The sequence below is a fragment of the Triturus cristatus genome, chromosome 2_2 (assembly GCF_964204655.1).
Source record: "Triturus cristatus chromosome 2_2, aTriCri1.1, whole genome shotgun sequence".
NCBI classification, from domain to species: Eukaryota; Metazoa; Chordata; class Amphibia; order Caudata; family Salamandridae; genus Triturus; species Triturus cristatus.
In genome coordinates this window covers 734,457,050-734,601,228 of record NC_140582.1, presented here as the reverse complement: position 1 = coordinate 734,601,228, position 144,179 = coordinate 734,457,050, and positions in this window count along the sequence as shown.

The following is a 144,179-nucleotide window of genomic DNA, read 5'->3' as shown; positions in this document are numbered from 1 at the left end:
ATTTTTCAAGATTGTCAGAGGGAAGGCATCCCAAGGAGACTCTTTCCCTTTTGCAAATGGATTACAACCAGACTTCAGTTGCAAAACAGTAATACATACCATAAGGTTTCAGTACTTGGAAGGGAAGCCTTAAACAAGTTACTGAATCACAATTTGCATTTTGTATATGTGAAAAATCATTTTTCCAGTCACTAATGGCCTATTTCTGCGAACCAGGCCATTTGAGACTGGAAACATGCTTTGTACATCTGGCCTCAAGTGTCTTGATTAGTGTACTTAGCTAGACACCAAACATCATCTTCATTTGTGCTGTTAATACCTTCAGACAGGTTCGTCCCCATACTTCTTTTTTTAGAACTTGTGCCTTGTAGATAGCTGTTGTCCAAATACATATTTGGTAGACAGTCCTGTTCTGTTCTGGTGTGTAACCCGAAGTAGTGAAGCTGCTGCAAATTGGAATAAGCTCCCAATTCCCCCAAAAATGCTGACTCTTGAAAGAGAGTTTTATTTAAAATTACAAAAATAAAAGAGTTAAGCTCACATGTGCAATGTTGACACACTCTTTATATTGAATAGACATGACATTTAAAATGTGCTGACCTTACCTTGACATGTCTTTCATGAAATCTTCACAAAACACTGCAGAATGTTTCTGGTTAATAACAATAATGTTTTTGAAAATGTTTGCAAAAAATTATTTTTTAGATGAAATGAAAACTTATTTCACAAAGTGACAATGTATGAATAGAAATGTTGACCCTTTTACCACATTTTTCTCATTTAATAATGGAAAAATGGATGAATAAATTTTTTTTGTAGTTGATGCAATCACAATAAAGGCACATTAAGGTGCCGATTCCGATCCTATAAAACCCGGGTACAAATGGTCGTACGGAGCGTTTTCTCCGTACGACTCGTACCCGGGAATTCCACCGTACAAACCAGCAAGTACGATTCGTACAGAAATACCATTTCCGTACAAATCGTAAAAAACACCGTACAGCTACAAAATACATACAATTCCGATCCTGGACAGCGCGTGCGCGACGTCCGTACTGAGTCAGGCAGCGTTTTACGGACCAGCAAGTACGATTCGTACCCACAGCACTCCGCACGGCTATATTTTTACGGGAGCCAAAAAGTGCTGGAAAAGCTAAGTATGCCGCGATGCACGAGGAAAAGGGGGCCCGCTACGCGATGTACACGCCATCATCCTCATCGTACGTGTCATCATGTACGGTGCGTACCCCAACATTGCATATGTACGGACCATACCCCCCACCCCCCGTATGTACATGCCGTACCCCCACCCTAGCCCCATATGTACGCGCCGTACCCCCAACCCCGTATGTATGTGCCGTACCCCAGCCCCATATGTACGCGCTGTACTCCCAGCCCCATATATACGCGCCGTACCTCCACCCCAGCCCTGTATGTACGTGCCATACCTTTAGTCAGTAGAAAGCAGCCTCCTTGTCAAGAATGCACAACAGTCAACACACCTTTCACACTAACGGGATTGAAATGAACAGCATAGATATAATCAAAACAATTGAGAGAAAAAATATGACATAAACATTTATTCACAAATTCATTAAAAATTCGGTACACAGTTAAAACAACAGATTCTGTGGATGGGTACTCAGTATTGTTATAAAGCTAATTATGAGGCAATTATAATATCGTACCTGGGTAGAAAATATCCACAATAACAATTTATCAACACCATAAAACATACGATTAGGGACAGTCTAAAAAGGACAATAAGTCCTATTCACAGAGAGAAATCACCAAATCAATGATATATCAAAACTTCTGAATATGCTGTGTTTTATTTTAATAGGTGTCTATATATCCAGTTTGAAGGTTAACCTTTTGTCACTGTCAAAAGCTAATGAAAAGAATTTTTGGCAGCACACGTATGGATACAGCTCTCTAAAAATTAATGTGAGTTGTTTAATCATGACTACTATCTTAAAATTATGGTTTCTATGTTGATCTCTAGTGATAGGGTGATTGATTCCCCGTGAGACTTAGTGAAATATAGACGTGCATTACAACTGAAATGGTAGCAATAAAAATTTGAATGTAGAAAGTGAAAACAGCTATGATGCCAAGATGATAATGTTTATCTGGCTGTTAGCACCACTATAGGTGCATTTACTAACAGGGCAGATCCGTCCGTAGTAATATTAAGTGAATTATCACTAACACAATAATAAGACTACTTATTCTCTGAATGCTATAAATGAATGGTACGTTTGTATTACTTGCCTGGAACGGGTGGATGTCTTTCTTTGAACAGTAGGATTGATCAGAAATTGAGAGAATAAATTAAATGTGTAAATAATTAAAACTATGTCATATATGTTTTTTTCAGATTGCTCGTTTTTTACATGATTGTTATTGGGACTCTATTTTAAATTTCCTGATGAAGGTGTTGGCAAGGAATCAGTGCCCACCGAAACGCGTCGATGCTCTCAAAGAGGAAACCACATAAAATCTTGGATTACAGTTTTTTGTGACACACATAATTTAAAGCAATACTAACTGGGGTCACAATTGATATATCATTGATTTGGTGATTTCTCTCTGTGAATAGGACTTATTGTCCTTTTTAGACTGTCCCTAATCGTATGTTTTATGGTGTTGATAAATTGTTATTGTGGATATTTTCTACCCAGGTACGATATTATAATTGCCTCATAATTAGCTTTATAACAATACTGAGTACCCATCCACAGAATCTGTTGTTTTAACTGTGTACCGAATTTTTAATGAATTTGTGAATAAATGTTTATGTCATATTTTTTCTCTCAATTGTTTTGATTATATCTATGCTGTTCATTTCAATCCCGTTAGTGTGAAAGGTGTGTTGACTGTTGTGCATTCTTGACAAGGAGGCTGCTTTCTACTGACTAAAGTCATATCTGGTACCCCTCTCCTTTGTCTTTGGGGTCCCTCTCAATTTTTCTAATGTACGTGCCATACCCCCAGCCTCATATGTATGCGCCGTACCCCCAGCCCCGTATGTATGCGCCGTACCCCCAGCCCCGTATGTACGTGCCGTACCCCCAGCCACATATGTACGCGCCGTACCCCCACCCCAGCCCCGTATGTATGCGCCATACCCCCGGCCCCGTATGTACGTGCCGTACCCCCACCCCAGCCCCGTATGTACGCGCCGTACCCCAGCCCCGTATGTATGTGCCGTACCCCCAGCCCCGTATGTACGCGCTGTACTCCCAGCCCCGTATGTACGCGTCGTAACCCCACCCCAGCCCCGTATGTACGCGCCGTACCCCCAGCCCCGTATGTATGCGCCGTACCCCCACCCCAGCCCCGTATGTACGCGCCGTACCCCCAGCCCCGTATGTACGTGCCGTACCCCCAGCACCGTGTGTACGCGCCGTACCCCCAGCCCCGTATGTACGCGCCGTACCCCCACCCCAGCCCCGTAAGTACGCGCTGGGGGTACGGCGCATACATACGGGGCTGGGGGTATGGCGCGTACATACGGGGCTGGGGGTATGGTGCGTACATACGGGGCTGGGGTGGGGGGGCCATACGACTCGTACCCCGGGCACAAGTGTACCCGGGGTAGGGGTCGTACACAGTTTGCTCCGTACAGGACGTTTTCCATACGCTTGTGCATTCGGAATGCCGGTACGGATCGGACTTGTGCGCTCGGACTTCAGTTTTACAACTCGTACGTAAAACTGTCCGGGGACGTCTCGTAGACTTTTCCCGAGGCGATTCGTATGTATTTTTCCCGTACGAATCGTACTTCACCGTTTGTACGGTACTTGTACGATTCGTACGTAAAAAAATACGGATACGAGTCGTACGGGAAACAAAAATACAGGATCGGAATCGGCCCCTAAGTGTTTACAACCCACAAATGCAAACGTCCTCTATTAAAAATCTCTTTATTCATAAGCAGTCATGCTTAACTTAAGAGGCAATGTGTAAAGTATTTGAGCACACTTTAATTACATTGACACAGTAAAAACGGCACAAAAGTTTCCACACCAGTCTAGAACAATAGGGAATATTTATCTGAGTGAAATTAGACCAAAACAAAAAAAAAGTAGAACCTGACATATGAATTTGTAAATATTAAAAGTAAAAACAGTGCTTGGAAGTCACTAGCAGTCAAAAGGTTACTTGAGATCATGAGGGACCAGTATAAATCCATAGTTGAGGCCAATTGTAACGGAGGGCAGGCCGGCTACAGAAACTATGTAAGGCCCACTGAAAAAGTACCTTGTACGGAGCAAGTGTTAGCTTCGAAGGCTTCACTACATCGATCCCAATCCATGCAGTCGGGTCGATGTGTCAGAGCCAAGCCTTGCAGTCTATGTCAAAGGATTGGCACTGCGTAATCGTTGAACTTTTCAGACAGGACCTGCATCATCGTCAAATCGACACTGCGTCAGCATCAGAGGGCCCTGCATCAGTTCTGATCAGCACAAAAGTGTCACTGCATCAAGCTGCAGAACCCACTTCTGAGGCCTAAGACTGGATGGGTTACCTCAGACAAGAGTAGGACTCACAGATTGTACAGTCCAAAATACACCAGTATCATCAACAGAGTTGCAAGAAGCCTTTTGTGTCCCCGAGACTTCAGAAAACAGGAGGCAAGCCAGCAAATGCTCAGGGAATCTTGGGTTCAAGGATGTAGAAAGCTGGTCCAGTCTCCCTCACTCCCAGGCAGGAAGCAGCAGGCTGCTGCCCAGAACAGCAGAGCAGGTTGCAAAGTGGCAGTCCCTCCTACAGAACAGCAATCAGCAGGCAGCAGGCCAACATGGCAATGCAGTTATAAAAGTGGCAGTCCCTTCTGCAGTACAGAAGCTCTTCTTCCATGCAGAATCTCCTTTGTTCTAGTTGAGTTCTGAATTGGTTGTGTCAGGTTTCCGCTACTTATACCCAAGCGTTCCTTTGAAGTGAGGGTGAGATCAAAGAGGTATTTGAAGATCACAAGGTCCCTGCCTTTCCTGCCCAGACACCAGGCTTCATACAGGGAGTATGCAGCTCTTTGTGTGGGGACAGGCACAGCCCTATTCAGGTGCAAGTGTCAGCTCCTCCCTCCCAATCCACCTCAGGAAGGCTCATCAGCCTGGTGATGGGCTTTGTGACTGTCTAGACGGAATACACAAATCCCACCTGTTACCCAACCCAAACGTGTATTCATAGAAAAACAGAGGCACAGAATGGTTACATTAAGAAAATGCCACAACAAATTTAAGAGTATTTCAATACTAGGACATGTAAAACTTAATAAACTTTTTTTATGCACTGCACCCTGCCCATGGGGCTACCTAGGGCCCACCTTAGGGGTGACTTACGTGTAATCAAAGGAAGGTTTTGGGCCTGGCATGTAGGTTAATTGAAATGGCGTTTTAAAACGGCATGCACGGGCTCTGCAATGGCAGGCCGGAGATATGTTTACAGGGCTACCAAGTGGGTGGAACAAACAGTGCTGCAGGCCCACTTGTAGCATTTAATTTACAGGCCCTGGGCACACATAGTGCACTGTACTGGTGATTTATAAGTAAATTAAATATTCCAGTTGTGGTTAAGCCAATGTTACCATGTCTTGAGTGCAGAGTATATGCACTTTAGCTTTGGAGCAGTGGTAAAGTGCTCAGAATCCTAAAACCAGCAAAAATGAAGCCAGCAAGACAGGAGGTAAGAAGCCAAAACGTCAGAGGAAACCATGCCAAGGATGCCAGGTCTAACATGAGACAATCTTAAAATGAATCTCTATGGGAAGAAAACACACTGTTCAGGTTGGAGGTGGGTAGTACGCACACTGATCAACTAATTTAAATAATAGATATGTTTATTTTAGGAAGTTATAAGAGCACTGCTCTCTTCCTAGTAGCAACTGTGCAAAACATCACAACTCTGTTACAAAAACCATCAGACATGGGGTCATTTAATGTTTTAAGGTGAGGGCAGGTCTGCTGATGTCAACTGATTCTTGATATGTTTCTGTGGTGTTGGGTCCTTTGTTATTGATATGCTTGAAGGGAATGCTTCTGCTGTTTCAGAATAGTTTTCTTTAAATTGGAAGGTGAACAGTTGAGGCCCTGAGTGCAGAGAGGAAGAGGAGTTTACAATAGGGTTGCAATAAAGAGTTAAAGTTACTTCTGTGTTTTGTATACGTACATCAATACTGCAGGATCTGACTCAAACCTTTGTCTATTATATCGATTAAAATAATAGCTCTGTTGTATTGGAGGAAATAGTTTGATTAGATCATTATTAAGTAAGCCAAACAACGTATTTCAAAACTTTATTATATTAACTCTGACTTTGGAATTCTTTGTTCTTAACAATGCATTGACCTAGAATGTTGACAATAGAGGCAAACTCATTTAATTGTACGCAGTGATGTATCTCAAAAGGATGGGGTCCCCCCATAGAATGTGGTGACGGCCCCTAAAGCTCCCTTATCTCTCAGAAATCCATAAGATTTAGGCAGGATTGGGGGCCTTGTGAGTGGTACACCCTTTGCGATGAACAGCGCTGCAGAGGTCTGTGTGATGGCCATTGTTGTATAGTAGTAGTAATTCTTTGGATTTTCAACTTGAAATCACCATATTAAAAGCATCAAGTTTTACAAACTGTTGTTAGTCAGAAGGATAGGTTTGGACTGGTTGAACAGAGGTGTCATTGCAGACACAGGTTTGTTTCAAATTTGTGAATCTTCGAGGCTTGGACTGTTGAAATTGAGCAAATTATGTTAAAACTGTTATTCTTATCTCGTTGTCTATGATGTAGCATGCAAATGAGCATATTCTACATAAAAATGTCTGGGTGGATTTTCTGAGAATTATAGTTGAGCTAATAATCTATTGTTCAATTCTTGTGTCCTTTCCAGCTCTTGAAATTACTTATTTTACTGAGTATTGTGAGCGTGTGAGAGTTTAATAGAGTGTTTATATATAATTTTCACAGTTGCTAGAGTAGAATAATAAAATATTGTTAATATGGATATTGATGTGTTTATCGATAAAAATGAACTGATGTCCTAAATAATAGAATTGCCAGTTTGCACTCCACATCTCCCTCGACACGCAAGTATCTAGTCAGTCAGGCCTAGTGATCTAGGCCCAGGATTACTGATTGATGGGTCACAGGTGGGAGGGTGCATAGCTGGCAGGCAAACACTCTGGCTGCAAATTCCTAAGCAAGTCCACAGATAGGTGTAGCGACGTTACAATGGTCAGTGAAGATTGCTCCAATAAAGCATACATGGCCGGCGGAGGTATGCACGCTTCTAAAAACACCATAAAGTCAAATGCTACATGAGTTAGGAACACATAGTCAATCAGGACACAGCACACGGAGTGATCACACGTTCCCCATGCCGGACATCTGGACACATTCACCACTGGCCACATTGTGTACACGTACGGTCGAGACCCACCTGTGATAACCATTTTGACGATTAATTTATGACTCAAAGGCAGCAGCCACTATTCCTCACCATATATGGCACGCCGGAAACTATGCTTGATGTATTTTTGTATATAAGAAGAGCACAAACCCAATGTAAATTGAGACAGCCCTCAGACCTAGTGCCTGTAACTGTTCTCCTGGCCCAACTGTTTGCAAACGTCTCTTGTCTTCTGTTTTTAAGGAATTGTACTTCGAACATCAATACATTAAAATCTGAAATGAACCCACTTCTGACATAAACATTGGCTCTTGTAAATGTACAGAATTGTCTACATTTAACTGATATAAAAATGGTCTTTATTTCTGTACTTTGTGCAAATTTTTTCACACCAAAAAGCAATTCCTGGTTTTACGATCAACACAGAATGCATACATCTACCAGCCAATGTATGCAAACATTAGGGTACATCTGTGTGCGCTGTATGTCACTATGGTTCATTTCAATTTGCATGCGATATATTCAGAGAAAGTCTACTTTCAGTATAGCTTGTGTTGGAGATAGCCCTTTTTGCAGCGTTATCCCTAAACTTTTTGCTTCTTCCTCCTATTTTTTCCTGACCTGCTGTTGTTGGTTTTAGGACTCTGGACACTTTAGCACTGCTGATCAGTGCTAAAGTGCATATGCTCTCCATGTAGAATATGTTATGGATTGGTGTTTCCATGATTGGCCTATTTGAATTATGTGTCAGTTCCTAGTAAAGTGCACTGCGCGTGCCAGGGCCCAAAAATCAAATGCTGTTGGTGGGCTGCAGCACTGGATTGTGCCACCCATGCAAACAGCCCGTAAAGTGTAACTCTGGCCTGCCATTGCAGAGCCTGTGTGCAGCCTGGGGCTGCCATGTCGACTTGGCAAGTGCACTCGCTTGCCAATCTCCAAACCTTCCCTTTTGTACATGTTAATCACCCCTAAGGCCCAAGGTACCCCTGCGGGCAGGGTGCATTGTATGTGAAAGGTAGGACATGGCCTGGTGTGTGTGGCATGTCCTGATAGTGAATTACAGCCTACTTCATTTTTCACTATTGCAAGGCTATTTGTTCCCCATAGGCCAGAATGGGCAGTTTAATTATAACATCCTATAATCCTAACTGACCCAGGAAACATGCTAGAAATTCAATTTTAGTATGCCTGAACTCAGAATGATAAAATACATCTTTTAGTGAAGATGGTTTTAACATTCTGTGTTTGAAAATACCACTTTTAGAAAGTAGATATTTTCTTACCTAACCATCCAACCTGCCGCTGCTAGCTTTTGTATTGTCTGTCTGGTTTGTGAGTGACAGGGGCTGGGGGAGACTGCAGGAGACAGGGTGAGTCAGCACAGAGCTGAATAGACCTACCTGCATGTAGATGAGTGGGAGGAGTAGCACCTGGGTCTGAATAGGGCTGTGCATGCCCTCCATGATGCTGGCACCACCTCCTGTGGTGCGTCTGATGACCCTGGCCCACACTGACAAAGGGAGAAGGTGCACACTGGCAGAATGCACCGATAACTGGCTTGAACTTGGTACAGGACCCTCTGCCTTCAGAGGACAAAGGATTTGCTAGTATACATATTGGGACCTTGACCCCAAGTTTTCAGAACTCTTTTGGATCAAGAAGACTGCCAAGAAGAAGAGCTGGAGAAGCTGTGAGGAGGAACTACCACTTTGCTGTGTGCTTAGCCGTGTTGGTCTGCAGTGGCTGCTTCTGTCTTGGGCAGTGAAAGTACTGGACTGAACTTTTTGCAATCTACTTTTGTGAGTTTATCCAAGGGCTTGAGGTAGAGCTTGCCCCCTGTTCAAGAAGTCGCAGGAACAGCAAAAACTTCAAGATCGATGCCGTCTACGACGTCGCTGCTGACTTTGTGTCCTGAAGGCACCGCAGAGGGCACCGCCGCACCGTGACCCTGTTCTCACCAATGACGCCTGCTGATGCCGCCACCAAGCCGCTGCTCATACCGCGACCTGTGGGCACCGCACTCCGCACTGACTTGCTTGATGACGCCTTGGTATCCCCGACGACGCTGCTCCATGCCAGAATCGACACCGCTGCTTGCACCGTGGTTTGAGGGCACCGCTCGTAAAGTCACACGACGCACCACCCTCATCCTGCACTGCATCCTTGGCCTACTGACGCCGGTGCCATCGACTCCAGTTTGTCAGCCGACAACAGCTCTTCAGCATCAACGACACCGCTGCTTGCACTGTGACCTGCCAACACCATGATGATCACGCCTTCATCTCACACCGTGACCCTGTTCTCACTGACAACGCCATCTGATGCTGCCACAGAGCCACTGCTCGCACCGCGACCTGAGGGCACCGCACTTCGCACCTCAGCACCCGATGCCTGCCAACGCCAGCGCTCCTGACTTCAACAAAGAGGCGTTCGATCTGCAACGCATGTGACTTCGAGGGCCCCAACGAGTCCTGCACCGACCTCCGGAAACGACGCCGGCGGATGCCGTGTGTTCGAAAGCTCAACGAGATGTAATCGACGCCCTGCATTTCTAAAAGGTACTGTTTGCTGGTCTTCCCGACACCGCATCTGGCCTGCGACGCTGCGGTCAGCCAGAACTGTTTGGATTTGTTTATACACGACGTCGTTATAGCCCCGGACGGAGCTATCGACATCAAGAAACTGTTTTACAAAGTTATTTTGCTAACTGAAGATTTTTAAGTACTGTATTGTGGATTTTTAATCATTTTTGGTCTTGTATTAAGTATATAAAAATATTGGACATTTTTCTAAACTGGTGTGGTGTCCGTTTGTAGTGCTTACACTGTATCACTGTTGGTTATGTGCAACAGCTTTACTCACTGCCTCTAAGATAAGCCTGACTGCTCGTGCCAAGCTACCAAGGGGGGTGAGCAGGGGTTATTTTAGGAGTGTAACTCCCTTATCCTGACTAGGAAGAAGGGTCCCCATTTGGACAAAGGTGCAAGCGCTTGCCAACTAGAGACCCCCATTTCTAACAGCTATTTCTATTACTTACCGGTATTCACATTACTCCTAGTCCTACTCTCGCTTATCTACATTACGCAATGAGGCCCCCGTTCCTCATAGACACACCCCCTACCAAAATAAAAATGCACCGCCTCCTCCCCAACACCTGTACGTACCAAGCCACCGTAGACACGGTTGGCCGGGTGAGGGGGTCGAGCTGTAATGGAGATAAGCGAGAGTAGCACTAGGAATAATGTGATTACCGGTAAGTAATAGAAACATTACCACCACGTTCCTCTCGCCCATTTCCATTACGCAATGAGACATAGCAAGCCAAAGAAAAACCAGGCCAACTGTCCAAGCAGCAGCCCAGAACATTGTAACAAGAAGCACAAATGAAGGGCATACAAAAAGGAAAGACCGGTCAGGTCCAACACAGTGGTCCGAAACCCGGAGACAAACCCAGTCCCAAACAGGGGAAAGAAAAAGACCCACAAGACAATGAGCTGAGGACCTGGCAGCCAGCAAGCCGACTGAACCGTCAACCCGAAAAACAAAAGAAGGCAACCAGCAGAGCCAAAAGCTCCAACCCCCACAATGAAAGAAACAACGGGGAACACCAGAGAGACTGGAAAACCGGAGGGAAAGCTCCAAGAGGAACACATCCTCCGAGGGAAAGCCCAAAAAAGACCCAGAAGACCAGAAGCAGACCGGCCCAGAGACCCCAGCAAGGGGACCACAAAGCCCCAAAGGCCAGCCTGGAGGGCCAGAGGTTGAGAAAAGGAAAGGGAACCATGTGCGCACAAGCATGCCAATCCCCAACCAACAGCCAATGCAGAGCACAAAAATACCAGGCGGAACCCCCAAAGGGAGCACACACAGAGTTGGCAAAAGAAGCCGAGAGACCAAGGCACCATCAGCCACCATCTCCCCCCTGCAAGAAGCCAACCTGGGAAACACCCGAGAGGACACTAGAAGAAAATGAAACCACAGGATCACAGCCACCAACGGAACCGGAGACCCTAGACCCAACACCAACTCCAACAACAGAGGAACCAAAGGAACAGGATTGGCCGGAGGTATCAGAACAATCGGATCCCCAACCCAAAGAATCAGAACCCTGGAACAAGGCCAACAGAGGGAAGCCACCAAGAGGCCCGCAGGCCAAGGAAGAAACTACAGGACAACCACACCCAAACCGACACCCTTCCAAAAAACAAGGGGAACAGCGGAAAGGAGGATCCCAAGCAGCCACTAGGGCAAGCCAAACCCAGACCACCACCGTAAACAGTCCATTGTCCAAATGGCAGGAACCGAGAAGACCCAGACCGGAGAGAGAACCCCAAAAACCACAGAAGCGGACAAACGGAAATGCGCAGGAATGCAACCTGCAAAAGAATGCAGGCACGAACACCCCAGAGGCATAATGCAAACACCCCTCCCCCCAACCCAGTGGAACCAGGGCAGCCCGCCGAGGTACGAAAGCAGGGAGGCATCCCAAAACCGGAAGGGGGAAGAGCCGGGAGCCCCAAATGAACAAACACACCCACGAAAGGTAAAGGCAAGCCCCCAGCGAGAGGAACCACCGCAGCCAACCAGCCACAGGACAGGCACCCACTGGACAACCCAAGCCAGGAGCACAGCTCAAGGCACTTGCAGCAAGGCAGATAAGTAGCCACCAACCCCACCTGGGCAGAAACCGCCCGACAGAAGGAAAGGAACGGGGAACTGCACACTGGAAAAAACCCAGGGGACCCAGGCCAGCCAGCGAGAAAAGGCACCGGGAGAGAACCAACAGGACCAGGCGGGCAACCAAGACAGCCAACCTGGGAAATCAAACAACCGGACATCAGACAGCCGGGCACCCCCAAGGACAAAGCAAGAAAGGACCATGGGACTGGCACCACCGCCGACCTGCAACCCAAGAAAACAGCAGGCCAGGAATGCAGAGGAGGACACCATAGGCGCCCAACAAAACCCCAAGGACAGAAAGAACCCATGGCAACAAGAGGGGCCAAGAAGGAACCAAGCAGAAGGAACGTGGCCACAGAGCCACCCCAACCACCCAGGAACAGGAGAACACAACCTACACATGGAACCAAAGAGGGCGAAGTCCAAACGGAACCACAGAAAGCACAAAACCCAACCCACCAGGTACTGAAGCAGACAGGGCAAGAGGGAGAGCACCCAAACCAGCGTAGAGCACCCAGGACCAAGGAAGCCCCCCCCCCCCCCCACAGAAAAAAACAGACTGCGGCCTACAGAAGCACGAGGACAGCGAAGGAGAAAGTCACAGATATCTCCAGCAAGAACCGCAGATGCAACCCCCAGGAAGCAAGGGAAACCGGCATACATGCACCACTGGTACAGCAAGGCATACCAGGCACAAAACCAGAGGCCAATGAAGGACCGACAGGCCACCGCTCACCAGAACAGAAGGCAAAATAGCTTCAGGACAGAACCAGAAGCAGCCCACAGGCGGAACCAGACCAAACAACCAGGCAGAAAGAAGCAACAACAGCACCCAACCACCCAGCACGCAGGGGCAGCCGAGGACAGAGACCACTGCCAGATCCAAGGGGGAGAAACCACACCTCAGAGAAGCCTGCAGAGTGAGGAGCAACAGGCCAAACAGCCATCTACACCCCAAAAAAGGGACTCCAGCAGGAGCGCACCCACCCCCAAAGGCACGGAAAGCCACAGCCCACAGGAAGCTGAGAACAGCCAAAGTGCAGAAACATAGAAGAAGGGCAGGCATGAGACACCACCCGGCAGTCACCACGGATGCCCATCAGCCTGGGGGAAACCCCCAGAAAAAAACAGCACCAGACCTACAAGCACCTCAATGCAGACACAGAGGCAGAACAAAGGAAAACCCACAAGAAATGGGAAAAGGACAACCCACCGGTCAGGAAACAACCAAACAACAAAAGACATAGCACAGCTATATCCAAAACAAAAAAGGACGTCCAACCCAGAGGGACAGAGGGGCCAACGGAAAGGAGCCCCCATCTGCTCCCAACAGACCCCCACCCCTGAGGCCGAGAGGGCCAGCACCTGAAACAGAAGGGCCAGAAAGGTAGCAGCACCCGCACCCGCACCGAGGTGCCTAACCAGCCACAGCGACAGCGAGAGTACTGCTCCGAAGCGCAGTGACAAGCCCAGGGACAGCCCAAAGGCAAAGGAGGCCCCAAAACCCAGGAACCACCGCAGAGCTGAACCTGCACTGGGAACAGAGCATTGCCAGACACAGGGAGACAGGGAAACCAGGACAAATGGAAGCCACCGCAGTCATGGCTAGAGGACAAACCCCCACAAGGAAGGAAAGCGCTGAAGTCCAGAAGAAAAAAATCAGGCGGACAGGTAAAGCCACATACTATAGGTGACCCGGCAAGACCCAAGGCCAAAAGCAGCAAGGCATCCCACTCCGGAGAGGGCAGAGATGAGTCCACAGCACCAGGCCCACCTGGTGGCCTCCCAATGCCGGAATTAACCAAGCCCAACCCACTTAACCTCCGAGAACAGACAAGAGCAGGTGATTCGGGGCAGACCAGCAGGAGGCCCAGGCACCCACCGACAGAGGCAAATGACACCAAAGACCAGATGCCGAGCTAGCCAGCACTAACCCTAGTGGCAGGACACGGACACCCGGCACAAAGCGAAGCCCCAGCAAGGGACAGGAGCATCACACAGGGAAACCCAGCATAGGGCCACAAGTGGGCCCGTACAGCACAGACCCACAGGAACGAGAGCCAACACCAGGCGGGTCATGTGTCTTTGGAAAACTAGCACCTTTTTGTGATATTGTAGTTGCATGATAATTTCACATTATAATAGTGGGGGCTCGGATGTCAAACCTCCTTTCCGGGTTGTTGGTCCTTGCCAGCAGTCATCACCTACTGCCAAAGACCTGCTTTTTAAAATGTATATCACCTGTCCACCTCCTTCCCCTTCTGGTACCCCCCTCACTAGTGCCCTCTCTCCCTTTCGTTTTCACCCTTCCAGCCTCTCTTCCCCCGTTCTCTCTCGGTCCGCCATTTCTCTCCATGCCCCCATTTCTCTCTCCCTGTGCCCCCTTTCTCTCTCTCCCTGTACCCCCCTTACTCTCCATCCCATTTTCCCGTGACCCATAGCTGTAGCTGCAGGTTAGTTGGCACAACTCCTGTGAGAGAAGTGTCTCTAGATTAGGTGGCACGTGCCCCTGCTGGGACCATGGTCAGGCGTTTGTCTGTTACACAGAAAACCACGTCTCCGTTACACTGCAGTTTGAGAGTATTTTTGGTTATTGTGTTTATTTACTGTACCAAATGAATCATGGTGGAACCAGGAATCTTATGCCAGAGCATCCCAGGAATCCAAAAAGTAAAACTGAAAAAACACATTTTAGAGAAAAATCATGTGATGTTGCAGAAATCGCTTCATCTCTTAGTGGTGTTTAATGTAGGTTCATTTACAAACCCCAGCCATCATATAAGGTCTCTGGAATGCCTTAGACCTGGCAGAGTCTCTTGATGCCCATGAGAAACAGTAAAGCGCATGTTCACCGCTGAAGAGAGTGACCATTTCACCATTCATCCCTTTGTGCCTGCAAACAGAGCTGAATACTTCATCTTTCACCACTTTGCATCTGCAAACAGAGCTGACCACTTCACCAGCTGAACAACATTTGCACAAGCGTCGCTGACACCCCGTACTACCGATTTTTTTTATTGCATATGATGCCCCAATCACTTCAAGTACATTTGTTGTGATCGGTAGTCCCTGTCCCCTGCTATACATTCCATCGTAAATTTTTAGATCCTGTTTTTGGTATTTTTATTCATCCATTCACACTCCTTTACGTTAAAATAGCCATAGTTTTACTGTACAGTTGCTAGAATAGCTTATAATATGGTATAGTGTGTAATTTTTAAATAATCACTCCACTGCAAACAAAAACATTGATACAAAACACTGCCATTTACAATGCCAGTAGCTCCAACTGCAACAAATTCGAGACCTATTGCATTGCAAATGCTTGTTCTAGGATGTTGTTAAGTTTTTTTTAGGCAGCATATTGCTCTTGTCTAGTGCATAATTAGAAGTGAGTCACATCCAGGTGTTTATAGCGGTCAGTGCAGTGCAAGTTTCTCTAAGTGGGGCAGTATGGTGTTCAGTGGGGAGAGGATGTGGCGTTATGGTCAGAGCTGCTGAAGTGGAACTGGTGAACCAGGTTCAGCCTTAATGACCAGGCTCCCAGACCACTCTCCTGAGGGAGCACATTCCTGTGCTACACCTTAGAAGGCGCCGCAGGATCTTAAAAGCCCTGGTGTCTTAGCACCAGCAGGTGGACCCTAGCGGTGGCAAGTGTGGATTAACCTTGAAGGCCTGTCCACCACTATCCATGAAGTTCACCTCCAGTCTTGGGGACAGACCTATGAAGCAGCACACCATAGAGTGGCAGTGACTCTGTCACTGAGGTCACAGGACCCTTGAGTTGGGTGGTTCTAGGGCGGTGCGACCGCACCGGGCGCTAACTTCAGGTGGGGGCGTCGTGTTTGTAAGTATAATATGGTTTTAGGAGCACCTGCTGCCTCCTTCCTGGCCTCCAACATTTTTGGGCAACAATAAAAATGTCTTGATAACTCCAGTGATTAATGTTCTTAGTAGAGTGAGATGGTGTTTTGTCTAGTGGAAGGTTTGACTAATGAAAAGGAATGGCAGAGGTGTAATGTGCATGCTGCTATGAACATGTGCCATGCAGATCACAAAGTGCACATAATGTGAATAGGTCAGTGGGTTACTGCTTTTGTCAGAGAGACCCTATTGTTACTTGCAGTTAATAAGTTAAAATCCTAACATAGAACAGTGAGCTATTCACTGTCATGTAAGAGCTGCATGCAAACTCCAAGGTATAAATTAGGGCGTTATGTTTTTTTCCTCAGTCTTCGATTATCCTAATGTTGCAAAAAAGGGTTCATTTGGGTAGAAATCAATTCTTATTATTAAAGAGAACCCCCAACCATGGTATTATGTTTTTAATTTAGAGTTTGTGTTTCTGCAGACCAATCACCATTAAACTATGCTGCCTACTAGTATGGTTGTCATGTGACTCCTACACCTTGTAGTCCTTTGTCTTATGTAACATTTCCTACACAGTGATTTACACACATATGAATGATTGTCTCTGTGTAATATATGTGATGTAAAGTGCTCTGTCACCCTACACTGGTATTAGTAGTGCTGTAAATTTTCTGATTATTTATTATTTTGAAATGTTTACACATGCTAACAGTCTCTGCAAAGATTTTTCCTTATTAGTACCAGTGGAACATACAACCACAACAGTGAGAAAGGTGACCAGTCAACCTTTGCAAAGGGCCCTCCACTTCACAGCAGCACAAGTCACATTTTTTTGTAACTTTTGATGTGTTTGAGCTATAAACAATTTATTAGTTAAAATCGTCAGATTATGCAGTAGATAAAGTATAACCATAGTTATGTGGAAAACATTTGCAAACTAGGGTATTTTGCCATTCATGTTTGAACTGCTCTTGTGGAAAAAGGGAGGCGAAGTGCTGATGAGAGAAACTCCATGGTTGGGAGACAAATGGCTTGCAATTCCACTTTTAAGGATATTTGGGACATTCTGTGATTGGAAACGTATCCCACTTTGTGAATGTATTTTAATGTCAATAACACATATGTAACTTTAAATAAACATGTGTATCTATTGGTTAAATTAAATAATGTAATAAGCTGTAACCGGTTAGTGAAATGGGAAATGAATACAAAAAATTAGGATATTTTGCTCTTTCTGCCACACCTCTCACTCCGCCCACTGACCCAATCCATTGGTTATTCCCGCCCTCTGATTCTCCTCTCACAGTTCCCCTACTTTTTTTCCCCCACTTCGACCACTGCCTGGCACTAACATGCATTAGAGACAACTGTGGGCTTTTACCACTGGGTCTCTTAGAGAATGACACCTCAGGTCCATACACGGGGGCTAAACACAGCACGTGTCTGGGTTCTCCGCACAACGTGTTTGCTATTTGACGCCAGACTTCTGCAGCTTGTGTTGAGGAAATTAAACATCCCCTTGTGCTTGTATAAAACATAGCTGCCAAGTGTCATTGGCACCATGTGGTGTCCATTCGTAGCTCTTATCCAACAACACTTTGCATGCTGGAATGTTTAACCCCTTACTTAGATGGTCACAGCACAACTCCTAGAATGCAAGGCGCTGTTGGCTTAAAATCCAGGCCTGGTTGGCGGTGTCACACGTGACGATAGAGCCATTTGGAGGCAATGGTGAATCTGTAATTTAGCAGGCGTTTCTATACTCTTAGTAAATTGTAAATACCGCCAGTGTTGACACACTAAGGTCTGAGGCCTCTGTTTGTTATGAAGTAATGCCCAGTCTGGTGGTTCAGGTCAGTCTTTGTGAGGGAAGCTGCTGGACTTGTTTTTACCATGCACTTTGAAAGTATTTTCACCTTGATGCAAGAAAAAAGTTGGATTGTTTTACAAAACATGCTTGATTGTTGTATATTGCTGGACTGGTGATTGCTTTATTTTGCACTTTGAAAGTATTTGCACTTTTTCTTTTGCTTTACCAACTACAGTTTGTATAGATTGTCTTTAGGTACTTGCTGATATGGTTTGTTTTTATTCTACATGCAGTGTTATTTATGGTGTTGCTTGCACTTGTCTTTAATACGTGTACCTTATATCTTGTATGTAGCATTGTTTACACTACAGAAATGATAAATTAAAACAGACAAACATCTGCATCAATGTTCTGAAGCATCCAAACAGTTTTCTACCTCAGCCTTGTTTGCCTGCCTGTTTTGCAGTGCTTACTAATAAAGACATTATGATTGAAATTGCTTCCTCAGTTCACGTTATTATCATGCACAACCCTTGACAGTCGCTAGTGTGTGGCATGCAGATAATTCACCAGTCTATTTCTCCTTGACTTTCGCAGGATACTGAGTTATAGCTTGTGTACTTCTCATGTATATTGTCAGTCGAGTTTTTATGGAATTGCAGGTTTGGATTGGTCTTTCAAAGTTTCAAAGTATTGTCAATTCTATTTCAGACCCTTCATAGTTGTTCTTTGTTATTCAGCCAGAGAAGTTCCTGAGACAATAGGATCGCTCCTTGGCATTGTTCTGATTGCTGCCTCAGTTAAATAATCTGCTTTTGACAGTATTGTTACAAATGGCATAGCTTGTATATTAAGAGTGTTTCCCACTTTCTCATTAGAACTTTGAGAAAGACAAAATAGAGGCATTTCATTTAGAAGTTGGAGGTTTCAAATCAAAATATGCTAGATTTCTGGGTGGTAGGGCAAAGTGGTACATGGTGGGCCGCGCCGCCAGGTGAAGGGGGCCCCCTCCATGTGCTTTGCAGGGGGGCCCCCTCAAGTTTCGTTACGCCACTGGTAGGCAAGTAGAGCAGACCTCCGGCCCGGCAAGACATGGAACGAGGGAGGAGTGCCGAAGAACTGCTCCTACGCAGCCACACTCCCACTCTTACCTGAAAGGACAGCCAGAGGAGAAAGCAGAAGCTGGCCCCATCGACCGCCGCACCGCGCGGCAAGAAACAGATCCATCACGAACGCCAGAGCAAGGTGCAGTGAGCGGCCCAAACCAGAACACACGCCCAAAAAAAGAGGCGCAGCCAGAACCAACATGTCACCTAGTGCAGTGAAAAGGCAGCATCCGGCACCGTCCAAATGAAGAAAAAAAAAAAGAAAGCAACACAGGAGCGAGCGCGCCGCACTCACACCACAGTGTCTACAGACACAAAAGAACAGGTGTTGTGGAGGGGTGGTGTCTTTTTATTTTGGTAGGGGGGGTGTCTACGAGGCACAGGGGCCTCATTGCGTAATGGAGATAAGCGAGAGGGGAGTGGAGGTAATGAAGTAGTATTTAAAAAGCAAATGTCCTAGAGTAGAAGCAAGATGCCAACCCAAGTGATGGGATTTATTATACAATAGCCAACTTCACAAAACTGTAAATTGTCGGATCAAAGTGGCCAAGCGCAGGTGGTTACAAATGCTGGAGGTTAGTTTGCATTACGTAGGTGAGCTGCAAGATGTAACATCCCCGTCGATGTGGTTTTATGTCACTTGACTAAAAAATAATTAACCATTTTTTTCAACGGAAAGCTTTGAAACTCTGACGGGGAGACGCTTCCTGCAACAGGTTGTTGGCGGAGGGCTACCTAACTGTTGTGTCCGGTACCGGACGGAGAGGGACAGCGGGACGCAGGTGGGCAGCGTACACTCCGGGATCCGGAGAGATAGAAATAACACACACCTACGCTTACTAATGCGCTTCGGTGCACTGACCCGGATCATCCGGTCCAGCCCCCATTTATTTGCTCAGGCCCTTCCGGGTCACAGACGGGACCACCCTCGCGTAGGCGTGGGGGTGTTCCCTTGAACATAACATTCCTCCTTTATCATGGCACAACAAACAAAACACAACACCGGTTGGAAGAATGCTCCAGTTCAAAAATGAGAGAGAGAGATAGAGAGAGAGAGAGAGAGAGAGAGAGAGAGAGAGAGAGAGAGAGAGAGAGAGAGAGAGAGAGAGAGAGAGAGAGAGAGAGAGAGAGAGAGAGAGAGAGAGAGAGAGAATAGAGGGAGAGAGAGAGAAAGATAGAGAAACAAAAAGGAATGGGAAACCATCGCATTACTGTTCTCTAGTCCATTACAAAACCTCTCAGTCGAGACGACACCGTTGGATTGGCTCTGAGATGATATCTGTGTCCACCTCGACCTTCACTCGCCTCTCTACGGCTTTCTGCTCCAGCCGCCCCCGGCGAATGTTCCACAACTGCCCCAGGCAGTGGGGGGCTGGCCCTGGTGACTCACTCTCCTCGTCAACATCGTCGCCCGTCGGATCGCCACCCTCAGGCTCTGGCACCACCTCACGGGGTGGTGCCGGGCACCGGTATTTTTTGAATTGGGAAATGTTCCTGGTGACTGTCTCATGGCCCCTCTGGGCAGTGACCATCGTGTCCTTAACTGTCTGGATCACCCAGGGCTCCGGTTCGAACGGAAGGGAGAACTTCCCTCGTGGATGTCGATTCCTCACCAGCACCCGTTCACCAGCCACCAACACACTGCTCCTGGCATGGCGCCTCTGGGACATTCGGTCGTTCTTGGCCCGCCTCTGTCGGAGGCGTTCGGATACTTGACGATACGCAGGCAAGGACGGTGTCACTTGGGGAAAAACATCATTCAGCACCCGTTGATTGCACAGAGAACCAGGGCTGGCCATGGTGGTTGAGTGAGGCGTAAGTCTGTATTCCTTCACGAAGTTGTACAGGGCGCACTCCATGTTCTGCTCTCGAGACATAGCTATCCGGAGCACTTTGTTCAGGGTGCGCATGAAGCGCTCGGCCTCACCATTAGCCTGTGGCCACCGTGGTGTGATCTTTACATGACGGACGCCTCTTGATCGGAGGTATTCAGAGAACTCATGGCTGGCGAATGGCGGACCGTTGTCCGTACGTAGCTCCTTGATTAGCCCATGGCTGGCCATAATTTTCTCGAACCGAGGTATGGTGTTGCTCGCCGTGATGGAGTCCAGTACCTCAACCTCAGGGTATTTTGAGAAATCGTCAATGACGACAAGCATGTGTCGGCCATCGGGTAGGCTCCCAAAGTCGGCACTCGCCCGGTGCCACGGGTGAGGAGGGATATCTTCCGTCACGATTGGGGCCGGCGGATCTGCTGGGCCTACCGCTTGGCAGAGCGCGCAAGACCGGACAGTCCTCTCCACCACACTGTCCAGATCAGGGAACCACACCTTGCTCCTTAGACGGGATTTTGTCTTGACTACCCCTTGGTGCGCAATGTGAGCTAAGTCCACCACTCGCTGTTGTAAGGACCTGGGGATGACCAGACGCGTGCCTCTCATCAGACACCCCTCGGGGGACACGGCCAATTCAGACCGGACGTTGTGAAGAGCCCTTAACGCCAGTTGTGCATCATCCGTGCGGTGTGTTAGGTTCTCCAACAGGGAGTGCCACCTTCCTGATCCAATCGCGGATATCACCAACTCCCAGCAGTCATCCTGTTTGGTCGCCTCCAGGATGTCCTCGAGCCTGATGGGCAGGGGTCGGGAGCGTTCCACCACCAGCCTGACATACTCCTCCGTCTCCTGCGCTTCAGATTCTTCTTCTCGGGTAACTGGCCGGGCATGTCTGGAGAGGAAGTCCGCGGGGTTTTGTGTCCCCGGGCGGTAGACCACTTTGAATTGATATTCCTGCAGCTGCAGGATCCACTTTTCGATTCTCGGGGGTGGTTTAGACGACACGCCCATGAAGAGAGGAATCAGCGGTTTGTGATCAGTATGGACCGTGAACGGCTGCCCATATAGGTAGAGGTGGAAGTGGCGGCACCCCCAATGTATCGCAATCGCCTCCTTTTCGATGTGGGAGTACCTTTGCTCAGTTTCTGTCAGAGCCCGGCTCGCGTAGGCAACCGGGGCCCATTCCCCGTCCAGTTGCTTCTGGGACAATACAGCACCCAAACCGATGGGACTGGCATCCACCGACAGTTCAGACTCCCGGGTGGGGTCAAAGTACGCTAGGGTGGTTTCGGCGGACAGAGCATGTTTGGTGTCTTGAAAAGCCTTCTCTTGACTGGGGCCCCATTCCCAGGTTGCGGCGTTCTTGGTGAGGTCCCGTAGAGGTGCTGTTAGATTCGTGAGATTCCGGATGAAGCGACCACAGTAGGTGACCATGCCCAGGAAGCTTCTCACTCCGGTGACTGTGGTCGGGGCTGGAGCCGTCTGGATGTCTCGAACCTTGGCGGGGTCGGGCGACACTCCTTGTTGCGAAAAGTGATAGCCAAAGAACGCTATCTCCTTTTTCAGGAACTCGCACTTCTCGCGATGTAACGTGAGACCACTGTCCTGGAGTCTCCGGAACACGCATCGTAGGCAGTTCATGTGTTCCTCCAGAGTCGGCGCATGTACAAGAATGTCATCACTGACATTTATGACTCCACTGAGGCCAGCCAACACCCCTCTGATGGTGTCCTGAAACACTTCCGCCGCGCTGGACACCCCGAAACTGAGGCGCTTGTAGCGGCGCAGGCCCACATGGGTGGAGAAAGTGGTTATGGCTCTTGACTCGGGGTCCAGCAGGAGTTGATGGTAGCCCGCCCGAAGGTCCATCTTCGAGAACCAGCGCGATCCGCTGACCTCCGCAACGATGTCGTCGACAGTGGGCGTCAGATGGCGTTCCCGCTTGATGGCGTGGTTCGGCAGACGCATGTCCACGCATATCCGGACTTCACCTGGTTGCTTTGGTTTCCGGGCAATCACAATGGGGGAGACCCAAGGGGTTGGTCCGTCCACTTTCTCGATGATGTCAGCGGCCTCCAATTTCCTTAGTTCCTCTTCCACCTTGGGCCGCAGATGAAACGCTACTCTCCGATGCTTGAGAGCAACCGGTTGCACTGATTGGTCTATGTGCAGCCGCACCAGGTGGTCCTTCAGGCATCCGATGCCGTTGAACAGGTCTCGAAATTCTTCCACCAATGACTCGACATCCTCCAGGTGCACAGCGAACGCAAAAACCACCAGTTGCAGGTGTTCCGCCGTACGACAGCCCAACAGCATTCCCGTACCCTCCTTGGTGACGTACACCTTGGTGCGGACGGAGTTGGTCTCGTGAGCAATGTCGGTGGTGAAAACGCCTACCACAGTGAGTGGTGTGCCGGAGCCATAAGCAAACACCTGTATGGACGTTGGCTTCAGGACGGGCTGAGTTGGGAAGGATTTTAGCATGGACTGGGCCATTATGTTGATGGACGCACCTGTGTCGATCAGCACCGGCGTTAGATGCCCTGCAATCTTGACGTGACACTTCGGTGCCCTCCGTCTCGGGCATCCATCAGGCTGTAAAGCGTGAATTACATGGACCGTGCCTTCGTCCTCATCGTCATCCATGTCGTCTTCCTCAGTTTCGGGTGGAGGGGCATCCACCGCATTGACCTGCCGACTTTGTTGCCGCTGACGTCCCGCCGATCGGCACACTTTGGCTAGATGGTTCAGGCGACGACATGCCGAACACCTTTTTCCTTGCGCCGGGCATACACCTTGGTGCGGGTACGGGCCTCCGCACATGTAGCAGGTACGAGACGATGGTGGTGGGGTTCCGTGGTCCGGCTTCTTTTTAGACGCTTTCTTCGGGGTAGTCGCCACCACCGCGTTGACTGGCTCTGCTTTTACCTGACGTTGGAGGGCCGTTTCCATATGTGCGGCTCGCACTTTGGACAATTCCTTAGACCGGCCCATGGTGAGGATATCTGCCATGGAGATCCCGGGCAGTTCGAGGACTCTTTCTCGCAGCTTCACGGACGAACAGCCTTGGATGAATTGCGCCCGCAACTCGTCATCAGTGTCCGGTAGAGTACAGGTGCTTGCCAGTTCTTTCAGACGAGCATAGAAGGTGTCAACAGACTCCTCGGGTTGTTGCCTTGCTTGGCGCAGGAGAAAACGTTCGTAATCTGGATTCGCTAGGGGCTCAAAATGTGCGGTCAGGGCCGCCTTGAGTGTGGCATAGGTGTAGGGAGGACCGGTTTCCACCACGGACTTGGCCAAGCGGTGAATTGCAGCACCACCCAGATGCAGGAGCATGGGCCGATGGCGTTCAGGCTTGAGGCCGACTGCGGCAAAATAATTCTCCAGGCGCTCCAGCCACTCTTTCCACTTGGCCGCCTGGGCGGAAGGCGGGCCGTCCACAATGAACGCTTCCACCGGGGACACCGTCGTCATCTCGGCGCTGACTGGTGGATGCAGAGCTTGAGAACGTCAGATGAGGCGCTTCAGGGGTTAGACCCAGTCACAACGGCCAAAATGCCGCACTTCTGGCGCAGGCCGCGGCGAAAATGCGGCCTCCAGGCACCCAGCAGCCAGGCCACAGGGACCAGGCGTCGAGCGTCGATGAGCACACGCCACGTGGCACCAGGCGGCAGCAGGTAAGACCCCCTGGGAAGGAATCAGCAGCCACGGGCACCCCTCCGTCTCACAGCAGCCTCAAAACGCCACACCGATGCCACCACCACGGCCAGCAACCCACAGCAGGGACACAGACAGTAACTGACCGGGAGGGGCAGGCTGTAGGTGCGCGTCCTCCCCAGCAGCACACGAAGGTGTAGAACCAGGCAGCAGGCCGGTCGAAGGGGGTGTGTCCTCCAATGCAGCGCACGATGTTGCAGACCAGGCAGCAGGCCGGTCGATGAAGAGCGCTCCCACGCGCGCTCAGTGCAGGACGGCAGCTGTGACGCGGGCCGGGGACCGGGAGACAGCAGGAAGTCGGCCGGGACAGGCCGCGCGTAGATGCACGCACGTGCGAAGAGTGGCGCTCCGTGTGGCGGCCGCCACCGGAGCGGGTCAGGCAGCGAGGATCCAGCCGTCGAAGAGCGAGAGTCCGGAAGAGACCCCCTCGTCGCCAGTTGTTGTGTCCGGTACCGGACGGAGAGGGACAGCGGGACGCAGGTGGGCAGCGTACACTCCGGGATCCGGAGAGATAGAAATAACACACACCTACGCTTACTAATGCGCTTCGGTGCACTGACCCGGATCATCCGGTCCAGCCCCCATTTATTTGCTCAGGCCCTTCCGGGTCACAGACGGGACCACCCTCGCGTAGGCGTGGGGGTGTTCCCTTGAACATAACACTAACCCCGGAAGCTTAATCGATACAATAAAAACAGTCTGAACTACTTAAGGACAAGCAGCATTAATAATTAATCGAAAACCCCGCACCTGCATCCCATCGTTAATAGAGCGAGCCAGCAGTATAGACGGCCAGGTCTTTCATGGGCTCCGTAACATTACAATCCAATTTCGTCTCACACAGCTTCATCGTCACGGAAGGCTCGTGCGCCAGACTCCCTGACACATGAAAGTGGCGCTAGTACTGGGAATGCCACCGGCCATAAATCAAAGCGCAGGCACCGGCAGGACTGGCTTCACTCGCAGCCCTAACTAAACTTAATTGAAACAGGCGCCATTTTAATGACGGTGCGGGCATGCGGTGAAATCCATTTCTGCCTTTCATGAACCCCGCTTTCGATGTGCCTGCGCGTACAGCATCAGGAAATCAATTACTGACGCAGCTTCATCAGTTAGCCAAAGCGAGGCGGAGCTAATGTGCTGCAAACACAATTATGTTATCTCATTATTGAAGGCAGAGCGGTTCAAGCAAGTGCTTTGTTTACATTTCAGCTTAACGGAAAGCACGCCTCTGAAAGGCCACTGTGTTCTATCAATAGAATGCTCTAAAGATCATCAAAATGCAAAAATACTAATCATACTAACAATGTTAGTAAAAGAATAAATAATAGTAATTTGTTTTGTATAGCTCTATAAATCTCACACCAGTCGCTTCTAAGCACTGAATACTAGAAATGTATAACATTTAACACGTTTCCCCTTGTTGCTTAATTTCCAGGGGCACCATGGGAAAGAGTGTGCATTATCATTTTTTATTGGTTTGAGAATATCTATGACGATGCAGCTTATTTTATTTGAGTATGTTCTTTATAAAGGGATCTGCAAAGTCAATGAGTCTACAAGTGTATCCAGCCATCTGGCCTATGGTAGCCCTCGGCAGCCAATCCACTTGTTCTTGCTTGACAGAATATGCAACAATGCTGCCAATGCTCGCCATTAATATACATTACACCAAGGAACACCAAGGGGTACATTACTGAAAAATTGTGCAAAGCAGTGCGGCAGCCAAAGTTGTCATGCTCCTCGCTCCTCGAAAATGCCGAGCAGAGCTACATTTCCAAAGCTATGGTGCGGCTGCCATTGCCTGCTCTGACTCTCAAACAGGCTGGCTAGTGTCACGCATATGCTTTTGCACCCTAGTGCACCCACCCCACACTCTCCAGCAGCCTCAAAACTTGAAAGATAAAACGATAATAAAACAGGTTTATTATCGTTTTATTTTTCAATCTCTAAGCCCTGAGTCTTGTGGGTGGGGCTTTGCGAGGCATTCATTGAAGGGAGTGGTGGACACTGCTGTCAGTGCACATGTGGGTTTGGCCAGCCATCTGAGGATGGCCAAACGGATATGCACACTGAGATGTCTCCAATCTGTGCTGCATTGCTGGGTTGGAGACAGCAAGCACAGGCTAACACTCTCTCTGGGAGCGCAAATCCAGGGCACTCAGGCTAATCCTGTTGCTGCTGTCATGGTGCCAGCAGCATGAGAGCAGTATCTGGATTGGCCCCAGGGTAGTCAGGGAGCCTGTGCTGCAGTGGAGCCAGAGAGGAGTAAAAGAGTGGAGATGCAGCAGGCGCCAGGTTAGTTCTTTAAATAAAAACATTTTTTAATGTATTTTCACGTCGACCGCCACCCCGTCTGCCCATCACTCTGCACTGACACCATGCGCTACTGCAAATGTGTGTGATGTCTATGATATATTTTGTACTAGAAAGAAGGAAGACAAACTTTAAAAAAATTCAACTGTTGTATGTGTGCTGTACAGTGCAGACACATGAAATATTTTAGAAGTTTGGAGAAATAGAAACATTTCACCAAGTTAATGCCTACTTCGAGAAGTTATTATTTTTTGGCATTAAACCTTGTCTACAGCTGTTAGTACTAGGGCTTTATGTGAACAACTTTGTGTGGTAGCATATAAATGCATATGTATCACCCATGGGCCACTCCACGACATAAATAATTCAAAGTGGTGCAAAGTAGCATAAAGTATTACTATGTGTTACTTAAAGGCAACTATGTGTTACTTATAGGCAACTTTGCAGTGGAAAAACGTTTGTATCACATCTGTTGACTTAGCACCAAGAAATAGTGTTGATAAATCTGCCCGTAAGTCTTAATCTTCCTCGTCACATACTTCAAGAATATGTAGGTCCCTTGCTCACTGTGCCACTGGAACCAAGCTTCAACTGACTGATGAGCCCCGGTCAGGGTGAAACCAGTCTTGGGTTGCTTGTGATCAGGTTCAGGGGGACACTGGCCTGGCAGCATGGGCTGGAAAGTTCCTGTTGGAGAAGGGTCCCGACTGATTTGCATGTGGCTGGGTCCAAACTGATGTAGCGTGGTGTGCAAAATAATGATAGATTGGGATTCAGCAATGAGTAATTACCAGAGGCTGTGAATAATTCATCCATCCATCACGTTTATGAATACCTAAATAAATAGCCCTGCACTTAGCAAGCCCCGTTACCCATATCAAGCCAAAGTTCTAACCTCTTTCGTAAGTCAAAGATGCCTTAATATAAAAACATCTTACAACTGCAAACTCTTAAATTCACAACGCCCTTTGCATCAATCTAGTCCTTCAGCAGAACTGCAAGAACTGTCTAGAACTCCCTGGCTCTAATAATAAGGTTTCCGTCACATCTTTTTCGGACTCCATCCGAACTAACTTGCAGAAGCAGACGTTTAAATGCATTCTTTCAATCCCCCATTAGCTCATGCTTCCTTAACTGTGCAGCTATAACTTAATTTAATTCCCTTCTTTTTCTCAATATGCCTGGTGATGAAATATTTCATGTTTCTTTTACCATTCTGTTTAGCTCTGTCTGTTAATGTTATCAAATTGCTGTTTTTAAAGTAGGAAAATGCCACACTAGAAAAATGTTCAATTACACATAATAAGGCACTCAAAGTAAGAACATTGTTCTTAACCAAATATATACGCCTCAGAAAATATGTGTCACTTGGTGTGAGGTATAAAAATAGGTACTGGAGTTGGGATTTGGAAACAACTCCAAAATAGACACTTGCAAAGCAGTTAATAGTTTCCAGTTACCAGTTAAAGATCTTAGTTACTGGTTAAAACCCCACAGTCTGTACCCAGGTATTTGCCTAAGGGTATATATATATATATATATATATATATATATATATATATATTACCTACTGGCGGTCGCCAGTAGGTAGTTATAGTTAGGACCCCTTTTCCATAGGAAATCCGCAACATTCTATTTTGAATAACTTTGCCGCCGGTCGATGAATCCTCGCGAATTTCTCAAAATAGGTGGGGCACTACGCTCCGCTCCTACCCTGAAAGTCTCGGGGGGATTCGTCAAGCGGGGGCTGAGATAAAAGGGGGGTCCCAAAACGCGTTTTTCCCATGCATTTTTCCATAGGACCTTTAGAACGAGCTACAGCCCGAACGGCTGAACAGAATTACTAGAAATTTGGCAGAGAGGTAGTCCTCAGGTCAAGGAAGTGCCTTTTGTAGGTTTGGTGTAAATCTGTTCAGTAGATTCTGAGAAAATAGCCTTTAAATCAATATATATATCTGAGCCCGCTTACGGTACGCTTACCGTACGCTTACCGTACGCGTACGGTGGCGTGCGCGAGCGCGATTCTGATTGGCTGTTAGATCTTAGTAAACATTCGAATCGGCCGAAACCAGGAAGCGGCGGCCGCCATTTTGTGTATTTCACTCCGGTAAAAAAGAGTGATATCTTGAAAAGGGGGCAAGGGAGAGAGTTACAGACCCCCTAACATTTGTAAGGGGGTCAAAGAAGGACAGAAAAGTACAAAGAAAACATTTATTGATTTTAAAAAAAATCACGGGGTACGCGTACGGTAAGCTTACGGTAAGCGTACGGTAAAAAAAAAAAAAAAAAAGAAATGAAATGCAGATTTAAGAGTTTAGATATTAGGGAGCTCTAAAAAGAGCTGTTGTGTTTATGAAGTCATTTTGTTAGTGGTACCTACAAGTAAGTACCGATGCAGAGTCTAAGGTTCAAGAGGAAGACTCTGTTCCCTTCATCATTGAAGTGCACACCATCTCCTCTATAAATGTCTTGCATGTCATAACGCAAGTTGTTGTGGTAAATGGCACCCATACCATAGTCACGGAGGAAAGCAGAAACAGATTTGTTGACGTGCTTTCTTGCTTTGTCAATCTGCGGACAGAAATGATTGGACCAGTTCCATTTTTGCCTTTGGCATATGTTGGAAAACACAAAGGCAGTTTTAGGGAAAAGTGAAAACAGTTGTGCAAAGGTGTCCTTCATAAGCATTTCCAGACCTACCCCAGTCAAAGTGCCTAGGTCATTGCCACCACAGTGCACTATTATGAGGTCAGGGTGTTGGATTTGCATGAAGGATTTCACCAATGGCATCAATTGGTGCCACTTTAACCCTCTTTGACCAATCCATTTAATGTCTACATTTGGCAAAGCAAGGTCTCTCACCATATCTGTTTTCTCTGCAAACTTTTCACTCCAGAAGACATAGCTGTGCCCTACAATCCACACTGTGAACATCTTCAAAGGAGAACTGGATGCACTCAGGAGGTGTCTTTCAGTAGAATGGCAATATGAAAAGAAAGACAGTTTGGAAATGGAGGCATACATATTTTTTTCAAAACAAAAAGAACTGATTGGCTGTTTCATACCATTCTAGAATAAAAACTAGGCTGTATGTGTAAATTAATAGAAGCATGTTTTGTATTGGTACAAAAAAATGTGTTACCAAAGAACAGTACTATGGATTTGCTGTTAGGTTTGAAAAGTCAAGCACTCTTGCTCTGTGGAATTGAAACATTGTGTGGCGAACTTCTGACCTAACTCCACACAGCAGTGTTCCATGAGCTGTTGCTATGGTAGCAGGCAGAAGTCAAGTTGGGGGAAGGGTACTAGGCAGAAGTCAAGTTGGGGGCAGGGTACTTTTGGAAAAGGGTTGGTTTTCAACCAATAGAAATGTGTGATTACATTTGAAAAAAAGGGGGAAGCACTGAGATTTGAAACTTACATGTATATGTGTGGAAAAATAGAGGGAAGGTTTGCCATTATCTGGTTCTGCTGAGAGGAGAGAGGTGAACAGAACAGAGATCCTGGCTCTGATAATCTGCTGTTTGAGTGCCACATTTCTTTCACAACTAACTAATTTTAAAGGTGAGGTTAGAGTTTGAGAGGAGATTTATATGGTAAAAAAAGAAATGAATAATAGAAATGGAAATTCTTTTTGTTGAAGTTGCGTTTATCATTTTCTGTTTTGGGAGAAATTTAAATGTGAGGAACATGTAAAATAATATGGACTATGTTTTCACGATAAATTAAGGTGTACTGGAAAAAAAAAGAATAGTTTAAGGGTTTGAGGTTGGACTCAGTAATGCAAATACATTCAGCATCACTAAGGCTGGTTGCCCTTGCTGGAATGTAGGCAGCCACCCAGGTTACACATGGTGGTGGTCTGAAAAAGCAGTTTGGACATGTGCATTTAAAAAAATCAAAAAAGTGGTTTCATAATGTGTCAGTCTGTAAAAGTGATTTTCACTTGCCAAAAAAAAGAGCAGTAAGTGTGCATTCAAATTGGCAAAGAAATTTCGTTTTGGGACTAATGTGAAAACATGACTCTGTGTGGAAATAGGAATTACAGGCAGAGATTTATTGTGTTTTTTTCTGGTGATTTCACAGTTGCATTAGTAGGAAAAAGGGGGAGCGATTTTTTGGGGGAAGAAGCAGACTCTTAGCACACACCCATCTGCTTGCCATGTATAATCATGCACAGTATTTACAAGCGAGTGGGGTTTTCAGGTTTTAGTCTGTACTGCAAATACATTCAGCATCACTAAGGCTGGTTGCCCTTGCTGGAATGTAGGCAGCCACCCAGGTTACACATGGTGGTGGTCTGAAAAAGCAGTTTGGACATGTGCATTTAAAAAAATCAAAAAAGTTGTTTCATAATGTGTCAGTCTGTAAAAGTGATTTTCACTTGCCAAAAAAAAAGAGCAGTAAGTGTGCTTTCAAATTGGCAAAGAAATTTCGTTTTGGGACTAATGTGAAAACATGACTCTGTGTGGAAATAGGAATTACAGGCAGAGATTTATTGCGTTTTTTTCTGGTGATTTCACAGTTGCATTAGTAGGAAAAAGGGGGAGCGATTTTTTGGGGGAAGAAGCAGACTCTTAGCACACACCCATCTGCTTGCCATGTATAATCATGCACAGTATTTACAAGCGAGTGGGGTTTTCAGGTTTTAGTCTGTAATGCAAATACATTCAGCATCACTAAGGCTGGTTGCCCTTGCTGGAATGTAGGCAGCCACCCAGGTTACACATGGTGGTGGTCTGAAAAAGCAGTTTGGACATGTGCATTTAAAAAAATCAAAAAAGTGGTTTCATAATGTGTCAGTCTGTAAAAGTGATTTTCACTTGCCAAAAAAAAAGAGCAGTAAGTGTGCTTTCAAATTGGCAAAGAAATTTCGTTTTGGGACTAATGTGAAAACATGACTCTGTGTGGAAATAGGAATTACAGGCAGAGATTTATTGTGTTTTTTTCTGGTGATTTCACAGTTGCATTAGTAGGAAAAAGGGGGAGCGATTTTTTGGGGGAAGAAGCAGACTCTTAGCACACACCCATCTGCTTGCCATGTATAATCATGCACAGTATTTACAAGCGAGTGGGGTTTTCAGGTTTTAGTCTGTAATGCAAATACATTCAGCATCACTAAGGCTGGTTGCCCTTGCTGGAATGTAGGCAGCCACCCAGGTTACACATGGTGGTGGTCTGAAAAAGCAGTTTGGACATGTGCATTTAAAAAAATCAAAAAAGTGGTTTCATAATGTGTCAGTCTGTAAAAGTGATTTTCACTTGCCAAAAAAAAAGAGCAGTAAGTGTGCTTTCAAATTGGCAAAGAAATTTCGTTTTGGGACTAATGTGAAAACATGACTCTGTGTGGAAATAGGAATTACAGGCAGAGATTTATTGCGTTTTTTTCTGGTGATTTCACAGTTGCATTAGTAGGAAAAAGGGGGAGCGATTTTTTGGGGGAAGAAGCAGACTCTTAGCACACACCCATCTGCTTGCCATGTATAATCATGCACAGTATTTACAAGCGAGTGGGGTTTTCAGGTTTCAGTCTGTAATGCAAATACATTCAGCATCACTAAGGCAATATATTCTGAAAACAGCAAAAATAAGGTAAAACTATTTTTTGAAAAATATGTAAATATGTGTACTGTATTATAAAATGTTTTAAAAATATTAATACTTTTTTTTTTTCTTTTTTTTCAGATTGATATAGAAACATTTCAAGTTCAAGTTTCAAAAGCTTTATTCGACAGCATGTCATAAAAGCAAATACATCCTAACAGTTCCATAAATACTAAGATAAAATAGTTTAAAAATACATTAAATCATTATGCTGGCGAATTACATCAGATAAAAACATCATCGATGAATAAAAGATCATAGAGATCAAACATTAAATAAAATTAATAGACATTTCCTGGTGACAAAACACTCATTGATCAGCTTCAGTGGGTTTCAAAGTACGAAGGCGCAATATCCAAGCCCACCCCAAAAATTTAGCAACGGCAATTACCAAGCAGGGGGTGCAATCAGATTCAAAAATTCTTAGAGCTTCCTTATAGCTACGTGTTCCCAAATTTAGGCATACTGGTTTTATCCATCTACGGCGGGGGGCAATATAAAGCGGACACACAAACAACAAATGACCGGCATCCTCAATCAAGTCTGAACAATGATGACATTTATCATTCTTTGAGATTGACCATTTATGGGTGAAAGCTTTTACAGGGAGGGACCCTACTCTGAACTGGAAATACAGTTTCCTGTCCATTGGCCTCTCTATAATATCCCAATATGCCTCATAAGATGGTAAGAATTTTATATCAAAGAAACGGCCAGTCAAATTAGAGCCTTGGCCAGTATAGGAGGCAGATGTTAGGGTCATATCCCAATATAATTTCTTAAGGATTGACTTTGATGGGATACTTGCACTGTTTGCATCATTCCATAAAAACCCTAGCTCCAGTTTTATGAGCAAGTTCTTAATTTCTTTAAGCCAAGTAATGGAATGAAAACGATCAGCCCTAATTATGTCCTTCAGGGCACTAGCATAATGTTCAAGTTCCGGCGTTGTCATGATCCGCCGCCAGTAGAGAAGTGGACGTAATCGTGCCAAATCCTCGATTTTTTTCCTCCCTAGATCATATTTTAATGGGATCGTAGGGGTGCTTTGGGGAACGCCTGTTAGGCTGCGCAGGAATTTATTTTCAGCCAGGTGTAAGCTACTTAGATTTGCAAACCCCCATAACTCTGAGCCATACAGCGATGCACTAATGACTTTCATATTATAAATTTCTAAGGCAGGCCTAATTGGCTTAGTCAATGAAGATCTGTGCTTGGAAATAATTGCACCTGCAAGCTGGTGGAATTTTAAGACAGTCATATCTATATGGTTTGACCATTTCATACTATGTTGGAGCGATATTCCTAGGTATGTAAAAGCCTCGACCTGTTCCAATGGAATACCATTATATTTAATTACCCCTTTAGAATTATTCCGTTGGTTTAGACACATAAATTTAGTTTTAGAGGTATTTATCTCTAAACCCCGATCCTTACAGAATTCAGCGAATACGTTTAACGCTTTCTGCAATCCGCTTGGGGTTCGTGAAACCAACAACGTGTCGTCCGCGAACATGAGAACAGGCACTTTGGATCCTGCTAGGATTGGGGCGTCAGTAGGGGACCTGTCAAGGTAATCGACTATCCCATTAATGTATAAAGAGAACAATGTCGGTGCCAGGACACATCCCTGTCGAACACCCCGTTCAACGGGAAATGGGTCCGTCACCTCCCCCTGGCTTCCCCATCTAATTTGCGCAAAATTGTTCTGATGTAAGCGGACGAGTAAGGTTAGTAATTCCGGGGCCATACCTGCCTGGGCAAGAACCTTCCAAAGTTTATGGCGAGGAACCAGGTCGAATGCTGATCGCAGGTCAATAAAAACTGCATAAAGAGTCCCTTTGGTCAACTTCACATTCCTCCAGTAGAGAGCTAGAAAGTAAAAAACCTGATCGATAGAACTGGTGCAAGGTCTAAACCCGGCTTGGTATGGTGACAAAATGTTATTGTCCTCAACCCAAGACTGGAGCTTATTTTGTACCAACCGACCTATTAGTTTTTGTGCTGAGTCTATGAGACTAATAGGTCTATAATTACTTGGGAGTGATTTGTCACCCTTTTTATAAACCGGGATTATTTCTGCACCTGTCCATGAAGGAGGGACAGGTGCGCCCATAGCCACTGAATTTGCTAGCCATTGAAAGTATTGGCACCAAGATAATCTATCTGTTAAAAACACATCCGCAGGTATACCATCCATTCCAGGTGCACGTCCCGCTGTTATACTGTCCAAAGCTAGGTTAACCTCTTTAATTGAAAACACTTGTGTTTGGAAATAGACAGTGGGAGGAAGTGATTGCTCTTCTGCGGAAGGGACAGAAGCATACTGCGGTTTAAAAAAGTCAACCCATTGATTTTTTGCCACGTGATTTTGTGGGGAGGGTGCAGAGCCACCTCTACCCCACTTTAATGTGGCCCAGAATCGTTTTTGGTCTTTAGCCAAGCATGCGGATTTCAAGTCCTGCCACTGATTCTCGTCCCAATCCTTCTTTGCTATTACCTGAGCTTGCCTATAGAGCTTCCTGGCTGATCTCACATCTTCCGCTACTCCTGATCTCAGAGCAACACTCAGGTTCTTACGGGCTATTTTACAGGATTTGTTAAACCATCCCTCATCAGGTGGACAACCCTTAGTGTTTTTCCCACTACTAAGGGGTTTCATAAAAAACCCTTGCAGTTTAGTAAAGAAAATGTTATGGGCCTTAAGCATAACTAGATAGAAATCAGGGTTAGTAGATTTAGGGGCTAGATTGGCCACCTCACAGATGACAGTTTCCTTGAGGTCATTTAAGGTTTCCACCTTCTCAACGAATCTATCCCATTTGACATGACGCATGTTGTTTGATGTGACAATGTCCATAGTTACTTTCCCCCCCTCAATTTTAGTTTCTCTAGGGGTGTTTGGTAAATGTAACTCTAAATACAAGGGATTATGATCACTTTCGTCCCGCGTGATTACGGACATGTCCTTCAATCTGTTCCATACTCTAATATCCACCAATAAGTAATCAATTCGACTGGCAGACCTTCCATTATCAAATGTGCTTGCACCCTGCTGATCTGATTTAGTGCGCCCATTTGCGGCTCTAAGCCCTCTTCCTAGACAAAGGGCTTTGAGTTGGATGGCTGCAGCGGACCATTTCTTAACTGAGGGAAGATCCAACTGGGGAATACCCCACCTGTTGTCCTCTTCAATAGCAAGGAATCGGTCCTCCGGACCAAGAGGCTCGAAGGTTGTATTAAAATCTCCTCCAACAATTTTTATAATCTCATGGGGAAGCACTGCAAGCTGGTGATCCAAGACATTTATCACCTCTGGCGAGGTGCCCCCAACCATCCCTCGAGCATAAATATTAAAGATAGCCATGCTGTTGTTGTTAGGCCAGTTTAGAATTAAAGACATAACATCTAATGATGGGAGATTAGGTTGAGTGATTTTGCAACATAGTGACTGTCGTACCCATATTATCAAACCACCAAGTGGTCGGCCTTTAGCTTTTTTAGTGGCAGGTATACAAAAGTTTAGAAATCCAGGGCGGAAGACTGGGGCCACAGACCAAGATTCTTGGAATAAAATAATATCAAATTGATCCACAAAGCTACTCCATACACCGGAATGCAACTTGTTATTTATACCTGCAATATTCCAGGATAGGATAGCCAGTCCTGAGTCAGATACGAAAGGACAAGAAGAATGTTTAATCAATGGTCCTATAGTCTCACCAATTCCCATATCCTGGCGATCGCTAGCGGGACTTAAGTTATCTGATGCAACATTTATCAATGAATCAAATTCAAGGGGATCAGGTAAATTATTAGTCTGTAGATCCTGTATCTCACCTGATTTCTTACCCAGACAAACAATAGTAGCACTTGGGTCTGCTGGTGAAGCTCTTTCAAAGGAGTTAAATGCTAGACACATCCCACCGGGATTATTTAAGGGCTTAGACCCCAATGAGTCCATGACAGCATTACAAGTTCTTTGGTAATTCCCTGATATCTCAGTAGCACTAATGCTAGCAGAAGGGATGGGGTCTGCTACAATTACGGCCAACCCATATCCATGTTCACCACATTAGGTCTATCTTTGAGTCAATCGCAATCATTTAAGCCCGACAACACCTCAAACCTATTCTCCAGGCTAATGTTCCAGTTGCTGGTGGAAACGCTCCTACCCCCTTTACTTGGAGACAGTGTCCACCCAGGTCTTGATGCTCCTTTATGAATGACTCGATTTCTCATATAATAAAAATATTTAAGGGTTAACGGAATGATAACACCTTGTCTTTGTTGCGGGGGATTTAAGTTGGCCAAAATATCTGGGAGGACATCAGGATTGGAAAAATTTAATACCACACAATCCCCTTTGAATTTTTTCGGGTGATGCCCTAGCCATTGGACCCTTCTTGCCATAATAATTTCCCTGGCTAGTTTCTGCTTACCCCAAGGGGACATCTTCATGTTGTTCACCAGCCAATACAACGATTTACTGATCAGGGAAGATGTAGTTTCCGAATTGTCAGTAGTCAAAACAGGGACATTGGCAAGTACCAATGTAAGAGGTTCTGCCTGGGAAATACATTGAAATTGGTTATTTACTATTGGTGCCTTGGGTGTATCTGTATTTGCCTTCGGGAGATTTTTGTTAGTTCCAGGTGACAGAGTTGGGGTGTTCGCTTATGCACCTCCTGTTTTCCTTTGTCCTCCGTTCGGAGGTACCCCCTTTAAGATACGTATATTTGGGGATATAGGAATAGTTCTAGCGACTTCATCCACCGGTCTGTTTATTATGGCATTTAATCTAGCTATCTCTGCCGTAAGATGGTCGATTTTGGCTACCAAGGGGGTTATAATATCTCCTATTTTGGTATCTATCAAGTCTCTAATCTTATCGGTGAGCTCAGTGTCAGGAATTATTTTGGAAACTGACCCTGGAGGATCTTCTTTGGTAGTACTTTTATTCACAATAGTGACCCTTTTCCTCCCTGGGCGGGACCCATTACTTTTAAATTGGGACTTTCTGCATGCTCTAACTAGCCTACTTCTCAGGGGAAGAGCAGGCGACTGCGAGTCAGCTTCTGTAGCCGACTCATCTATATCTAATACAGATTCTAGTGGGGACTTGGAGGCTAAGGGCGGGCAGGAATCGGGTAAGTCACTATCTACACTTATTAAGTCTAGGGATATACTACTTGTTGGCTGTAAAGGAGAAGCCAACAATGCGCCAGACAAAGGAATCAGTGGTGGAGAGCTAGGAGAACATGATAGCCCCAATGAAGCCCTCCTTTCATTATTAATTTTACTGACAATTTGGACCAAGTAGTTGTCCATAGTGTTAGTCATTGTAGGATTCCTTGCTTTGGACATAGCATCTATATACGGCGACTATATACAGATGAATCAGGAGGTGGTATCCCCAAGCGTAACAATGTTCCTCAATATCAGTACCTGTTTTATGGCAGTCCCAATAAAGTGGCTCAGTGATACAGAAGACAATGGTGTGGCCCGTCCCGTCCTCGCCCGACCACGGACGGCCACAGACGGCCCACCCTCTGCCCTCTGCCCGGGCTCAGCCCGGCGCCGCCCGCGCGCGTCCCGCGACGCGGAGGGAGCCTCTGCTTATGTAGCGCCTCCGGGCGCGGAATTGGGCGGAAGTAGATCGGGAAAGCAAAGGATGCCGGGAGCTGTAGTTCCCCCCCACTGCGGCCAGCGAAGGAAGGTGGCGGCGAGGGGAACACACAGCGTCAGCGTCCCGTTGTAGCCTGGTGGTCCAGTGGTCTTTGCCAGGTAGGTCCCGCAGTTGAGTGCTCGAGAAATGGTCCCCCCGCTCCACCGAGGGAGCCTCTGCTTATGTAGCGCCTCCGGGCGCGGAATTGGGCGGAAGTAGATCGGGAAAGCAAAGGATGCCGGGAGCTGTAGTTCCCCCCCACTGCGGCCAGCGAAGGAAGGTGGCGGCGAGGGGAACACACAGCGTCAGCGTCCCGTTGTAGCCTGGTGGTCCAGTGGTCTTTGCCAGGTAGGTCCCGCAGTTGAGTGCTCGAGAAATGGTCCCCCCGCTCCACCGAGGGAGCCTCTGCTTATGTAGCGCCTCCGGGCGCGGAATTGGGCGGAAGTAGATCGGGAAAGCAAAGGATGCCGGGAGCTGTAGTTCCCCCCCACTGCGGCCAGCGAAGGAAGGTGGCGGCGAGGGGAACACACAGCGTCAGCGTCCCGTTGTAGCCTGGTGGTCCAGTGGTCTTTGCCAGGTAGGTCCCGCAGTTGAGTGCTCGAGAAATGGTCCCCCCGCTCCACCGAGGGAGCCTCTGCTTATGTAGCGCCTCCGGGCACGGAATTGGGCGGAAGTAGATCGGGAAAGCAAAGGATGCCGGGAGCTGTAGTTCCCCCCCACTGCGGCCAGCGAAGGAAGGTGGCGGCGAGGGGAACACACAGCGTCAGCGTCCCGTTGTAGCCTGGTGGTCCAGTGGTCTTTGCCAGGTAGGTCCCGCAGTTGAGTGCTCAAGAAAACTAGAACCATTTTTAAAGCTATTTTTTTTAAAAACAAATGAATAAATATTTTTTTGAGTGGGTATGGTAAGTCAATAATAATAATTGTAGTCTCTCAAGGACCTTGTAATGTGATAATTGATTTTTAGTGTTTTAAAAAAAAAAAAAAAAAGTACGCGCACCGTACGCGTACGGTAAAAAAAAAAAAAAACATATGTAAAAAAAAGATGAAAGATAAGGTTGGCTCTTAAAAGAACCGTTGTGTTCATGCAGGGACAGAGGAAAGAAAGAATGGGAAAATTATTCAAAGCGACAAATGTGCTGATCTATTTTGTTGTTCACTAGGGAAACACTGGTCTCCCTATGGCAAATTAGATCTTGACAAAAGGCGCATCGAATATCAACCCTTCGAAATCGAGGGTTCATTTCCAGAGGGCCAGCAAAAGGAGATGCTCCCCCCACAGATGAAGGGCTCACCTGACCTGCAGAAGAAGGAGTCAGCTCTGCAGATGATGGTGCAGGCTGAGCTGCTGTGGATGTACTTGCTTGTCTTTCTGAAGAGTTACCTCCAAAAAGATGACCATGTGTCCTTCTGTGTACATCCTTGAGGTGTCTCTTCATGGTATGATTCCCAAGGAATACTTCCTGTCAGGATTACCTCTTGAAAGTACACGCTGACACAGCTTGCAAGTTACTAAGGGTGCATTCACCTTTTGCTGGCCTTCAGGAAAAGTAAAATAATCCCATACATAAGAGGGCTTTTGTTTCCTCGCTCTCTGCCTCAAAACAGTGCTGCTAGTGCTAGCCTCACTCTCAGAAGAGCTCTGCTGTTCTGCCATCGTATCACAAAGACAACCCAGCTCCTTCTCCTAAGGGATCACAAGCAGAAATGAGAGGAATGGGTGTGGTGTAGGAGAGTTCTAGAACTGAAAGTAGTTTCAACCAATCAAAAGTTGTGTTTCATGATCACATGACCTACCGTACACTTGCGGTACGCTTACGGCAAAAGTGCGCATGCGCGTAAAAAAGACACGCGCTTGCGCGCATGCGCATAACAGTCACTACCTGACACTTCCGCGTAACGTGCGCGTGTAGCGTACACGCGTACGCGTCCCACGCGGAGTACGCGCGGCTACGCAAATTGCGTAACTATACGCAAGCAGCGTAGATAAATTACGGACGTTGCGTAAACCGTACGCTTACCGTAAGCTTACGGTACGTGTACTAAAAAAATAATAAAAAAAATAGAAAAAATGTACTGCAAATAAATTTTACATGTTTATTTTAAAAAATATATTAAAAAAAACATATTAAAGAATTTTAAAAATTTAACCATAGTCTTTATAAAAGGTAAGAAAATTAAAATAAAAATATGTTTAAAAAAATAGAACAAAAAAAAAAAAATTAGCATTTAAAAAACCTTGCAAATTCACTGAAAAAACCATGGGTTTCACACACGTTATAGTTAGGAATTAGCATTTAAAAAACCTTAGAAATTCAGTGAAAAAACCATAGGTTTCACACACGTTATAGTTAGGAATTAGCATTTAAAAAACCTTAGAAATTCAGTGAAAAAACCATAGGTTTCACACATGTTATAGTTAGCTGGACATTTTACTCGTAAAAAACCAATGAAATTCCCCCGTTATAGTTAGTTCAGCTAACTATAACTCGCGCGCCCGCAATGCACTGCTGATGACGTCACATATTACATCACTCATGACATGGTCAGTGACATCACTCATGACATCACTGATGACATCTCAAATGACATCACTGATGACATCACTGATGACATCATCCTTGTGATAGAGTGGCAGACCTCCTCTTCCCCTAATATAACCTTTGATACACACATTCAAAAATAGAGACTAAAATTTACAAAACAATGGACATACCAATAACAGTTACAACAACCTCTTCAGTAATTCTAAGATCCACATACACATCCACTCATTCACCAACAGTCCAATACAGTCACTCATACATGTACTCACTTATCATATGTACTCATACACCTATACATCCTGTTACACAATGCCACTCATCCATAGAGCTACTCACACACATAGTCACTCATGCTAATAAAGAATCAAACATACATTTACTTGCATATACAGTTATACACACTCCACCACACTTACTTCTACGGAAACTTACACATACTTAGTCTTTTAAACAATCACTTATAGAAATACATACTTATTCATACAGGAACTCTTTCAATCTCTCACTCTCACATATACTCACATATATAAACCAATAGTCACATATACTAGTTTTAAACATATGTAGTTACTCATAAAGACACTATTGAGACAGTCATTCACTCACTAACACACCCATACACACACACATCCACCCATGCAGTCCTGCACACATGCTCTGTTCAACACATACAAACAGTGAGTCACTCATTCATGCACCTATGCACTACGTAATACCCCCCACCAAACCATGCAGACACTCATACTGATACTCAAAAAACCAACTAATAACCTATATAGACATCCATGTAGCTACTCACCAACCCATGCAGCCACTTATACACAAAGTGAAAAAATGATACAGATATTTATATATTTAAACATTACTCACTAAGCCATGTATTCACTATGATACACTTAATCAGTCAGTTACACAATCAATTTTTCAAAAAGAAATAATCCATTTAGACAGTAATATACCCATTTATTCTTCCATCGACCTTGAGATATACAAATATAAAACATATTTAATTTTCAGAAAAACACACATTCACTGGATGATGTCATCAGTGAGGTCATCAGTGATGTCATTTGAGATGTCATCAGTGATGTCATGAGTGATGTCACTGACCATGTCATGAGTGATGTAATATGTGACGTCATCAGCAGTGCATTGCGGGCGCGCGAGTTATAGTTAGCTGAACTAACTATAACGGGGGAATTTCATTGGTTTTTTACGAGTAAAATGTCCAGCTAACTATAACATGTGTGAAACCTATGGTTTTTTCACTGAATTTCTAAGGTTTTTTAAATGCTAATTCCTAACTATAACGTGTGTGAAACCTATGGTTTTTTCACTGAATTTCTAAGGTTTTTTAAATGCTAATTCCTAACTATAACGTGTGTGAAACCCATGGTTTTTTCAGTGAATATATAATATATATATATATATATATATATATATATATATATATATATAAATATATATATATATATACATTTTTTTTTTACCCGTGACCAAGGCGAGTGTATCGCTGAAACGCGTAGGGTATTTTCTGGCTTGAAGCTGATGAAAGAATAAAACGAATATTTCACAGATTTGACGTATGGACCTTGTGCGGTAATTATTTCCTGACGGGAGTGCAACGGTACTTGTTAGTACTTGGTGAAAACGTATGGATGATTGTGGGTGTCTTCGGACCCACGGTTGCACCGGCGCTAAAAGTGTCCCGGGTTATCTGAAGAAGTGAAGGAGTGTGTGTATATATATATATATATTCACTGAAAAAACCATAGGTTTCAGGGGTGTTATAGTTAGCTGGACTTTTCACTTGTACAAAACCATTGAAATTCCCCCGTTATAGTTAGTTCAGCTAACTATAACTCGCGCGCCCGCAATGCACTGCTGATGACGTCACATATTACATCACTCATGACATGGTCAGTGACATCACTCATGACATCACTGATGACATCTCAAATGACATCACTGATGACATCACTGATGACATCATCCAGTGAATGTGTGTTATTCTGAAAATTAAATATGTTTTATATATGTATATCTCAAGGTCGATGGAAGAATAAATGGGTATATAAGTGTCTAAATGGATGATTTGTTTTTGAAAAATTGATTGTGTAACTGACTGATTAAGTGTATCATAGTGAATACATGGCTTAGTGAGTAATGTTTAAATATGTAAATATCTGTATCAGTCTCTCACTTTGTGTATAAGTGGCTGCATGGGTTGGTGAGTAGCTACATGGGTGTCTATATAGGTTATTAGTTGGTTTTTTGAGTATCAGTCTGAGTGTCTGCATGGTTCCGTGGGGGGTATTACGTAGTGCATAGGTGCATGAATGAGTGACTCACTGTTTGTATGTGTTGAACACAGTATGTGTGCAGGACTGTATGGGTGGATGAGTGTGTGTATGGGTGTGTTAGTGAGTGAATGACTGTCTCAATAGTGTCTTTATGAGTAACTACATATGTTTTAAACTAGTAGATGTGACTATTGGTGTATATATGTGAGTATATGTGAGAGTGAGAGATTGAAAGAGTTCCTATATGAATAAGTATGTGTTTCTATAAGTGATTGTTTAAAAGACTAAGTATGTGTAAGTTTCCGTAGAAGTAAGTGTGGTGGTGTGTGTATAACTGTATATGCAAGTAAATGTATGTTTGATTCTTTATTAGCATGAGTGACTATGTGTGTGAGTAACTCTATGGATGAGTGGCATTGTGTAACAGGATGTATAGGTGTATGAGTACATATGATGAGTGAGTACATGTATGAGTGACTGTATTGGACTGTTGGTGAATGAGTGGATGTGTATGTGGATCTTAGAATTACTGAAGAGGTTGTTGTAACTGGTATTGGTATGTCCATTGTTTTGAAAATTTTAGTCTCTATTTTTGAATGTGTGTATCAAAGGTTATATTAGGGTGAGAGGAGGTCTGCCACTCTATCACAAGGATGATGTCATCAGTGATGTCATCAGTGATGTCATTTGAGATGTCATCAGTGATGTCATGAGTGATGTCACTGACCATGTCATGAGTGATGTAATATGTGACGTCATCAGCAGTGCATTGCGGGCGCGCGAGTTATAGTTAGCTGAACTAACTATAACGGGGGAATTTCAATGGTTTTGTACAAGTGAAAAGTCCAGCTAACTATAACACCCCTGAAACCTATGGTTTTTTCAGTGAATTTCTGAGGTTTTTTAAATGCTAATTCCTAACTATAACGTGCCTGAAACCTATGGTTTTTTCTGTTAATTTCAAAGGTTTTTTAAATGCTAATTTCTAACTATGCCTACAGAGATAGGACATGTGAAGAAAGAAGAAATAATGCACAGAAAGAAACAAAAGAAGTGCAGAAAGAAGCAACAGAAGTCCTCAAATACGAAGATAAGTGCAGGAAGAAGGATAACGTGCAGAAAGAACAAAAAGAAGAGCAGAAAGAAGCCTTGTTGCAAAATCATCCTGTACCCTCAACTTTTTCAGACGGATACTGGTGGTAACTGAGTCTGACTAACCAGTCCTAGAGCCAGTGCTATGTTAAAAGACACTTAGAATACAGTGAAAACACCTACATACACTAGGGAACATTATGCGTTGGGGTCCCCCTGTGATTAGCCTTACCTCCTCTATAAGCCCCTAGTATATAATAGGGCATGGGGATTAAAACTACCTCTTAAAACAGGCCACAGGGCGTTTTTGCACACGTTAACTCAGGCCCCGTCCCCTCCTTTCACCATTGTGTAAACACGCCCTGTGTCCGTTTTTAGTTGGGAGATTAAGTTCATTTGAATCCTGAGGGTCCCTAGGGTCCAACTAGCCCACTAGGTACCTCCAGTAAGTGCCACAGAGCTGCGTTGCAGAGAGGTGTAAAAAGTGGCACGGCCTGGACCACCTCTCTGCAATGCAGCTCAGTGGCGCTTACTGGAAGCACTTGGTGGGCTAGTTAGCCCCCAGGGGCCCTCAGTATTGAAGGGAAATTATATCCCCAATTTAAAATGTGCCATGGTGCGTGTTTGCACACGTCACCTCAGGCCCCGTCCCCTCCCTTCACCACTGTGTAAACGCGCCCTGTGGCTGTTCTAAGTTGAGAGATTAAGTCCCCTTGAATCCTAAGGGTCCCTAGGGTCACACTAGACCACTAGGTACCTCCAGTAAGCGCCACAGAGCTGCGTTGCAGAGAGGTGTAAAAAGGGGCTTGGCCTCAGAACACCTGTCTGCAGCGCAGCTCCCTGGCGCATACTGGAGATGCCTGTTGGGGGCGCGTTTGCAGAGTGCTGCACGGAGGGGGCATGGCCTCCGGCACGATGCCAGTCTTTTATTTATTTTATTTTTTTAAGAAGGGGGGCTGTGTGGTTCCCCTTCTTATTCTAATTTATTGGCCCTGATGACCCCATCCCCAGGGCCTGTCTCCTAATTATATTTTTTTGACCCCAATCCCCAGGGCCGGCCACTGTTTTTTATTATTTTTAAAAAATATATATTTATAGACACACCTAGGACATGCTGGACAAACCGTACGTACCTATCACCATGACGATTTGCGTGATATTCATTAAAAGGCGACTATGCATGCAATTAATCCACGTGGAATGTATTTACACCACTAGTGAAGCTCTGACATGTCTGATGCTCTACCGTGCCTAATCCCGGTAGACACCCTTGTCGTTTATTTATACAAACATGGGTAGCTATTGACGGGCACATTTAATACACATGCACACCAAGCCATTCAAAGGGGATTCGACAAAAATTCGACCAAAACTATGCAAGAAACCCCCCTCACGGTTAATAAAACACACATCCACTGCCGGATGTGTAATACTTTTTATTTTACTCTCTGGAAAGGGGACGAACATCACTTGCGAGTCACAGCGCGCTCCTGACAGAGCCCAATGCTGTGTTACACCCACCATAGCCTGCCGAGTGCCACACACCTCTGTGTTGTATTCCACTAGCTAGTGCATATGCTATGACACTCTCTAGCCCATGTGCACTGTAACACCACCCCGTGAATATGTCATGCCACACTTGTCTTCGCACGGGTTATATTGCCCCATCTAACGTGCCTTCCTCGATGCCTATGTTATAACGCACAGTGCTATGCCATACATATTACAATTTGGGATCCATATCTTTGTCACAGTGCATGTGCAACTTTACACTCCCCAGCACATATTTTATATTACAACTTTAGAGACTAGTTAGGTTACACAACACTGCCCTGTGCATATTACACTCCAAGGCGCATATCGCATAGCACGCGCTAGTGCCTGTGCTATCTCGCGCTCTCCAATGAATCTGTCATTGCGCACAATGTATTGCATATTATATTTCACGCCTGGTTCATCTTATATCACACTTTTTGGTGCATAGTTTATACCATACACTATATCTAGTTTTCATTTTCAATCGTGCTCTCAGGACTATGTTCTATATAACACTGTGTTCACCTACCCTTTTCACGGGCATTACATTTTGCGATAGGGGGTGGAGGGTCAGGGGGTGTTTTTGCCAAGTGAGCCCGGAGTCACAGTCACTAACGTCTTCTTCTTCCTGAATAAAAGTGAGATTATGCTGCATACTTGTTCATATTTTAAGTAGTTTGCACAGACAAAATGTTTTAAAAACAATAACGTTTCTAATACCCGCCTTCTCTGAACAGTTAGCTTGCTGCCCCATCCCCCTCCTCCCTATCCTCTGTTGTGTGAATCCATTGACTAGCCTCCTCCCTCCTGCCATGCATGGTCCGATGTGCTGCCACTGCCCTCAATTTAGTATGATGTACCAGTCCACTCCTCCTGCCCTCCATTGCCCAATTATATGCCCCATCATTGACCTCCTGCTTAAACTCTGTGCTTAGCTTGCTGCCCCTATTCTCCTTCCCCCTGCCCTCCGATGTCTTTGTGCATGCCCCTGCTCCATCCTTTTTGCCCACCATGTCCCATGGACCTGCCACTCCTATCTACTCTGAGTGTTCTGTTGAGCTGCCACTCCCCTCCCACCTGCCTAGCATTGTCAGATGACTGTAACCTGTCCCTGCCACCTCCACCCTGCCTGTCCACATGCCATGCCTCTATCCTCTTCCTCCTGTCCTACATGGTCCATTGTACTGCCACACCCTTCTGCCCTCCCTGGTCTGTTGTGCTGCAACTGCTCCTCCTGCCTGCCCCGTGTGGTCTGTTGTGAGGCCCCTTCCCCTGAACTTTCTTGTCTGTGCACAGGTCCTAACCCTCCCTTCTATCCTCCATCATCCTTTGTGCATGCCCCTGCACCCTCCTTCTTGCCCATCATAGCCATTGTGCTGCCACTAACCCTCCCACTTGCCATGCATGGTCTTCTGTGCTGCCATGGCCCCTCCCACCTTCCCTGTGTGGTCAGTTAGCTGCCCCTGACCCCCTCCCACCTTCCCTCCATGGTCTGTGTGTATGCCATCACAGTCTCACTGTTGCTCTTCATGTTGTGTCTTGCTTCTAGTGCCCATCCTGCCTGACCTCCATGGCTATCTTGCTGCTCCTGCCCTGCCCCCTTGCCCCCAGCCCTCTGTTTACATGTGCAGACCCCTACTCCCTCCCTCCTGGCTTGTCTGTTCCATTGTAATGCCCCTGATCCGTCCCTCCTGCCCTTTATGGTCTGTTATGCTGCAGCCTTCTCTCCTGTCTGTCCATTATGGTCAGCTAGCTACCATTGCCTCTTGCCCCTCTGTTCTCTGTTGTCCATGTGCATGGTCCTGTCCCCTCCCTCTTGCTTTCTATGGATTGTTGTGCTGCACTCCCGTCCTGCATGCCCTGTGTGGTGTATTGTGCTGCTGCAAACCCTGATGCCTGCCCTGCAGGGTCAGTTTGGTGCACCTCTCCATGTCTCTCCTGTCCTCTGTTATCCAAGTCCATGTCCCTATCCCATTTCCTTCCATGATCCAATGTACCATACTTGCGAACATTTTGAACTTGGTAAGAGGGAGATTTTGAAAAAAAACTGGGGTATTGATTTTCCCCTTTGAGTTACATTGAAAAAGAGGATATTGTAGACAGGAGACAGATCAAATAAAGCCCATTTGAGCTTAAAAACATTGGACGTTTCCTGGCTGAATCGGGTCTGTTGGCATGTATGGTTGTACTACCATTGCCTCTTCCTTCTGCCCACAATGGTCTATTACATTGCCACAGCCTTGAAGGAGGGTAGATTTTGTATCACAGGGGGCCCCTGGCCCGTTCTGTCCACACCTGAAGTATGAGACCCTTGTCCTTGCCCTGCCAGCCGCATTTGTAGGCCGTATTAAATTGACCAGCGGGTCCTGTGTTGCTATATAATTATCCTGAGACATCCTTACCACTCAGCCAGCATAAAACCCCTGTGTAGGCCCTTCTGTTCAATATGTAGGCCTCTTTGTTAAATTGACCATAGCTCTGCAATTTTAGTGTATAGCAGTCTGAAGGCAGGTCTGCGAGGCCTTCTGCTCCAAACTAGTAGCCCCCACCCTACCCGTGTGCTCCGTGCTCGGTATCAAAGTTCAACATCCCCCTGAAGCTGTCGACATACAGTAGGCTGCATCCTGGACTGGTACTTGCTTCCTGGGCAGGTTTCCCGCTTTTAAGGAAGTGGCAACCGCAGAGCATCAAGTTAGGAGAACTGAGGAGATTTTATACATGAATATATTGAATTCCTGTACAATACCCATTATTTTCTGCTTGCTCTATGGAACTTACGATAAGCGATTGGCCTGAGAGGCTGACCTTTTCACCCAGTCCATTGTCAGCATTAAGTGGGTAAATGACGAAATGTCTGGTAAAATCTGCAGACGAAGCTTTTGGGTAGCATACGTAGGTAGATGTAGCGTGCAAAGGAGCCCACAAAATGATATAAAAAGGGAGCACCCACAGATATCAACGGACAACCTCGCCGTCTGTATGTAGGTTAACAGGCTGTGCAGGTTTTCCCCAAGAACTGGGAGCTCTTGTCTTCCTTTGCTTAAAATGTCTTGCTCTGCTTTGCTTGAAGTATCTTATTCTATTTTACCTATATGAAATGTCATGTTATGTTTAACCATTGTTCTCTTTACTTTTGCATTTAAAAGATGTTGTATTGTAATTGCAGGAATGCTTGCTCTAAGAGTAAATGTGAGTGTTCCTAGGTAACATTTTCCTTGGTGTAACTTATTTCTCATGATGCATTTATAGATGTGTTTTCTCTCTCTCTCTCTGTCAGTCCATTAATTGAGATACAGAGAATATCATGACAGCTGTATGATTATCTGGATTCTGTATTTTGTACTTTATGTCTCTATTCTGCGGTTTCTTTGAAGTTGCATCTTCTCATTAAACTGCCATTGTATTCTGCCTCCAATTCCATGTCTCATATATCTGTTTTCTTCATTTTTGGAGCAAGCGTTGCTAGGCACCCCGGCTCAAATTAAGGTGCCCCTTTTGTCCCTGACTCACTCTCCTGCTCAGTTCTGTGGTGGCTCCCGGGGCTCTGGGGACCGCCCCTAGCTTCCTTGACCCGTAATAGATCTTCCCTCCAACAGCCTCTCTTGCAAGTCCTGTATTGTTGGTTTGTTGCCCCTGCCCCCCTTTCCACTGCCCTCCATAGTCTGTTGTGCTTCCACGGCCCTTCCTGCCTGCTCAGTGTGGTTAAATTGTTGCCTTTGCACCCTCCTACCTGCCTTCAATTTTCAGAGTCCGTGCCCCTGGCCTCTGCCTCTCAACAGTATCCTAATGAACAACTAGATTGCTAACATTCTATATTTATTACAAAAGTGTGGAACGCCTGACATCATCTTGATGTAATCAAAACTGTAATACCTAGAGCATTCCTTTAGAAATTACATATATGAGAGGGTCTTATTGGCATCAAAATTATGGTTAGTGCTCTAAAAGACTAAAATAAGGACATATTTTCTGAGTTTTCAAATAGCGACAAAGCACTTTTAAATTATTTGTTATCTTTATGTTTTTTTATCTAGTTGACAACTTGATTAAATGTTGCACTTAGGGGAGAGGATGTGGTGTTACTTCCAGAACTGCAGACTTTGCAACTGGGGAACCAGGTTGAAGTTTCTGCTTCAGCTCGACATTCTGTGATTCTGGTCAAATCACTTAGTCTCCCCATGTCTACAACCAAAATGAATTTGTTCTTGTGTGATGTAACCAATGCTCATGTAAAGCACTCCAATACCTGACAAGTCTGCACTATATAACACTGCAAAAACACAAAATAATAAGTGTTTTGCACACTTCTGTCATTGGGCTATATTTGGGCTATATCTGGGTGATTTTGGGCTACATTTGGGCTCTTTTGTCTCCGGTGGCCATCTTGGGAGATTTATTTGTTATGAAGTTTCCTAATTTCCTCATGTACTGCAGTCTCCTCAGTCGGAAATGCTTTCAGTTTTTTACTTTGATTCCATCATGAAGGTATTCAGATATGTCACACATTTGCCATAAATTCTGAATGTTAGCACTCTAGTTGCTCATTAGATCACTGTAGTAAAACTACTGTTCATCATGGAAGTCTGCTCCTCGTATTAAAAGTGCATGTTTCAGTCTGCATGTCAGAATTTTTTAATGAAATAGAAGAGGATTTGAGAAGTCACTCAAAATGTGCCCTCATTTTCTTTCTTCAGCATTAATCATAATTTCTATGGCAAAATGAACCCCCTCATTGTGTTCCTTTTTAAATTAAATGTTTTAAGTGTTACCAGTTTATTCCAATCAAGATGGTTTCAGGTGTGCCATACTTTTGTCATAATGAAGACAGTAAGTGCTCTAGTTGTTTTTAAGAACATTCTTGGACATTCTGTCATTGGGCTATACTTGGGCTACATCTGGGTGATATTTGGGCTACATTTGGGCTCTTTTGTCTCTGGTGGCCATCTTGGGAGACTTATTTGTTATGAAGTTTCCTAATTTCCTCATTTACTGCAGTCTCCTCAGTAGGAAATACTTTCAGTTTTTTACTTTGATTCCATCAAGAAGGCATTCAAATGTGTCACACATTTGCCATAAAATCAGAATGTTAGCACTCTTTTTGCTCATTAGATCACTGTAGTAAAGCTACTGCTCACCAGGGAAAACTGCTGCTGGTATTGAAAGTGCATGTTTCAGTCTGCATGTCAGAATTTTTTAATGAAATAGAAGAGGATTTGAGAAGTCACTCAAAATGTGCCCTAATTTTTCTTTCTGCAGCACTAATCATACTTTTTATGGAAAAATGAACCCCCTCATTTTGTTCCTTTTTAAATTAAATGTTTTAAGAGTTACCACTTTAATCCAAGCAAGATGGCTTCAGGTGTGCCATACATTTATCATAAGTAGGACGGTTAGCGCTCTAGTAGTTCTTTGGAACACTCTGGAAAGCTGCAGTAGAACACAAAGGAATCAACTGACAGTCTCTGCCCTTGTTGGATGTACATGTTTTACTGAGAATGTCAGACTTCATTCTCACATGACTGAGAAAGATAATGTGAATTTACAGAAAATAAGCTCTCAGTTTAGCTTATAGATCACCTTCCAAACCTCTGTGGTAAAAGCATGAGAAAATATTTTTCTCTCAATCATGACATCCCAGCAGAAGGCTTTTTCACATGGTGAAATCACCTTAGAACATACCACAATTCCTAAAATGAGTATGGTACCATCAACAAATGATTTATAATGTAACTAAAGTCTTAAAACCTTCTATTAACTGCAATGCTTTTTAATGAGGTGCTATCATGTATACTGGTCCCAAGATGGCTGCCAACACTTCTTGGATGAAGTGCTGACAGCCAATCAGATCTCAGGATGAGATGTGTGGTTAGGCTCCGCCCACATATATATATTGATTTAAATGCTATTTTCTCAGGAACTACTGAACAGATTTACACCAGACCTACAAAAGGCACTTCCTTGACCTGAGGACTACCTCTCTGCCAAATTTCAAGTAACTTTGTTCAGCCGTTCGGGCTGTAGCTGTGTCTAAAGGTCCTATGGAAAAATGCATGGGAAAAACGCGTTTTGGGACCCCCCTTTTTTCTCAGCCCCCGCTTGACGAATCCCCCCGAGACTTTCAGGGTAGGAGCGGAGCGTAGCGCCCCACCTATTTTGAAAATTTCGCGAGGATTCATCGACCGGCGCCAAAGTTATTCCAAATAGAATGTTGCGGATTTCCTATGGAAACAGGGTCCTAACTATAACTATCTACTGGCGACCGCCAGTAGATAATATATATATATATATATATATATATATATATATATATTCACTGAAAAACCATAGATTTAACATACGTTATAGTTAGCTGGACATTTCACTCATAAAAAAACAATGAAATTCCCCCCTTATAGTTAGTTCAGCTAACTATAACTCGCGCACCCACAATCCACTGCTGATGACGTCACATATTACATCACTCATGACATGGTCAGTGACATCACTGATGACATCACTGATGACATCTCAAATGACATCACTGATGACATCACTGATGACATCATCCAGTGAATGTGTGTTTTTCTGAAAATTAAATGTTTTATATATGTGTATCTCAAGGTCGATGGAAGAATAAATGGGTATATAAGTGTCTAAATGGATGATTTGTTTTTGAAAAATTGATTTTGTAACTGACTGATTAAGTGTATCATAGTGAATACATGGCTTAGTGAGTAATGTTTAAATATGTAAATATCTGTATCAGTCTCTCACTTTGTGTATAAGTGGCTGCATGGGTTGGTGAGTAGCTACATGGGTGTCTATATAGGTTATTAGTTGGTTTTTTGAGTATCAGTCTGAGTGTCTGCATGGTTTGGTGGGGGGTATTACGTAGTGAATAGGTGCATGAATGAGTGACTCACTCTTTGTATGTGTTGAAGACAGCATGTGTGCAGGACTGTATGGGTGGATGAGTGTGTGTATGGGTGTGTTAGTGAGTGAATGACTGTCTCAATAGTGTCTTTATGAGTAACTACATATGTTTTAAACTAGTATATGTGACTATTGGTGTATATAAGTGAGTATATGTGAGAGTGAGAGATTGAAAGAGTTCCTGTATGAATAAGTATGTGTTTCTATAAGTGATTGTTTAAAAGACTAAGTATGTGTACGTTTCCGTAGAAGTAAGTATGGTGGTGTGTGTATAACTGTATATGCAAATTAATGTATGTTTGATTCTTTATTAGCATGAGTGACTATGTGTGTGAGTAACTCTATGGATGAGTGGCATTGTGTAACAGGATGTATAGGTGTATGAGTACATATGGTGAGTGAATCCATGTATGAGTGACTGTATAGGACTGTTGCTGAATGAGTGGATGTGTATGTGGATCTTAGAATTACTGAAGAGGTTGTTGTAACTGGTATTGGTATGTCCATTGTTTTGAAAAGTTTAGTCTCTATTTTTGAATGTGTGTATCAAAGGTTATATTTATGTGAGAGGAGGTCTGCCTCTCTATCACAAGGATGATGTCATCAGTGATGTCATCAGTGATGTCATTTGAGATGTCATCAGTGATGTCATGAGTGATGTCACTGACCATGTAAATCAACAAGAAGGCAGGGGGGCCAAAAGGGCTTTTGGTAAGGTCCAGCTAAGTGTGCCCAAAGTATGTAAACAACAAGTGACAAAGCTGTTCCTAAAGGGAATGGGAAGGGACGTACCATATAAGAAGATATCTGTTATGGATATTGGAGCCCTCACACAGCCATCGGGATATTGTGAATCACATACCCTTCAGGATGTAATGTAACATCATCGGGCTGCTCCTACGTCGAGTCGGCTGGTGCAATACCCGACGGGCTCTTGTTTAGAGAGCACTCTTGTGGAGATCTTCTATATCCATGATAGCCGGTTGTTCAACTGAAAAAAGTGTGGGGCTTGGTAATGATGTAGATGGATGTTAAAAAGGGGAGGGAGTATTATCTCAACAGTTTTATTATGATATCTCCTCACCTGATTAAAAAACATGAGGTGAAGTGTTAGTAACTCAGGTCTATGTTCTGGGTTATCTACACTGCCTCGTCATGGTCAACATGTTTCTCACTATAACTGAGCTGTACTCAAGTGATTCGTCAGGACCTTGAAATTCTATCTACAGGTCTATCCAGGAAGATTAAGTGATAGACAACAAGCGTTAATATGTATAACTGGTAATGTTACCTGCGCCTCGGTCTACCTGTATGGAAAGTGGGAGACCAAAATCGTTAAAGAACGCTCATTCACAAAACAGTTATCGTACATGGTGCGGGTGGACTGTGCATTTACAGTGAAAGTGCACAATCTGTGTAGGGAGGGGGAGGGGAATTAAAACACACAAAACCACGTGAAGTGATCACTCTAGAGAGAGTTACAACAGCAGTAGTTGGACTTACCCTATCTACTCCATAGGATAAACCACTGCAGTCCCTGGTAGGCTTGCGCAAGGAGTTCCTTGTGTTCTGTATTAGTGAATGGGGGCAGTATTAAAAAAGGTTAGGTAAACACAATACTCCAGGGTCATTAACACCCCTTCTCTTGGATGTCACGTTATTCATAACCATGTGAAAGTAAATACAAAACTCCAGGGTCATTGACACCCCTTCTCTTGGATCCATATCAATCATATATTTCAGTTGTAATGGAGATCAATGGCTATAGATGGAGTTAGGAGGTGATAGGTGAAGTATGCTATCAGTAAGGTTAATCAGAAAAAAACGCGTTATATGAAAATCTCCCGCCAAACAGAAAATAGGAGCGCATCTCATATAAATGCTCCTTGTCATACTTATTGTGTTGATCTAATGGTTCCCGTATGCGTGGGCCGGTCTAAAACTAGAATGAAGCCGAAAGCACTAGTGACTAGGCGTGACATAGAGCTAGCGATACATAATAGAACCAGTAAAAAACACGTAAAAAACGTAAAAAACAAGGGGATTTTTACTTACTGACACGCCGAGTCTGTGTCGCTCGTAGGCGTGACATAGCCATATAGTAGTTAATGTGCGTGGTAGAGCTAGCGATACATAATAGAACCAGTGAAAAACACGTAAAAAACAAGGGGATTTTTACTTACTGACACGCCGAGTCTGTGTCGCTCGTAGACCTACCCCGCACTACCAGGACTGGGGGGTGGGGTTCTACAGTCTCGTGTGTGTTTATGTGTCACGGTCCGTGTTGGTCTAGAATGCGATATTCATTCGAGAGAGTGGCTAGAGTTGGCCGCCATGTTGGGTGTAATACGAGTGGAGGAGTCGTCGATAGACCAGGAGTTGGCTGTAGTGTACATAGTTCTGGTTTAGTGAGTATTGTCTATTCTTGGTGTTAAAGTGACCGGAAAAAGTACTGGAGTATCATGGCAGAACCCAGATCTAGTTGGTAGAAGGTTATAGGTTAACCCCTGTAGTGGCTGTAGTGTACATAGTTCCGGTTTAGTGAGTATTGTCTATTCTTGGTGTTAAAGTGACCGGAAAAAGTACTGGAGTATCATGGAAGAACCCAGATCTAGTTGGTAGAAGGTTATAGGTTAACCCCTATGATTGTTGGGATAATCGGTTACCATACTACAATTGAACAAGTAACCATGGCAACTAGGTCTTAAACAGTCATATATATCCAATGCATAAACCACACATGCATAGAATGAGTTGGTTATTGTCTCCATAATAATTGCCTGACTGTTAGAGCTTAATGTTGCAAGTGTGTGGGTCGCTATACAATTGAACTAATCAGAAATCAGGGTGGTGATTACAGAGCCTAGTATGCGCTATGTCTTAAGGTGGTAAGTGCGGCCTAAAGGGTGGTATCATGCAGTCAAATGGCAGAACTACCTCTGTATGTGAGGGAGTTAGTATGGTGGTTCAGGAGCTTGGTGTATCCTAGATCTCAGGGGGGTTTTAAGGAACACCATGGAATGGCATCATTGAGTCCTGTGGTATCTGTGCCACTTTTATACACCCACCGTTGTTCTTTGATTAGTAAGGCTTCCTTAGTTATGTTTGGAAATGTTTCCAGAATAAGCCATCTAAAGGAATCGGGGGGGTGTCCTTTCTCTAGAAAGTGCGCACACATTTTAGTGTTCGTTCTTTTACAGCGGAAGTTGCTGCGATGTTCTATGATGCGAGTCTTAGCAGGACGTGTTGTCATGCCTATGTATTATTGAAGTGTGCATGGGCATGTGATCATATAAACACAGTTGGTGGTGTTGCAATTGGTATGGCGTTGTATTTCCCACTTGCAGTTGTCATTGATATCAACTGTCTTGTGTATGTCAGTGAGGTGACATACAGAACAGGAGCCACACGGGTAATGCCCGGTCACAGGGGGCAGCTCCCATAGTGTTCTTTGTGTGGCTCTGTGTTCGTGGACGAGTGTGTATTATAGAGTCCCTCAGGTTCCTGGTACGTTTGAAAGAGAACCTAGGTGTTTCTAGGGTCATTGAGCCCGTGTTAAGTATATTCCAGTGTTTTTTGATCACCTTGGTGATCTGGTTAGATACCGGGGTGAGCGAGGTAACACACGTGATGTTCTCTGTTTGGCTCTTGGTTCTAGGTTCTAACAGGGCCTCTCTTGGGTTATTGCGAGCTCTTTAGTTGGCTTGGGCAATCTGTTTCGCTGGATATTCACGCGCTTTCAGATTCCTGGTTAGTTTTTCAGCTTCAGTCTGGTAGTCAGTTAGATTGCTACAATTGCGTCTTATCCTTAAGAATTGTCCCACGGGTAGGTTATCTCTCAAACTCCGCGGGTGATGGCTGGAGTATAGTAACAAACTGTTACGATCCATTGGTTTTTTATATAGTGAAGTAGAGAGTGTACCTCCGTGGAGATTGATGTTCAGGTCTAGGAAAGGGATACTCCTGTCTGACACTGTGTGTGTGAATTTAAGGTGTGGATCCAAAGTGTTGATCCAGTGGCAAAATTCTAGACAAGTTGACATGTCTCCTTTCCACAGTATCAAGATATCGTCAATGAACCTCTTCCAGAGGTAAACATCAGTGTTGAAGGGGTTGGTTTGGTTAAAGATGTAGCGGGACTCAAAATCAGACATATACAGGCAGGCCAGACTGGGCGCAAAGGTGCTACCCATACAAGTGCCCTGTGTCTGTTTGTAGACCTGTCCTCTGAATTCCAAAAAAAATTCTGTCATGGCTAGGGTAGCACAGTCCATAATGAAACTTATGGGAGTGTTGTGTTGCCAAGGTTCAAGTTGAAGGATGTTTTCCACCACTTCGAGTGTGGCCCTCTGGGGTATGTTGGTATAGAGGGCCTGCACGTCTAAACTCAACAGTAAGGTGATTTCATCTGTAGGGGGTAGAGACGACAAAAGTCTCAAAAGATCTGAGGTGTCTTGTATGTAAGATTTTGTCTTGTGTACAAGTGGTTGAAAAAAGAAATCACAAAATTGTGACAAGGGTTCCAACACTGAGTCAATGCCTGATACAATGGGTCTCCCGGGTACAGGGAAAGTGCCTTTGTGGATTTTTGGAAGGATGTAAAAGTAAGGGGTACGTGGGTTCTTTTTTATCAGACAGGTGGCTTCTTTCTTACTTATCCAGCCTTGGCTCTCGGCCGAGAAGACCAAGGCTGTGATCGTAGTAAGGAGACGTGGGGTTGGGTCAGTAGAGACAGGGGTGTAATAGGTTTGGTCACTCAATTGTCGTCTACATTCTAATTCGTAGTCCACTGTATCCATTTGGTCTCCCACTTTCCATACAGGTAGACCGAGGCGCAGGTAACATTACCAGTTATACATATTAACGCTTGTTGTCTATCACTTAATCTTCCTGGATAGACCTGTAGATAGAATTTCAAGGTCCTGACGAATCACTTGAGTACAGCTCAGTTATAGTGAGAAACATGTTGACCATGACGAGGCAGTGTAGATAACCCAGAACATAGACCTGAGTTACTAACACTTCACCTCATGTTTTTTAATCAGGTGAGGAGATATCATAATAAAACTGTTGAGATAATACTCCCTCCCCTTTTTAACATCCATCTACATCATTACCAAGCCCCACACTTTTTTCAGTTGAACAACCGGCTATCATGGATATAGAAGATCTCCACAAGAGTGCTCTCTAAACAAGAGCCCGTCGGGTATTGCACCAGCCGACTCGACGTAGGAGCAGCCCGATGATGTTACATTACATCCTGAAGGGTATGTGATTCACAATATCCCGATGGCTGTGTGAGGGCTCCAATATCCATAACAGATATCTTCTTATATGGTACGTCACTGACCATGTCATGAGTGATTTAATATGTGACGTCATCAGTAGTGGATTGCGGGTGCGCGAGTTATAGTTAGCTGAACTAACTATAACGGGGGAATTTCATTGTTTTTTTACGAGTGAAATGCCCAGCTAACCATAACGTATGTTAAACCTATGGTTTTTTCAGTGAATTTGCAAGGTTTTTTAAATGCTAATTCCTAACTATAACGTGTGTGAAACCCATGGTTTTTTCAGTGAATTTGTATGGTTTTTTAAATGCTAATTCTTAAATTTAACGTGTGTGAAATATTTCGTTATTTTTTTTACTTTGCAAGGTTTTTTATTTTTATTTTTTTACTTTTTTTTCCCTTTAAACACTATGCTAAAATTTAATGCATTCTGCAATATATAAAATTTCACCTTTTTTAAAAAAAAGGTAAGATATAGTTGTATAACATAGTGAAACTCTTTAACAAACTTTTTTTTTTAAAAACATTTTTTTTTTAACATGCGCGTACGGTAAGCTTACCGTAAGCGCACGGTTCGCTTTATGTACGTAATATTTCTACTCTGTTTGCGTATGGTTACGCAATTTGCGTAGGCATCCGTACTTCCTACGTGACGCACAAACACATGCTCTACACGCGTACGCGCGCGCGCACGTTACGCGGAAGTGTTCGAGCTTGCCTGTTATGCGCATGCGCGCGTGCGCGTGTCTTTCGTACGCGCATGCGTACTTTTACCGTAAGCGCTCCGTAAGCGCTCCGTAAGCGTAACGTACGCGTACGGTTGGTCATGTGATCAAGAAACAACACTTTTGATTGGTTTAAACTACTTTCAGTTCTAGAACCTTCCTACACCACACCCATTCCCCTCATTACTGCTTGTGACCCCTTAGGAGAAGGAGCTGAATTGTCTTTGAGATACGATGGCAGAACAGCAGTCCTCTTCTGAGAGTGAGCCTGGTAGCAGCATCATCAGAGAGAGAAGGAGGAAACAAAAGACTTCTTTTGTATGGGAATATTTTACCTATCCAGAGGGGCAGTAAAAGGTAAATGCTCCTTTAGTCACCTGCTCACTTTGTGAGCGTGTCTTATCTAGAGGGAATCCAAGGAAGAAGTATTCCTTTGGAAATCACTCTATGGTTAGACACATTAAGGATAAACATCCCAGGACTTATGCTCGACATACTGGAGAAACATCTCCAGTAAGTCACCCGAGCACACCCGCAGAAGCTCAGTAGAGTACATCTTCGGCAGCTCAGCTGAGCCCTTCCTCTGCGGTGGGAGCATCACCCTCTTCTGCTCCTCTGGATATAAACCCTCGTTTTGGGAGGGTTTCAATGAGGTGCACAAGATGTCATGGCCTAATTGTTCATGCGGAGACCAGTGTTTCCCTAATAAACAATAGGATAGACCAGCACATCTGTGTTTCTTATTAGTATTCCCATTCTTTCTTTCCTCTTTCCCTTTATGAACACAACGGTTCTTTCAAGAGCCAACCTTACCTCTTAACTTTTTAAAAAAAAATGTAATCATTTTTTTTTTTGTTTTTTACCGTACGCGCATTTTTTTTTTTTTTTCAAAAACAAAAAAATTTTAATCACCCTACAAGGTCCTTGAGGGACTACTACAGAAATGAGAAAAACATAGAGAAGAGTAGTGAAAAAAAGTGAGCATTAAAGTAAATGTGTGATAATTCCAGAAATTTCACACTTACCTGCCAATCAAAATAACTTAATTAAAAATAAGTGATTTATTTAACTTTCTATAAAGAAGTTTATTTTTCATATTTTTCCTTTCTCAATCTGTAAAAAAAGAAAAAGGTATTAATATTTAACAATACATTTTAGAATACAGTGCACATATTTTCATATTTCAACTCATAACTCACCTTTAAAATTAGTTAGTTGAGAAAGAAATGTGGCACTCAAACAGCATACAATCAGAGTCAGAATATCAGAGCTCTACACCTCTCTCCTCTCTCCAGAACCAGTAAATGGCAATGTTTCCCTCTCTTTTTCACACATATACATGTTAATTACAAATCTCAGTGCTTCCCACTTTTTTTTCAAATGAAATCACACATTTCTATTGGTTGAAAACTTCAACCCTTTTCCAAATGTACCCTTCCCCCAACTTGACTTCTGCCTGCTACCATAGCAACAGCTCATGGAACACTGCTGTGAGGAGAGAGGTCAGAAGTTCAGCACACAATGTTTCAAATCCAAAGAGCAAGAGTGCTTTACCTGTCCAACCTAACAGCAAATCCAAACTAATCTTCTGTGGGAACACAATTTTCTGAACCAATACAAAACATGCTTCTAAAAATGTACACATACAGCCTACTTTTTACTGTAAAAAGATTTGAATCAGCCAATGAGTTTTTTTTATTTAAAAAAAATATGTATGCCTCCATTTTACAACTGTCTTTCATTTCATATTGCCATTCTACTGAAAGACACCTTCTGAGTGCATCCAGATCTCCTTGAAAGATGTTCACAGTGTGGATTGTAGGTCACAGCTATGTCTTCTGGAGTGAAAAGTATGCAGAAAACAGAGGTATGGTGAGAGACCTTGCTTTGCCAAATGTAGACATTAAATGGATTGGTCAAAGAGGGTTAAAGTGGCACCAATTATTGCCTTTGGTGAAAACCTTTCGACATCTCCCACAGCCTAACCTTATTATTGTGCACTGTGGTGGAAATGACCTAGGCACTTTAACTGGGGTAGGTCTGGAAATGCTTATTAAGGACACCTTTGTGCAATTGATGTCGCTTTTTCCTCAATCTGCCTTTGTATATTCTAATATATGCCAAAGGCAAAAGTGGAACTGGTCCAACCAATTTTGTCCGCAGATTTACAAAGCAAGAAAGCATGTCAACAAATCTATTTCTGCTTTCCTCAGAGACTATGGTATGGGTTCTATATACCACAACAACTTGCGTTACAACATGCAAGGCATTTATAGAGGAGACGGTGTACATTTCACTGATGAAGGCAACAGAGTCTTCCTCTTGAACTTTAGACTCTGCATCGGTACTTACTTATAGGTACCAAAAAACACTTCATAAACACAGCGGCTCTTTTTAGAGCCCCCTAATATCTAAACACTTAAATTTGTTTTTTACTTCTATTTTTTTTATTGTGTTTTTTTTCTACCGTACGCGTACGGTAAGCTTACCGTACGCGCACTACGCGATTTTTAAAAAAAAAATGTTTCATTTATTTTTCATGCTTTTATGACCTTCTTGGACTCCCTGACAAACGCTAGGGGGTCTGCAACTCTCTTCGTTGCCCCCTTTTCACGTTCTCCTCCTTTGTTTATCAGTGTGAGACACACAAAATGGAGGCCAACACTTTCTGATTTCGACCAATTCGAATGTTTACAGTCATTTAACCACCAATCAGAATTAAGCTCGCGCATGGCAGCGTGCGCATACGGTAAGCTTACCGTACGCGCTCGGAGCGCGCCTATAGATATATATATTGATTTAAATGCTATTTTCTCAGCAAATACTGAACACATTTACACCAGACCTACAAAAGGCACATCCCTGACCTGAGGACTACCTCTCTGCCAAATTTCAAGTAATTCTGTTCAGCCGTTCGTGCTGTAGCTTGGACTAAAGGTCCTAAAGAAAAATGCATGGGGAAAACACGTTTTGGGACCCCCCTTTTTCTCAGCCCCCACTTTACGAATCCCCCCGAGACTTTCAGGGTAGGAGCGGAGCGGAGCGCCCCACCTATTTTGAAAATTTCGCCAGGATTCGTCAATCGGCGCCAAAGTTATTCAAAATAGAATGTTGCGGAATTCCTATGGAAACACGGTCCTAACTATACCTACCTACTGGCGACCGCCAGTAGGTAATATATATATATATATATCTCACTTAAAAAACCATAGGTTTCACACATGTTATAGTTAGCTGGACATTTCACTCGTAAAAAACCACTGAAATTCCCCCGTTATAGTTAGTGCAGGCAACTATAACTCACGCGACCGCAATCCTCTGCTGATGACGTCAGATATAACATCACTGTATTTAGACACTTATTTACCCATGTCTTCTTCCATTAATCTTTAGCTATACATATATTACAAATATTTATTTTTCATAAAGACACATATGTCATCAGTGATGTAATATCTGACGTCATCAGCAGAGGATTGCAGTCGCGTGAGTTATAGTTGCCTGCACTAACTATAACGGGGGAATTTCATTGGTTTTTTACGAGTGAAATGTCCAGCTAACTATAATATGTGTGAAACCTATGGTTTTTTAAGTGAATTTGCAAGGTTTTTTAAATGCTAATTCGCAACTATAACGTGTGTGAAACCTATGGTTTTTTCAGTGAATTTGTACGGTTTTTTAAATGCTAAGTCATGTATTTATAAAAAAAAATTTTTACTGGCTTTTCACAGTGCGCGCGCCGTGAATTATTATTTTTTTTTAAATCGCGAGGTGCGCGCTCCGTGCGCGCACTGTGGGCGCTCGGTCCGCTTAGCGCACCGAGCACCCACGGTTCGCAGTGTCTGCCGTGTGCGCGCAATGCGCGCGCCGTGCACGCACCTCGCGATTTAAAAAAAAATAAAAATAATTGTTTTTTTTCTCCCTTGGGGGTCCTTCGGTGACCCCCTGACCAAGGATAGGGGTCAGGAACTGTCCACTCTGCCCCCTTTTCACGTTCTCCACCTTTTTTTTACCCCCTCAGACTGCGAGAGACAAAATGGCGGCCGACACTTCCTGGTTTCGACCAATTCGAATGTTTACCGACATCTAACAACTAATCAGAATTGCGCTCGCGCACGGCAGGGTGCGCGCACTGTGTGCGCACGGTGCGCGCGTATAGATATTGATATGCTTTTAAATGCTATTTTCTCAGGAAATACTGAACAGAATTACACCAGACCTGCAAAAGGCACTTCCTTGACCTTTTGGCTACCTCTCTGCCAAATTTCACGTAATTCTGTTCAGCCGTTCGGGCTGTAGCTGCGACTAAATGTCCTATGGAAAAATGCATGGGGAAAACGCGTTTTGGGACCCTCCCTTTTTCTCCGCCACCGCTTGACGAATCACCCCGAGACTTTCAGGGTAGGAGCTGAGCGGAGCGCCCCATTAGTTTTGAAAATTTCGCGAGGATTCGTCAAACGGCGCCAAAGTTATTCAAAATAGAATTTTGAGATTTCCTATGGAAACTAGGTTGTAACTATAACTATCTACTGGCGACCGCCAGTAGATAATATATATATATATATATACATATATATATATATATATATATATATATATATATATATATATATATATATATATATATATATATATATATTCACTGAAAAAACCATAGGTTTCAGGGGCGATATAGTTAGCTGGACTTTTCACTCGTACAAAACCATTGAAATTCCCCCATTATAGTTAGTTCAGCTAACTATAACTCGTGCGCAGTAGCAGCTCGTGGAGGGAGTTTGGTGGGGCAGTGAGGCGGGGCGGGGGAGTGGCAGGGTGGGGAAATGTAAACACCGGAATATGGATGAACGGAGGTAAGTACACATTTCAATAAATAAAATGAATTTCGTTGCGCGTGCTGCATCGTAAAATGCGATGCAGGGTGCGCAAAGGAATTCGAGGGCGTGGCCGCCGGCGCGATGCCGGTCTTTTATTTATTTTATTTTTTTAAGAAGTAGGGCTGTGTGGCCCCCTTTCTTTTCTAATTTATTGGCCCTGGGGACCCCATCCCCCAGGGCCTGCACCCTAATTTTTTTTGTTGAAAAAAATTAATTTGGAAGGGGGCCGCGTGTCATGGCCTTTTTAAAAAAAAAAAATTCTTTAGGAGGGTGGCTGCGTTGCCCCCCTCCTCAGGCCACTTATGGCCCCGGGGACCCCATCCCTCGGGGCCGGCCTTTATTTTTTTATTATTTAAAAAATATATATATTTATAGAAACACCTAGGACATGCTGGACAAACCGTATGTACCTATCACCATGCCGATTTGCGTGATATTTATTAAAAGGCGACTATGCATACAATGAATCCACGTGGAATGTATTTACACCACTAGTGAAGGTCTGACGTGTCTGACGCCCTACCGTGCCTTATCCCGGCGCCCCCGCCGGTGGGTACTCTCCAAGTAGACACCCTTGTCGTTTATTTATACAAACATGGGTAGCTATTGACGGCCACATTTAATACACACGCACACCAAGCCATTCAAAGGCGATTTGACAAAAATTCAACCAAACTATGCAAGAAACCCTCCTCACTGTTAATAAAACACACATCCACCACCGGATGTGTAATACTTTTTATTTTACTCTCTGGAAAGGAGACAAACCTCACTTGAGAGTCACAGCGTGCTCCTGGCTGAGCCCAATGCTGTGTTACACCCACCAGTGCCCGCCGAGTGCCACACACCTCTGTGTTGTATTCCACCAGCTGGTGCGTATGCTATGACACTCTCTAGCCCATGTGCAATGTAACACCACCCCGTGAATATGTCATGCCACACTTGCCTTCGCACAGGTTATATTGCCCCATCTAACGTGCCTTCCTCGATGCCTATGTTATAATGCACAGCGCTATGCCATACATATTACAATCTGGGATCCATATATTTGTCACAGTGCATATGCAACGTTACACTCCCCAGCACATATTTTATATTACAACTTTAGAGAATAGTTAGGTTACATATTACACTCCAAGGCGCATATCGCATAGCACGCGCTAATGCCTGTGCTATCTCGCGCACTTCAATGAATCTGTCATTGTATTGCATATTATATTTCACGCCCGGTTCATCTTATATCACACTTTTTGGTGCATAGTTTATACCATATACTATATCTAGTTTTCATTTTCATTTCATTTTCAATCGTGCTCTTAGGACTATGTTCTATATAACACTGTGTTCATCTACCATTTTCACGGGCATTACATTTTGCGATGGGGGTGGAGGGTCAGGGGGTGTTTCTGCCAAGTGAGCCCGGAGTCACAGTCACAAACGTCCTCTTCTTCCTGAATAAAAGTGAGATTATGCTGCATACTTGTTCATATTTTAAGTAGTTCGCACAGACACACATTTTAAAAACAATAAAGTTCCTAATACCCACCTTCTCTGAACAGTTAGCTTGCTGCCCCATCCACCTCCTCCCTATCCTCTGTTGTCTGAATCCATGGACTAGCCTCCTCCCTCCTGCCATGCATGGTCTGATGTGCTGCCACTGCCCTCCATTTAGCATGATGTACCAGTCCACTCCTCCTGCCCTCCATTGCCCAATTCTATGCCCCATCATTGTCCTCCTGCTTAGCCTCTGTGCTTAGCTCGCTGCCCCTATTCTCCTTCCCCCTGCCCTCCGATGTCTTTGTGCATGCCCCTGCTCCATCCTTTTTGCCCACCATGTTCCATGGACCTGCCACTCCTATCTACTCTGATTTGTCTGTTGAGCTGCCACTCCCCTCCCACCTGCCTAGCATTGTCAGATGACTGTAACCTGTGCCTGCCACCTTCACCCTGCCTGTCCACATGCCATGACCCTATCCCCTTCCTCCTGTCCTCCATGGTCCATTTTACTGCCACACCCTTCTGCCCTCCCTGGTCTGTTGTGCTGCAACTGCTCCTCCTGCCTGCCCCGCGCGGTCTGTTGTGAGGCCCCTTCCTCTGAACTCTCTTATCTGTGCCCAGGTCCTGACCCTCCCTTCTAGCCTCCATGGTCCTTTGTGCATGCCCCTGCACCCTTCTTCTTGCCCATCATAGCCATTGTGCTGCCACTAACCCTCCCGCTTGCCATGCATGGTCTTCTGTGCTGCCATGGCCCCTCCCACCTTCCCTGTGAAATCAGCTAGCTGCCAGTGACCCCCTTCCACCTTCCCTCCATGGTCTGTGTGTATGCCATCATAGTCTCACTGTTGCTCTCCATGGTGTGTCTTGTTTCTACTGCCCATCCTGCCTGACCTCCATGGTCATCTTGCTGCTCCTGCCCTTCCCCCTTGCCCCCAGCCCTCTGTTTCCATGTGCAGACCCCCATTCCCTCCCTCCTGGCTTGTCTGTTCCATTGTAATGCCCCTGATCCGTCCCTCCTGCCCTTTATGGTCTGTTATGCTGCAGCTTTCTCTCCTGTCTGTCCATTATGGTCAGCTAGCTACCATTGCCTCGTTCCCCTCAGTTCTCTGTTGTCCATGTGCATGGTCCTGTCCCCTCCCTATTGCTTTCTATGGATTGTTGTGCTGCACTCCCGTCCCGCATGCCCTGTGTGGTGTATTGTGCTGCTGCAAACCCTGATGCCTGCCCTGTAGGGTCAGTTTGGTGCACCTCTCCACGTCCCTCCTGTCCTCTGTTATCCGATTCCATGTCTCTACCCCAATTCCTCCTTCCTACCATGATCCCATGTACCATACTTGCGAACATTTTGAACTTGGTAAGAGGGAGATTTTGAACAAAAACTGGGGTATTGATTTTCCCCTTTGAGTTACATTGAAAAAGAGGAGATTGTAGACAGGAGACAGATCAAATAAAGCCCATTTGAGCTTTAAAACATTGGACGTTTCCTGGCTGAAACGGGTCTTTTGGCATGTATGGTTGTACTACCACTGCTTCTTCCTTCTGCCCAAAATGGTCTATTGTATTGCCACAGCCTCTCTTGCCAGTCCTGTATTGTTGGTTTGTTGCCCCTGCCCCCCTTTCCACTGCCCTCCATAGTCTGTTGTGCTGCCACTGCCCTTCCTGCCTGCCCAGTGTGGGCAAATTGTTGCCTCTGCACTCTCCTACCTACCTTCAATTTTCAGAGTCCGTGCCCCTGGCCTCTGCCTCTCAACAGTATCCCAATGAACAACTAGATTGCTAACATTCTATATTTATTACAAAAGTGTGGAGCACCTGAAGTCATCTTGATGTAATCAAAACTGTAATACCTAGAGCATTTCCTTTAGAAATTACATATATGAGAGGGTCTTATTTGCATCAAAATTATGGTTAGTGCTCTAAAAAACTAAAAGGAGGACATATTTTCTGAGTTTTCAAATAGCGACAAAGAACTTTTAAATTATTTGTAACCTTTATGTTTTTTTATCCTGTTGACCACTTGATTAAATGTTGCTCTTAGGGGAGAGGATGTGGTGTTACTTCCAGAGCTGCAGACTTTGCAACTGGGGAACCAGGTTGGAGTTTCTGCTTCAGCTCAACATTCTGTGATTCTGGTCAAATCACTTAATCTCCCCATGTCTACAACCAAAATGAATTTGATCTTGTGTGATGTAACCAATGCTCATGTAAAGCTCTCCAATACCTGACAAGTCTGCACTATTTAAAACTGCAAATACACAAAAAATAAGTGTTTTGCACACTTTTGTCATTGGGCTACATGTGGGCTACATCTGCGTGATATTTTTCTATGGTGGCCATCTTGGGAGATTTATTTGTTATGAAGTTTCCTAATTTCCTCATTTACTGCAGTCTCCTCAGTAGGAAATACTTTCAGTTTTTTACTTTGGTTCCATCAAGAAGGCATTCAGATATGTCACACATTTGCCATAAATTCTGAATGTTAGCACTCTAGTTGCTCATTGGATCACTGTAGTAAAGCTACTGCTCACCAGGGAAGTCTGCTGCTGGTATTCAAAGTGCATGTTTCAGTCTGCATGTCAGAATGTTTTTATGAAATAGAAGAGGATTTGAGAAGTCAAAATGTGCCCTAATTTTTTTTTCTGCAACACTAATCATAATTTCTATGGCAAAATGAACCCCCTCATTTTGTTCCTTGTAAATTAAATGTTTTAAGTGTTACCACTTTATTCCAATCAAGATGGCTTCAGGTGTGCTATACGTTTGTCATAAGTAAGACTGTTAGCGCTCTAGTTGTTCGTTAGAACACTCTGGGACATTCTTTCATTGGGCTTTACTTGGGCTACATCTGGGTGATATTTGGGCTACATTTGGGTTCTTTTGTCTCTGGTGGCCATCTTGGGAGATTTCTTTGTTATGAAGTTTCCTAATTTGCTCATTTACTGCAGTCTCCCCAGTAGGAAATACTTTCAGTTTTTTTACTTTGGTTCCATCAAGAAGACATTCAGATGTGTCACACATTTGCCATAAATTCTGAATGTTAGCACTCTAGTTGCTCATTAGATCACTGTAGTAAAGCTACTGCTCACCAGGGAAGTCTGCTGCTGGTATTCAAAGTGCATGTTTCAGTCTGCATGTCAGAATCTTTTTATGAAATAGAGGAGGATTTGAGAAGTCAAAATGTGCCCTAATTTTTCTTTCTGCGGCACTAATCATAATTTCTATGGCGAAATGAACCCCCTCATTTTGTTCCTTTGTAAATTAAATGTTTTAAGTGTTACCACTTTATTCCAATCAAGATGGCTTCAGGTGTGCCATACTTTTGTCATAAGTAAGACAGTTAGGGCTCTAGTTGTTCGTTAGAACACTCTGGGACATTCTGTCATTGGGCTATACTTGGGCTACATCTGGGTGATATTTGTGCTACATTTGGGCTCTTTTGTCCCTGGTGGCCATTTTGGGAGACTTATTTATTATGAAGTTTCCTAATTTCCTCATTTACTACAGTCTCCTCAGTAGGAAATACTTACAGTTTTTTACTTTGATTCCATCAAGAAGGCATTAAGATGTGTCACACATTTGCCATCAATTCAGAATTTTAGCACTCTAGTTGCTTATTAGATCACTGTAGTAAAGCTACTGCTCACCAGGGAAATCTGCTGCTGGTATTGAAAGTGCATGTTTCAGTCTGCATGTCAGAATTTTTGAATGAAATAGAAGAGGATTTGAGAAGTCACTCAAAATGTGCCCTAATTTTTCTTTCTGTATCACTAATCATACTTTCTATGGCAAAATGAACCCCCTCATTGTGTTCCTTTTTAAATTAAATGTTTTAAGAGTTACCACTTTATTCCAATCAAGATGGCTTCAGGTGTGCAATACGTTTGTCATAAGTAGGACTGTTAGCGCTCTAGTTGTTCTTTAGAACACTCTGGGAAGCTGCAGTAGAATACAAAGGAATCAACTGACAGGCTCTGCCCTTGTTGGATTTACATGTTTTACTGAGAATGTCAGACTTCATTCTCACATGGCTGAGAAAGATAATGTGAATTTACAGAAAATATGCTGTGTAATTGGTGTAATTCCGTTCAGCAGTTCAAGCTGTAGCTGCGTCAACAGGTCCTATGGGGAAAACGCGTTGTAGAACCCCCCTTTTTTCTCGGCCCCCGCTTGACGAATCACTGTGAAATTTTCAGGACAGGAGCGGACCGGAGCTGGCCAAAAGTTTGGAAAATTTTGTGAAGATTCATCAATCGGCGGCAACGTTATTCCAAATAGAATGTTGCAGATTTCCTACGGAAAATAGGTCCCAACTATAACTACCTACTGGCGACTGCCTGTAGGTAATATATATATATGTATATATATATATATATGTATCTATATATATATATATATATACATATATATATATATATATGTATATATATATATATATATATATTATCTACTGGCGGTCGCCAGTAGATAGTTATAGTTACAACCTAGTTTCCATAGGAAATCTCAAAATTCTATTTTGAATAACTTTGGCGCCGGTTGACAAATCCTCGCGAAATTTTCAAAACAAATGGGGCGCTCCGTTCAGCTCCTACCCTGAAAGTCTCTGGGTGATTCGTCAAGCGGGGGCCGAGAAAAAGGGGGGGTCCCAAAATGCATTTTCCCAATGCATTTTTCCATAGGACCTTTAGTCGCAGCTACAGCCCGAACGGCTGAACAGAATTACGTGAAATTTGGCAGAGCGGTAGCCATAAGGTCAAGGAAGTGCCTTTTGCAGGTCTGGTGTAAATATGTTCAGTATTTCCTGAGAAAATAGCATTTAAATGCATATCAATATCTATACGCGCGCACCGTGTGCGCACAGTGCGCGCACCCTGCCGTGCGCGAGCGCAATTCTGATTGGTTGTTAGATGTCAGTAAACATTCGAATCGGTCGAAACCAGGAAGTGTCGGCCGCCATTTTGTCTCTCGCAGCCTGAGGGGGTGAAAAAAAAAGGTGGAAAACGTGAAAAGGGGGCAGAGTGGACAGTTCTTGACCCCCTAGCCTTGGTCAGGGGGTCACAGAAGGACCCCCAAGGGAGAAAAAAACAATATATATATTTTTTTTAAATCGTGAGGTGCGCGCACCGCGCGCGCACGGCACGCACTGCGAACCGTGGGAGCTCGGTGCGCGAAGCGCAAAAATTTAATAAATACATAACTTAGCATTTAAAAAACCGTACAAATTCACTGAAAAAACCATAGGTTTTACACACGTTATATTTAATAATTAGCATTTAAAAAACCTTGCAAATTCACTTAAAAAACCATAGGTTTCACACATGTTATAGTTAGCTGGACAGTTCACTCGTAAAAAAACAATGAAATTCCCCCGTTATAGTTAGTGTAGGCAACTATAACTCACGCGACCGCAATCCTCTGCTGATGACGTCAGACATTACATCACTGATGACATATGTGTCTTTATGAAAAATAAATATTTGTAATATATGTATAGCTAAAGATTAATGGAAGAAGACATGGGTAAATAAGTGTCTAAATACAGTGATGTAATATCTGACGTCATCAGCAGAGGATTGCGGTCGCTTGAGTTATAGTAGCGCCTGACGAGTTTCGAGAATTACTCTTTATCAAAGGCAGCTGCGGTCAAAGGCGGGCATTGCGGGCTGCAGAGTCCTTTTCTGCCAAATCGTGGGTCCTGATTGGACCGCTCTGAATGGGCCATCACGTTGCATGCTGGAATCTGCAGTCCAAGATATGTCCACAGATGGATGTCCACAGATGGATGTCCCCCGTATACTCACTGCACTCGATGACACGGGACTCGCTGTGGAGCGCGGACTTTGGATCGATGCAGCAGTACAGTCCGGGGCTCATTCAGAGCTTGAAATGTTGCAGTGAGTATACGGGGGACATCCATCTGTGGACATATCTTGGTTATCACAAGTAACTATGACTCGTACCCTAAGGTAACTTTAACTCACACACCAATGACAACTTCAACCTTTGTCTTTTTCAGTAAATGTCTAGGTTTTTTGTGAAAAGTAATGAAATATTTTATTACCATATGTAAAGCCAACCCCACTCCAAGCACTGCAGCCAGGCCTTGCAGCCAAACCCCCCTGCAAACAGCCAACACCCCATCCCCAGGGCATTTCTACTTTATATATGGGTGCCCACCCTGGGTAGCCACCAAGTACCACACTGGGTGTTGCGGAGGGAGAGCCGGCTCCCTTCGTGGTGCGGGAGCCAGCATTGCTCCCACCCAGAGCGGGCAGCTGTATTTTGCTGGTTCCCTTCGGGCGAGAGTAAAGTCAGTTCTGTTTCCCTGCCATCAGGAGTGTGGGCAGGGAAACAGAGCACAAGTCTGCTCCCAACTGCTGGAGCATTTTTAAAGCTGCCACCGGCTGGGAGCCGACTTGCATGTTTGCTCTTATTTTGGTGGGAGATTTAAAAATGCTACTGCCAGATGGGAGCAAACATATGTGAAGGAAAGTGCCTCTTTAGGACATGGTTAGCCCCCACTTTTTGCCTGGAAAGTGATGTGGTTTCGATTGGAAGTGAACAGAGTCTCTCTCAACAGGGCTCCTCTGCCAAATCTCCTTTCTTAAACTGTACCTTTTATTTCTACAAATCACACCCTTTCAGCTTACATATAAGTCCCTTGTGGCTAAAGTAGGTCCCTAAAGGCTGCAGCACGAATTTTGCCACCCCAAAGGACCCCTCACCAAAGCCATGCATACTGCCACTGCCACTTGTGTGTCTTGATGTAGACAAAACTGAAGAGTCGACATGGCAAGTATTCCTGCGTGCCATGCTCACAGACACTGCATGAGTTATAGGTAAGTCACCTATCTAGCAGGCCTCAGCCCTTAAAGCAGGATGCACTATATCTCCTGTGAGGGCATACCTGTCTCTGCAATATCCTTGTAGATTCCTGGATATTGTAAGGGACCAGGGAAGCCATAGTAAGTACATGGGCTGGATACTCGTGATTACCGAGTTGCCCAGCTCCATGATGGCTTCACTGAAATATGGGATGTTTGGTACCAAACATCTCAGCATAATAAACCTTCACTGATCCCAGTGTTAGATGTATTTAAATAAAAGTGCACACAGAGGACCACTTAGAGGGGTCCCCTGTCAGGGTGAATACTGTACTCACAGAGGACCGAGGTTCGCAGGAGCAGAATAAAGCACTTTTCCAAGTTCCCCACCGGAACCCAACACAGCCTCAAGATCATAATTGAGGTCTCAGTGGAAATCTGTCTTCGCTTAAGCACCTCATTGTATGGGCATCCCTTTTCGAGCCCTATCAGATGGCTCTCAGGAAGACACAAACAAAAACTCATTGTGGTTGCGTATTGCCTTCTTGTTGCCCCAAGTCGCATCTCCTCACCCTGTGGTGCCATCCCCTGTTGTTTCTGGGATTGGCTGTGCATAGTAGGAGTTTGACTGATTACTGCCTTGTTTATTTGCCTACTTATATACTTTTTTTAGCACCATGATGGAACTATATCTACTATTTACTCTTTTGGGGCTTGAATTCACTTTCTTCTGCTTCTGTCTACTGATTATCCCAGCACATGTATTCTATACAAGAATAACGTTGGTAAATAAATATATTTAAAAAATCCCACTGAGTATTCTCTGTATATTTTTCTGAGCACAAGTCAGCACTAGTGACTGAGCGAAAGATTCTGATCTGTTTCCATGATCACTGAGGGGTCGAGGTTGTCATGTTCAGTGGTTGCCAGAAACTATTTGCACCCTGGGAAGTTTGGGGGCGGGCTTATGGTGGCATTGTGAGCTAGCTGGTCTCTAGGCAAACACTTCAATCTCCATGATGGTTTGGCCGGTCTGAGACGGCTGGCTGAACCATAACAGTGATAACAGTGCCCACCGCTCCCCCTCTAGTATTGCCATCCTCCTGGCGCCGCCCCCAAGACTCAGCACACAATCATTTAGAAGACAAATATAGCGATGAACAAAACAGGTTTTAAACCTGGTTTATTATTGTTTTACAATGCTCCTCTGCCATAGAGGAGGAGCTGCCTCTGCTGTCTGATAATATCCATTCTAATTCAATTCAAGTCAATATGCCTTGTGCTTAAAGCCTTACATGAACCTGGCTGGTGTTTCTACAAAGCGCTCTTTCAATCACTCTCCAAGCACAGTATCCATCCTTTTCTTTTAACTCTCCTTTGTTTTTAGAAATCATGACAGGGAGGAAGGACCTTCTCCATTATTGTGCTTTAACTTTGGAATGTTTTAACTCTCTGGCTGCATCAAATACAATTCTATAAATCATTCTACAAAGCAAGTAAGACTGAGCTCTTCTGCTAAGTTGCCTTGAATGGATAATTGCATTTCGAGCACCATGGAGCAATGAGCCATACGCCCTGTGCTTCATAAATACTTATTTCATTCATTATAAATACGTCAGTCATTTAAGCTGCATTTTGCAACTCGTGCAGTGTGCATTTGGAATACAGGTGCCACCCTAAAGAAAGCTGCTCAGATGCATGAGATGTGGACTGGGAAGAAGTATGACGATGACCCCCTTAATTGTGTGCAAGGGGATCTAAACCACCTCTTCTAATCCTCTCTCCCTTTTCACCTAGAGCTGGTACCCCGTACCCTGTACCCATATGCTACTTGAAGGCAAAAGCAATTGCAAGCAGTTAAATTCCGAAATCCTTTGCAGATCCTTAATTTTTCTGAACTATTTTAGAACACTCATTAACTTTGTCCTGAATCATGATTATTGTGAACTTCAGAAAAGACTTACAAAAAAAATTAGTGGAAAGGGAAATTGATTAATATAACCCCGTGCCCACATGGAAGGGTATTAGAGACATTAAACCCTAAACTTGCCAAAGGCTGTGAAGGTCATTCCCTTGCCCAAGGATGGGGCGGCATGTCACTCTGCCCTGCTCTGTTTAGTTCAATAAAAGCCCTTCTAACCTTGCCCAGCAGCAGGGGTGGGATGATGCCCTGTCCCCTTAGTTTGCCTAAGGGGGATGGAGGAAATGTAGAGTGTCCCGCGTATGTCTCTTACTTCTAGTCAGTGAGTCAATCAACTTTATTCGGAAAATAACATAAAAGTTGCATTAAAAGCATACAAGTTCATATCAGAATACAATTGGCTTATGCATACAAATAAAGTTCGTCCAATACTAATAACACATACAAAATATTTCAAATCAGCTTTTTTCACATACCAAGTTCAGTGATATCCAAATAAATAAAAAAAACATGTGAAAATTAATCATGCCACTAATTTATAGCGTCTCCTCACTGCTAAAACTTTGCGTCTAAAAAAAGTGCTAATACAAAAGTGAGTCAAATAAAAATGTTGTAGTAAATAACTTAAAGTAATCAAGTAGGGTTCTATACAATGGGAAGTTATGAGGTAACTATACAAGGCTACACTGCGCCTGTATTGGGATTGTTCTGCCCTCTCCTTTAAACATTGGTTTAGGAACAAACTTCTAATCCTTAATTTGCTATTTTTATCAATCAACTCAGGACGAGAGAAATATTCTGGGACAACAAGCTCGAAGACAGACTGTTTGATATAAGAAAGCCAGGGGATTTTAGTGAACTATTCAGCTCCAGACTATGTTTTAATACAATCTAGTAAATGTTGCCTCTGGTTTAAGCCAAACTTTAATTCATAGTAAAAGAGGGGATAATCATATAAAATCTGATGTGTTATTGACCCCTAATCCAGTGTGACAAATGTGAGTGGCAGTACTCAGGGCTACCGAAAGGAGTCTACAAAAAAAGTATTTTCCGCTCTTTGAAGAGGACTAGAATTATGTGACCCCATATGCCCACCTTGTATATAGCTACTGGAATGCATTTACTACTATATAACTGTAGCATCACCCTCGGGCGCCTGTGTCCAAGCTTGTTGGCAAAGTGAGAAATAGGCTTGGTCGCCCTTGCAAATGTCTGTGAGCTAATATTGATTAGATGTCCCCACTGCAATGAAGTGTCAAACACGATTCCCAAATAATTAAATGTAGTGACCTTATTAACCTCCACCCCCCCTAATAAAGTGTGACTTGCATTTCATATTCTCGGCCCACTCATCATCATAAAAGGTTTACTAAAATTCGACTTTCAAGTTAGATTACTTTTGAGGGCGTTTGCAGTTCTGGCTAAAAGTACTCCGTTGTCGCCACATATCAAGGCTGGGATTGGAAGTTTCCCAGACTGGGGCACGTCAGAACTATGTTGAACAAGAAAGGATTGCAGACCATTAATGTACAATAAAAACAAGAATATGGCTAGGATACAGTCTTGGTATACGCCACATTCAGAGCTCAGTGGAGGTGACATTTTCCATTTGGGCTATATCTAATTCAGACTACAGTATCTATATGAAATGTCTTCAATAGGATGATCAGGGCCTCATACTCCAATAGTTGCTAACATAACCCATAATTTGGAGCTATTTATATTGTCAAAGGCACAAGAGAACGTCTGGTCATTCTTTTTAGCAAAACATTGGCATTTATGACAAAGTTTGGGAATGAGGCAGGATGCAGCATTGTACATTGTACTTTGTGCCTAGAGTAACAGCTTTGTGCCAGAAATTAAAATAATCTTTACCATATAGCCCATCTTTTCAAAGATTGCCAAAGATTCCGGCAAACTGATTGCATACCAGGCATGCTGATTGCACACCAAGCAAGATTATGGTAGAAGTAATTGCTGTAGGTATTTTGTTTAGCAGAACATAAATGTGGCATGGGCAGTCAAAGAGATAAATACATATTTAGCATCTCCTTGAGCTCCCCTACATCATCTGATGCCTTTTGCTGCGCTGTCTAATTCTTTTGCAGCAAATACTTGTTAATATTCAGCATGGATTTCCTTTATTCATTTGAAGTAGGCAGGCAGGTGACAGAAGATTGACACCAGCAGCACTAAAAATATACTCTAAGTATGCATGGGTTCCAGAACAGACCAAATCTATGATTGGAAAGCAGCATATTGCTGTATAAAGCTCAATTGTCCTTTGACAATATATCAATAGCCTTTCGTTCATTGAAAAACCCTTTTTTGTCCAAGTACTTAAGTACCATTCTCTCTGCTGGTTGGCCTGACAAAGAGTCCTTTTTAGCCTTCGGAGACTGCAAGATTGTCCCTCTTGAAAAGACTTCTCTAAGAAGGTTTGTTGCCATTGATGATGTCAATGAGCTAGCGGTCACACAAGTGAGAAAAGACACTCTTGAAATTATGCTGTTTTTGTTCTGACTGCTAGCTGCAATGCCAGGAATTTTGTGTCAATACCGCTTTTCCTCTTCGAGGAGGACAGTGAAAAGGACATTTCTCTTGTTGTTTGGCTATCGAGTTATAGATATTTTGGTTCACATAGCCACACCCACAACCTTAGAAAGCTCTCTAAGTGGTAGCTGTAGAGAGCAGCCTTCAGGCTTAGTTCAGAAGAAGTGTAAAGCAGCTTGTCAGAACATAATCTCATGGGTATAGATTAAGAGAAAAAGAACCACACAGTATATTTGTAAAAAGATGTATTTATTATAAGACACTGTTGTAATCTAGGAAGTTATAATGCATCTACTCTCTGTTTCTGTCCTTGCCTTGCTGCTCAGTCTGTGTGATGTCATCGGAATGTTGGGTGTGTTTGAGTGGAAGGAAAGATCAGTTGGAGATGGGCTGAGCAGCAGGGAGGCTGCTCCTGGTGGGGCATTGAAGAAGGCCTAGCATGAGGCTTAATATGGATCTTATCTAAAGAATAAAACAACGATCATAAACTACATCACCTGGACTATGTATCTTTCTTTTAATTGTAACACTGGCGACGAGAGTTAATTGTAACATGAAGATTCTGCTGTGAAGGAGGGACCTGGAGAAAGGGATCCACGTCGGAATCTGCTTGGAAGACGAAGAAAGGGGTCCATAATGGAATCGCAGTTTATGCTACATGGACAACTATAGCCACACTTTTGAACTTTTCCGTTGTGTTAACGTACAGTAGAGATGTGGCCAACGCGACTTCGACTACGGTGGCATTAGCAATTGTATCCTTCGAGGTTGTTTTATGGTTTATTCTTGAAAACTTTGTCTTCGACGAGTATGTGCGTTACACCCTCACTATATATCCAGTGGTAATTGTCTCCTTATCTGGAAGCCTTAACAAGCACTTTGAATCATCAGATCCAGGGCGCAACAACATCTTTTTAGCTGTGCTGCTGGCCGTGGCTTGTGTTGTAATCTAGGAAGTTATAATGCATCTACTCTCTGTTTCTGTCCTTGCCTTGCTGCTCAGTCTGTGTGATGTCATCGGAATGTTGGGTGTGTTTGAGTGGAAGGAAAGATCAGTTGGAGATGGGCTGAGCAGCAGGGAGGCTGCTCCTGGTGGGGCATTGAAGAAGGCCTAGCATGAGGCTTAATATGGATCTTATCTAAAGAATAAAACAACGATCATAAACTACATCACCTGGACTATGTATCTTTCTTTTAATTATAACACTGGCGACGATTTTAAGAACCTGCGTGCTACTTTAATGGACATTGGACTTTCAAAACTCAAGAAAGGAACTACAACCTGTGGATTTGACGCCTGGCACTCCTAATGCCCCACCAGTGACCATTTCAACGGTCGCCCCAACCAGTAAGTGCCAGTTTGTCCAAGACTTTAAGCCTACCTGTCTTTGGATTTTATCTGTACTGTACATTTGGATTTGGGTTGGTTCCTGACTCTTGACTGTTGGATTTTGGGAACGGTTGGGAACGTTTTTCCAGCTCCTACCTGCCTGCCTACTGTCCGCTGCCTGCCTATCTTGGAGGAAGTGTGCCCTCCTGCATTTTGGGACAGTCTCAAAGTAGTGACCTGCATATACCTGCTTATTTGTCTGCTGTCTCCCTCTTGATTCCCAAGAGTTCCTCTGTCTACTTTACCCTGCTATGGATAATGTGCTGGGGTATTAAAAATGATCTGTGAGGAGTTGCGGTGTTACCGCCTGCATACTGCTTACTGACTTGGCCAAGGTAATGTCATTGGGAGAGTGCATGCTGTTCCTGTTCTGGCTACACTCAAGGACAGATCTAACCCCAGTGCCTGCCCTCAATTTTCTATGGCTTGTTGTGGAGAAGACCCGCTCCCAAGTTTAAATGCGCTCTGCTGCAGTGTTTTGTTGTGCTGTGAGACTCCTTTGACTGTTTTCGGGAATCAACGGTCGAAGTATATTTTGTTGGTCGTATGTTTCATTGCTGCGCTATTTAGGAAAAAAACGTCAGCGTTCGTTGGTGCCAGCGCGAGCCTTACCGATTTGAAAGATAATTAGTTGTGGTGCTGCGCGCGGTATCAGAGGAATCCCTCACGACATCCTCGTTTCTGTGTGCAGCGACGTGCCGAGAGCCATCCGGCATGTCGTCACCTACGTGCCGCCATCTTGTGGCTGGCATCTATTTTATCCTTTGGCTATTTCCTGATGCACGCTCCCGTTTTGCCAACCACGTTTTTGCCAATCAAGCATTTCCAGGATTCCGGTTCACATCTTGAGGCGTTTTGTGAAGTCCGCCGACTGCCTCGTGGACATTTGGTGATCCAGTTATTTTTAAGAAGAGATTGAAGATGTTCTGGCAGATTGGATTTTCTGAGGAACTGTTGTTGGTTGATCCTCCTACAAGGTACTGTTTTTCTCCTGGTTGTAGCTCACGTGTTCCAGTCTTGAGCTGCTTACTGACAACGGTGACTACTTTCCTTATTTTAGTTGGTTATTTTCTTGAGACTGTGCATTTTTCTTAATGTTGTCGTTTGTGCACAAATGCCTTAATTCTGTCTTTCCGTCATGTGTGTTTTTATGCGATGAAGTACCAATTACCGTTATCGGTTCGGATATTTGTATGAGAGGGGGTGAGTGAGTGAAGTGTTGTTGTTTTGCATCTGTTTGTATAGTGAGGGAGAGGTTGGCAGTGTCCCTGGTCTTGTTGGTGTACGTCTTTTATTAGTTTGCTTCGTGTGAGGTGTTTGGTCTGTGTGCGTTATGGTTGCGCACATGAGAAGACTTCTTTTGAAGCTTCTTTGATTTCACTGTTTTGGTTTTACCCTCTGAATTGGTGGTTACCTCGTGTGAGGTGTTGGACTGTGCGTTAAGGGTGCGCATGTAAAGAAGACTCCTTACTTAGAGCCTTCTCAGTCTTTCCGGTCTGGTTTTACCCTTCAATTGGTAGGTTATTTGAGTGAAGTGTTGGCCTGTGTGTGACGGGTGCGCACATGAGAAGACCCCTTCTTTCGAAGCTTCTCTCTTTTCACTGTTTTGGTTTTACCCTCTGAATTGGTTGTTACCTCGTGTGAGGTGTTAGACTGTGTGTTACGGGTGCGCACATGAGAAGACCCCTTCTTTTGAAGCTGCTTTGATTTCACTGTTTTGGTTTTACCCTCTGAATTGGTTGTTACCTCGTGTGAGGTGTTGGACTGTGTGTTACGGGTGCGCACATGAGAAGTCTCCTTCTTTTGTAGCTTCTCTGATTTGCCTGTTTGGTTTTACCCCTTTGAATTGGTTCTTATCTTGTGCAAGGTGTTGGACTGCATGTTACGGGTGCGCACAAGAGTATTTGTATCATCAATGTGTGTTTTTCTATTATCGCACACTTAATTTATTTAATCTTGTTGCAAAAATGTACATTGTTCTTGCATTTTACTATCTGCATTTATTGCATGAAAGTTGTTGTTAATGCATTTTACTATCTTCATGACTTGCACAAAAAGTACATTGTTTTTGCATGTTCATATTTTCATTAATTTGATGAGGGGGGGATGTGTTGTAATCTAGGAAGTTATAATGCATCTACTCTCTGTTTCTGTCCTTGCCTTGCTGCTCAGTCTGTGTGATGTCATCGGAATGTTGGGTGTGTTTGAGTGGAAGGAAAGATCAGTTGGAGATGGGCTGAGCAGCAGGGAGGCTGCTCCTGGTGGGGCATTGAAGAAGGCCTAGCATGAGGCTTAATATGGATCTTATCTAAAGAATAAAACAACGATCATAAACTACATCACCTGGACTATGTATCTTTCTTTTAATTGTAACAGACACTCACTAATACAGTTAAATATCTCCTAGCTGGAGATATACACAATACACACAATACTTTGCAATAGAAACAGGTAAGTAGCACAGAATACACAGTGGTCCCCAGGGGGAGACCAAACCATACACTAAAATAGTGGTATGCGAAATACTACTCTGGTCAAGACAATGGTCAGAGGTCGTAGAAGTCCCAGGGACCCAAGGAACCACCCAAGAAACCCTACGGATGTCGTGTGCAGTGTAGGAACATGACCGCTTTCTCTGTAGAAATCAACATGTAAGTCGCAGTTGCAATTTTAAAGAAAGATGACCCTTCCCAGTGGACCCTGTAGAAACCCAGTGGAAGACAAGATGTTGGAGACCCACCCAACCTGTGTAAGCTGGGTGCATAGGTGTGAAGTGACGTTAGAAACCGGCATCAAACTCAATGGGAGACTTCAGAAAGATGCAGCTGCTGGAGAAGGTGAAAGTGTCCGCTGGAACCCAAAGATGGATTCAAGATGTAAAGAACCTGCAAGCAGAGGGGACACAGTCTATGCCACTCAGGAGTGACCAGGAGGCATGGAAGACGAATGCCCACCAATGTCGGGTGTTGCAGGAGAGCTGACGGTGACCTTGAGACTGTAGCTGTGTGGACCTGTGTGGACTATGCGATACTTTGGAAGACCAGGAGCTGTATATGAGCTGCCCCATGCCGGATGTCGAGCGTTGAGAGGTCGGTGTCCGGCAAGAGCACCAACAAGCCTTGCCAACTGAAACCAACGAGGAAGTTGAAGAAGGTGCAAGTCCTCACTGCTAAAATTTTGTGTCTAAAAAAGGTCCAGGGGTCTCACCAAAATCAGGGAAGTCAGGGCAGGCCAAAGTAATTGGGGGAGCCTAAAGAATTCAAAGGTGACCCTCAATAAGACCCACAGGCCGGAGGAACTGAAGTCCCAAGAGGACCTCGAGTAGCTAACCAAAGAAGCAGGCCCACGTTGCAAGTGATGCCATGAGGACAAAGATCTTGGTCAATGGGGATGCTTGAGGTTGGGGCTACTTGGAGCCTGAAGATCTTGGTGGAAGAAAATCAACAAGCCTCTGCAACTGCAAGTCGATGTGGTGCACAGAGGTTCGGTTCCAGCAGCTCCGAAAAGGGATACTGGCCTCAAACTTAGTGAGGGGACAGTGTAGGCATTGAGGGATGTGAATAACTATCACCTATGTTGCTGAGCCTTTTGGAGTCCTTAGGAGGCCAGGATCAGCAGACCAGTCAGCTTAGTTACAGTGCCTGCAGATGTAGGGTAGTGACTCCTTCACTTCAAGGAAGATTCCTTCAGGTGTCTTGGATGTCCATAGGCCCTGGACAGGTTCCTGTATGAAGCAAAGACACAGATGTTGCAGCAGATGAGCATGGCGAAGAGATCAGGAGCAGCAGGAGTCTTCCCGGTTGCAGCCTTGATGCCCAGAGCGAAGTCCAGCGAAGTCCATAGTGCCCAGACGGTCAAAGTTGAAGTGGTGTCTGAATTTTATCATGTCCTATAACAAATATAGGGACCCACACACCGGTAAGCCCTTAAATACCCTAAGGAAAGGGTTGGGACGATACAGGGATCCCTTCCTAAGGAGGGGCTGGACAAGGGGGGATACTCCCCTGTCCTTTGTCCAGTTTTGCAACCAGAGCAGGAGCTAACAGCTCCCTGAACTGGTTTGAGCTGGACTATGCATGGAGGGCAACAAATGTGCCCTGCACGCAGACTATGTAGCACTGGCAAGCACTCCCACCCTGCTCCAATACACTAAACCATGTCTTGGAGATGGTCACACCTCCCTGTGACAGGATGCCTATTGTCCTGCCTTTCCCTGCTCAAGCTTGGCTCAGCAGCAAGAGGGCAAATTTATGTCTCTGGTCGGCAGCCGCCATGTTGTGTTCTTCAAGTCTAGAAGACTGGTATCGGGAGCACTAAGGGCCTTCACAGTGTTTGGAATCATACCTCCCACACCATTTACAGTGTGCAGGTATGAGTCCAACATGTTTGATACCAAACACGACAGGGTTTGTTACAGCCAGTTTCGAGATGGCCATTGTGTAATGACGTGGTGCCCCTCTGTATATTCTATGGCTGACTCACTTACAACCCGGGAAAATGGACACCAAAGGCTGTAGGGTTGTCGTGCTCATGCAGAGGCACCCTCACAATTAGAACCGAGCACCCTGCCTTCAGGATGGAAAAGGCCTGCTGTACGAGTGACTTATAGGTTTTAAGTTCAGTAACCTGAGATAGGGAAACCTATATCTTTCTTAAGTGGTTCTAGCACCACCTTACACAGGCTGCAATGGCAGGCCTGTAGAGATAGTTTAAAGGGTCTCCCATAGGTGGCATAATACATGCTTCAGGCTAGGGGGACCTCTGGGGTACCTATGCCCTGGGTGCCTTAGTACCATATACAAGGGACTGGAAAGGTACCCTAGTATCCAATCTGGGATGTACCTAAGTACTTACCATAACAATGTATGGGAGAAAGCAGAGGGACTGGTAGAGGAGGGTAGGATCTGCTTCACATGGGTACCCCCACTTTTTGCTGGCGTTTCACTGTTTATCGACCTTAGTCTGGCTGTGGCCCTGCTATTCAATATCAACGCCTAGCTGCTTCCTCTCTAAAATGGTTTCCATGTACATTAGGTACGTATCTAATTGGATTCTGGAGTGCCTTATAAGCTCCTAGTATATGGTATACTATGTACCTAGGGCATGGGTACCTCAGAGGCCTACCAGGGGCTGAAGCATGTATTATGCCACCCCCTGGGAAGCACTCCAAAATGGCACCACAGGTCTGCTACTGCAGCCTGGGTAAGGGTGTGCTTGCACCCCTTACAGTGGTATAGGCTACCTATATCCACATATATATACAGACACATATAAACCAATAAGTCACTCCTATGGCAGGCCTTGACAATCCTGAAGGCAGAGTGCTTGGTGTTGTGTGAGAGGGTGCCCAAGCATGAGCTGTGCCCCTCTGCAGCTTTTGGAAATACTTCCTTATGGCTGTTCTGTGATACAGCCATACCATATACTCTTAAGTGCATTATACCCTCACGGTAAATGCTAACTTTGGAATGGCTGAATCAAAACATGTCATGTTTGGTGTCAAATGCTTTGGAATACTACCCCCCACCAGTTCTGGCGGCGGGGGTAGCATTCCACCCTTCTAGAGGGAGAGACATGTTCCCACTGGTCAAACCCGGTAGGACTTTCCTGAGCCCTGGCATCACAAAATGGATGCCTCTGCCGCAGACACGGGTCTGGCCTCCTGCTGCTGACCGAAACTCCGGCAGGGGAGGCCTGGACAATAGGTTTCCTGTCGAAGGGAGGTGTAACCACCTCCCCAGACAGGCAGATGTGTATTGGGGCTGGGTGGGAGCACTCTCTGGTGCTTTGAAGTCCTGCATTGGGGCACATTTGGTGTCCCTGTGCATAGTCCAGTTCAAACCGGTTGCAGGGGCTACCTGCCCCTGCTCTGGCACGAAACTGGACAAAGGAAATGGGTGTAGCTACCCCTCTTTCCAAACCCACCCATAGGCGGGGCCTTAGAGTTAGTCCATTCCCGAAACTTGATATAAGTATGGGAACCCAGTCCTTGTGACTTTAGATTACCCTGGACGAAACTCTGCAACATATATCCTGGACCTTCGACTTGACTAGAAGACTGAAGAAGTCTCCCTTGGGGTCAAGGAGTGACTCCCCTGCTTGGCAGGCACCAAAGAAGCAACTGACCCGTCTGCATTGCTGAAGCTCCCGCCGGACGCCGAAGTCTTTGCATCACCAGAGGTGGATTTCCAGACTTCCCTGAGGCTACCCTGAGTCCTCAGCAAAGGTGAGGCCTGTGGCTATCGTGAGTGATGTGGAACCGTGACCCCTGGACACCGTGTACTTTTGCAGCAACACTATCTTTCTGGTCCTCCTTGAAGTTGTACTTTGGTCTCTGAGTAGCCCCAGCCTTGAGCACCTCCTGCACCAAAGATTGCTGGCCTCCACTCCACGAGTGACCCGTGGGCCCGCTTCACGTGCAACCACTTGAGGCTCCTTTACGATCACTAGTCCGTTGGCTAGCAGGTCCCCACAAAATCAACTCCTCTTCTAATTGGGCTTTTCTGGTTGCTCCAGATGTGCCCTGACTAACCCTTGCTGGGTGAGTCCCTCGGACCTTGCTGGTCTGCACCGCAGTCCTTTCTCTGAACTCCAGTGACTTGCCGTTGCCAAGTCTTGTTCGGTCCATTCTGGTTGCTGACATCACAGCACTCGACAGACTTCATGAGACAGCTCGAATCCGGCTCGTGGACTCTGTCAACACCTCCTGGACCTCGTGGCTGAAGAGTCAAGACACCCATCAACTCACCTGAAGCACTCGACATCTGTGGGCATTAGTCCATCCTGCCCTCGGTCACTGGCTAGTGACCCAGACTCTGTCCCCTCTGCTTTCAGCTTCCTTCTGTCCCAGATCCAGGCTTGGATCTCTTTTGACACTTCTCCTCTTCACGGCAGCAGCTTTTCTTTGCAGGCTTCCATTGCAATCGACGACGCGACCCAGCACCAAAAGACACCTATGCACCCGGCTTCCCTGGGTGAGGTAACTCGAGTACTCTGGTGCTCCCGTGGGTGCTAGCCCTAGAACTTCTTAAGTCCAAAAGGGTTTGGTCCTGACTCAATTCTAAGTGTCCCTAATCTTTAAATTACCAACCGCGACATTGCGATAACGGGAACCCGTGGTTGTGTTTACATACTGCTACAGTCCCCGTGGGTCCCCTGTGTCATTACCTTGGGTGGTTCCTTGAGGTCCCAGTGATTCTGCAGGTTCTATGCCTTGTGTCTAGCCCAGTCGTGGTTCTTATACCACTTTTTTGGTATATGGTTTGGTACGACCCTAGGGCCCAAACGTGTATTTGTGCTATTACTGATAATTGCTAACTTGTAAACAAAGTACTTCGAACTCCAGTCTCATAAAGAGACTAGAGGGGTGTGTTTTATCTTAAATACATATATTTTGAATATATACCTGGTGTGGTTGTCTTTTCATTTGATCATTCAAGAGATTATAGACTGGTAAAACAAGCTGCTTTACATTCCTTCAAGATTTAGCCTGAAGGATGCTCTCCACAGCTACCACTAGGATAGCTTTCAATAAAAGTTGTCTTTAACCAATTCACCATAAAGGGTTGCTTGGACTGATGCAAGGTGCCCAGTAGAACTAATGGACAGCATATATCAGGCCACCTTCTCACAACTGGGGTCCTGATTAGCAGGATACCAGTCAGATCCTACTTTCCTACAGCATGTTAATTATTTATGTATTTTAGTACTTATGGTAAGTAGGGGTATAGCTACAGAAATTTAGGTAAGTAGATATGTAAGTTATGGGTATGGTGTAGTAAGTTTAATTTGGGTTGGTAGGCATGGTGTAATCGGTAAGTATTGTAGGTCAGGTACCCTAGGTAATTTGGATTTGGGAGGTAGACTAGATATGCTAGCTTAGATACAGTAGATAGGTGTAGTACTTTTGGAAGGTATAGTTTATTTATGGTAGACAATGTACATTAAGTATGCTTGTTATGGTAAGTACAGTAGGAAGGGTAGGTAGCTATGGTAGGTTAGTAGGTATAGTAAGTACGCAGGTATATTAACTAAGAAGGTGTGACATGTTTTATGGGTATGGTAGGTAGGTAATGGTAGGTTAGGTATGGTATGTACTTTAGGAGAGATAGAGTATGTATGGTGGGAATTAAAGGTATATTAGGTTTGACAAGGCTAGATAAAGTAGGTTGGAATTGTTGTTAGGTATTGTAAGCAGGTTTGTTAGGATGGTAGGTTGATAGGTAGGTATAATAAGTTTGGTATGGTAGGTAAGTGTGTTAGGGATGCATGATAGGAAGGTTAGGTATGGTAGTAAGCATGACAAGTTGAGATGGCATGTTAGGGATGGTAAGTAAATAAGATAGGTTAGGTAAGTGGGTAGGTAAAGTATGGTGCAATATAATACCATTAATGTCTAATAATTCAATATTTGAGTTATTAAATCATTTTCTAAATGCCTTGCTTATAAATCATAGCATCGGTGATGAGAGGGAGAACCAAGTGCAGGTAAAATGTTGTTAAATAGATGGTATTTTTATTACAATTTAAGAACGCCTCTGTGCTCCCACATCATTTCTAGGTTAACAAACATTTGTAACTACAAAAGCAGGTTATTATGATTGCAAAGTAAACAAATGAATGATCAAAGGCCAGTAGTTTCTAACACTGCAGGTTTAATAATGGCTTAAAAATTAAACAGTAAAGCTTTGAATCAGCAGTCACAATATAGCTGTGTCACAAAAGTAAGTAGCAAAGAACACACACTATAACTCAATTTGAAGCTACTTGTGATCTTGCCTATAAAGTTCAACAAAACCAGATCACCAATCTAATAGTAACACACCAGGTCAATGTAGCTATTATCAAAGTATATATGGCCTTGGTGGAGAGCCAATCCAAGCAATGGCAAGCCATGACAACACAACCAAGCCAATAGATAAGGAGAAGAGGACTGCCCCAAACAATTTCTACACTTCTGAGAGAAAAGACTACATATCTAGAATTAAACATATTTTAGCACATTAGAAATGCAATTTAGAACAGGTTTAAATGCAAAAATGCATATTTTGGATATTACTCACAAAATGTGTGAATACCTTTTAGAAGAACAACTAAATAAAACCAAACCATATTGTAGAGTGATAAATGTAGACTTGAAAGATTATATTAGAAATGCTTCATTATTAATTAGAAAAATGTGCACCAACTAACTATACTTTAGCCTGTGCAGAGACTAGGCCCAAAGCTTTCTTGAGACCTTTGCTCATAGTAAAGCATTATGTGCAGGAGCCTAACATTGATGTCATCCTAGAGATGTGCTGAATATAATATTATGTTCTTAAGTTCCTCTCACCCCATGTTAGATAATTTCCACTAAGAATAATAGACTTACTGAAACTGTAAGGAACAAATGGTTGCATAGACTAATACATGTTGATTCAAATTAACTTGATCTATGTTTTCAAATTTGCAGACTAGCCTTTTGTTTCTGCACTGAAACTCATAGTCAATGACTGATAGTCAATTGATGTGCAAAAATGAAATATTTAAATGACTTTAAGAAATTTGTGAAAGGAGATGTTACTATTCCTGTTCGTAAAGGTGAGGAGTCGCCTCCTGTGGGTATTCCAGCTTACATAATGACTACTGAGCATGGATTAAAATCAAGTTTGTGGTTGAAAAATTGACTGAGAATTACTGAGGATGAGGGTGCATTACATTTTCCTAGGTATGGAACTCCTAAAACCAGACTTTTAGATCATTTGAGTGGGAAAATTGTATGAAAAGAAGCCACCACCTCGATCCAGGCACTTTGAAGCTTTACAAATATGGGAAAAGGTTGCAAGAGAGAAAGAGAAGGAAAAATATCAAAGGAGAGCAGGTAGAGCAATGAAGAATTATGCAAACGCTCAATGGGATGAAGACGGGAGATGAGATATTGGAAGAAATGCTGTCGCCTCGGCCACCTCCTGTGACTTACACTGATCCAGGAAAGATAAGCACTAGTGTGAGTCAGACTGTGCATACTGCCCCAGTACAACCATAAGTAGCCTCAATTAAACAACCTTTATAGGTTTTAGAAAGTGCGCCATCATTAATGAGGCAACCAATAAATGTGGTCCCCATTGACACTGAATCAGCTGTGTCACAAGTAACCCCTACTGCACCACCCCAAATTGACCGAAGCCTAGAGGTTATGACTACTCTAGTTGTACCGAATGCACACAACAGGCATATAGTGCTGTAGAGGCCTCAACAAAACTTACAAGCTTTTATAGATGAAGGAACTTTGGTCTTTATGACTCCTTTGAGTTCTAGTGAACTATCTGGAAGTGGAGATGGTGAATTACCAGCCTGGATTGAGGAACTGACAAAGGATAGGAGGATGGAAGCTGCAGAGTCCCCGAAGGGCGCAGAAGTTAAAAGGATAAAGCATTAGATATTCCCAAACTAAATATTGATCAAGAGGAACTGATTAGAGGATGCTTTGTTTTTGATCAATTGAAGCAGTACGAAAGACCAGAACTTACTTTTTTATGTAAGGAGATTCCCCGCACAGCAGCTACTACACACAATCACATGGCAGGAATAGCAAAGAAATATGATATTGATCTTACCAATAATGTGAATTTGCATTAAAATTATCAAGTTAAATAGGATTACTAAGCTATTGAGAATTAGAAAATTACAGGGATGCAAAATCATATGGGTGAAGTAATAGAATGCATCCCCAGATGGAAAGATGTGGAGAAACTTGAATGGGCAAAGAAGCATGAAAAGAAAAAAAGGGAAACAGAAGCGAGACAGGATGAAGTGGGAGAAACGAAAGACTATCCATTGAGAGAAGGAGCTGGGGGTACTTATGTACATGTTCCTTGGAATAGAGGTGATTTGACTGCATTCACAAACAATTTTCCAAAGCTGAGAGACAATCCAATGCAGTGATAGGATCAAGTGGAAAAGTTCTTTAAAATTTCAAAGGTGTTGTGGAAAGACTTGGATACATTATCTGACAATGTGGTTCCTGAAGATTTTGAGTCTGAATGTAAGATGTCAGTGCAGTGGCCAAAGGCTGAGCCCCAGAGAGAGAAGGGAACAGGTGCTCTGTCACCTTTGGTTTTGGTGAAATACGTGGCAGTAATAACTTTCCTAAAAGGGAGGATTTCTCCCAAAGACATTGATTGGGTGAAAATGAAAAGAACTACTAAGAAACCAAAAGAAACTCTTCAATGAATACTCTGAAAGGTTGTGCTGGGTTTTCAAACAGCATAGTGGAAGTGAATATCTTGTAGAGAAGGATATGGAGATTTCCGTGTTACGTTTTGTTCTGGGATTGAAGCCTGAGATCAGTACATACATCACAAAAAATGACATTTGTTGGCAGTCAAAATCGCTATATGAAGTCCTGAGATATGCAAAATATTGCAGTGATGAATTGGGCATGAAGCAGAGGAAAATTAAGGAGACATTGATGTTGGCACAGAAAAAGTTGTTTCAGAAGGGATTTCAAGTTCCGTCACTGGCTAAAGGTCAGAGTATGATGCATAAAGTTGTTGCCCCATAGGCAGGCTTTGCAACAAATCCACAAATTCATGTGTCTCAGGGATGAGGAAGACGTGTTCCTAAAGGGGTAGGATCTGGAACTGATATTGCTAATTTCAAGAAAGTTAATGCTTGTCACATTTGCAATAGAGTGGTGCATTGTAAGCGAGAATGTCAATTTAGTCCTGAAAATATTGCAGAACAGGTCAAAAATTTACAGGGAATGACAGGTCAAAGAATGCAGATTTATCCATTTCAATACCAAATTCATGGTCAGAATCAAATTGCACCCATTGTACCAGGTCAATTTCCAGATGAATATAAATCAGGTACCAAAATAAAACCTGAATCAAAATCAAAATGATTTACACAAGTCCAGAACTTGAATTCAAAATCTCCCTTCTTTGAAATGGATGAGTTTGGTTCTGAAAATTCCAAATGACAGTGCCTGAGAGAGGAAAAGGACTGTGTACTTGGTGCAGTCCTAGAGGTAGACCAAAGTGGCCACTATGTAGATTCAAATGTCTATGATCACAATGTATCATTCTTGATTGATACAGGAGCTACTCGATCCACAATTAGAACAGTGGAAGTTCCAGACTTACCTCTCTCGGAAAGAACAATCCAAGTATTTGGGGACACAAATAAACAAATGTCAAATCTAATTTCAGAAGAGGTCCCTGTCAGAACAGGAACCGTTGAAGAAAAACACCAATTTGTGGTTTGTGATTCCAGTCCAGTGCACTTCTTAGGAAGGGACTAATTGTGCAAATTGAATTGTACAATATATTGCATACCAGATGGTGTTACATTTCAGACTCATGATGAGGATGGTGATTTCAAATTGTACCATGTATACAGTTACTGAACTGCCAGAGTATCTCAGAACTGCAGTGAATACTGAAGTTTGGGATTTTACAGGAAAATATATCAGACTCATAAAAGGGGTAGAACCAGTCTATATCCAAAAAGAGCCAAATGCAATCTACCCAAGAACACCACCTTATCCATTGCCCACAGAAACAATTACTAGGATACAACCTGTAATTAAGGATATGCTTCAGAAAGGCATATTGAAAGAATTAATTGGCAGCCTGTGTAATTCGCCTATAATGGGAATTCAGAAACCAATAAGGAAATGTAGAATCATTGAGGATTTGAGAAAAAATCATGAGATTGTGGAGCTTTGTCGCCCCATTGTGCCAAATCCTGATACTGTGCTTTTTCAAATTCAATGTACTGCAGAATGGTTTGCAGTCATTGATCTGTGGCAGGCTTTCCCCTCAGTGCCTTTACACAAAGACAGGCAATTTTTATTCTCATTTGTGTTCCAACGGAGAACGATCACTTGGTCTTGTGTCGTTCAAGGGTACACTGGAAGCTCTTCTATTTTTAGTCAGATCCTAAAGAAACACCTTGAGTCTTTGCAAATGCCCTGTGATTCTGCCCTTGTTCGGTACATTGATGATTTGTTAATATCTTCTGAATCTCGAGAAGCTTACAAAAATGACACCTTTGCACTATTGAATCACCTGTCAGAAAATGAACACAGAGGGGTCTATTACAATGTCTGCCCGCCACCGTAACGGAATGCGGGACTGTCCGCCAGGGGTGCGGCAGTCCCGCACTTGCAATTAGGATGCCACCACCACAGTGGCGGTGGCATCCCCCATTCCCAACATTGTGGTGGGCGGAGCTTACAGCACCACCCGCCACAATGTACATTGTGCATTGGCATGCACAAGGTGACAGGCACCACGCAGTGCCTGCCACCTTGTCCTTGCCAATGAAGTGCACCTAACCCCCCAACACTTAGGGGGTAACCGCATGCCTTTCCATGGCAGCAACGCCTCCATGGAAAGGCTCATCTCTGCACTCATCATGATATGGATGGTGGTCTCTTGCAGACACTGCCACCATGTCATGACCTTTTTCCGCCCGTCGATGAGTCGACCGGCAGACCCCCCAGCCACCCTAATATGGCAGGGAGTCATTCAGGCAAGGATGGCGGTCAGATCGCCCCCGCAGGGGTGGCGGTGGCTACCGTCGGTCCGGTAGGGGCGATCCGCCCGCCATCCTAATGGGGCCCAAAGTGTCTCCAGGCAAACTGTAGTACTGTGAAAAAAGAAGTTCATTATCAGGGACCCTTGATCATGAAAGGAGTTAGAAAGGTGTCACGCTCCAGCTATTGGAATGCCAGACTATACAAAGGATTTTACCTTGTTTTGTAGTGAAAGAGATGGGTGTGCACTTTCAGTGTTAACACAGATGCATGGAGGAGACCGAAGACCTGTGGCTTATTTTTCAACAACCCTTGGCTCTATAGCGTCACTCCCCGGCTGCTTGAAGGCGGTGGCCGCGGTGAGTGTAAGTCTGGAAAAAAATGAAAACATAGTGATGGGACACCCATTGATTGTGTTGGTTCCTCATTCTGTCAAGTTGTTGCTTACCAGAAGAAAGACACAGTAACTGACGCATGACAGACTCAGTAAATATGACTAGAGTCTATCTGCGCCAGATAATGTCACCATTAGGCACTGCAATGTGTTAAATGTTTCTACTCTTTTGCCTGTAATTGATCAAGAAGACAAAGATGATGATTTTGGTCATGATTACTTGAGTGTCACTGAACTATGCACAAAGCCACGACCAGACATTAAGGATGAACCACTGATTCAGCCTGATCATGTCCTATTTGTTGATGGTCCATGTCTGAAAAGTTATGATGGCACACTGAGAGCAGCATAGGCCTTGTGCACTATAGACTATTATCAGGGACCCTTGATCTTGAAAGGAGTTAGAAAGGTGTCAACAGAGATTGTGGAAGCCATCCTGTAGATGAATCCACCACAAACACAGAGAGCACTCAGAATGTTTCTGGGAATGGTTGGCTACTGTCGACAATGGATACCAATTGTTTCCCTGACAGAAAACCTCTCCTGAGGTTGACACATCAAGATGTGTCAGACCCATCCCATTGGGATAGGAAATGTACCAAAGCCTTCCTGGAGCTGAAAGAAAAATAATGTCACGCCCCAGCTATTGGAATGCCAGACTAGACAAAGGATTTTACCTTGTTTTGTAGTGAAAGAGATGGGTGTGCACTTTCAGTGTTAACACAGATGCATGGAGGAGACCGAAGACCTGTGGCTTATTTTTCAACAACCCTTAGCTCTGTAGCGTCAGGACTCCCCGGCTGCTTGAAGGCGGTGGCCGCGGTGAGTGTAAGTCTGGAAAAAAATGAAAACATAGTGATGGGACACCCATTGATTGTGATGGTTCCTCATTCTGTCAAGTTGTTGCTTACCAGAAGAAAGACACTGCAACTGACGCATAACAGACTCAGTAAATATGACTAGAGTCTATTTGCACCAGATAATGTCACCATTAGGCACTGCAATGTATTAAATGTTTCTACTCTTTTGCCTGTAATTGATCAAGAAGACAAAGATGATGATGTTGGTCATGATTACCTGAGTGTCACTGAACTATGCACAAAGCCATGACCATATATTAAGGATGAACCACTGATTCAGCCTGATCATGTCCTATTTGTTGATGATCCATGTCTGAAAAGTTATGATGGCACACTGAGAGCAGCATATGCCTCGTGCACTATGGATGATGTGGTTAAAGCCTCCTTGCTCCAATCTATCTTTTCTGCACAAGTTGCTGAACTAATTTCTCTTACCCAAGCCTGCAATTTATCTGCACCATTGAAAGTCACCATCTTTACAGATAGCAAATATGGCTTTAGTGTAGTTCACGACTTTCGGCAATTATGGATGCAAAGGGGATTTTTTACTTCTACAAGATCGCCCATCAAAAATGGGCAACATGTGAAGAACCTATTGGAAGCTTACACATTGACGCCCGAATTGCTGCCCACACTTGCGGCTCAGAAGGACCTATCATAGTCCTTCCAGCGCCTCGAATTCTATTATCTGGTATATACATTGTGCTAACTACTTTTGAACTGGAATACAATTTCATCAGTCTCCTTTTATGAAATAGCTAAGGAATATCGTAGTACTTGGTGTGGACTAATGGGCGACGGCCAACTAATCGGAATATGTGATATTTACAATCCGCTTCATCTGGAATCTTAGCCTTGATAAAGTTACATATTGTAACGAAACACGTGTCGGCTGTCTTAGATTGTTCGGCTGTCCTGGATCGTTTCCCCGATAGGGTGGCAACTTTGGAGTGTTTTTCCCTTCGGGGTGTTTGTTTCCTCTGGTCTTCTCTCAAAAACTTGTCTCAAGGGAAAAAAAATCTCAGACCTGATGTCCATATTGGGTCACACTGTATATTGTGTTTTACAAATGAGATAGTTAAATATTCAAATTGTGTATCTGAATTATGTACAGTGTTTGAAGAATTAATTTATACTGATCAAGTACTATACTAAACTGTGCAAATATAAATTACATAATTCATGTTTGTTCATTGATGTTCTTTTTGGCTTCTTTAGGGAAGCTACTTATGACACATTCGGTCTCTCTTTCAGGGGACAGTTTCAATCATATGTAAAGTTACTTATGGTTGTGTAGATACATTGTTTTGGAATACTGGTTGACATTGCAACTTATACGCTAGAGTGCCGGGGTAGTTGTAAATAATCTAAACATGTTTGGTAGCAGGCTCTTCTCCTGAAGGCCCTGTTCTTACTACATCTTTGGTAGTGGGATGTCCTTATTACCCCGACGGGCACCGTCAATTTATGGATTCATTGTTAACCTGAGAAATGTTTAGATCTTGATGTGCGACTGTTAAAATCATCACTACCTCTGTATCAATTTGTGAAACCTATTGTAAGCATTACAGTTGCCTAAGTAGATTGCAGTTGTGAAGTGTCCAGGACAACAAGCAGGCAGTGGATACGTTGCCATTTGGCAATAGATACACTGACTCAGTAGCTGGGAGCTGTGCCTTGCTAGCATGCAAAATCAATGGAGATTTTACAGTAAACTATGGTTTTGCCTACATAACTGATAAAGAATGCGCTTTTGCTATGATGATAGAAATAACTGACACTTGGGAAGAATTAAAAGGAGTACAATAAACTGTAATGGAAAATGAACAAAATGGGTGGACCAAGGCAAGTTGTACCAAAATTGTAAACAACATTTGGATGTCTGAAGATGGGAGACCAGTGTTGCCAGACAGCTTGTTGTTTCCAATGGCCAGGTATTATCATGGTTACAAACAATTGTGGGGAGATGCAATGGTAAGGCTTTTCAGACAAAGTTGCTTTAATCCATGATTCTAAATAATTGTTGAGGAAAATTGCAGGAGATATGTCACATGCCAACAACTGAATGTAGGGAAAAAGACACCAGTCAGAGGTACACACTTTGTGAGATTAAGTGGTACTTTTAACAAGTTATAAATGGATTTTATCGAGATGCCTGTCTAAAACAGGTTAAGATTCATCCATGTGATTATCTGTGTAGTCTACCGGTGAGGGGAAGCCTACCTAATAAGGAGAAATGACAGTCTCACTGTAGCCAAACAGTTACTATGAAAAATCATTCTGATGTTCGGAATGCTGGTCCTTCTTGATTCAGAAAGAGGAACACACTTTAACAATGAAGTGATGAACATGCTAAGTGCTGCTTTACAGATTGAGCAAAATTACATTGCAGCTACAGACAGACCAGATGCATCAGGAATAGTTGAGCAAATGAATGGAATAAGAAAGTCTAGATTGGTGAACGTTTGTGGTTCAACACCATTAAAATGGCCACGTACATTGCCTTTGCTGCTGATGAGTGTCCAATGTATGCCAAATAGAAATACTGGCTTATCTCCTTAGGAAATCCTTATAGGGAGAACCATGAGATTACCTGCTGTTCCAACTAATGCCTTGTTGAACATCACTGATGATATGATTATGGACTAATGCAAATCTCTCACTGATGTGTTTCATCCTGTATCTCACCAGGTGTCAACTTCTACATCAGATCCCCATCATGAGCAGCAATCCTAGTGACTGGATAATCATCAAGAAGCATTTGCGGAAGACTTGTCTTGAACCGAAATGGAAAGGCTCCTACCAAATTCTGCTTACGACCAACACTGCTGTCAAATGTGCGGTAGGTCCAAATTGGATTCAGGCCTCACACACATGGAGAGTGAGCAGTCCAAAAGAAGGATTGTTGGTCTATGATCCTGAAAGAAGAGCATTAGTGATTGCACCACCAGTGGAGAGACCAGACTGACCTGTGACACCTGCAAGAGAGCAGGCAGGAGAACAAGCAGAAGAGCAAGCAGAAGTGCAGAAAGAAGTATGGGGTGTAGACGAAAGACAAGTACAAGTTTCTCATATATAACAAAGTAGTATTGAAGCCTCCAGTAGAGAAATTAGAGAGTCGGAAAAAGAATTCGGAGGGAAAGAAAATGCTGCTGATGAAACAAGCTCTGAAACTTAGAGACAGTGTTGACAAGCTGAATGGCCAAGAAATTCAAGTAAAAGGGAATTAAAAAGGAGTTAATTGATTGCCTGCATTCTAGAAACAGTACCTGAAGAAAGCGAAACAGAGGATGGCAATTCACTTGATCAACAACATAAGATGGTGAGAAGATCTAAGAGAACTTGAATTCCTTGCAGAACATTTTCAGCTCCTGAATAGTCCTACTACATGAACTCAGCATTGAATGTAACTTTGGAAGACATTTGCAAGGGGAATCCCGAATTGCTAGAATATCCCTGCAAAGAGAATCAAGACTACAATTTGGAAAGTTTAACAAAAATACAGGAAGAAGTCCAACAAAACAAGTTCAACATTGAACTGTGTCTATCAGATGGTTGTCATTTTAATTGCTTGTTTTAGAGAAGACTACCCTTTGTCTGAGAAGAAAGTTACCGAAGATTAGGGATAACATATTAGAAGAACACAGAGTAGGGTTAAGGATTGTCTGATAGGGATTTGCCCAGAAGAGAAAAATAAAGAAGAAGAAAAAAAACACATTACTGACTCAAAACAATGTGTTACATTAAAAGGCATTGTAAATATATTAGGTGTGTGGGTTTCATAGTGACAGTTATCATGATATCCATAGTACTAATAGGGTTTTATTTGACAACTGAACACCCATAGAGTTAACATTACTAATATTTATCCACAAACTTTTAGAGACGTCTTTACTAAACACTTCAGGAATTTTAAAGGAGAAGATTATTCTACTAATGTCTGTTCTAGGTTAGTGCAAAAATATATGACTGCTTTAGATGTTGTACACACTTGCCATCTTCAGTTTCGAAGGAAGTCACCTATTATCACCTACCCTTATCTTATGCAATCCCATGTAGCATTTTGCTTTCATTAGTATATAGACGAGAACATTTTGAATATTTATACTACAATTATGACTTAGTGCTATCAAAATCACCTCTGAGAAAAAACAATGGACACAGCTTGGTATTATCTCTTCTCCCATTTACCAGTTAACACTGTAGAATCTTACAGGAGAAATGTAACTTGTCTGATGCATCTCAAAGAAAAGGCATGCAGTATGACTCTAGAACAAAGATACATGAGTATGAAAAAAATTGCTGATCACAAAGAATATGTATTAGAGAATGTATGGATAAAGGAGGAAAATTAATTTAGGAAGATAGTGACATATACTAAACTTAGATTGGACGCCCAACTTAAAGGAAAGGTTTGTTTTTATAAGAGATGAACACATAGGTGAGCAAGACATGTAGGAATTAGCATTTGTGACCACACTTTGATTTCTTAGGGGGAACTCTGCAAATTTTACAGGGAGCTGAGATCTTCATTCCCTGGGCATACTACATTACCTGTTTTCTGGGAAAGAACATGCTATCGACGTACATTAATCCTGAAAATGTATCACATCAATAGTATAGAAGCATTAAGTCTAACACCACCACATATACATAAGCGAAATGCAGGGAATGAAGCTTCATTAACAGGAGATATATTTGGGGCAGTAATACCACCAGTGGGGATAATATTAAATGGTGAAAAGATCCAAAAACTAGCCACAGCTGTGGATAAAATGGCAATCTGTACATCTGGAGCTTTATTGCCTATTAATACAGAACTAATCTCTATACGGTCCATGGTTTTGCAAGACTGTCTGGCACTTAACCTCCTTCTGGCCAAGACGGGGGTGGTCTGTCACATGCTGAAGTTAACTCACTGCTGTTTATATATCCCAGAAGAGGGTAGGAAACTAGAGAAGTTTGCAGGAAATATATCAAAGTTGATTCCCGAATTACAATAATTTGAAACATGAAGTTTGTATGAAAATTTCAGGAAAGGTTTAAATACAATTGGCAACTGGTACTCAACAGCAGGAAAGGTGATAATACGATGTATATTAATGCCCATACTAATTGTCGGATTATGCTTGATACTCCTATATGTCCTATAGATATATATTGCATAAGAGACATGATGCTTACCAACAAAAATGTTTTGGAAAACACATGGGTTTAGTATGAATACTGAATGACGATTACATGAAGACATTAAAAGACACCGGGGGATAAAGAGAAAGAAATGGGATACATTGAAGGATGAAACTACATTTTAGATTTGGTTGTGAAGGTGAAACTAACAACTATTGTATGATATACATCATCAAAAAGGGGGAGTTTGAGAGAAATGACTACATATTTAGAAATCAGCACCTTTTAGCACATTAGAATTGTAAGTTAGAACATGTTTAAATACAAATGAAGAGCATTTTTTGGAAATGACTCACAAAATGTGTGAATACTTTTGAGTGGAACAAATAAATAAGACCAAAAGCAATATTGTTGCATGAGAAATGTAGACACAAAATATGTTATTAGAAATGCTTCACTTATATTTGCGTGTTTTTCCATCATTTGTACCAAGCAACTATACTTTACCCTGTGTAGTGACTAAGGGGCAAATGCATCAACATAAGCAATTGCGATTCCTTAATAGCGATTATTAAGGAATCGCTATTTAGGAATCACAATTCCTATGCATGTAAGAATCACAAAATAAATTGCTATTCCTACACATTCCCTATTAGTGAATTGCAAATGCTTTCCCATTCATTCCTATAGGCCTGGAGGCCCACAGGAATGAATAGGAAACCATTCACAATTTGTGATCACGGAAAAGGTCATCACAAATCACGCATGCAATTTTAAGGGTGCTAGGGGGCCAAGAGGCCACCCTGATGCACCCCAAAATTGGCAAGTGTGCACATGTGGTGCACACACTTGCCCCACTGGCATGTGCGTGCACCATATGGCATACAAAATTTAATTTTGTGTATTTTTCCAAGGAATTTCAAATTACCGTCAACTTGAAGTTGATGGTAATTTGCGATTCATTAATGCAAAGTCGTATTCTGAGAATGCTTCTTGCATTGCATTTAGGAAGTCGCAGATTGTGATTCCCTAACTGCATTTGCAAAATAGGTAATCGCAAATTTTGTGATTACCTATCTTGCTAATGGCTTAGGGCTTGATGCATCCCAAAAGGCTAATTACTGGTCTCAAAAGGGCCGAATTTGCGAATCGGCCCATTTGCGACTGGTAATTAACTTAATGCATGTACCCAAAAGCCCATAACTTTTTTTTGACCTTTGCTCATAGTAAAGTATTTTGTGCAACAGCCTAACATTCATGTCTTCCTAGAAATGTGCTGTCTTTAAAATTACGTTCATTTATTTCCTCTCACCCCATATTAGATAATTTCCACTATGAATAATAGACTTACTGAAACTGTAAAGAACAAATGGTGGTATAGACTAATAAATGTTGCTTCAAATTAACTTGATATATGTTTTCATATTTGCTGACTAGCCTTTGTTTCTGCACTGAAACTCATAGTGCTTCTTCAGCTTAGGTAAGAGGGTTCTCATGGCAACATTTCCTCATGTAACAATTTGCTAGAAAAATGTATCAATTCAGATAACAAGAGTGCAGACTGTGGGAATCGGAAGCGGATGCATCGTATGACTGACAGCATCACCTTACCAGCTGTTTTGATTGGACATCGAGTGAAGGTCTCATCGAAGAATTGATGAACGTATTAAAGGTTATAATAATGAGTGTTCCTAGCTAGCTAAATACCACACCTCTACTTTCCTTTACCCATCCGGTAGTCTTGCTGTTGGATTACTCTTTTGCCCGAGGCTCTTCTTCTTGTAGAGTGGACTTCCTTTTAGATATCTTAAGATGATTTCCTTGATTAATTTGTGATCAATCCTGCTGCACAGCTCGCCACTCTAAACAGTTGCTAATGAAAATGTAGGGAACTTGGCTGAGTTTTCCAGAACTACTCTTCATGAGACGTTTGTCCTTTATATTCTGCATTTTTCCGATGGAACTCTTCATGGGTCCTTATGTAGAATAGGTCCCTTAGATTGCATATTGGGTTTCTTTATGGACTTACATATGTGTACACCATATACCAAGCCTGCTTCCCACATTCACTATGCTGGTTGTGGGACCTGGGATTCTTTCGAGTTGCATACCATTGTAACTTTACATATTGTTTGCCAGCTTAGCACATTTGTGAAGCAAAGTAAAAAAAAAGTCAGTCAGCAGAAATGTGCATGCCTGTTTATGTCAGCGTTTTATTTCAACTAGGATGCTACTCATCAGTGATGTCCTGTTGCAATCATGGTCTCCCTGTGTGTGTCCTCTCTGATGAGCCTAGTAATTCCCCTGCTACTGGAGGCATTATGACAGGTGTTAGCGGAATGGAAATGATGTTGCTGGCTGCACTCTATTGATTAAAGATGTCAGGATTCTCCTCCAGGATCCCCTTGGTGTCATGAGTGGTGCAAACAATCCCCAGGGGTCTCATGTACAGGTCACTGAGATATGCGTTGGGGACGGTGTATATAATTTGTTGTGGGAGGAAGACACAAATGTTTGCCCAGCTTTGTGAAGGACCAGGCTATGAACCTTTGTGGACACAATCAAAGTCTGGTAAATAAAAAAAATTGCCACTTAACGTACATTTACACTTACTTTACTTAACACTTTACTGTTTAAAAGATTTTATTCAAATGACAAGAAAACTGCTACAAATAGCGAAGCAGGCAGAGATCTGCCGCGGCCTGCGACACTTGAATAATATATGCATGAATTGATATGCTATCGGCTTTATCTCTGTGGTCATCATCAATGTATCAATATTAGACACCAGCATTGCGATCAGAGCAGTATAATAAAAAGAATAGGAGAAATAAAACATGCTCTTGAGACTATGTGGAGACAATCAGGGTCCAGCCCTAGAGAAGGGCGTAGGGATGGTGTGGGAGGGCACCTTAGACAAGTACCTGTGGGATCGCGAGACATTCATAATACGTGTGTATATGTTGACAGGCAGGGAGGGGTCATTTTACACTTTAGTTAACATACACATAGAGTAACTAATGTTAGTAGACCCTCCTCCAATTAACTTGCTTTCTTAAAATTGGAGTAAATGTGGTAGGTCTGGTAGTCATAGATCCATATCCAGGTGGGTCCACTCAGTCTTTTATCAATATTTAATCGAAAAGCTTGATAAAATGAGTACAATTAAGATGGGTATCAATAAACATCCTTTTCATCTCATCAATCCCAAGAGTCAGGGACTTCTCTGTGGGAATGTGTACTCTACAAATGTACATGTGACTTTTTTATTTTTGCAGATTGCATCTGTGTAGTAAGTCAGATATATGACAGTTGCAGGAGTGCTGGGTTATTATTAGATGTATGAAGAATTATCCAATGTTAATTGCGTGATGAATCTCTGTCTCCCATTCTGTTGCAAGATTGATGGGCATGGGTTAACGTACCCCTTGTTGTGTATTATAAGGATATTGGAAGTTACCATGGACTTCAGTGACCCTCTAGAGGAACAAGGTCGAAGTCTGAGTTTGCTTATAAGGTAATGGAACTCTGAGTTGACTTGAAATATCCTTATAATGTAGGGTGGTGAGTACATTACTCCTTTTAATAAATGGTCACACCAGCACCCTTTCCACAAACTATTTACATGCTTGATGTCGCTATTTATCGTATTAAAGAGATGACATGTTTGCAAACATGAAGAATTTTAGGTAATTTCTGAAGTGCAAAATTAAACACACCAAACAGCATTTGGATATATGTTGCAAAAAGCTATTACAATCAGTTTCAGCTTTAAAAACAGTTGGCATCTCAGGCTGTAAATACATTCATAGAGATTCTGGCTTTCATATAATTCCCCCAAAACATGTCGCCATAACTATCTTCTTTCTGCTTATCACTGATCATGTTGAAAAACAGAGCTGAAGAAGCAAAAGACACATTTAATTTGTGTTTTTACTACATAATTATGCTCTGTCACCTACCTTTCACCTTGGCTGCTGGCGCCGGCAGCAGGCATTGTGACGTCCGAATTTAACTGTGATAACTTATTAGAGTTGAGCGGCGACATCATTTCTTTATTACAGGCGACTTGGTGTGTCACAACTAGCCTGTAATAAGGACATTGGAGGCAGACTTCTATACAGGGATTGTAGCATCCCTTGTATTATAAACTGGTGTTTTAGAGGTAATCCTGACATTTGATTGACTAGCTATACTATTGTCAGACAAATGCTGTCAAAGAAAAGATTATTAAAATCATACACCAATGACACCATGTTGAGGTCCATACCATGAGTGATTCCTACTCAGTCATGAAATACACACACACACACGCGTGCGCGCTAACACACATGCACACACATGCACACACACACTTACTGAGACTGTCTCTCAAAGGGCAGAGTCCTGCAAAATTTCAAGCTCAAAGGATACACTGGTTAGTCATAAATCATAACATCAACTTACTCCTCACTTCTATGGTCATTCATATTTGTTCTACTATGTTTTCGTATTTTTTAATCAAAATTATGATTACACTTTTGAAGAATTACCTTTTTAAAGCATACCACAGCCATTGTTACTAGTTCGTGAAGCTGCTAAAACAAATGCTTTGTAGCTTCACAAAGTGTTTGCCAATGTTTTACCAAAGCTGAAATCTTGCACAAGAAGCTTCAAAGAGGTCCCTGTGGGATTGGGGGAGGGTTCACACTGACATTCAGAGCTGCAAGGGGAAGCTTGAAATACAGCAGGGAAAATCAAACAATTCTCTACAGTCTACTGTCCTCTGAGGGACTTCAGGTTCAAAGTACATAATTATGTTCGTTCTTCTGCTGTTTTAAAGTGTTCATTACAGAATAACTTCTTTCCAGGTGTTATTAGAGTGAGAGAGCAGAATAGTACTGAATTTACGTTTTTACTTTTATAAAGTGTTTCATACTTCTGTCAAAGAATATAACCAGACTGTTAGTGTGCTCACCATGGGAGTAACTTTCATGGTTGAAACTGTTTTTGCAGGGTGGCCTCGGTGACCATTGTTTTGTAATGGTGATAATTGGCGGGGATGGTGCATTCGGTATAGGTATCTTAGCAAAGATAATTAATTGAAAGTAGTAGAGCGAAGGATACCCCGCATGTACTTTACACTGTATTGGCGTATCTGGTTGCAAGAGAATGACCTATATGGGTAGTGTACTGGTGTCAGTTGAAGCGAGTAATTGGATGCATTACCACTACTCTTGGGATTGTCCTCTTGCGTGGTATAGTGAGCTAGCTCAAATTGTTGGACTGGGAATTGCAAAGTAAATTGAGTCATATCAGACAGTTAGTATGGTACCTCCTCTTCCTTTATGTATCCAAAGCATATGGATGGATCAATTGTATGTAATATATATGTCAATAAAAAACTAGAGCGATAAACTTCATACCAAACATTTATATCTGAGGAAATTATAACATGCAGAGGTAATAAAGCTGCATTACCAATACTTTTCTGAATAGTTAATAGGCAAATGCTAATCTGCAACCTAAATCCTGATTTTTCCTCTTTGACTCCAACCCTAAATTTTCCTCTTACATCATCGGGTGGCTTTGCCATTTTATGGTAGTCAAAGTTTTTAAACATTTTCTTTCTACACTCTCTTTTACACAATCCCAAACACATTATTTTACTCTAACCGTAATCCAACCAAAATCTAAACTAATACCCCTTCATCTTTCACTGATTTAGCCCTGCTATTACACTTACCTAAACTATAATCCTAACTCCAACAATACCCAGAATATTCACCCTTCCTTACACTATTCCTTACTTACTAATGTTCCCCTGAAAGTTAAACTACCAAATCTAACCCAGAAATAATAACACTTTTCTGAAATGTTAATAGGCAAATGTTAATCTGTAACCTAAATCCTGTTTTTCCCTCTTTGACTCCAACCCTAAACTTTTCCTCTTACATCATCATGTGGCTTTGCCATTTTACGGTAGTCAACGTTTTAAAACACGTTCTTCTTACACTCTCTTTTGCACAATCCCAAATGCATTCTATTACTCTAACTGTAATCCAACCAAAATCTAACCTAATCCCCCTTAATTTATCACTGATTTAGTGCTGCTATTACACTTACCTAAACTATAACCCTTACTCCAACATTACCCAGAAAAACCACCCTTTCTTACACCATTCCCTACTTACTAATTTTCCCTGCTAGGTTGAACTACCAAATCTAACCCAGAAACAATAATGAACACAACTATAACCTGTGAAGAAATAAATTGGTGGCATTATATGTGAAGGGAGAGAGCATGGAAATTAAGGGTAAGTGTGCTACTGAACCAATAGGTGCTTACTTTATGTGTTATTTAATAGCTTTTTTTCCTTTTTAGAGCCAAAAATCCAGAAGCTACTAACACAGTGGCTCTCCATCGTAAAATTGCAGCAAGGCAATTGCTAAAGGTGGAAGAAAAGGAGCCTCAAATCAGTCTTGTACACCTGATGGCGGCAGCTGACATTCACTATTGTCAGTGTAGTGGCCAATGTCACTAGAGCAGCAGGTAAAGTAGAAATGTCATGCCCTATATGCTGCCGTGTAGTCTACCTATGACCTACTTTAGGGATAGCTTATATGCAACAAAAGGGGGATTTAAGGCTTGGTAAAGGGGTTATATTGCCAAGTCGAATTGTCAGTTTAAACTTTTGCCATGTTTTAGGAAGTGAGCTCAAGCCCTCTAGCACTGGTTAGCAGTGACAAAGTGCACATAGTCCTAAAGCCCCCAAAAACAAAATTAACATAATAGGAGTGTGAAGGCTAAACGTTCAGAGGTGACCCTGCAGACAGGACCAGGTCCAACAGTAATATATATATATTTCTTTTGTATCAGTGACACACATGTATGTTAATGTATATGCACAGTGCTTTTCTACAAATTGTTAGACCCCATATTGCTTACATGGAAAATCAGTAAGCAATTACTCATTTATGTTGTAGCCTAGGATTTTGTCATGTAGATTCAGGAGGTATGAAATATTTTTCTGGTACATGAAATCAGAAAGTATATTCGACCATGTTGCTCATGGGGACCTTGTAGCTGCTCCATAGCATGCAAAAACTCAGAAAGAAGTGTGAGAGATAATCACAGTTATACTCACCATACTTACCTTACAAAGCTTACTGTCTTCTGGGGTCTGAATCAGAAATACAATTAATCGCTAGGTGGTTCTTTTTAAGATGTACTGTGGGTTTGCAGCAAGATTAAGAATTCAAAGACTGGAGTAGTGGAAAGCACCAACCCATAGGGATAGTCTTTATGTGGCAGGGACTAAGATAACATAGTTGCTATAATAGGACCATCTGAGTGCAAATGTTTATAATTCAAGGTATTGATAATTGGCTGGTGCACGAAATTGGGCTATGGTTGAGAAAGGAGGAAGCCCTACTCAGTCAACAACAGCAATCCTTGTAGGGTAAACCACAAAAGCCACTAAATTAGCCTGAGCATAACTCTCTGGTAGCTCAGTCTTAAATTAAAGACAATGTGTAAAGTATTTATGCAGCACACAAATCGTAATAAAGTGAAAACACAAAAAATCCCAAACCAATTTCGAAAACTATAGATAGCAAATAAAATGAAGTCAGAATGACAAAAATCCAGTGAGTAGAACCGGACATACTGATTTTGAAATTGTTAGTGGAAATAGCACAAAGAAGCATACATTGCTACTCGTGGTTATCTAGTCGCACTAGACCTGCGAAAAGTCACAAGTTGAGGCCAACCTCTAAATAGCCCTGTCCGATACAGGGACTAGGTTATTCCAACTGAAGAGTTACCTTCTTAAGTCTTGCACAAACAGTTCTGTTCTCATTTGAGGAGGCCGTGAGGCGGAGACGTTTACAAGAAGAGCAGATCGAGCATCAAGGACAGTCATCGCTGTAGGGCGAAGAGCCAGTCTTTGCTGCAGCATTGTGTTTGAGTATGAGACGGGTTGTTGTTGCTGTACCATAAAGTGCAGTTCTCGCACTGCTGTTCCAGGAGGTCAGTGCTTGTTAGCAACAGGAGAATTAAAGGTCATCACGGGCAGTCAATCTTTGACAAAGACCCTCACCCAGGTACACCCAGGTACACCCAGGTACACCCAGGTACACCCAGGTCCTATTGTTCATGTCTGGGCCCAATACACATTTGTGATGGGGAACCGTTAACCGATAAACAATACAAGAAAAAACTGTAGGTCTGCAATTATATATGACCAAAAACAACAACTAAGTGAACTGGATGTTAAGTAGAGTCTCAATGTAAAAGAGATGAGATCCCATCACCCACCAAAGTGGCTTGCTTCATCATCTGGGAACTCTTAGTAAACCACACTCCCATATGAAATTGAGGGTTGTGTTTCAACAAGTACACTGAGAATAAGTAGCAACAAATACTTTTAATCTCAGAAAGAGCATAGTAACTATTTGCAGGGTGATGGTTGCAGTGCTAGTGACAATATGTGAAGAAAGTGTGATTTAAAATTGACTATCAAGACACAAAACAATTTAATTTAGCGCTGTCTTGGTGTCAATATAAAAACAATGCATATAAAGTTTAAACAAATAGCTGTAAGATTTCCAGGTCTACATGTTTCAGCCAATGGATATTAGAATCCGGGCTTTCGTCAGGACCTATGATATAACAGCTACTGCAAAAGCCTAATGCTTAAGTGCAAGAAAACAAAACAAAATAAAGGTTGGTAACAATGCAACCTGCAAACCTCTGTGAATCCAACGTGGAAGATTAGACAGTGGTACTGGAAAAATACCTAATAAAAACGAAAAAGACTCTCATGAGATCCAGTTAATGATCCTTGAAGCATTCATTTTAGCCATTGAAACATTAGATTAAATGATCATAATGTGATACTTAAAAATGTACCAAATACCACCAAGTGTATTTCATAGCAAATGTTCAGCAGTGGTCAATGCACTTACCCGACTTTATGCGGGTGCGCTCCTCGCCTCACCTGGCATCTGCTCAGGACGTGAGGCACCGCTCTATATATAAAGTGTAAAAAATGTATAAAAACCCAAATCAGGATTCGCTTCGTCTGATTGTGGTAACCATACACTGGATTTTTATCTAAGTCACACAACTTAAAACCAATGGCAAAAAACACAGGAGCCCCTGTGCCAGTATTTATACTAGCTTTGAGAAATCACTAGGATGTGCTAGTACTAACTCAAACCTATTTCAAAAGGGAGTCAGCTATACATCGGTACACCTCATATTTACATAGGTGCCCTCTGTAGTAAAGACAGACCTATAATAACAGCTATTTGTAAGAAAAAACACACTATCTTGGTGCATCTCATATTGAAATAGGTGTCTACTGTAATCAAACAGACCTGCAATAACCGCTATTTGTGTAGAAGTAAGCGGAGTGCATCTCTATTTAAAAAGCGTGCTTTCGCCTCAGTGGTTGTGAATCGCTTTCATCATTGCCCGTTTGCTAATGGAGACATACCACAAAGAGAGGTCATTCTGATGAAAACTTCACTTGAGTGTCGGCAAATCACGAGGAGAGCCGAAGGGAGCTTGCTATTTCAAATTACAAAAACGGGGAAGGAAAGAACTAGCAGCGTTACTCACCTATCCGTCGATACCCCTCTCTGGATCTAAGCTGGAAGGGGAGGTGTCCGACGGAGAGGGAGCCCGGTCTTAAATACACAGTGGTATACTCCCCACTTCTAACGTACCGCCCACGTCATGTTTACAGACGCCTTAGATAAGCGTCGATGGCCCTGTGAGATGACGTCATCACGCCATCCCTTGTGTTCAGATCGTATGTCGTATTGATGGAAGTTGTAGTTCGCAATGAGCTAGAATTCTCGCGTTGAAAGATACACAACAAATCACATGAAAAAATACTCACACAATAAAGTGATATTGTGTGATTTGAAAGTCAATGTTTTTTTCATGCGTACATCATGTCAATGGTACAGTCAAAGGGGTAAAAACAACACTTATCCAAAGATCGGCAAGTTGTATGTCAAAAACATCCCAACATTGTTGTAATATATTTGATATAGAGAAAGAAAGAGAGACTCTTAGTATAGAGTTATTTTAACTATGCAAAACATGATTCCAAAACTTCTTATCTAGATATGTTTAGATAAAAATTGCATAGGAAAAAGAGGAGGCATATAAAAGAGCCTTATTCTTAGTGAAACTGCGTTATGGTTAGATCATACATATACGGGTCATTGTTACAATGATACCCAGGGTATTTCATTGTTAAGTCCATGACGATCACTCTGGAGTTTAAACACCCATTTTTGTTCTTTTACGAACAAGAATTTGGTGACATCCATGACATGAGATGGAATGAAAGGTTCTTTTAATACTTTCCATCTTAAGTCCTCAGGTTTATGTTTGAATGTCAAGAAATGGTTCATAAGTCTTGTTGCCTGTTTGTTACGTCTGATGGTACTTTTATGCTCATTGATGCGTACTTTGACCTTACGTGTCGTCATTCCTACATATCGAAGGGAACATGGACACGTAATTAGGTAGATGGCTCTTTCCGTATTGCAATTTGTATGCTTCTAAAGGACCCATGGTTTTCCTGTCCCAATATCCACTGTTTTGGTATGTTGGGTTTGGGGACACTCTGTACAAGACCCGCATGGGAAGTGTCCCTGTACTGGAGGGAGATCCCATAATGTGCCAATCACAATTCCAGATTTAGTCCTGGGTCTCGTGTGTACTAGACTGTCCCGTAGACTAGTATCTCTTTTAAATGAGAAAAGTGGAGCTGGGATGTTCACATTGCCTACATTGAGGATGCGCCAATGTGTGCGCACAGTTTTTTGCAAGTTGTTGTAAAGTGTGCTGAAAGTATTAACAAAAGTTATTCTTGAAAGCGGAGGTTTTGGTACGGGGGTTCTAGGAGGACATCCCGATTTTTGTTATAGGCTCTCTTCCAAGCCTGTCTAAACAAAAGTTTGGGGTACCTCCTATCATATAGCTGTCTAGATAATGCCTTGGCATGATGATCAAAGGTTTCTCTGTCAGAACAATTTCTCCGTATATGCAAAAACTGCCCGACAGGTAAGTTCTCGTGGAAAGACTTCGGATGATGACTATCAAAGTTTAGTAGCGAGTTTTTGCCATAGGTTTTTTGTACAGCTCGCTCCCAAGTTTACCCTGTGTAGGGCAGATCACAATGTCTAGGAAAGGTAATCTCCTTTCGTCATATTTAACAGTGATTCTCAAAAATCTGTTCATAGTATTTAACCATGCATGGAACCCCAAAAGTGTAGCAACTGTTCCATGCCAAACGACAAAAATATCGTCTATATATCTCTTCCACAGCAATATCCGGTCCCGGAATGGATTGTTGTGGTTGAGTACACTGTCTTGCTCGAAAAGATGGACATAGAGATTGGCCAGACTGGGCGCAAAAATACTTGTTAACCGACCCAGACAGTTGGAAATTCCTAAAAGGCCTCAGGAACTTTGGTCAGGAAAATGGTAACTTTCTAAATGTTTTATTTTCAAACTTATAATCTAAAATCTTCTTTACCTTTAAAGAGAATTCTAAATTACAATTCATATAAGTGTAACTATAATTTCTCAACTGCTCTCAATTTGAAGTTAGGACTTACTAATTGAAATAAGTTAACCCAGTGTTAGCCTATGGGAAAGATAGGCATTTGAACAAAGAAACACAAATTTAGGAGTTTTTCACTTTTAAGGAAAAGTCAAACTTAAACATATCTTACATTTTAAATACCATGCAGCCTGGCCCATAAGCCTTTAGGGCCTTCATTGGGGTGTCTTACAAGTATTAAAATTAAGGTTCAGGCCTGGCAAAAGGTTTATTTGGCCAGGTTGAAAATGCCAATTTAGAGACTGCCTTAGTGTATGGCACAACGAGTTCTGTAGAACTATACTAGCATTTAATTAACAGATTTAGAGGCTTTGTTTATATGTAGTACCATTTACTAGGAAATTACAAGTAAATTGAATGTGTCAATTAATGTAGTCCAATTTTACCATGTTTCAAGGTGGGAGGGCAAGCTCTTTAGCACGGATTAACAACGGTAAAGTGCACAGAGTCCTAATACCCCCAAACATGGTTCTGATCAGTTGATCCCAATCCCCTGGTCTTGGCTCCAAATCTCCAGGGTGCCAAGGGCTGGCCTTGAGTCAGGTTCCTTTGTGAGTGCTGTGGGCAAAGTCATTTAAAATAAAATCAGGGCAGGGTTCAGCTACTCCCCATCCATCCTGCCTCGAAGACCCTCAACCAGGTACATTCAGGGCCCATTGTTCATGTCTGGGCCCAATACACATTTTAGATGGGGGAACCATTAACAGACACAGAAAGTTGAAAATGCAATTTAGAGGCTACCTTATTGGGTGGCACAATCAGTTCTGCAGCACACTAGTAACATTTAATTTACAGGCCTTGGGCATATGTAGTACCATATACTAGGAACATACAAGTAAATTAAATGTGCCAATTAGATGTAGTCCAATTGTACGATGTTTTAAGGAGAGAGCACAAGTAAATTAGCATGTTAGCAATGGTAAAGTGCACAGAGTCCTAATGGCAATAAAAATTAGTTCTGCAAAGTCAGAGATTGAAGACACAAAAAATGGGAGAGTACCATGCCAAGGATGTCCTGTCTAACAGCTGGTATAAAAGGTTGCACTCTAACATGAGTCCGATAGACATATAGGCTAATCCAGCAATAGGGTGTAGGGAAAAATGGGAAAGCCTCTCATCATAAGTTACTCAGGAAAGGCTTTCCAAACACATGCTGTAACCAGGAATATCATTTAGGCCAGGCCACATTTAAAAGGTAGAGTCATGGAAAGAGAATTTTCTTCATAGTGATAGAAATGAGGAATCCGTCAATTAGTCCTGCCAAGCAAATGTTATGTTATGTTATGTTATCAGGATTTGTAGAGCGCACAGCTGCCCGAGCAAAGGAGCGTCCCGGCGCTATAATAGACAAAGAGCCGGACAACAAAACAGTACCAGGAGGCATCACACAGCTACTCTAGAAGTCTGAGGGAAAAAGGAAGGTTTTAATGGCCTTCCTAAAAGCTGTCAGTTCCTCAATAGCACGGATATGAACAGGAAGAGAGTTCCATAACTTAGCAGCGAGGACTCTAAAAGAGCGGCCGCCTGCCCTAGCCCTCTTAAAACGCGGGACTGTGACCAAGTGGAGGCCTGAGGATCTTAGAGACCGCGCTGGTATGTATGGTGAAATAAAATGCTCCAGAATCTGAGGGGAAGAGTGCTTCAAAATTTTAAATGAAAGACAGAGAGATTTAAACTGGATCCTCTGAGCAATAGGGAGCCAATGGAGTTTACGGATAGTTTTTTTGGATGAACAAAATCTCGGCAAGCTGACCAGAGCTCTGGCGGCAGCGTTTTGAACGCGCTGAAATCTTGAAATTTCGGCCAAGTTGGCTCCCAGCAGCAGAGAACTAGCGTAATCCAACCTAGACAATATTGTGGCTTGTACAATAAGCTGTCTGGTAGGGGCATCAAAGAATTTAAAAATAGGTCTAAGTCTACGAATAGTCCCAAAGCAAATGGCAGCAATTTTCTTAGTGTGAGAGACAAAAGTAAGTTTTGAGTCCAACCAAACCCCTAGGTTTGAAACCTCGGTGACAGGAAGAGGGGTTGGACCAAGCTCAGACGGCCACCAATGGTCGCCCCAAAGGTGACTTTGACTGCTGACAATAAGAACCTCAGTTTTTTTGGCATTCAATTGTAGGCAGTGATCTGTCATACAGCGGGCCACTGAGCTGATGCCCTCACGAAACTTAGCAGCCTCAAGGTCGGAAGCCCCACTTATTGCAACCGCCAACTGCGTGTCGTCAGCGTAGGACACCATAGTAAGGTTCCAACGCTCGGCGACAGCAGCCAGCGGCTGCACATAGAGATTGAAAAGAGTGGGGCTTAGAGCCGACCCCTGTGGGACGCCATGAGCAATAGGGTAAGGTTTAGATTGAAAGGGAGGAGTGACAACCCTAAATGTACGACCAGATAGAAATGATCGAAACCATTTAAGTGCCATATTATCGACACCAGCCTCCACCAAACGCTTCAATAAAATAGCGTGGGAGACGGTGTCGAACGCGGCACTGAGATTTAAAAGCACCAGTGCCGCCGTTCGACCCGAGTCAACCAAAGTTCGTAGGTGATCGACCATTGAAAGCAACGCCGTCTCAGTGCTATGGCCAGATCGAAATCCATTCTGTGAGGGATCTAAGATATTCGCCAAATGGAGATGATTGGATAGAATAGCATTGACGTGGGCCTCGGTCAATTTTGCCACCCACGGAAGAAGAGATATGGGACGGTAGTTCTCTAATTTTAATGGATCCAGGGAAGGTTTTTTTAAGATAGGCATCACCTGGGCTTGTTTCCAGCTGCCAGGAACAGAGCCTGACATCAAGGATAAGTTGACAAGGTCGCATAAAGGAGAAAGACAGAGCGACGCAGATTCTCTGAATTGGGCAGGTCGAAGAGGGTCAGTTGGCGAGCCTGATTTGACTTTCATCACAATTCTATTAAATTCCTCCATAGAGAGCTCAGGGAAAGAGCACAAGGACATAGATGTCATCGGGCCAGATTCCAATTTCTCTGGAGGTGTGGATGGGCCCGAATAAGAGCGATAGATAGCCTCCGCCTTTTCTACAAAGAAGGCGGCCAAGTCCTCACAGTGCGAGGCAGAGCGGATCTCGGCAGCTGGAGCTCTACTGGCTGTAAGATCCTTGAGCACCTTAAATATTAGTTTGGTAGGATTGGCGCTGATGTTAAATTCGTGAGAGTAATAAGTGGCCCGGGCTTGACATACCGCTCTATGATATGTCTTGGTCCTAGCTAGATACAGCTTTTTCTTAGCAGGCAGATATGAATTACGCCACGCCCTTTCCGCTTGTTTACAGGATTTTCTTAGAAGGCGAAGCGAGTCATCATACCATGGGCTAGGTTCAGCACGGCGACATTTACTCTCAGCAATTGGGATCAAACAGTCTAAGGCTCCAGTCAGCCAGCTGCAAAAAAGGTCATAGCCCGACTCCACATCAGAAAAAGGACCTGGAAGGTTTAAACTAAGAAGCCGATAAAAATCGGCAAGCTTCAGTTTTTTCCATGGGCATCTAAAGGACACGGGTACACTTGCTCTATGCAGAGAATTTTCAATTATGAGATGTAACTCTATAAGATAGTGATCGGTTCAGGCTATAGATCTGGGAGGTAGTACTTTAGCCAAGGAAAGGTTGGTAAAAATGGGGTCCAAAATGTGCCCACCAACATGGGTACAATGAGTGACCAGCTGAAATAGCTGGAGAGCCTCCAAATCGGCAATAGTACTGCTGACCGCGGGAGAGAGGGGAGCATCAAAATGGAGATTTAAGTCGCCAATGATACTAAAATTGGCAGCCCCTAAGGCTAATGCACTTACAGCATCAGGAAGAGCTAACCTAAAGTCAGCATCTGGGCCCGGAGGTCGATAAATGAGCAGCCCGGAAAAAGTAAAGTGAGGGCTAACCGAGATGCGAAAATGGGCACTTTCACAGCCAGCAATGTCCAGAGCCTTCCATATACATGAGTAGCAGGATTTTACCGCAGCCGCAATGCCACCACCTTAAAAGTATTACGATTAAAAGTATAAATCGCATACTCAGAGGGGAGAGCCAAATTAACTGCTGCCAAAGCTTCCTCATGCAGCCAGGTCTCTGACATAAAAAGAATATCAGGAGCTTCCTCCGTGAGTAGGTTATAGACGTCTAGGTGATGTTTAACCAGCGACCTTACATTGAGGTGACAAACCTTAAAAACATGGGGGACCTGAGACTATGCAAGCAGAGGAGCACAACTATCATGACATCCTAAGGAGGTTGATCTATCAATGCAGATAGAAACAGGGGATAAAAGTTGAAAAGAACACTCAGGGCACTGAAAAGGGCCGGATAGGGGGTGTAGCGGTTTAAGAATACAAGGCGAAACCTCGCGAAGATTGAACAGCTCATTACGAGAATACATTCGAAGAGCCGATCAAGTAGCTATATAGGAGTTAGGGCAGCAAGACCCTGCCTTAGCACTGACTCGGCGTGGACGAGCACAGACGGGCAGGACTCTGGCATGACTCAGGCACAGGGAAGGCACTCCCGCTGCGCGTACCCGCTGCACGCTGGAAGAGCTGGCTTAAGTAGGCTGCCCGCGTGTGTAGGAGAGCGCTAGACCGCTCAAAATGGCGGCCCCAAACGTCCACAACACCACTCCAAAATGGCGGCCTGATCCCCCCAATGATGTTTCTCTACTGGGACCGGACCCGCTAAACAGCGGTGTTTCAACAAATTTAAATGCAGGTGAGAGGGCGTCCTATAGTAAAAGCAGGGGAAAGCAAATCAGATGCCAACAGAAATACAGAACTAGGGTAGATTAAAAATAGAGCACAGCGCGTCTTAGCCACAGTACGCTGAGCGCAGATCTTAAAAATGCTCTAACGAGCCGGATTACCTTGTCAAGGCTGACCCCCTAGAAGTGCCAGCTTAAGTAGGCTGCCCGTGTGTGTAGGAGAGTGCTCGACCACTCAAAATGGCGGCCCCAAACGTCCACAACACCACTCCAAAATGGCGGCCTGATCCCCCCAATGACGTTTCACCACTGGGACCGGACCCGCTAAACAGCGGTGTTTCAACAAATTTAAATGCAGGTGAGAGGGCGTCCTATAGTAAAAGCAGGGGAAAGCAAATCAGATGGCAACAGAAATACAGAACTAGGGTAGATTAAAAATAGAGCGCAGCGCGTCTTAGCCACAGTACGCTGAGCGCAGATCTTAAAAATGCTCTAAAGAGCCGGATTACCTTGTCAAGGCTGACCCCCTAGAAGTGCCGGCTTAAGTAGGCTGCCCACGTGTGTAGGAGAGCGCTAGACCGCTCAAAATGGCGGCCCCAAACATCCACAGCACCACTCCAATATGGCGGCCTGATCCCCCCAGTGACGTTTCTCCACTGGGACCGGACCCGCTAAACAGCGGTGTTTCAACAAATTTAAATGCAGGTGAGAGGGCGTCCTATAGTAAATGCAGGGGAAAGCAAATCAGATGGCAACAGAAATACAGAACTAGGGTAGATTAAAAATAGAGCGCAGCGCGTCTTAGCCACAGTACGCTGAGCGCAGATCTTAAAAATGCTCTAACGAGCCGGGTTACCTTGTCAAATGCAGCCCAAATGTTTCAAAGTTATAATCTGAAATTAGGTACCTTTAAAAAGGTGAATCAGCAAAACTATTCTGCATATAGACATCAGTCACATGCATGGGTTTGACACATATGACATGGAGGAAATGTAGAGTTAAGATATGTTAAATATCTATTTTTTTAGCAACAGCCCACAAACTCACAAGACGCTACATTGTACCTCTGCAAAAAATATAACAGGGAAGACACATCCCAAAACAATAACAAAAGTTACTGTCAGTAGTTTCGTACCTCATATTGATCATCTTAAGTATGAGGAGGAACAAACCCAAGAGAAGAAGAGTGTCACGCACGGTATCGAAAGGGGAACACAATTGTTAAGTCAGTTTTACCAAGCCATGAAAGGCCACCTTGCGGGGGCCCTGTGTTGTTTGGTAAATCTGGAGCTATGCAAGGCAGAACAAGTCACTGCCTTGAGTTCCTCTGTGCTGGGAAGGCATTACATGGGTGGAGAGTGGGTTTTTCTATGCATCCACCCATGCTGTTTGGTGCATTCGCAGATTAATCAGGTCTGGTGAGCATGGGAATACGCCCGATAGAGGCACAACGAGGTGATATATCTTTATTCCTCCTTGTTATGTACTCTTTCTAAGGTTTCTGCATTCTGCAGCACACTTAGAAAAAGGAAAATATCTTTAGGTATTGTGCAAAAACAATCCTGTCTGTAACGCCGGAGCCCTTGCACCATGGCACAAGGAGGTCTGCATTGCCGTTAGGCAGCACACAGTATGCCAGTGCAGGGAAAGAGTAGTGATGTGCCATATCTTGATAGATAAGGCACATTTCTGCCCTCTATTTTTGACGCAGCACAACAAGTTGTCTTGCTGAGGTGCACTGTGTCAAACAATGTTCTTTCTGGGTCTTCCTAAATAAAAAGAGCAAGATTTGACAAGCAATGTAAATAGGGAGGTCTCAGAAGAATTAAACAGATGACAGAGTGATCATGTAAAACCTAGCATACAATGGCTTACATTACATTTATAGCGAATGAAGTACCACTCCCAGCATGTGCCATGTGTCTTCATAACCACAATATTAAAAGGATGCTTTGGAAAGCATCTCATGCTATATTAATCATTGTGCACTAATGCAGCCCCTAGCAATTTGTGTGACGTCACCTACTCCTATTCCAGGAAGGTGTCACACTTTTTAGGTCTAATACAGCTAGAATTCTTTTGTTGCTTAAACTTTCTCAGAGAGTAGGTTTGGGTCTCCCTCTTCAACCATTGACTTGTTTGGCTAAGCCTCTTTCAACCATTTCATGAAAAAGAGTCGTTTAAGATTCTACTCAGCCCAAAACATTTTTGGACCATTTACATTTTACTGTAAAGTAGCTTCTGTCTGCCTGAGCAGGAATGCATTCCAAGAACTACGGATCACAGCATACCACAAATGGCATGGCGTGGTCCTTTGCATGAGATTGTTAGTCAAGTATCAGGAGAAATTTCACAATGCAATTTCTTCAGTCCGCACGAAGCATGCTTGTGAAGAGCTTTGGCCGTCCAGAAATACAGAAAATAACCTCAAATAGAATAGTCAGCAGCCAAAAACTAAAATACTATAAATAAAAGGAATCTGTGTTGCTCTGGTTCACTTTTGAATCGACTAAACTTTGTTCCCTTGCCTAGTTTCACCATTGCAAATAAGAAGATGACGAGCTACTCTGGAAAAAACAATATCACATGCAATTGTTTATGTGAAAGTAGCAAGTGGAAGTTGAATATGGTAATCACTTCTCGCTTTGAAGTATAAACTGTGCTAGAAATGCATGGCTAGTTATAACATTAAGAAAAACACCTCACAGACATAATATGAAGAAGTTCGCACTTAGTGGCACAGTCTAAACCTCACAGCCATGAATATTAATTTTATTGAGTTTCTGACATCTTGTGTGAACAAATCTTACAGAAGAACTTTATAAATCACAAGGCAACATAATTGCTTCTTTTTTCAAAGCATTTCTAAACAGAATTATGTTGACATCATTTACTGTGTTAATGAGTGTAGTTGTGAAGGCATGGAGGTATTTAAATGAAGCAGAAAGGAGATAGAAAGATATAACAGAAACGAAAAGAAGCAATTTGCAGAGGCATAGTGTGCGATCGGTAATATGGTGGTTCAGCTACTCACAAAACATAAACAGACTTTTTTAAAAATGGTTCTGTATACTGTGGATTCAGATTATGTAGAGGGAAAGATGGTTGAAGTTCCTTCTTCTACCAGTGAATGTATAACCGCCCCTACAGTGGAATGGGTTAGACACTGCCCTACTACAGAAAATTGTACACTGCCTCAGTTTGAGTAGGAACTAGTGGCCTGTACAGTGTGCAAATCCCATTCAGACGTGGCATTACAGAAAACACACTAAACTCACCTGCATTGTTACACAGTTTGACCATATGTGACTATGGAGAGAAGTGCACCGGCTACTATCATAGAGTGAACACCAGCCAATCTTTTGGTATTTCCTCTAGCCACCTCTGAAAAGTCAGAGAGCGGATGTAAAGGCATGATCCCACTGAAAGAAGTTTGTGCATATTATTGTGTGAGTGCAGTCATCCATAGGAGAGATATAGATATAGAATTAACTAGGAACACTCCATTCCCCAACACAAAGACTCCTGGGGTTGAATACACAGGTGCAGATCTGTAAAATACCTGTCTGAAACTGCTGGTATACATTAGTTTCGGCAAACAATAATGACTTGTCAAAAGGTAAGTTGAATACATCTATTAGTTTCTTCTAACTTTTTAAATATTGCACATCTTTTGCACTGAGCAGCTCCAATGTAATGTGTGAAAAGTTTTACATTTTGTCTAGCCATAGTATGTTTTACTGAAATCGTCCCTTTCAGTGCAAAACCTTTGCTAGACATCACATGTACATCTTTGCACTATACTACAAAGGTGTGTGTGTGTTAAGATGGTAGGTAGCCTTAACCCGAGATAATACGTCAAAGAGGAGTAGGTCGAATTGATATCCCCTAGCTCGTCTCCCATCGTCTTAAAAATATATCTAGAACCCCTTCTCTGGTGCCCATCATCTATGTACCTCATTCCTGAAATTATGTCAGACGTTTTTCATCCTTCACAAAGTTTGGTATTTAAGGACCACCACTTGACTCCATAGGTAGAGAGGTCCTTCACCCCAGAATATCCTGCAAGATGCCATCCAAGCATGATCATGGTTATTGCTGGTATTCAGAGAAGATGGTGCATTTTGCCTGAAACTGATAAGAGCCGAGTACCAGAGGGAGGCTGTAATCACAGCATGTGTTTGCCTTTTGCAGGGATCATTTCCTCCACATCTCTTCCCATAACAACAGCCTGGGCATTCAACAAGGTAACCACTGCTCTGCTTCTCCCTAAGAAACTCTTCACTATAGAGGCAGGGTGGTCTAAACTGGGAGTGGGGGTGTGGTCAACTTGAACTACTGAAACTACCAGATCTACGTAGCACCTTCGCAGAGAATGACCTCTGCTGATTGTACTCTTTGCTTGGCCCTTGATAATCATGATGGACCGTGACCATAGGGAAAGAAGGGAAAAGGGGAGGGTGAGGCGAGCTAGAGTAAGTAAAATCATAAGTCCATGAAGTATCAAGTAAATCCAGTAGTTTTCAAACCAACGTCCATGTATTTATTCAGTCTTTCCAATTCTCGAATGAAAGTAGGTAAACTTTTCTACACATAGCTAGATCTTCAGTTCACAAAGCAACAACAGTCAACACGTGTTTCATCGTGCAATTTGGTGCACAAATGACTTCTTCAGGGCTGGTATGAACGAATCTTAATTATTTGTTCACGATAAGTCATTCCAATTGCTAGGCTCCCATAAAGTCAGAAACCTCGCTAATATCTTCAGATTCCTGTATCCAATTTTCAACTAATAAGATGACCAAAAAGATGTATTCAAATGCTCTCATAAGTGCTTTAATGTGTGTTCATTGCAGAGCTGCGCTCTTTGTGCAGGGCCTTGCGTTAATGCGGTTTCGGATGGTCTCTCTGTCCTCCAATAAGGGACTCCTCTGTTACCTTCGGATCAGGTCCCAGCCCCAACACAAGATTGAATTGGTAACCAATCTTTCTACCCTTTTTAGAGCACTACTTAGATTATAACTCACTAGTGTACTTACCCATGACAAGGATTGAGCGCCCATTAGCTTTACCTGGTTACCAAAATTGATTATTATGAGCAAGATGGGCATGTGTCTTTGGTGAGATATTTCTTTCTAAGGTCACCTGTCGGCCTGCCCTACGCTTACTGGCTAGCGCTGAGTCTCTTATTATTTGGCACCTGATGGGGGACCTTGTGGCCGTCCATAGTGTTTGCAGGAATATGTCTGAGACTAAAAATCAAAGAGAGGGGGGAGCAGGAGCCAGTTAATGGTCCAGTGCCTATGCTCCGCAAAGTCAATGAGGTAATCAAAATGAGGCACTGTTCCGTAGTGAGTGTTGTCGAAAGGCAACCTACACTTACACAAGGGTAAGAGGTGAAACAGAAGGAGATACTAGGTCAGGGACTTAGTGATTAGGGTGGGAAGAGGCACAAATTGTCTCTTGTGGCCCTCACACATCCCGAAGGATGTCATGCTTCATCATCGGGCGGTTGCTCCTCGTTAGGCCGGCGGTGCAATGCCCTACAGGTCCCCCGAAGGGTCTCTTTAGCGGAGATCTTTTAGAGAACTGCCAATGGGTGCATGTGGGTGTGTGGATCTCAGTACCATGTTAGAGGTGAGGGTAGTGCGTGCAGTGTAAGTTAAAATTACCTAAGGGTTTCCAAAAAAGAAGGTAATTTTTAATAAAGAGGTACCCTTGGTAAACTAAAAAACCCGTAGGTTAACAGTTACCAATAGCGACGCAATGTGTCCAGGTAACTAAATTATGGTTGACATGTTTCACGCCTGGGGAGGTCAGGAGGATCCTTGGCGTTTCATCAGGACCGGAGGTGAGGGTGATGTGAGGTGGGTCCACGAACGTATTAGTGTGATTGGGGTACCATTAGCCCTCTCACAGATCCAAAAGGGGGTAAGTGAGATCGCCTCCTACACTAATTGTGAGTGGCTCTAAAATAAGTTATGCCCCCTTTGATCGCGACCTAGAACAGTGAGAAAAAAAAAAAAGAACAAAACAGAGAAGAGGAGAGTTTAAAAACAGATATACCGCTCATGGTAGTTCATGTAGAGCGTAAGTATATTAACATCCTGAACACGTAACCATGAGACAGTTGGTCCAAACAGGAGGTGAGACATGAAACATATAAGGTCAGTTCCGGTTCCTCCATGAATGGTGTGTCCAGTGTCCGCACCAGGCAGGGACATAAAATGGAGGGCGCCATCGAACTCAACTCGAGGAGTCCGAGTGAGTTCAATAGGCGTCCCAACCCATGTACCCCCCAGCCGATGCTGAGACAGCAGGTCATCACAAAGTACGGCAGGTAATGATCTTAAGCGCACAGAGCCAGGAGAGGGCGTGCCACATGCCCCAGACTCCCCCCAGTCGGAAAAGTAGCGGGGTTGGAGCGTTGTGTTGGCACTTACCTAAAAGTGGAGAAAAAGTTACTCCATGAGTTTAGCGGCGTTGGGTGCCCACACCTTCTTGGGCTGCAGGTGTACAGTCAATGGCAGTGCAATGATCGGGCCCATAGGAGGGGTGGGAGAGAAAGGAGAGGCGTGTGCAAAGCACAACGTTAGCGGTACAGTAAATAGCAAACATGGTCGAGACTTACTTCCAAAGTGGCTGCAATCAGCAGATAGGACTCGAGGGGTACTCACGGTTTGCTCGGGTGTCGGCTATAGAAACCTGCCCCATCCAGACGCCAGCTCGTAGGTAGAGTGAAGTGGGGATCTGGCTGTCATTAAAGTGTTGAAAAAGGGGTGTGTGGGGAGGTTCCTATTTCTGGAAGAGCGTGTCATGCTTCGGAAGGAGTGCGCATGCGTTTAGCTGGCACCGTGCGAATGCTCATGCGCGCATACTTCTAGTGTATCGTGCTGGTAGTGCGCATGCGTAGTGTGGAGAAACGGTGATCTAATCATGGGCGGAAGTAGTTCAGCACTCTAGAGCACTTATTGCCTAGCTGGAAAATGTGCACAAAGATACAACGTAATAATAACGCCCGAGAAAATAATAATATAACGAGCATGTACAGGCAAGTGCCTCCTTTGCTAATGTATGGTGAGCGGGACAAACAAGTTTACTATGTATCCAGTATGGAGTGAGTATGTATGTTAAAGGCTCAAGTAACGCTACCTGTAATGTTGTTACAGGTGTGCCCCAATGCCTCCCCAATCAAGTACTGAGGCATGGAGGTAGAAATAGAGTTGACATGGTAGGGGGCGCAAGTATTGCTGTTAACATCCCTGGTAGTGTGGGTTGGAGGTAGTACGCGAGTGCACACATCTCATAGTACTGGGGTGTAGGAAAGAGGATAACCAGCAGCAGGGTCTGCCTGCGAAAATGTCAATAGTGGTCTAAAGGAACGACTGGATCAGGCAGTTATATCAGGAAAGTTGTTTTTCAAAAGGCCCACTTATGAAGGATGATGGAGGAATCTACAGTTCTGACCACGGGATTTCATCGTTCAGGCCCTGTGTGTCAATGTGGAGGCGGTGGACCCAACGTTGTTCGCGTCTAAAGAGAGAGTCGCTGTTCCAGCACGGATTAGCCTCTAGGATGGCCCACTGGATGGCTTCACATGGGTGGCCTTTTTCCATGAAGTAGTTAGTCAATTTGGTAGCTGACCGTGCTCGTCGCTCTGTGCTCTTATGTTTGCTGATCCTTTTCTTGATGGCTCTGGTCGTCATCCCAATGTACTGGACAGTGCACGGGCATGTGATGAGATATACAAAGTTCGTTGTATTGCAATTAGTATGTTTGCGTTGTTCCCATTTCAAGTTTCCCAGTTGTGGTAAATAATTTAATTACCGGAACTTAATTTGATGCGGAAAATCTATAACAATAGCTCAGTAAAATAAGAGGCAGAATCCGTGGTATTAGAGGTTCGGAACGGGCTTTATTCCAAAATCAATTTAAATTGATGAGCTCCATATTCCATCACCACGAAGGTTCAGGAAGTGAAGACGTTACTTTATTGACAAGTAATCATTTTTATACAATAGGCATTACAGTGAAGCAAATGCAGGAGGCGTAACAATTGATAGTAAAGATAAAACATACATGCGTAGCAAAAGTGGGTGTAACTGGGCGTAACTAAAGAACGTCATCAGGTATGATGTCATAATAGGGTGGTTCCATGAAAGAATTTCGCAATGTCAGCAGAAATACTTGGCAGAAATGCGCGCGCAGCAGCATGACGTGTGATTGACATGCAACTAGGGGGTGAAGGGGACTTGACATTTAGCTCTACATGTGGCGACAGAAGTCTGGAGGGTCAAGTCAACCTAATCCCAAATCATATCTAACATCCTATGTTTAGAGAACTATGTTATCCAAAAGAGAGGTCTCTTAGAGTAGAATCTTATTCTATACTGACTATATTGACTGTGAGTGCGTGTACAAGCGTCTAAGTGTCTACACAATATGCGGGGGCAGAAATCGTCCATAGTAACAGGGCTATGAATTACTTGCATAAAGACAGAGAAACCGGGCCTTTCGCTCGGTAGCTGGAAGAATGTTTACTTAAACTACTAGACAGGAATGCATTGGGTAGGGAGCGGAGCAGATAATTTCGAAGGTGAAATACAGTTTTTGGCAGGCAACAGGCTGATGTCAGACACCGTTAGCTGCGCAGAGAGTAGGACAAAGTTCATGGATACAGATGCGAGCTCAGACTGGAGCTTTCAGAGGCAGAAGGCAGGAAAAGGCTTGATGGCAGAATCAGGGCCTACTTGCCTGGACTGTAAAATGGCATAATTGAACCATATAAAGCCGGTGGCCTTTCGTACTTAGGAATGGAATATCCGGCCCATTCATGGCGGATCTGAAAGAGGACATGTTGGCGGTGGACGCACATGTGTTTGCGTCTTCATAACTGGAACTGGAGGGAACATACATGTACTTGTGATTTATACATGAAACCGTTGGGGTCCAAGATAGGGGACATAACTGATCATAAAAATCCATATTTCCACATTCCCTCCTTGTCCCCTACTTGCCCGTCAAGAGATATCAATCTTCATCAATCCATCGATCTGTTCATATAGCATAATTTGTTCTTCTTTTTTCTTCCGTGATGAATGAAATCTTGGTGGTGGAATACACGATGTGGCACACAGACCACAGATCGCTGGTCCACATTGTAGGCATAGACAGCAACTGAATAATATGAGGAAGCCAATACCTAGGAAGGATAGGACCTTCCATCCAAAGGTAGATAATACACTCCAAAACCAACCGGACCAAGTCCAGGTGCCTGGATTCTGGTGTATCTGGCTTACAATCTTATGAAGTCGAGTTATGGCTTTATATACAGATGGCGAATTTTCTGGTATGAAAATGCAACAACTTGATCCGATGACCCTACAAGCTCCGCCCCTATCGGCCAGGATGACGTCAAGGACAAGACGATTTTGAAGCACAACAATCCGCATAGCAGACTGCTCTTCTGTTAAATTGCCTAAGGCGGAAATAGTTTCGTTCACTACTGCTTCAAGGGTTCTGGTTAATCTACGTATCAGCTTACTATTGGTAACTGTACCTATATAGGGAAAGAGACCTTTATTGAAATCTGTGTATTTTTCCCATGCTGTCTCAGTGTAATCGACTATTGGGAGATCTCTCCTTTCTCTATTGTGTACTAAATGAGTATTTCTATGATAATCAGGAGGAGTTAGGAAAACAGGTGGCAAAAGGAATCCGATGTAGCAGGTACCATCCCAATCTGGTGGCAAACGTATATATGCCGTCTGACCACATATGAAGTAGGAATGGCGGGAAGCTCTAAATGTAGACTTGCCTTGATCACTAAATTCTATTACAGTGGTGCATCTACTATGGCCCATATGTATGGAACCATTCTTTCTTACACATAATTCACCTTTAACTGGAAATACTGACATGGCGGGCAAAATTGGAGTAGCTTCGGATTCGACATTCAGGATCATGAGATTAAGCGTAAAATTACCTAATCCATATACTTCATTTTCTAGATCAGTTCCTGTTCTTTTGGGAAGTCCCTCCTTGTTAGGGTGACAGACTTTGAGTAAAACTAAGTTCAAATTTCCCCATACCCAGTTTGTCTTGATAAACTGCAGAATTCGAATCTAGGGAATTAATTAAACTAAACCATGCTCCACAGGATCCATTGTGTGTGAACGGGTATGGAAAAAGAGGTAGAATTCCTTTATAGTTCTGATAGGGAGGGAGTCGACCACATATCCAACAATTTGTAGCATTGCTAACCTGATGGGAATGATGTAACATACTAATAAACGTGTTATTGCGCAGCGCAAATCTATAGGACAATTCATGCGGAGGTAATTCACTAAAAGAATGTTCAGCAGTAACATTATAAACATGTCTAGAAATAGGATAATATATGTGCAACAATATACTTGCAGTAATTATTAAAAGACTTAAGAAAAACAAAATTAATAACGTCACTGTGCAATGACTACGCAGTGATTTACAGTACGCATGTCGTTTCAGCTTTATCCTTCTGTTTCTTTCTCTACACAGGTCTAAGGAGTACATGTCAGAGACAAATTCGACCGATTCACCTTGGAGAGGACTTAAACAATCAAATTGCCTGACTGGTTAGACCTAAGTTTTAGTTTATATCGTTCATGGTTAGTCAGTTCAACCAAAGGAAGTTTAGAGTCAATCGGGGAAGACACGCAAGGTGTGTCGTTTACGTCTGACGGTAGTCCATGAAATTTCTTGATATGACTTGAATGTATCCAGCCTTTGCGACCTTCGATCTTCACGGCTGTCCTCGTCGTTAACAATACGAGTTGAGGCGACTTCCACCTAGGATCCAGTTGAGACTTCCGATCAAAGTTCCTCACTAGAACTAAATCCCCTGGAATTACGTCATGGGGTTTCACCTCGGTGTTGTCGGGAAAGGCTGCAGCTACCTGTGAACGACAAGATTGTAGTGCAGACATCAAGGAAGCCAAGTAATCTGTCAGCATATTACAGTCAATATCAGTTATTTTGCGTGGTTTAGGCGTCCCCCACATATTTGGTGGTCTACCGAAGATCACCTCATACGGCGATAGCCCTGTTCGAGAGTGTGCTACCATTCTCATGTAAAAGAGTGCAACGGGTAAGGCTACTACCCAGTCGACACCTTTCTCTCTACAAATTTTGGACAATCTAATTTTCAGGGTCTGATTATGTCTTTCCACGAGACCTGCTGCCTCGGGGTGTCGGACACAGTGAAATTTCCACTGATAGCCTAACAAAAGTGAAACGTGTTTCATTAATTCGGATGAGAACGGCTGGCCGTTATCTGAGTAGACAGCACGTGGTAAACCATACCGTGGGAAGAATTCTCGAACTAACTGTTTGGCAGTAGTCGGGGCAGTGTAATCTGAAACCGGGTATGCCTCTGTCCAACGGGAGAGAGCACAGACAACTACAAGAACATATTTGAATCCTCGACATCGTTCCATCTGGATATAATCCATCTGGAGGACTTCAAAAGGGTGATCAGGAGGCTGAAATCCACCCTGCTCTACGGGAATGCTTTTACCTGGGTTAAACTGACAACAGATCATACAGGTACGAACTTTTTGTTTAGCTGCTGCTCGTAAATGTTTGTTGAACCAAATGTGTTGAATGCTGTCTAGCATAGCTTTTTCTCCTAGATGCGCTGGACTATGTACAGTGTTAATAACGACTTGGACCATTGAATCAGGAAGGAACCACACAGATTTTTCCTTTGTCATCCATCCTTGGTCCGTTTGGATCCCTCCTAATTCAGTCCATTTCTTTATTTCATCTGGTGTAGCATGTGTCTGTATGTCAATTACGTCAAGAGCGGGATCCTTAACCATCATGCAATATGTTGGTGTCGGGACTATTGTCTTTGTCATGTCGGATGTTCGAGTTTGAGCAGTCTGTTTAGCTGTTCTGTCAGCTAGATCATTGCCTTGAGAAATGATATCAGTAACTTTCGTATGGGCTTTACATTTCATAATTGATATTGCAGTGGGTAGATGTATTGCATCTAATAAGGCATGAATGAGGGGTCCGTGCTGAATGTGGGCACCGTGAGAAGTTAAATAACCTCTCTCTCGCCACAGCACGCCGAAGTCATGTACAACTCCGAATGCATAACGTGAATCAGTGTATATGTTGACTTTTTTATTTGTGGCTTGAATACAGGCTTGTGTCAGAGCGATGAGCTCTGCGGCTTGAGCTGACAAGGTATTTATGCAATTTGTTTCAACGATTTCAGTGTCTGTTGTGACTGCGTAGGCGGCCACTAGCTCTCCTGTACCTGTTCTCATACATGAACCATCTACATACAACGTCAGGTCTGGGTCTGACAATGAGACGTCTGTCAAATCTTGTCTGGGTTTCGTCGTGATAGTGATAACTTCAATACAATCATGTGCAAGTGGGTCTGTTCCGTTTATTGGTAACAGTGTGGCAGGATTCAATGTACTACAACGTCTGATTTCTATATGTGGCTGAAACAATGTTAATTCGTAACCAGTAAGTCGTGCTATAGTCAAGTGTTGTGTTTGTGTGCGGTTCAAGAGAACCTCTACTGCATGTGGTACTTGTACTGTCAATGGATGTCCTAATACTATGGCATCGCTTTGTCTGATTGCTAAAGCCGTTGCTGCCACTGATTTCAGGCACGCAGGCAAAGCCTGAGCTACGGGATCTAATGTACTAGAAAAATAAGCACATGGTTTGTGTGATCCTGCTTTTTCCTGTGTGAGTACTGACAAGGCAGTACCTTCGCGTTCTGTAACGAAGAGTATAAACTGTTTATTGTAACATGGTGTTGCTAAAACAGGTGCTTGGCATAAGGCTTTCTTTAGGCTTTCAAAAGCTTGTGTATGTTCCTGAGTCCAAGGGAGAACAGTCGATGTGGCTGCCTCCTGTGTTGTCAATTGAATGAGTGGTTTTGCTAGAAATGCATACTGAGGGATCCACTGCCTACAATATGAAGTGAGGCCTATGAAAGCCCGCACCTCCTTTTGTGTCTTGGGTACTGGCATATTAGCAATTAGCTGGATGTGATCTGGTGTAAGCTGCCTTCCCTCCTTGGACAGCGAGTGACCAAGGTAAACAACTCGCTGGACACAGAATTGCAGCTTAGAAGGGGACACCTTGTGCCCCTTTTCGGCCAAAAATTGTAAAACCGTCAGTGAGGCTTTTTCACATTCAGGTTCGCTTCTAGCGGTAATCAGCAGATCATCGACATATTGAAGCAGGGCAGTGTTGACTGGCATGTGGATACTGTCGAGTTCTCGTTTCAGTGCTTGGCTATAGATGCTGGGGCTTTCGGTAAATCCTTGAGGTGCGCGTGTGAATTTAAAGCTACGTCCATTTAAACTAAATCCGAACAAGTATTGGCTTTCCGGATCTATTGGGACGCTGAAAAAGGCATTCTTGAGATCAATTACAGTAAAGAATGTTGCTTCGGAATCAATGGCTGTCAGTAATGAAGAAATGTCTGGGACTACGGGGTATTGTGGTACTATGCATTTATTTAATTCGCGCAGATCAATAACCAATCGATATACTGGCGGGGCTGTTGGATCGGTTCGTTTAAGAATCGGAATTATCGGTGAATTACATACATTGGAGTCAGTTTCCACAACCACTCCTTGGGTAATAAGCTCGTCAATGATTTGTAGTAAAGCCACTACAGCATCTGGTGGTAACTTGTATTGTCGCATTCGTGGAAGTACCACTCCTGCCTTTAGTGTGACTCGATATGGTGTAATGTTCATGCAACCAACATCTGTAGGGCCTTGTGCCCATAAATGTGTCGGTAAAGTCTGTAATCGGTGATCCATGTCTCGGGACACGTAGTGCCCTTTGAAATCACGTAAGAACAATCTTACTCCTTCCGGAGAACAACATATAATAGCTCCTAGAGCTTTCAAAGTTTTTATGCCTAACAAGTTTTCGGGACAGGATTTAGTAAGTAATAAATCTGTAGTTCGTGTCAAGGGACCGATCGTAAGTGGAAGAGGCTGTGTTACTTCGTTAATGATAGGTTTTCCTGAAAAGCCAAGGGAAATATTCTGTGTGCCTGAGAGGGGTGCCCCTGGAACTTCACTACGTTTTATTGTTGTTCGACTTGCCCCTGTATCAAGTAAGAATTTTCTATCTTGACCTAACAGTTCACTGTGTACATAAGGTCCTTCTTGATCTACAGGGACCTCAATAAGGGGTAAGCCAACTTCCCTCTCTAGGCTGTTTCATGAGTATCGTTGATAATCAGGATAGTCATACTGTGCGGTCTGATACATCTGTCGGGTCGTTGTTTGCGTGGCAGCAATAGGCTGCGGTGGTGGAGCTGGCATAGACTGTTGCGGAGCTGGCATGGACTGTGCATGCTGCGGGGCTCCTTGTTGGTTCTGATCCTGTCTAATTGGTCGTGGTCTTTCTTTTGCGTTACCTATGGCAATATTATGTTTTAAAACTGGACAATCGTGTACATAATGACCTGGCTGTTTACAATAGTTGCACGTCCCTTTTACAGGACCTGCTGAAACACTGGACTGTGTCATACCCTTCTTATGACCGTCGGCTGGCACTGTCTGGGAAACTAGCATTTTCATTTTCGTGTCTTTCATGCGTCTATGTTCATGTTCTTGTTCTTCTCTAATCCTATTGTGATGGTACTGTAGCATTTGTAACATTTGTGATGGAGTGTTACCTTGCCAGGTACTCTCGAACTTCAATATTCTATTCTTAACTTGGGGCAAGGCATTTTCAACTAACTTTGTCACAAACAGATGTGGATACGACTCGCTACTTGCTTTTATTCCACTATTTATACCAAAACATTTCTCAAATCGGGAATAGAAATCACTAGTGTCTTCATCTGATTTTTGTTTACAGGCTGAGATTGCACCCCAGTCTTCCTTTTTCGTAGTTAATAAACGTGGCAATACATGTACTAGTAAACCTGGTAGTGCTTTGGTCTTGTCCCCGAGCCCTGAACCTGGACCTCGAGCTTTTTCTTCGTTTTCTAATGCTGTCCAATCTATCTTCTGGTCTCCCACCTCCCAATCCTTTTCCTTGAGTTTTTCGTAAATGCCCGCAGGCATTAATACCTTCAATATTGTCATAATGTCGGGGTAGGTATATTCTCCCATGAGTAACATATCTTTAATTTCACGGTGGAAACCCGCTGGGTCTTTGTCATGACTGGGTACCACTTTCTTCATTTCTAATAGTTCTATTTTGGATATGGGTATGTATACAAACACACGTTTAAACTCATTGTCATCACCCTTTATCGGGTGCACTTCTCGTAAGGGATTTTGTCTATCCATGTAATACGTCGTTCTTTCCTTGATGGGCAGTGAGACATGTTCAGGACATACACAAAGAATGTACTGCCTTCTAGATTCTAGTATTTCTCTAATTAACTTAGTACCGGAACCTCTCCATTTATTCGTGAGTAATTCAGTCAATATATCTGGTAAGGGGCCAGGATCGGAGTGTTGGCTTTTATATAATATAAGAAGTTGTTGAATCATATAGATACCAGCTAAACGCTGTTCATCTGGGGCGAGGTTCAAAAACGTATGCGCTAGTGTATCATCACCATATTTTCCAGGACTATCAACCCAGTGAACGGCTGACCTGGCTAATTCTTGTTCGTCCATAGAATCGAGTATATGATAACCCCTTCGTTCTCGGAGTAATTTGTCTGCGGCTTGGAACGAATGTTCGGGGGACCTTGTATTCATTATAGGAGTTTGGAATTTTCTGTTATTTTCTGGACGTATCGGACATATCGGATCAGTAAAGCATCTAGTATTATTGCAAGATCTTTCTCTACTTACATAGGCCATGGTTTCTAACTGTCCTGTGGGCAGTTCTAATTCTTCCTCGTCCTCGGTTTGTTCAGGTTCGTCTACTGCTAATCTTTCTTCGTGTATTCGTTCTATTTCTTTGCGGATCTTTCGGCTCATAGCTACTATACATGATCGTTTATCGTGTCTCCCCTCTGATATATTTTTACCCCAAGTGGTAAGAATTTGCATTTCTTCCGGACTTACCCCTGGTTGATCTTGATTTCTGATCACACAGTTTATGAGGAAACGTAACAGTTCCCCCTGGATTTCCACTTTTTGGTACTCCATGGCTCTGTTAATACTCTCAGGGTCTCGCCCTGACTGAACAAAGTGATATATATTTTCTAAATGTGCAGTCATTCCTGGTAGCTTCCCTAAGTATATTGCAGCTCGTCGGATACGTAACGATGCCAGCATCATTTCGTCCCCTTTTCCGGGCACAGGGTCATATCTACAATCTATTAGAAGTTCCTTGAGCGTGTTGGGAGTTACTAGTTTGGGTGTACGTTGGTGGGCTAATTCTTGAAAAGAAAGTTTATTTGTTCTGGGTGGCGTAGAAAAAATGCTTGATGTACCTCCGGTAGCACCACCTGGGGTGCTGGATGTGAAAGGATTCGTTGAACGGGATATAGCAACCATAGGTGTGGATGCAGATGTAGAAACAGATGTGCTTGCCGGAACTTGTGTCGGGGTTTGCTGTTGCAGAGGTACAGACGGAGGAGGGTCTTGGCGTTGAACCCCCTCGGCAGACGGTCTATGTGGCGCAGCATTTGCATACTCGGGAGCTGCGTCGTCTAAATAAGAGGAAAGGAAAACATCTTCCGCGGATCTGGGATGCCCTTTGGGATGTGCTTTTATCGGAAACAATGGGGGTGGCAAGTCTTTTGGTATTTCCGGAGTAGCCTTAGGTAATCCTTCGGCCAGAAGAGGATACATACCATTCACAAGGGCATTTCTTTGTCTGTCTGTTTGTTCTGACTTTACTCGAGTACCTTCTTCAATTAATACACTTTCTCGAACTTTATTTGAATTCTCCTTACTTTTCTCTTCCTGTCTGAGCGCTTTTTCTGTGTGTCTATATGATTCTTTACGCCATAATTCAATGGCATCTTTCTGTGACTGTCTAGCTTTCTTTTTCCATAATTCTTCTTCTACTTTCATAATGCAATCTGCATCCCAGGTCCCAGCTGCGGGCCACCTCTGACTTTCTGGTAATTCCTTGGTGTAATCTACCCATAGATCAAGAAATAATATGGCGTCTAGGCCATGTTTATGATACATGAAGTACCCTGGAGTGTCCCTAGGAGGAATGGGAACAGCTTCTTCGAGTACCCCTTTTCTAGTTGTGATCTGTCTTAATTTCGAAAAGAGCGGCATATTGAGAACTGATCTGATACCTAATTTTGAACACGTTTAATACCATAAAACACAATAATGAACAGTCATTCACACCACAGTATACAGAACGTATTTAAAACACTTTAACATTTAACATTTAAATGAAATAGACAATGATGGCCATTTAGGGAACTAGTCACTAAGCATAATACTCGATACTAACTAGGTAATTCTGAATTATATATTAGACATACTTGATATACTGCTAAACAGTACAGATACACTGCTGAAACAGTGCAGACCGGATTTGTGTACCCAAACCCGTCTTGACCGGCACAACCTATGTGCACGTCAGAACGCCTCCCCGATAATGGTACTCACCGGGTAGCTCGGAACGGAAGGCCTCGGAACTGAACTGAACTTGAACCGGACTGGACTCGACTCGGAACTTCGGAAACTTCGGAAACTGGTGGGCCTCTGTATACCTCGGATCTTGCTCTCTCAGCTAGGCTCTGGTCGGGATACTTCGCACTTCTCACCGCCTCGTCTGGGTGTTGATCGCAGCCTCAGTTACCCCCGCTCGGCAGGAGGGAGATACAGGAAATCCTGTGGGTACGCGTTGTTGTCCGTCCAGCTGTGACAGGAGACCGGGCCTGCAACGCACCGCCGGCGCGTTAGATGAGAAAGTGTCCCTATTCGGGCGCCATTTATGTGGTAAATAATTTAATTACCGGAACTTAATTTGATGCGGAAAATCTATAACAATAGCTCAGTAAAATAAGAGGCAGAATCCGTGGTATTAGAGGTTCGGAACGGGCTTTATTCCAAAATCAATTTAAATTGATGAGCTCCATATTCCATCACCACGAAGGTTCAGGAAGTGAAGACGTTACTTTATTGACAAGTAATCATTTTTATACAATAGGCATTACAGTGAAGCAAATGCAGGAGGCGTAACGATTGATAGTAAAGATAAAACATACATGCGTAGCAAAAGTGGGTGTAACTGGGCGTAACTAAAGAACGTCATCAGGTATGATGTCATAATAGGGTGGTTCCATGAAAGAATTTCGCAATGTCAGCAGAAATACTTGGCAGAAATGCGCGCGCAGCAGCATGACGTGTGATTGACGTGCAACTAGGGGGTGAAGGGGACTTGACATTTAGCTCTACATGTGGCGACAGAAGTCTGGAGGGTCAAGTCAACCTAATCCCAAATCATATCTAACATCCTATGTTTAGAGAACTATGTTATCCAAAAGAGAGGTCTCTTAGAGTAGAATCTTATTCTATACTGACTATATTGACTGTGAGTGCGTGTACAAGCGTCTAAGTGTCTACACAATATGCGGGGGCAGAAATCGTCCATAGTAACAGGGCTATGAATTACTTGCATAAAGACAGAGAAACCGGGCCTTTCGCTCGGTAGCTGGAAGAATGTTTACTTAAACTACTAGACAGGAATGCATTGGGTAGGGAGCGGAGCAGATAATTTCGAAGGTGAAATACAGTTTTTGGCAGGCAACAGGCTGATGTCAGACACCGTTAGCTGCGCAGAGAGTAGGACAAAGTTCATGGATACAGATGCGAGCTCAGACTGGAGCTTTCAGAGGCAGAAGGCAGGAAAAGGCTTGATGGCAGAATCAGGGCCTACTTGCCTGGACTGTAAAATGGCATAAGTGAACCATATAAAGCCGGTGGCCTTTCGTACTTAGGAATGGAATATCCGGCCCATTCATGGCGGATCTGAAAGAGGACATGTTGGCGGTGGACGCACATGTGTTTGCGTCTTCATAACTGGAACTGGAGGGAACATACATGTACTTGTGATTTATACATGAAACCGTTGGGGTCCAAGATAGGGGACATAACTGATCATAAAAATCCATATTTCCACAGTCGCGTAGAGGAACATGCCCCACATGTGCCACAAGGACAGTGTCCTGTGACAGCTGGGAGGTCCCACAGGGTGGTTTCGTTGGTCATCTGTTCAGCTCGTGGTTGTGTGTTGATTAACTGGTCACGTAGGTTTTCCGTCCTTTTGAAGGCAAACCGGGGGGTCGGAATATCCAGACTATCACTATTGAGGATCCTCCAGTTCCGGTTGATTATTTTTTTGATTTGGTTTGATAGGGGGGTGAAGGTCGTGACACAGGTGATGAGACCATTAGTTTTGGGTTCCCTAGTTTCCAGAAGACCTTCACGTGTGTTGTTCCTGGCCCGTTTTTTAGCTCTTCTGATCACCTGTCCTGGGTAGTGTCTCTGAGCAAGGTTGTCTGCCAGGTGGTTGGCTTGAAGTTCAAAATCTTGTATTTTGCTGCAATTGCGTCTGATTCTCAGGAATTGACCGTAGGGTAGGTTCTCTCTCAAAGCTTTGGGGTGGTAGCTCTTGAAACTAAGAAGGCTGTTACAGTTCGTACCTTTCTTGTATGTGGTGGTATGTAATATACCATTCTCGAGGCTGATGGGAAGGTCCAGGAAGGGGATCTTCTCCTTGCTGCTTGTCATCGTAAATCGAAGATGTGGATCCTGATTGTGATCCATTCCTGGAATGCCAATGCCAAGGTTTCGGGCCCCCGCTAAAGGATCAAAATATCATCAATGTAACGTTTCCGGGTTACAAGATGCTCATGGAAGGGGTTGGTGTCTGAAAAGATATGGGTAGTCTCAAAATGGGCCATGTACAGGCCCGCCAGGCTCGGCGCAAACGTGCTACCCATACTGGTACCTTGTACCTGGTGGTATATGGTGGTTTTGTACATGAAAAATTTGTTGGTGAGTGCCAATGCGATGAGTGCTGAGATGAACTCTGCCGGGGTCTGGGTAGGGAGTTCAGATTCTCGTAGGAGGTTGCTGATAACTTCGATGGTGGCATCCTGGGGTATGTTCGTGTAAAGTGCTTCTACATCGAGTGTGAGCAGTAGGTTGATGTCCTCCGTATTCACCTCGTTGATGACCTGAATCAAGTTAAGGACATTACGGGTATCTTTCAGGTATGCTGGCGTTGCTTGGACCAGAGGGCGTAAGAAAAAGTCGCTGAATTGGCTGAGAGGTTCCAACAGTGAGCCAATGCCCGATACGATGGGACGACCAGGGCACGGGGTGACACCCTTGTGGATCTTGGGGAGAAGGTAAAAGTAGGGCATCCTTGGTGTCTCATTAACTAAGAAAGCTGCTTCTTTGGGTGTGATCCAGCCTTCTATTGAAGCTTCATTCACCATGATGCGGATCTGTCCAAGTAACATCGTGGTCGGGTCAGTCTCCAGTATCTCACAGTACTCCGTATTGTTTAGTTGGCGGGTGCATTCCTGTTCATAGTCCTCTGTGTTAAGAGTTACAGTGGCGCCCCCTTTATCTGCTGGTTTGATCACAATCGTGATATCATTTTTAACGGAGGTCACCGCATTCCGTAGTTTGTTGGACAATTATTGTAGGGACTGGGAGATTTTAGGAGATTGGCTTCCTTCAGGACTGCCTTCTCGAAGGCGAGGACCTCATGAGGGACCATGCCGGCCGTAGGTGTAAACCTGGAGGGTGGTCTAAGTCCTGTGTTGTCCTGTTCTGGTGTGATGGTATCCTTGAAGAAAGCCCTCAGTCTCACTTTGCGGAAAAGTTGATGTAGTTCTTCTTTAAGCCTAAAGTTGTCCTCTTTTGGGGTAGGTACGAATCCAAGTACTAGTTCAAGAGCTGCAGTCTCGTCTGAATTGAGGGTTCTGGATGACAGGTTGACAGTTTCTTAGGTGTGTCATGCTCCTTGTTGTTCTCTGTTGGTTTTCTGAATCCTACCATTGGACCTGTTTGTTCCCTCTTCTTCTTCCTCTGCCTCTGCCCCTGCCTCTGTTCTGAAAAGGAGGAGGAGGGTTATGGAAAAAAGGTTGTTGGAACCCTGGTTGGGGTAAATTATATGGAGGGTACCACATAGGTCCTGGTTGTGGATAAGGTTGGACTGGATAAACAAATAGAGGTGGCATCCCGGGGGGTGGTAACAGACCTTGTTGATTGGAGCATCGGCCCCAGCTCTGATTGCTTGAGTTGCTAATGGAGGAGTGACCCGATTGATTGGATGTGGATGAGCCATCATCAGAAGTCGCATCAGTGTCAGTTGGTTGAAAATCTTCTTTGATGTATGGATAGATTTTCTCCCTATCGAATCTTTTAAGATCCTTTTGCAGTTTTGTGATTTTCTGATTAAGAAGATGGTCACGGTGGTCAGTAATTTCTGTGTTAATCTTTGCCAGGCGGGTTTTGTATGCTGATAGGCTGATGCGCATGCGTAGTGTGGAGAAACGGTGAGCTAACGCTCCAACCCCGCTACTTTTCCGACTGGGGGGAGTCTGGGGCATGTGGGGCGCCCTCTCCTGGCTCTGTGCGCTTAAGATCATTACCTGCCGTACTTGGTGATGACCTGCTGTCCCAGCATCGGCTGGGGGGTACATGGGTTCGGACGCCTATTGAACTCACTCGGACTCCTCGAGTTGAGTTCGATGGCGCCCTCCCTTTTATGCCCCTTCCTGGTGCGGACACTGGACACACCATTCATGGAGGAACCGGAACTGACCTTATAAGTTTCATGTCTCACCTCCTGTTTGGACCAACTGTCTCATGGTTACGTGTTCAGGATGTTAATATACATATGCTCTACATGAACTACCATGAGCGGTATATCTGTTTTTAGACTCTCCTCTTCTCTGTTTTGTTCTTTTTTTTTTTTCTCACTGTTTTAGGTCGCGATCAAAGGGGGCATCACTTATTTTAGAGCCACTCACAATTAGGGTAGGAGGCGATCTCACTTACCCCCTTTTGGATCTGTGAGAGGGCTAATGGTACCCCATTCACACTAATACGTTCGTGCACCCACCTCACATCACCCTCACCTCCGTTCCTGATGAAACGCCAAGGATCCTCCTGACCTCCCCAGGCGTGAAACATGTTGACCATAATTTAGTTACCTGGACACATTGTGTCGCTATTGGTAACTGTTAACCTACGGGTTTTTTAGTTTACCAAGGGTACCTCTTTATTACAAATTACCTTCTTTTTTGGAAACCCACATCACCCATCGGCAGTTCTCTAAAAGATCTCCGCTAAAGAGACCCTTCGGGGGACCCGTAGGGCATTGCACCGCCGGCCCAACGAGGAGCAACCGCCCGATGATGAAGCATGACATCCTTCGGAATCTGTCTGAGCCCATATTTTCTTTCAGGAAGGTGGCCATATAAGACTTCAGGTGCGCCTTCTCTGTAGGCCTCTGTTGGCGGGAGAAAGTGAGGTGCATGTTTGTCTTTGGGGCCTTCTGAGACCCTAGTCTATTTGAAAGCTAATGGGACCATGGTCGGCAATCTCAGTCTACTGGATATCACTGATTAGCACTCTCAGCATGTCAAAGTATTATACAAGATATGGTTTAGACAGAAATATCCCAGCACTCCAAAGTTACAATTATTATTCGTATTGGCTATTAGCCAGAAAGACAGAGAACAATGTACTATCAATGATATACTGGCTGCAGAACAAATTGAGATTCTCACAGTAATATATAATAAAGTATAATTTAATTGAACATATTTCCTGTGAAGGAAGATCGCAATTGTGAGAAAAAATCAGAGTTCCCTAACACATATGGTTCTAGTCAACAGTTCATAAAATAAAGACTCATAGTCTCAGAATCTTGATCCAAATGGATGACAGCCATCAATATACGGCCAGGCCTAATTCCAGGCATCGTGGGGGGGGGGGAAGAGTTGCCCATATGCAAATCATGAGGTGGGCATGCCATGTTTGAGAGGGCAGAAGTAGGCTGAGTGGATGCCAGATGTGATGATACTGCATGGAGGTGGAGGTTGGGTGGAGTGGAAGAGTAAGCAAGAGAAAGCTGTGTACCAGTACTGCACAAGATAAATAGAGCCTGATTCGCAAAGTTAAACGTACATTTTTGTGTAAGTTTACAATTGTTTCATATTAATATAGGGATTTATGAGCAGTATCTTTACAAGTGCAGAGTTTCTGCACATAAAAAGATAGGACCGTCCGCCTATCTTTTTATGTATGGAGCCTCCACACTCGTAAAGATTCTACAGGTAAATCCCGTTCTGAATACCAAACAATTGCAAACTTACACAAAATTGTAAGTTTAACTTTTGTGAATCAGGCCCATAGTGAGGTGGGGGATGGTGTAGAAATGTCTAATTGAACACAACAAGGCAGAGAAGGCAATATCATGGTTACTCCAGAGATCTTTGAATAGACAGTGTTGGGATATCATTCATTGTTCCCTCAGGTACTAGTCTGCAGTGGCTTTAGGGGTGATCTTGATTTATCCCTGAAGTTGTCTTGGGTAAGTTCCTCTATGCATCCCACAATCCTTTCTCTGTCAGTCTGTTTCATCTCTGTGGCAGGAGCCTGTCGGTAGTGACTCCATCGCCAAGAAGTGGCGGAGGGGAGGAGACTATCAGTTGGTCATCCAAGCTCTCCCAAACAAATATCAAGTCATCCAGTTCAATGCAATCTCCTCACTTTTCATCCAACATGATCCACATTGTGGCTGGCTCCAATAGGTCATATTTAATGTACCCTTCTGCATTTTCAGGCCTGAGTTACAGGAATGCTTTCTGTTTGGCATAAGTTTCCAAAGAGAAGTCAGAAACAATCTGGATTTTGTAGCTATCAAGGTCATTAGGGACCATGTTTTTGGACTGCTGTTAAGATCAGATGGACTTGCTCATGGCAATCAATCAATCACCAATCTTATAAAGCCTGACTACTCTAAAGTGTGACTACTCACCTGTGACGGTCTCAAGGCATTGAGTGTGGGGGGGGGGGGTTGGTCTACGGGTCAGTTGAAGAGCCAGGGCTTGAGGTCCTTTCTGAATTGTGGCAGTGATAGTGATTGCCTGAGGTGCAGAGGCAGTGAGTTCCAGTTCTTCGCAGTGAGGTAGAAGGATCTTCCTCCAGCCGTGGCCTTGCAGATCCGTGGGATGGCGGTTGTGCAGAGAGGAGATATCTGGTGGGATTGTAGAAGGAGAAGCGCTGGTTGTGGTATACCGGTCCAGTTATATGGAGGGATTTGTAGGCTTGCGTGAGAAGTGTCAAGGTGTTTCTTTGGTTGACAGGTAGCCAGTGAAGGTGTCTCAGGTTGCTGGTGATGTGGTTGCAGTGTGGGATGTTCTGGATGGTCTGCAGTTTTTTTAGAGTTACTGGGTGGTGCCGGCATAGAGTGTCCTGTCACAGTTGAGTCTGCTGCTGATGAGCACATTGGTGACCATTCTCCTGGACTCAGTGGGGATCCACTTGAAGATCTTGCAAAGGAGGAAGAGCATGGGGAAGCTGGAGGACGAAATGGCATTGGTTGGTGATTCATTGAGAGCGAGGAGTCCAGGATGATGCCGAGGTTTCGTGTGTGACCTGTGGGTGTGGGGGGATTTTGAGCACTGCTGGCGACCAAGAGTCATCCCAGGTGGATGGAGAGGAGCCCAGGATGAGGACTTTAGTCTTGTCTGAGTTAAGCTTGAGGCAGCTGTCATGCACCCAGGTGTCAACTGCCTTCATCTCATTGTGGAAGCTGCTCTTGGTGGCTGTGGGTTAGTCTGTGAGGGAGAGAATAAGCTGGGTGTTTTTGGCATAGGAGACAATCTTGAGTCCATGGATTCTGATGATGGCTGCAAACGGGCCATGTAGATGTTGAAGAGGGTGAGGCTCAGAGAGGATCACATAGGCACTCGGCAGCTGATCTCTGTGAGTTCTGAGTTGAATGGTGGATATCTGGCTCTCTACGTTCGGCTGGTGAGGAAGAAGCAGATCCATTCTAGGTCTCTGTCACAGATTCCAGTGTCATGGAGTCTTGTGCAGAGGGTGTGGTGGGAGACAGTGCCGAAGTTGGCTAAGAGGTCCAGGAGGATGAAGGCTGCAGTCTCGCCTCGTTCAAGGAGGGTGCAGATGTCATCTGTAGTGGTGAGGAGAGTGGTCTTGGTGCTGTGGTTGATTCTGAAGCCTGATTGGGAGAGGTCCAGGATGTTCGTTAATTTGATGAACTCAGAGAGTTGGGCGCTTATGGCATTCTCAATGCCTTTGGCTGGAAAGGGGAGCAGAAAGATGGTTCTGTAGTTCTTGAGGGTTGTTGGGTCAGCGGAAGGTTTCTTCAGTTTCTTTTGAAGATATGGTGAGGGCAGAGCTCTGAGGGGGCTCCAGACTGGATGCTCCTCATGCCCTAGAGTGTGTCGTCCAGAGGTGAGGGTAGTCCAGTTGGTCAAGGTCTGCTGGGGGCTGGATCCATTGAGTGTGGTGGTTGTGGGTGGGGTGGGTGTGTCTTGGGTTGCAAAGCTTTCGTAGATCTCCTTGATTGTGCTGTGGAAGAAGGCGGCAAGGTCGTCACAGAGGTCTTTAAACGGGGATGTCTGCTGTCTCTGTGCTTGGTTTAGTGAATTATTTAACCATGGCGAAGAGTTCTTTGCAGTTGTGTGCATAAGCATTGATTGGTTCCTCGCTTTCTTTGTTTTTCTGATGCGTCTGTGGTATGCGTTGATGGCAGCATAGTCTGCCATGATCTTGCTGCTGCTCCATCTTTTCTCAAACTGTCTACAAGTGCTCTTGGACTCTTGGAGGGTGGGGAAGAACCAGCTGGATTTCTTGGAGGGCTAGTTGCCTGAGGGTTTTCTGAGGGGACAGAGTGTTGGCGCAGTCTATGGTGGGGTCTTGCTGAGGGAGGTGGTGAGCTGGTCTTCGGTGACCTTGTTCCAGCTTCTTCGAGGATTGCAGTGGGCATGGTGGCATGCGGTGGGTTTGGTGAAGGAGAAGTGGATGCAGTGGTGGTCGGTCCAGTGTGGCTCGGAGGTGTGGCTGAAGGAGATGTTGTTGCTTGCAGAGAAGATGCGGTCAAACATGAGTCCTGCTTAGTGGGTTGCGGTTGTGACCCATTGTTTGAGTCCAATGGTGGCGAGGTTCTCAAGTGGGGATGAAGTGTTGTTGTCTTCCAGGTTTCCCAGGTGTAAATTGAGGTCAGCGAGGAAGATGTAGTCCTTTGAGGCTAGAGGATGGTGAGAGATTAAGTCGGTTATGGCTTCGCTGAATGGGGTGGGGTGGGAGGTCCGTAGAGAAGGGAGAAGTGGAAGGTGGCATTCGGGTTGGTCTGGATCTGGAAGTGGAGGTGCTCCATGTTCGGTTCGTGGTCATTGAAGCTGGTTGTGAGTTGGAGGGGGTCTTTGTGTAAGATGACAATGCCTCCTCCCTGGGTAGCAGTCCATGTGGATTATTTTGTATCTGTCGGGGATGGCGGTTGCGATGGCCGGCGCTGAGCTGGGGTTCATCCAGGTTTCTGTGAAGAAGGTGACGTCAGGGGAGATGGAGCCAAGCAGGTCCCAGTTCTTCATGGTGTGTCTTTTGAGGGAGCAGGTGTTGAGTATGATGCATCTGAGGTGGTCGAGTCCAGTTCTTGAGGGTCATGAGGTTGGTGGTTCTGGTGTGCGCGGTCAGGTAAGGTGCAGTTTGAGGTGTGGCAGGCGAATGGGCCATGGGTGTTCTTCGGTGACGAGAGGTGGCAGGCGGAAAAGGAAACAGGCAATGATAGGTCTCGGGCTGGCCAGATTATCCTTGCGAGGGGCTCTGGACCATATGCTGTGGTACCTCCATAATTTGAGTAGGTGGGTGTAGTCTAAAAAGCAAGACTATCATTTGGAATGCTTTGTTTCCTTGTACAAATACACGGTAAATCAGATAGGCAATGTGTGGAAGATGTTGGAACACATATTTCTGAAATATAAGCAAAACGTTTTGCAAAGAAAAAACTCACTGCACAATCCTTTCTACCAATTTGAATGCCTTATTCCAATACAATGTTTGCAAAATAAAAATTCTTATTATTTGGAAGTTCTGAAAAATAAGTAGACAAATATTAAATTGTGACTAGTTTTGTAAAACTGCACAGTCTCAGTTCTTGTAAGTAGGGATATAGTATCCCTTTTAACAAGTATATTTGATGTTCAGTACAGAGCAAATGAATTCAAAATATCTCTCTTTTTTCAGATTCCTTTTTAGTGGAGCGGGCTGGCTAAGGATCATCCCAGCAGAACCTGGGGGAAGGTCAGAAGGTCCTTGACTACTAGGTAGACACAACCACTTAACACCACCAGGGGGGAGGAAGAAGCCACCAGAAGCAGGGGAAGTGCACCAGCCCAGAGACAAAGGAAATCTCTCATCTAAGGACTCCAGGCAACTATTGAAGATCCAAATGGAGGAGCTCGGAGGTGGATACTACTGGCCAGGGCAAAGCAGATCTTAGGGCCCCTCGTGACCTTGAGCGAGATCATCCAGTGGTGTCTAAAGAGCATGCCTCACCACTTACTTGGTCTGCGTCCACCCCTCTTTAACTGAGAGGCCCCTCATACCATCACAGCTTCCAGATGCACATCCTGCACAGGCATAATTTCCTCCTTCCAATGCCCATGCAGAAAAACACCAACAGTATACAGAAACTTTAGCCCCCAAAACCCCTCAGCGATTTAGCTGTCTATTCCCTTTCCCCAGAATATGTGTCACTGACTGCTCTCAAGGATGTACTGGGGTCAATTGGAGAGGTTCATTGTTCAATCTTTGGAATATTTGGAACTTAATTGGAGATAACCTGGTACTCCAGGAGACAGTGACTTAACATCTCTGAACTATATGTAATATTGTCCTCCATGTCCTCCATGTCATTACATCGCATTTGCCTCCCCAAACCTCCCCACCTACTGCTGTCCCATCTTCCAGTATGTCTGTCATTCATGTATCCCCCACCCTTTGTTACCTTCTTCTATGGGTCCTTCCACACCCGTCCTTTAACATCTGCATTGGGGGAGGTTGTTATCATCATTGTGGTGAAGGCAGAGGTTTGACTTTTTTATATTTTAGGGCACTGGATTATTAATTCTGGAGTCTTTATGGACTTGTTTTGTAATTGATACTCTTTTTGTATAGACTGCTTTCCCTTGACACGTCCTGCTTTTATTATTTGCCCACCCCCTCAATGTTTGTATTTCCCCTCTGCAGCAATACTCCTCTTTGTTTACTTTTGCCAGTTCCCATAGAAAGTGTAAGTTTTCTCCAAATGTTGATTTTGCAAAAAAATAACTATTTTGCATTATATATAAGATGTAAACAAAATAAATCATGAATGTATTTCTTGATTTTTTCAGTATTAGCAGATTAATACATTGTAGGTGAGGATCAATAAATTTCACGTAATTTAGAAAATGTATTCAAACTCATATTGACTTTCACATACAATACACTTTGAATGTAAACAAATACCAGAACAAAAATGAATCTATCTTATGTGCCATGTCAAGTATTCAAAACAGATTAGACATAAACACATGTTTTGTGTAAAACAGATATAAAGTCATTTATTTTACAAAATAAAATATAGTCAGTGCATGTGTAAGGGATAGACTAGGCTAATTGTACAAGTGAACAGTTTTGTAGAGAGTTTATCCTACTGGTCTGCCTATGAAATACTGGTGGTGAGAAATTGTTTGAGAGTGTTCTTGTCTTGTGATTGAATTATTAGAGGCTGAGTAGGTGGTGGAGGAAAGTGAGGTGATCCATGTGTAGGTTGGGGTTATGCAGGTGGGGTAAGAAAGGTGGCTGTGGCAGAGTATTGAGGTATACAGGTAGCAGTTCTCTCCTAGGTTGAGGTGCCGCTGTAGAATCTTGTGCATGTATTGGCTATGAAGAGCAACACTGGCATGTTGTGTTTATTTATCCACCAAGGGGGGGATAGAAGAGTGTTGAAGGGCCATATCCTCTTCCATCCTATACAGTTCATAACTAATAGAGATAAGCATCCTATCTTCATAATATCTGTTATTGAATCTCTTGGCATCCTGTTCCACTTCTTCCATGTCCTACTCTCAGATTCCACTGGTTTTGTAAAATGGACTGTCATCATTGAGTTCTCATCCAGTGGAAAAATCTCATTGGATGGGTTTGACCGCGTCTGAGGGAGCTCCTAATTTCTTAATCTGAGAGACTTTATAGCAAATGATTCAAAGTTACCTAGTGGGATGACCCAAACTATTTATTTTATTTGTAGGTCCACTGGTAATAATGAGATCCAGAGTCACATTATTATTGAAACTGATAGTATACTTCTTAAGGGGCTTATAAGCAGACACCAGTCAGATCCCCACATCATCCCCTTCATGATACAAATCCCTATAAAACACAAAGAAAGTTGAAATATTCATTAATAAGGAAAATAAAATATATGGGGAACTGGTGAGTGGGACAATAGTAGTAGGAATAAGAGGGGAGGAAAGAGAGAGAAAGGGGAGACACAGAGTGATATCAGGAGGCAAACACAGATGGGTTGACAGAGAAATAAGAGGAAGACAGAATTTGAAGAGGGCAACGGGTATAGCAGGGGAGGCAGAAAGAGAAGGAAACAACATTTTCCAAAGATTAAGCACAGTACAGTGTGACCTCACTCATTTACACAAGCACTCTTGCACAGCCCCAAAGGCACAGAGTAATGTATCCACGGAAAACATTTGATAACTTTTAAAAAAAAATTAAATGTTGCTTATATCCTAAATATTTACCCCTGCTGGTGTTCTGACTCTGAGATGACTGACTGAGGAGTCACCATGGAAAATCAGGAAGCCTCATGATTGGGAGAACATTGAGAGCAAGCTTTCCATGTCAGTGACATGCAGGTTCTCTGGTATTGTGTGATTGCTAATCTGAGATGGGTGTGAGTGCTCTATGTAGTGTGACTGCAACTCTATGAGAGGTGTGAGAGGCCTGGCAGTAGTGGGTGCCATGGTATTCTATGAGGGGTGTGAGTGTGCTGTCAGCAGGGTGTCAATACTAGTTTGGTGAGTGCGTGAGAGTGATATCAGTAGTGTGTGACTGCTTCTCTCAGGAGTGCACAATTACTATTGATGGTATGAAAATGTTACTAAGTGGGAGACATGGGAGTGAGAGTCCTGTCTGTAGTGTGTTTGTGAGAATATCATTGGTATTGTGCGACTGCTACTCTGTATGGGTTTATGCACATTCTGTCTGTAGTGTGTGACTTAGTTTAGGAAGGTTGTGAGAGCACTGTCTTTGTGTGACAGTTAAATGAAAAACATGAGAGTGCTCTATAAAGTGGTTGACTAATTGTCATTTACATGTGTAAGAGTGCTTTCATTTGAGTGTGACTGATGCTCTGTGAATTGTTTCAGAGATCTATTGACAGTGCAACATAGCTACTCTATGAGGTATGTGGAAGTGTGGTCT